This window comes from Phodopus roborovskii, unplaced genomic scaffold (genome assembly GCF_943737965.1).
Source record: "Phodopus roborovskii unplaced genomic scaffold, PHOROB, whole genome shotgun sequence".
Taxonomy (NCBI): domain Eukaryota; kingdom Metazoa; phylum Chordata; class Mammalia; order Rodentia; family Cricetidae; genus Phodopus; species Phodopus roborovskii.
This window is the reverse complement of record NW_026125295.1, coordinates 11,346,541-11,490,719: the sequence shown is the minus strand read 5'-3', so window position 1 is coordinate 11,490,719 and position 144,179 is coordinate 11,346,541. Positions and strand designations below refer to the sequence as shown.

The following is a 144,179-nucleotide window of genomic DNA, read 5'->3' as shown; positions in this document are numbered from 1 at the left end:
GATACTCCTACTGATAGTTTTAGAACATGTGTTTTTACCTAGGAATGCTATTTGAACAATTTTATCCTAAGGAAATAACTAAACAAAACACAGTGATGTGTACAAGTATTCATTAAAGTCTCCATAAGGAAAAAATGTACAGCCTAAATTTTCAATAAGAAACCAAGACCTGGGCTGGAGAGATGGCTCAGTGGTTAAGAGCACTTGGCTGCTCTTCCAGAGGTGCTGAGTTCAATTCCCAGCAACCACATGGTGGCTCACAACCATCTATAATGAGATCAAGTGCCCTCACTGTATACAAAATAAATAAATCTTTAAAAAAAAAAGATTAAAACAATATGTACACAAAAGCTTTTTAAAAAAGAAAGAAACCAAGACTTAAACTACAGTCCTGCATGGAAAGTATGTTTGTAGCTTCTGCAAGGAATGAAATCATAAAAACAGACATGCTGTCATGAAATGCCATGACCAAAAGCAACCTGGGGAAGAAAGGGCTGACTAGGCTTACACATTCCAATCTTCATTCACTATGAAGGGAAGTTAGGAAGGCGCCTGAGGTAGGACCAGAGGCAGGAACTGAAGCAGAGGCCATGGAGGAATGCTGCTTACTGGCTTGCTCAGCCTGCTTTCTGACCTTTCTGACCAGCCCAGCATAGAGGTAGTGCTGCCCACAGCAGACAGTCTTATGGGTGCATTTTCTTAACTGAGGTTCCCTCTTCCCAGATGGACCGACCCTGTGTTAGGAGGCTGACAAAAAAACTAACCTGTACCCAGAAGATTCTCATTTTAATTTCTAAAATCATCCTTTTCTATTTCATATATCCCTAGACATTTATCTATAGATATTTTAGCATAAAAATTCAATTCCAATTTTTCTAAGAAAACTAAATACTGCCTAATAGCTAATATGTTCAAATATTTCTGCCTTGAAAAAGCAAAAAAAAAAAAAAATCAACATTTGCTCAAATTAGAATCTAGATAAGATTCAATGAAGTGTGAGTGTGGGGACCTAGGGAGACAGAAGCAGGCAGATCTGTGTGAGCTCTAGGAACATCAGGGCTACTTTTTAAGAGAAAGAGAGAGACAGAGAGCGAGAGAAATCAAATAAGAGATAGAGAAAAATCATGGAGTGGATCCTCAGGCCCCTCAAATATCTAAGTTTGCCATCCTCATTCCGTCTCTGCTCTTTATTCCTGTTCAGTTTGCAGGCTGAGTCTATTATATGCGTGTTTTCTAATCCCAGTACAGTTTACGCTACCATTCCTATATGCCCCTATATTTTCCATACACTGGTATGCAGATGAAACTATTAATCAAATTCACATTTGACTTTCTGATAAAACTTCATAGATGGGTAGGGGCCTCTATAAAAAGACACATGATATCCAGTGTCTCTGTAGATAAAATAGTATATCTAGTATTTTTGAAAAATTCTCTGTCCTGGAAAGCTAAATTTGTTATAATTTACATGTATTTAATAAGTACAAAGTATTAGATTCCATTTGTCTCTGCTGAGAAATGACAATGTTATCACAGGAGGGCATTTTTATATATTTCTTCAAGCCTTAGCTTACCTCACCCCGAAAGCCATAGGTAGAAATACTGGCTAAATCTTCAAAAGTCTGCAGTTTACTTGTAGTGAACCTCTCACACACAATATCCATATCTTCCTTCTACATGATTAAGAGGGGAAAAAAAGAGTGAATAATCATCTCTCTGGATTTTCTGGATTTTCATTTTATTGCTTTAATCTGAGAAGAAATGCTCACAAGAGGTTTAAATTAGTACTAACATCCTTATTTGGCATCCAAAATACCACGGGACCTAGATTTTCACTTTCTTTACTAAGTCACTCCTTCCCAGTGTCATGCATTTCCCATTTCATTGTCCCCCACCTCCTAGCACTGGGACTCTATCATTCATTTCTGTCTCCTCCCGACCCCCACCCCACCAGTCAATCCTTTTTCAGTCAGGATCTCACTATGTAAGCCAGGATGCTTCAAACTTAATTCTCCAGCCTTCATCTCTCAAGTGCTGGGAGTGTGCACATATGATATCACACCCAAATTTCATTTTCTTTTTCAATTAAAAAACAAAACAAAACTCTTAAAATTGTAGTAAAACAACACAGAACAAAAGCTTCATTTTAGCTGGGTGTGGTGACACACACTTGGAATTCTAGCATTTTGGAGATAGAAGTAGGAGGGACAAGAATTTAGTCACCCTTAGCAATACTGTGCAATCAAAGTTAGTCTTAGTCACAAGAGACCCTGCCTCAAAAGCCATAAACATGGGCTGGAGAGATGGCTCAGTGTAAGAGCACTTGCTGCTCTTTAAAGGGCCTGAGTTCAGATCCTAGCACCCATAACAGGGGCTCACAGCTACTTCTAACTCCAGCTCCAGGGAAACCAATGCCCTCTTTTGACCTCTAGGAATAAATACTGCCCCCCCCCACACACACACACGGGGGGGGGGGTGTTTAGAGACAATGTTAAAAATAAGAAACACAAGCTTTTAGTTTTAACAATTTTTATGTGTATAATTAAGTACATATTTACATTAGTTAAATTTATAGAAATCTAATCAGTAAATTAACACAACCATCCATGTCCAAAATGTCATCATTTTTCTTAAACTGACTCTTATTACCTGTTTAACAGTAACTTTCCATTCTCCCATTTCCCATTCCCTGGCAAACACCATTCCACATTCTGTCTCTCTGAGTGACTTCCCTAGAAACCTCATGTAATAGGAACTGTTCACTCCTTTTACTCTTTGTGATTGACTTATTTCATTTAATATAAAGTCTTCCAACTTTATCCCTGTTGGCACATATCAGAATTCCAAGCCTATCTAAGGCTGAATACTCCTCTGCTGTGTAGATGTGTATCACTTTATCCACTCATCTGCTGATGGATGAGAGCCACTTTTACCCTGGGCCTATTGTAAATAATGATATGAATACAACCACACAGATCTACCTGTGTCCCTGATCTCACTCATCTGCAGATGCACAGAAGTAGAAACAGTGATCGTCATTCTAAGAAAGTACCATATCGCTTTCCACAGCTGCTACACTCTTCTACACTGGTCCTCGGCAAGTGTGGCAAGTGCTCCTAACCACTAAGCATCATTCGGGCCCATTCAAAAGTTTTGTAATAAAACTCATCACCATATCATGAAGTGTTTTGCTTAAAAATCATTGGGTCATATCCCACCATAGCTGCCGAAAAAGCTATGGCCAGAAGAGCTAACTTGCTTCCTCCCATGTCCTTTACCCTTTCTTGTTCTCCCTGTTGGAGATATGCTGGCTTCCTTACTGGTCTGTCATGATCAGGCACGCTTCAACTTTGTGGTTTCTGTTGTTCTCTCTGCCCACAACAATCACCCTTTCAACAGTTTCATAACTTGTCCCTTGATCTCCATTTGGTTTTCTCCATAAATATCACATCCATATCCCTCCTGAATCACCAATAAATGGAGATTGCATCCCTCCCACCCTCTGATCCTATTTTCCTCCCAGCTTTTACATTCTGAAGGAACTGCATACCATCTGACATATTGGGCACTACTTACTGACTCCCACTACCAAGACAAGAAAACAAAGGATTTTTTCCCATTTTATTTACTGACACATCCCCCGAACAATGTCCAATACACAATAGAAACTTAATACATGATTAATGTTAGTGCTCAAGCTTTCAATCAAAAATGCCTTCTGGAAAAGACTAAAGTTACACGAGCTTAGGGAGATTCTTGCATTTTTCATAGAGGTTTGAGATGAAGCTCACGAACCCAGCTCCCCCAGGCTTTACTTACTCTGATTCCAGTGCCATTGTCCTGGATCTGAATTAGTTTCAGGCCTCCTTCTTTAACAATCACTTGAATATTTGTAGATTTTGCATCTAAACTGGCAATCAGAGAAAATATTTTGTCAGCTGCAACTACTTTGATACACATATAATAACAAATTCCAAATAGAGTGCTTGAGTAATATGTTTTCTCTTTGTCTTATAAGCTCAATGTGGGTACTATATGAATGATAAGTGCAGAACCAACATTTCTGTTTCTGGAGGACCATCTTTTTAGCACATTTGTTTTTATTCTCTTTTCAACTAATTTTATTGGTACAACAATTTAGTCTCTGTTTTTTTTTTGCTTTGGTTTTTTTGGGGGGGTTGTTTTGTTTTTGCTTTATTTTTCAAGACAGAGTTTCTCTGTGTAGTTCTGGACCAGGCTAGCCTTGAACTCACACAGATCCACCTGCCTTTGCCTCCCTAAGCTCTGGGATTCAAGGTGTGTGCCACCATGCCTGGCTTTCCTCTACTCTTATATTTTCAAGAAAACTCATGATAAAGTAAAGAAAACCTGCCACGCAGAAATTTCTTCAAGAGGCTTATGGGGAGCCGTGTGTGGTGGAGCACATCTTTAATCCCAGCACTCTGGAGACAGAAGCAGATGGATCTTGGTGAGTTCAAGACCAGCCTGGTCTACAAGGCAAGTTCCAGAACAGCCAGGGGTGCTACACAGAGAAACCCCATCTCAAAAAACAAACAAACAAGAAGGTTAAAAGGTAGGGGCCTGGAGAGAGAGCTCTGCAGTTAGGAGCACTGGCTGCTCTTCCAGAGGAAAAGGGTTCAATTCCTAGCACCCACATGGTGGTGGCTCACAACCACCTGAAATCCCAATTGCAGAGGACTTGATGTCCTCTTTAGGCCTCTGAGGGCAATCCATGCCCACAGTGCATAGGCAAATGCCACCAGCACAGCACCTTTACACATAAATTGAAAATTTAAATTTAAAAAAGTTTTTGTTTTTTAGTAGTGCCCATAAAATGTCTGAGGCAGTAAAAGCACCTGCCACTAACCAGATTTCCCGAGATTAATCCCTGGGACCCACAATATGGAAAGGGAATCAACTCAAGGTTCTTGTCTGACCTCCATAAGTGTGCTGTACACACAACCTCCACCATAGACACAAATCAGTAAACAAAATTAATTAAGCTAAGAAAGGGAAATAATCTTAAAAAGGAAGAAGTTATTATCTACCTCAAAAAACCAATTTGGCCTGGGGCTTCGTGAAAAGGGGAAGTAATAAATTTCCTCTCATGAAAAATTCTTTATTGAAAAAAAAAAGACAGTAAGTTATTTAAATAATAAACTTTTCTTGGCAGCTCTGTATCAAAAACCTTAAAAAACATTTAACTAGAATCTACGCAAAACCTCTGCTCGAATATAAGCTATGCTATTTTTAAGCTGTTTCATTAGGCATAGTACAATCACTGGCCTATCCGATAGTTCGTTCTGTGTACAGCAGTCTATTGAGACACCCGATCAAATGTCCCTGCTCCTTTTGATGACCTTTTAACTCCTTTGCTTTCTCCCTGTTGCAATACCACTGTCGTGAATGGCTTGTTTCCGGTGAACTTCTACCAGACTAGTAGTATTCCACACTGGAGAAATCTTTTTTTTTTTCCTTACAAAGTATGGGCTTCACTAACATCAACTGATATTAACACAAAGGATCTGACCTAGTCTTTGTGTATACTCTATGGGCATCCTTTTGTGAAATTATTTGGTGGTGTGTCCATTTTGAGGCATACTGTTCACATTCCCTTTTCTGTCCACATTTGTAACCTCTCCACTTCACAACGTGACGGATTTAAGTCCCAGAAGGAAAAAAAAAAAAGAAAGAAAAAAAGAAATGCCTCTCCCTATCTCCCTAGGACACTAACTGGCCCACTAATTTGACAATAGGAGAGTCAGAAAAAAAAAAAAAAAAAAACAAAACCCACTGGCCTGATCTAAAACGCCAGTGATTTTGAATAAAACTCAGAAGGAACTGTGCCTTGCATGTGTACGGACTGAGCAAACGGTAAACTGAACGCGGCATACTCTGAAGATTGTTTCTCTCTCCACCCTACACATTCACACATCATCAGTTGCGCCATCTTCCGCGTGTGTGAAGTTAGGCAGCTTCCTTCGGGAAGGTACCATTACATCAACATCACGCCTGCTTCCTGTCCTGGAGACCCAAAAGGGGCTCGCGGAAGCCGTGCGGACCCCCGCCAGCGGGAAGCCCGGGGGAGGGCCAGCGCGCTCGGGGTCCCTGTGCCCAGCGCAGCGCTCGCTGGCCGACTGCAGCAGGTGGGCCGGCCCGGGCCGCCTCCGGGGAACTCGGCTCCGCTGCCTCCGTACCAGTTTTCAATCATCTCTTTGATGGCGTTAGCCGGCCGCTGGATAACTTCCCCCGCCGCTATGCGGTTCACCACCGTCTCGTCCAGACGCCGAATAACTCCCGCTACAAACGCCATAGTGGCGCCAGAGCTCGCCGTCAGCCAATCACTTCGGCTCTTCACGCTCGCGTTCTTCCTCCAGCTTCCGCCGACGCCGTCCTGCCCAGCCTTCGCAGCGACAAGAGACGATTGGGCAGCGCGAACGCCAGTCAGGTGCCTGCCCACGTCAGTTCCTGGGCCTCGGTCCCGCCCTAAACAGCGGCCGCCCACTGGGCGAGGAGACAACGCGCTTGCGCGGCAAAGTTCACGGTCCGCTCTTCCTATTGGCTCCTTCCCGAGAGCTGAGGGAATACGAAATCTCCAGCCAATAGGAGCGGAGGTGCCCTGGCGGAGGCTGGCGCACCCCTGCTCGGGTGATCTGGCGCAGAACCCACGGGGTGCTTGGCGCTCGTCGGGCTCCTCCCCGTTTGCTGCGGCCTCTGAGCTCGCCGTTATCTTGTGGCCTCCCGCAGAATGTGGATGACGCCCAAGAGGCTTAGGATGGAAGTCGATGAGGCCCTAGTGTTCCGACCCGAGTGGACCCAGCGTTACTTGGTGGTGGAGCCTGCGGAGGGCGACGGGGCCCTGTGCCTGGTGTGCCGCCGCCTGGTCGCCTCCACCCGGGAACGCGACGTGAGGCGCCACTACGAGGCCGAACACGAATTCTACGAACGGTTCGTAGGGGACGAGGAGCGCGCGGCCCTGGTGGAGCGTCTGCGTCAGGGCGACATGTCCGTGGCCTCCGTGCTCACCCCGGAGGAGAGAGCGACGCGGGCAGGCCTCGGCCTCTGTCGCTTCTTGGCCTTGAAGGGTCGCGGCTGGGGTGAGGGAGACTTCGTCCACCAATGCATGGAGGTGTTGCTGAGGGAGGTGCTGCCCGATCACGTCGGCGTTCTGGAGGGCATCGATTTGTCTCCAGAGATCACACGGCAGAGGATTCTGAGCATTGACAGCAACCTCCGTAGCCAGCTGTTTAACCGAGCCAGGGACTTTAAGGCCTACTCCCTTGCTTTGGATGACCAGGCTTTTGTGGCCTATGAGAACTACCTCCTGGTCTTCATCCGCGGCGTCGGCCGCGACCTGGAGGTGCAGGAAGATCTTCTGACGATTATCAACCTGACTCATCACTTCAGTGTTGGGGCCCTCATGTCGGCAATCCTGGAGGCCTTGCAGACAGCAGGGCTCAGCTTACAGCGAATGGTCGGACTGACCACGACCCACACTTTAAGGATGATTGGTGAGAACTCGGGACTGGTCTCCTACATGAGAGAAAAGGCCGTGAGCCCCAACTGTTGGAACGTTATCCACTATTCGGGATTCCTGCACTTGGAACTGTTGAGCTCTTACGATGTGGATATTAATCAGATCATAAATACTATATCTGAATGGGTGGTTATGATTAAGACCCGAGGCGTCAGACGCCCAGAGTTTCAGCCTTTACTGACCGAGTCTGAATCGGAGCACGGTGAAAGGGTTAATGGACGGTGCTTGAACAACTGGCTGAGAAGAGGCAAGACGTTAAAACTAATATTTTCACTAAGGAAAGAGATAGAGGCCTTCCTGGTTTCCGTGGGGGCAACGACAGTCCACTTCTCGGACAAGCAGTGGCTTTGTGATTTTGGCTTCTTGGTAGATATTATGGATTATCTTCGAGAGATCAGTGAAGAACTGCAAATCAGTAAGGTCTTTGCTGCCGCCGCCTTTGACCGGATCTGTACTTTTGAGGCTAAGCTGAGTTCCCTCCAGAGACACATGGAAGAAGTAAACCTCGCCGACTTTCCTGCCTTCAGCATAGTCGTCGATGAGCTTAAGCAGCAGTTTAAGGACGATCAAAAAATATTTGACCCCGACAGGTACCAAATGGTGATCTCCCGCCTACTGAAAGATTTCGAGAGACATTTCAAGGACCTGAGGTTCATCAAAAAGGACTTGGAGCTCTTCGCAAACCCATTTAGCTTCAAACCCGAATACGCGCCTATTTCGGTGAGAGTGGAGTTGACAAAGCTTCAGGGGAATACTGACCTGTGGGACGAATACAGAGTCAAAGACCTGGGGCAGTTTTATGCCGGACTGTCTGGTGAAGCTTACCCAATTATCAAAGGGGTTGCCTATAAGGTGGCATCCTTGTTTGACAGTAACCAAATCTGTGATAAGGCTTTTTCCTATTTAACCCGAAACCAGCATACCCTGAGCCAGCCACTGACGGATGAGCATCTCCAAGCGCTCTTTCGAGTTGCTACAACTGAAATGGATCCTCGTTGGGATGACCTTGTGAGAGAAAGAAATGATTCGTAAGCCTTTGCCGTACAACGAGAATTCAGTTTGAAAAGGAAAAACTGATTTTTCTTTCACACTTACACTAATTTGGATTGTTGGGAAGCATTGAGCTTATTAATAAAAAGATGTCCAAATTGATCAACGTTGACATCTTTCTGACACGTTGCCTTTTCCACATCTCCTTTGGCAACATGGGACTGAAACATAAGAACACCACCTTTTAAAAACTTCATTTAATGGACATGTCATTGCCTTTTACTTTTGTGTTATAACGGATTTTCAACGAGTTTAATATTGATATTGTAAGTTGAACTAGAAGTCTGATTTTAAGATGTTCCGGAGATAATATGCCAAAAGTTTCAGCTCTTATTTTGACACGGTGTAAAAAGTGTGATACATGGTTTGAAATGACCAACTCCTTAAAGTGTATTTGAGTCAGTTTACAGAAACATAGCTAATTAAGTTTCTGGAAAGGAGCGTACCACACAGTGGAGGTATTTTGTCTAGCTAACAGAATTTAAGATTATTTTTGAAAGCATATTTCTGAGCCTGAAGTAAATACTGGCAGAGTTTCGGCTCCACCCCCTCCTACCCAGTTGACAGTGACATTACAGATGGAGGAAGTAATCAAAACTTGGTTGGAGCAGCAAGAAAAATTTTAAGATTTGATTTAGGAGGCCTCTTACTATCAGGAATTAAGGATAAACACATATTGGAGGTTTGCTCCTTATTTCTCACAGCTAGGGGCAGTTTTTTCAGCTGTCTATCAAAGGACCATGGTAAGTATGGAATCTTAACCATTGCCAGTCGGTAATTCTTTTTTCTACCCTAGAAAGAACTTTGACCCTACGAAAACAGTGAGGGGTGGGTGGGAGAGGGACCTTTATACTTCAGGATCAGGAGTTATGAGAGGTTTTAGCTTATTTGTCTTTTCTGCATGTGTATTAATGTTTTATAAAAGAAACTATGCTTAAGGGAGACACTTTATTTTGAAATGACAAGTGTCAGATTTTGTTAGCTGCTGAAAATGGATTTACTCTAGCACTGTCTTACACATTGAGTAGTTAAGACAGTGCACAAGTAATATTTAAATCTCAAGAAGCAGCCTTATCCACAGACTGTAACAATTCCTACTCCTAGAGACGTTGGTTATCAGTTATCAGACATGTTAACTGTGAAAACGTCAACCTTATGATAAACTCAACATTGTAAGCTGGATGTAAAAGCAGCACCCGATTTGTAAATCATCCGCAAGTACAGTTTCAACGCTGTCGTGCTACTTTCTGTCTTAAATACTGCAGCATATTATCCTGTTGCACATTCAAGGAACCTGATTACAACCAAGAATTTAGAAGGAACCGATACCTAAGCTGCACGAGCCTAAAAGCCAACCAAATGTAGAAGAACCCTTCCTTCCACAAAGTGCTGGGAAGTGTGTCTGGGCACCTTTGTGATTATCTAATTTACTGGAGGGTTCTTCTAGCGTTTGAGCTTAAAGATTTCTCCTGTGGTTTTCAGGATAGCCTGATGCCATGAAGAGTCATCCCTCCCAAAGTGCCAGCACCCTCCCCCACCAAGTACACATTATCTTATTTCAAGGGACGGGGAAATCTCCAGTAGAAACTGATGGCATACTTGATAGGGAAGCCTAATTCCAGTTGTTTAGAGGAGAAAAGCCAGTGTCAGGTTGACATTTTGCTTATCCAAGAATAAGTCTAAATACCTGAAAAGCAGAAGGACTCTACTGGTAATTTCCCAGTAGCTTTGTGTATTACCGTTCACAGCAAATCCTTCAAATACTTTTATTATTTGAAAGAATGATCAGAAGTCCTGAAAGCCACTTCTACTTTCTATTCGTAGTCCTCTAAATATTATTATCTTGTGCATCCTATCAAGTTCTCGTGTTTTGCTTAAAGCGATAATAAAATTAGATTGCATCATATAGCCACTGTGTGAGTATGGGGGAGATATAAATAAGCTAAAGTTTTGTTTTTTCTTTTAATTGACCCTCAGCAATAGAGTTTGCTGTAACTAGCCTTGGGGGTTTTTTTTTCCTGTTTGTTTGTTTGTTTGTTTGTTTGCTTAAGACAGTGGTTCTCAACCTTGCTGATGCTGCAACCCTTTAATACAGTTCATGAGGTGACCCCCAACCATAAGATTATTTCATTGCTACTTCATAAATGTAATTTTGCTACTCTTAGGAATCATAATGTAAATATCTGATGTGCAACCCAGAGGGGTTGCGACCCACGGGTTGAGAGCCACTTGTTTAAGGTGTTTTGCCGTTTTCTGTACTAAGTGACTAGCTGCATGGCAGTCTTTCCTTTTTAAATATATAGTTGTTACTGGTCCTGTGGTATCAGTGGATATAGTTAAAATAAGTGCCATTTAAAAGACAAACAACTCTGTGTCCTTAACTGTTCCTTCTGCATTTCTCTCATTCCCGCTAGTTCAAATATGTGCTGGCCCAGTCTCCCATGTTGCCAGTCAAATCACTCAAGTTCAGTATCTGTCAGTATTTTTCCCTGCTTGAAATCATCCTAGCATTGCAGACACACCAGCTCCAGGTATGCTCAGTCATCACAGGCACCTCTTCCTTAAGTATGTCTGGTTATGTCTGTCGGTTGTTTTGTTTACTTTTTTTTTTTCTAGGCCGCCTAATCTCTGTTGCCTCGTTTGCCTACAGTACCTCCTTAGTTGTTCTCTCTCTTTCTATGACTTTAGTTGCCCCCTGTACGCAGATATTTACAAACTCTTATCTCCTGAAGATGTCCCCCTAAATCCTAGTTGTTGGTATCACTGACACTCTGCTCTCTCGCCAGCCTCCCAACACATCTTAGCTCTTTCTCCCAAGCCTGCCCTTGCTCTCATTGCCCTTCTGCAGATGGCATTACAGTTGCCCATCAGTTGCCCTCGCCCAAGCCCCAAACTGATCACACTGCTCCATGGCTTTCACCACTGCTGTCAGAACAGATAGGATATAAACATGTTCATCTTGCAGATCTTAGTTTATATATCTAAGAAGCTTCAGTGGCGCCCTCTAGGCCAGGTGCCCAACTACACTTGCTAAACACCCTTGTCCTTCCTACTTAGCATTTCTTACTGCAAATTGGTCATAGCTATACTGGAACAGAGAAGTCTAACCCATTGTTTCATCTCTAGTGAATAGTTTAAAGCCTGGCATTTGGGTAAATGTTTGGGCAAATAAATGCTTGTCTGGTTATTATGACCTTTGAAATCTTCACAGTCTTCATTTGATCTTCATAGACATCCTGCCTGTTCATTGAATAGTTCTTAGCCATGGATTGCAAGTTAAGAAATGAAACTCACCTTATTTGTGACTAGGGACCTCATTGTTGTGTTTCTTGAATTTAGTGCAGTGCTTAGCATGTGATTCAAATATTATGTGAATGTTGTTAAGAAAACAGATTGTAATTTACCCTAGTAAATTAGTAGTAATGTCAAGATTCAAAGCTAAGTATACTCACAAGTCTGCTCTGTAGTGTTAAGTACATCCATAAGAGTCTTTTTGGTTTTTGTTTTGTTTTGTTTTGTTTTTAATTTCCAAAGGAACCTACATATAGAGGGAAAGGATTGGATAAGTGCTTAGATTGAACTGAGTTCTGTAATCTAAAAATTACCTTCAGATTGGAGAAAGACAATGCCACATAAGAGTTAACATCCATTTTTCCTTTTTGTAGGCTTCAACCCTAGGAGAAAATGGCATGCTATTTAGTAGTTACTTTCCTTTACAGATGATTTCTGGCTCTTCTGGAATTTCAAAGTAAGTAAATTTGTTTCTGAGAAGGTTGTCTTTAGCCCTTCTGGCTACTAGATCCTCAGCTCATTAATGTTCCACGCCATCTCCCCAAGGGGAAAACCCCAGATAAGGTCCAGTTAACATATACTTTTCGGTTTGCTGTATTTCCTTGCTTTCTTGTTTCATACCTTTGTGAACTTCATTTCTAGGTAACTGGACCTCTTCATTCTTTAGTCTGAAAGCCAGACCCTGAGTCTCTGTAATTAAGCTATTTGCCCAATTTAAGAGATGAACTGTATCATTCTCTTGGACTTACAGTTTTAGGAAGTCACATTAATTAGTTAATTACTAAATTAGTTCACTCTGAGGTCTTAGTAGTAAGTATGACAGTTATCCAGAGATTTGATCCTTGTTGCAAAACTAGGTTTTCATCAACCTTTGTGTTAAAGTTTCTCATTTTTATCTCATATTTGAAAAATTGCCTCATCCTACACTATAAGTACTTTATAGTCTATAATTTCTGTCTTGAAACTGACCAAATACTGAGTTCATGTTCTATTACAGCCAACAGCCACCACAAGATAATTCTTTCTTCTTTAATAAAGGGTGGATGTCCTGTCTCCCAGTTCATCTGAAAGGGCACTTTTGCCTCTCTATAATATAAATTCCCCCTGTGTAATAACGTTTTTCTATCTTCCAATAGCAATCTTCCTGAATGCCTCCCAGCTAATCACTAAGCAGCATGTTTAGTATTTTAATTCTGCATCCGGATTGGAAAGGTTGCCATGAGGTGAATAACTACAAAAGTTTAGTGTCTCCAGAACTTTCTGTGGCAAGTTGTCTAGGACTTCATGCAGGTGAGGAGCAGGTAGGCCAAGTCCGTCCTCAGAGGAAGTGTTAGAGGGTACAGCCATGCCTGTCCATGAACCGCCATGGCTGTTTCCCTCTACAGTTGCAGAGTTGAGTAGTTCTGACACAGTGTGTGTGCAACACAAGCTGAAATACGTTGTTCACTAATTCCTGCTTACAGCGCCCCTGCCTCAGGGCTCAGGACAAAGCAGATACTCATTAGGAGAGAAAGTTTGGCAGGCAGACAGCAGAGGCTGAGAAAGCCCTCAGCCACACCAGAGTTCAAGGAGCAGTGCCATCCCTCCATACTGCCGGGAGGAAAATGAACTATTTGGAAGATAACACTACTAATTATCATGGTTCTTTTCCCCTACATCATTTTAAATATGCCTTTGCTTTTTCACTGAGATAAAAATTTACAAATACTCGGTGTCCACCTCCGTGGATTTTTATATTCCCCTGTAAACGCACCACCCAGGTCAAGGTAGAAAGTAGTTACTCCAGTAGGTGTCCTTTGCCTTTCACACAGAGAGATAGTCGCTGGTCTGACCCTTATTGCCTGTCGGTTAGTTTTGCCTGTGTTAAATCTATATCAAGTGTAATTATAGACACTCCTGTGTCTTCTGTTCTCTCTGTCTGCTGTAGTAACCATGTCGTGGATTGTAACGGCTCATTTTTCACTGTGTATGTGTCACAGTCCATTTGTTGTACTGGTTTACCCATTCAATGTTGATGAATATTTGGATTGTTTCCACTTTGTGGTCATTATGAATAAAATTGCTATTAAAAGCCTCGTGTCTGTCTTTTAGTGCACATGTTACTCCTTCCTGTGGGTGTATTCCTCGGCACGTAACTTTGCTTCTGTTATTTACTTGATACAGGTTATTTTCCACAAAGCAGAGTGATTCGTATTTAGAATCTATCAGACGATGCCACCTTTCTACTCAGAAACCTCTAAGGACTTGGTATCACAGTAAAAGCTGAAGTCTGGCATGCCTGTATGATCTTTATCCACACATACCTTTTTTTTAATGTCCCATTCTAATGTTTGTCTTACTCCTCTCCTTCCTCTGCTCTGTACTGAATGCTATACTTGTGAATTGGGGAGTGAGGTCAGTGTTTTGTAATTTGAGTAGTTGTTTGTTTTTTTGGAAGCTATGAGCTTGGTTTTGTTTTCAGGCTGGGGACTGACTCCAAGGCCTTAAGCACGTGAAGCATATGTTCTGCCATCCCACCCGAGTTCCACTGGTTTCGACAGAAGCTGAAACACTGGTTTATGATGCATTAAGGATCCCACTGAGCACTAATGCTTAACTTTCAAAAGGTATTAAAATACAAAATCACCTTGGTTTCAGAAATGTGTAAATTTACAGTTAATGACTAGAGTCTGTCAATATGATGATGTTAATAGTTTATGACCCTGGGGGGGCTGGGTGGGTCCTGGGAGCTAGGGTCCAGGAGTTAGGGAAGGCAGTGGGGTAAGGAAGTATTTATATTAAGTCTGAAGTAGCACAGCTGTAAGGGACCTCTGAATGTGCCACTGTGGGTTTGTTACTAGCAGTTATAAGCGTTGTTGATGCTGGGGCTGGAGAAGGCCCAGCAGGCAAGAGTTCCCACTGCTCCTCCACAGGACCCTCATTTGGTTCCTGCTTCCCAGGACTCAGTCACGTGACTCACATTTGCCTTTAACTCCATCTCTAAGAGATCTTATGCTCTCTTCTGGTTCCCATGGTCATCCCCATACACATAATGTACAAATTTTACAAAACTATTTTAAGCTATAACTTTATTATACAACTGCAGTATTAGAAACTTGACACGTTTAAAGAATTAAATTTAGCTTTGGCAAACATCGGGCCATGAAACCATAGAAAAGTAAGAAACATTCTTAAAAGTTTTCACTTAGCATCAGCTAATAAGGGGAAAATACAGACATTGTTGAAAGGCGATGTCATAGTTCAGATTTTCATTTGGGGGCTTAAATATCATTTTTGTAGCTTTGGAAACTTGGAAGTTCAAGTTGTTGTTCAGACCCACTGTCTGGTGGCAGCTCCTGCTGGTTAATGGCTGGCCTTGTGCCCTCGTATGTGGGGAGGCTACTTGTCTGTCCAGCCACTCTCACAACGTATTTCCAACCCTTGCAATACTGTCACATGAAGGGTTAGGGTTTCAGCATAAGAATTTGGCGGGTGGGAGCTGGTAAAGTGCTTACTGTAAAAGTGTAGATGCTTACGTACATACGTACACACACAGACAGCTGGGCAGTGGTGGCACTCACCTTTAATCCCAGCACTCATGAGGCAAAGGCAGGCAGATCCCTGAGTTTGAGGCCAGACCGGTCTTTGGAGTGACTTCTAGGACAGTCATAGCCACACAGAAACTATCTTGAAAAACCAAAATAATATAATAATGAATATGAAAACTACCCTTTGCGTGATAAACAGTGGGGGGAGGGTTCTTTGTGGCCCAAACACTGACCTTTCTCTGCTGCTCCTTTAACATGAGTATATAATTGTCCTATCCCTTAACACAGGCCATCAGTCATCTGGCCTTAGCCCACAGAATACTTCCAAAACACCATTCTTAGCAGCAGTTTGAGTAGTTCTACATCCTTCTCTTAGTTACTATAGAGGAGGCATCCCCTGCCCTGCTTGCTACCAAGAGTATTAGTTGTTACAGTTTGAGGGTGAGCACCTAGGGAGTCATCTCTTGGGCACCTTGGGAAATAGATTCTTGGTTTTTTTGTTTGTTTGTTTAATGAACCAAGGGATTGAAGGGATGTGTTAGGGATTAACAGGACTGGAGTTTGACTCAACACACCCATGTCGGGCAGCTCACAACCTCCTGTAACTACAGCTCCTGGGGATCCCGTGTCCTCATCTGGCCTCTGTGGGTACACAAGTACACATGTGGCAGGCACCACACATGCATGCACATACAAAGACAAAAACAAAATCTTAAAAAATGATTCAAGCTTACCAAGTAGGATAGATGCTATTTTAAGAAATGAGGGCTAGGGAGATAGTAAAGGCCTAGATGGTAAGATTGGGGACCTGAGTTCGGATCCCCAGTGTGTGTGTAAAGCTGGACATGAAGGGGATGGTATTTATGATATTATGAACACTGAGGTATAACATTAAGTGACTAATATTCTCTTCTCATGAGCATGTATATTGCAAATGGGGACAAGCAGATCAATGCTGACCAGTATGACTTCTCAGCCAGTGTCACAGGAATGCCATGAGCTTCCTGTGGCTTGATGGCATCACCCAGGAGCGAGAGCTAGATTGGAGAGGTTGCCTGGTGAACAGTAGGCCTTGCTGTTACCTTCTGTATCAGATCTGGTTTCCCTGGCAACCGGGGTCCACTTAATGAGTGGCTCCAGGCAGCAGACATGAACTTATCCATAGCAACAGCACAGAAGGAAGTCCTCAGCAAATAGTATTTCATTTTGGTCTATGTACACAAATCCCTGGGTTATCTTTAAAAAAAAAAAATAATAATAATAACTGAGTGCCCAGAGGGAGATAATAAAAGGCCTGGATATTCTTAATCCTGCCCCTTTGTGCCCTAATAATAGCCACTCACAGCATTTTCTTATATTAACTTCTTTCTGGCTTCATATGTATATATGTATATTATTATATTTTAAATTAAGATGTTTGTTTTTTTTCTTAGCGTTTTCTAGGGTTATTTACTGTGTATGGGTGCTCACATGTATGGGTCAGAGGACAACTTGTGGAAGTTGTTTCTCTCCTTCCGTCATGTGGGTGCCAGGGATTAAACCGGGTTGATAGGCCCTGCAGCAAGCACCTTTAAGCCCTAAACCATCTTGCCAGCAAGCTGAGTCTTAGTTTATCAGCCCCTATGCCCAGTAGCCTGTTCTGATTGCTAAGTATCTATTTCTTCCTTCTTTTTACAGACTGGTTTTCCTAATTGTATCATTGAGTTTTCTTCCTATTAGTTACTTCTGCAGATTTAGATTTTATTTTGAAATGACTGAATTTTTTATTCTGTTGATTTTCCTCATGTCTCTTCCTCATCCATCTCTCCTCACACATCTGCCTTATAGTTTCTGCAAACTCCGATTTAAACTTTTTATTTATTTTTGTGGGTATGAGTATTTTGCCTGTCTATAAGTCTGGGCACCATGTGTGTCTGGTGTCCATAGAGGCCAAAAGAGGGTATCAGATCCCCTGGAACTGGAGTTACAGACAGCTGTGAGCCACTTTGTTGGTGCTGGGAATCAGGCCTGGGTCCTTTGGAAGAGCAGCCAGTGCTTTTTTAACTGCCCTGTATTTTTTTTTTTTTTTTTTTTTTTTTTTTTTTTTGAGACAAGCTCACACAATATAACGTTGCCTGGCCTGAAACTTGATATCTTGATATCTAGACCAGGCTAGCCTTGAACTCACAACATTCCACATGCCTCTGCCTCCTGAGTGTTGGGATTAAAGGTATGAACCATCACACATGCCTGACTCTTCTGTATTTCTGATGTCATGCTTCTGGATTGCTATGGCACAAGGAAGAAAATTGAAAAATGTGCCTTGTGAGATGGGTCAGAGGGTAAAGGTGCTTTCAGCCAGGGCTGAACCTGAGTTCAGTCCCTGGGGCCCACACGGTGGGAGAAGAGGATGGACTATAACCAATTCTTCTCTGACCTCCCCATGTCATGTACCTGCTGCCACACACAGAATTAATAAGTGTAAAAACTATTGGAAAATTAATTCTATTTCCTCTTGCTAACACCGTGGCTCAGATTCAGCCACAAATACTGCAAGCTGCCATTCTGTTTTTTTTTTTTTTTCCCCACTCTTTCCTACGTACACTGTGCACTTAATTTCTTGGCTGATGACTCCAATTATCTCCTTCAGAGAGGTCAGATCATACGGAAGCTCTTTGAACCTTTCAGGGACTCTAGTTATAAATGACTTTAAATCATTCTCTGTCTTGACAGCAATCTTGCTAAGTGTAGATTTCTAAGTTCAAAATATTTTCCCATCGAACTTTGAAGGCGTGCTCTAATAATTTACTTTTAAAACCAAAAATTCATAAATCGGAACACACACATATGGAAAAGCATACAGACACAATTGAATATTTCCTTCAGTTCTGGGTATTGAACCCAGAGCCTCATGAATGACTGGTGAGCACTGTACTGCTGAGCCATAACATCAGCCCAACAAAAGTGTATCTTAGTGAACTGTTATTAAACACTGGCATGGCCAACATCAGGCCATAAAGTGCATTGTATGTCAAAACTTTAAATGCCTGTATCAAGTCTCTCCACCGCACCCTCCCCTCAACACATACACACACACTCTGCTGCTATGGAAACGATCTCTTGGTGGATTTTTGTTGAGGGAAGGGAGTTAGTAATTTTTTTTATCAGTTGACATTTAGGCTGTTAGCAAGTTTAAAGAAAAACATTGCAAATATTCTTGGATCTCTCTTAAGGTGCTATTGCCTTCTAGAAGTGAAGTCCAAACACATAACATTTTAAACCTGAATAGATGTCTCTAACATATTATAAAAACATTGAATCAAGTGCTTAAAGGGAAGAAAAATGCTATTTCATTGCATTTCTAGTCATCTAGGTACAACCCAATGTTATCACATCGGTGAGACACATCATAATTCTTTTTACCAAGACTGAGTTTCTATGTGTAGCTTTGGAGCCTGTCCTGGAACTCACTCTGTAGGCCAGGCTGGCCTCGAACTCACAGAGTCCTGCCTGCCTCTGCCTCTCAAGTGCTGGGACTAAAGATGTGTGCCACCACAGCCTGGCAAAACACTTCATAATTCTTAACTATACGATGTTCAGTTAATGGGTTCACTAATTTTGGCTTCAGGCCATACTTCTCAACACACTGTCTCTGCATTTTAAGTTTCAGCTCCTCTTTTGTAAAACAGAGCTGCTTCTGCCACCTCCTCCAGAGAGCTGGGATCGAATGCGTCACCACCACACTCAGCCTAAAATTTAAAGTTCTATTTGTTTGTTTGTGTGTGGGGGCACATTTGTGTCATGGCATGTGTGTGAAGGTCAGAGAGCAACTTCCTGGATTCAGGGCTCTCCTACCACATGACTTCCGGAGACCCATCCTGGGTCCTCAGGCTTGGGAACAGGCACCTTTAGCTGCAGAGCCATCTTGCTGGCCCTTCATTTTTTATTTAACATTTTCCCTTAGTCATCTCTATCTCCTTGGGAGTTATTTTGTTAGTGGTCCTTCATCATTCATGTACATATTTTTCTCTCAAATTTGTGGGGTCTCTGTAATTAGTGTAATGGCGAAGAAGGTGGACATGCTAGGCTAGTCCACAGGTCTTAATTGACAGAGAGTTGGGGGAAGGGACTAAATGTCATAAAGAGAAACGTTTTACTCAGGTTCCTGCAATCTTTCTAGCTGGTAAATTGTCGCTAGGACAGGACAGCGTCCTACACCAGCTCTAAACCTCCCAGCCAGGATCCAGCAGGTCTCCACTTAGGCTAATTTGATTTGTAGTCAAAAGCCCAAAGCGCCCTAAATGGAATTGCTTAAGTTCTTTCCATATTGTCATGTCACTCCAGCAATTCCATATGGAGAACACAAAAGACTCTTCTTTTGACTTGCTTGCTCATTCACAATAGTGGCTGACTGAGAGTGATAGAATTATAGGTATTATCAGTAACATAATTTTACTCACTCCTTTTTTTTTTTTTTTTTTTTTTTTTTTTTTTTAAGGGGCAACGTCTGGGCGGTGGCTGTGCACACCTTTAATCCTAGCACCCAGAAGCCAGAGGCAGGAGGATCTCTGAGTTTGAGGCCAGCCTGGTCTACAGAGCAAGTTCCAGGACAGCCAGGGCTACGCAAGGGCACCTTGTTTGGAAAAACAAAAACAAAGACAATGTTTGGGGAGGTCTAAAATTTATTTTATAGATGTCATCTTCATATATGTCCAAGAGTGGAGATATTCAAATGAAGCAACTGCAATGTACAAGGTCCTGGGATGAAGGTGTGTGCTGTGTTCTTGAATGAGGCTCCCCAGACCTAGCAGTTTATAAGGTAGTCAGTGTGCTGGCTAGTTTTATATCAAGCTAATGTTATCTGAAAGTAGAGTACCTCAAATGAGAGAAATGCCTCTGATGTAAGATATTTTCTTGATTAGTGATTGATGGGGAAGGGCCCAGCCCATTGTGGGTGGCGCCACCCGGGGCAGGTGGTCCTGGATTCTATTACAAAGCAGGCTGAGCAAGCCACGCTCCACGGCCTCTGCATCAGCTCCTGCCCTGCTTGAGTTCCTGTCCTGACTTCCTCCAGTGATGAGCTGTGATGAGGAAATGTGGGCCAAATACACCCTTTCCTTCTCAAGTTGGTTTGGTCACAGTGTTTCATTACAACAGTAGCCATCCTAACTTGGACAGAAAGGAAGAAACAGACAACGAATAAGCAGAAGAGAGGGATTCTGGTCGTCTGAAATGAGTGATAGATGGTCTTTTGCTTGATGACATCACAGGTCTGTGCCTGTTGGGAGTTTGAGCCTTTTTTTTTTTTTTTTTTTTTTTTTTTTTTTTGTGCCCTCTAGTGGTAAAACTGTCCGCCGGTGCGATGCAGTACACACTCCCGCCGCAGAGGGGCGGCAGACTACACACCGGGCCCTCTGGGCCTCAGGAGCTCTGGAAACATCTGGAGAACAGGCTGCTCCAGGTGACACATTGCAAAGCGCAGGCAGCACAGCAGCATGTTCTTATTCTCATCACCCCACACTCCAGTCACCCCTACAGTAGTGCGCTCGTCTTACACACACCCCTTCCCCGCTGCAATCCTTGAGTTACTGCTTTCACTTGCAATCCTACCTTCTGCCCACCCACCGGCTCAGAGCTACTGCAGGCTTTCTGCCCTTAGCCACTAGACATCATTGGTCCCCAGTTTCCCCATGAGAATCAGCCTCTCAGTTTAACGAAAATTCCTTTCATGTAATATTCCCGCTGAATATTACTTTGCCCCACTCTTGGTTCCCAGGGTGACGATACTTATTGTCAATCATACTAATTTATAATTACAGCTAGCGGTTTTGTGATATTCGTCTCATTACTAATGCACACTATTTTTTATTCATTCTGCAAGCATTGTGCCAGCTGAGTGCCAGGGAGCTGGGAACACAACTAACAGGAGGCTTTGGGGGACTACGGTACACATCACAGTCTTAAAGCAACCTGCCAAAGGCGGCAAATACAACAGTGTGAACAAGAAGTATCAGACACGGGGAGGCTGGCCAGGCCATTGAGGTTTACCATGGGGACAGGTACAGTGGGAATTTGCAAGATTGCAGAAGATAGGAAAGTTTGCAAAAAAACAACAGCACAGAGATGATTCAGCGTTTTTTTTTTTTTTGCGGAAGACTGGAGTTCAATTCCCAGCACTTACATGGCAGCTCACCATCTGTAACTCCAGTAGTAGCGGATCTAAGGTCCTCTTCTGACAATCATGGGTACCGGGCATGCATGTGGTGCACATACATACATGCAGGCAAAGCATTCATGCCACATAAGTACACAAAATCCCATCCATTCCTCTACCTGCAGAGGGAATCAGTGAGGTTGGGACAGACCAAACGGAGGGAATCCCCAAATCTGCCTCAGCTTACCTAGTAGGTCTGGTGTAAGTGTTGACCTATCTGGCTGGTCTGTGGCTAGTTCTCACTTGGTGGACACTGCATCAAAATGGTGAATTAGTTCAATGAGAACTTATGGGTAATATAATTAAGTTTTCTAGAATTCTATTAAAAAAAATACCAAGAGCTTTCTCTGTTTCCATCAGGCCTACAATGGCTGCTTTTGTTGTAGCCGTCACCCTTCTCTGGGTGTTATTCATTTGGGATACTTGTCTGACTACTGTGGGCAGTTGGGTTTCCGATTTATGTGTTGACGTGTTTGACGGCCCCAGTTACAGGGGTTGACTCCATCTGTAAGAAACCAGGAGCTGAGGGGGTGGATGGCCCCGTTGGCTCAGTGCCCGCTGCAGGAGCACGAGGGCCTGTTCATTTCACTGCTGCTGTGATGAAACACTGTGACCGAAGCAGCCAAGGGAACAAAGACTTTGTTCGGCTTAATCGCTAATTAAGAAAGTGCGCTATAGGCTTCCCCAGCCTGATCTTGTGGAGTCACTTTCTTAACTGAGGCTTCCTCCTCTCATATGGCATTAGCTCACATCAAGGTGACAGAAAGCTATCCAGCATAGGACCTAGATCCAGATGCCCAGCACCCACATTAAAAGCTGGCCGAGTGGTCCACATCTGTAACCCAGTGCACTGGATGGGAAAGGAGGCAGTGATTGAAGATCCTACCAGCTCACTGGCCAGCTAGCCTACCAAACTGGCCACCTCGAGGTTTAGTGGGAGACCCCATCTCAACAAATAAGGTGAAGTGACTAAAGAAGACACCTGACATAGACAATCTGGTTTCTACATACGCATGCATGTGTGCACCATACTGCAAGCATGTGCACATGTGCACAGGCACACACACACACACACACACACACACACACACACACACACACACACACACACACGTCTTCCTGGTGGTGTGGAAAGGGAAGGAAGGCCAGGGATCTGGAGCTGGAGCAGCAGCTGAGGGCTGGTAAGATAGAACACACCCAGTGGACACACTAAAGAAATGAGGCTGCACAATCATGTCCAGGACATCCTCCTTGGGCATTAATCCTGGTCCATGAGAGTGAAAGTATAGGGTCCCCCGTAAGGCAAAAATAGAATGGTGATCCAGACCCAGAAACTACAGCTGTCCGCACTCCTGCCTCAAAGACCAAAAAAAAAAAAAAAAAAAAAAAATGAGGATGTGTTGACACTCCAGCTACTGTTCAAGCTCTAACCACAGCTCCCAAAGACACTGGCAAACACACACACACTGTCGATTCCTTAAGATTATAGAGGGGCTGGTGAGATGGCTCAGCAGAGAGGGGAGCTTGCTGTCAAGGCTGACCACCTGAGTTCTGTCCCTGGAACCTACGGGGTGAAAGGAGAGCAGGGACCCCCACAAGCTGTCCTCTGGTCTCCATGGAGGAACTGCGGTGCACGCGCATCCATACACCTCCACAAGCACAAAATCAATACATGTGGAAATTCAAAGGGTTGCTAAGAGTCCCAAAGAAGGAGCTGGAGAGATGGCTCAGAGGTTAACAGCACTGGATGCTCTTCCAGAGGTTCTGAGTTCAATTCCCAGCAACCACATGATGGCTCACAACCATCTGTAATGAAATCTGGTGTCTGCATACATGCAGTCAGAACACTGTATACATACTAAATAAGTAAATCTAAAAAGAAAAAATCCCTAAAGAAGTTGAGTTTTCTAATCAGTGACATGGCTGTCACTATAATGTAATGATGTGGCTTTAGGTGAAAGTACTTGCCACCAAGTCTGATGGGTGGCCTGAGTTATGGATGGCCTGAGTTCAGTCTCTGTAACCCACTTAGTGGAGGTCCTCTGCCCTCCACAGGTGTGGCACAGCACACATGCACACCAAAAAAAGAACAATAAATGAATGCTTGGTGTGTTGGTGCGCATCTCCCAGAACTGGGGAGCCAAAAGGTAGAGGCAGGCAAATTTCTTTGAGTTCTAATGCCAGTCTGGTCTATATAGCATGTTTCAGGCCAACCAGGGCTACATAGTGAGTGAGACCTTGTCTTAAAAAAAAAAAAAAAAAAAGCCCAAAAATAATATATTGTCATTCGTTTGCCCAGTGCTGGTGTAAACAGTTCTCCTGCTCTGTCTGTAGTGTAAAAGTACAGTGCTCACAATTTCCTATGGTACGCAATGCTCGATAGTGATGAGTGACTGTGGCTGCTCATCCATGCTTTCCATGCTTTCTGATTTAGAATATAATTCTACTTTTTAAAAATAAAGGTTGTATCTGAGTGCAGGTGGCACACACCTTCAATCCCAGCACTCAGGAGGTGGAAGCAGGAGGGTCTCTGTGAGTTCAAGGCCAACCAGGTCTGTATAGTGAGTTCCAGGCCAGCCAGGGCTTTATAGTAAGACCCTGTCTAAAAAAAAAAAATCATTACTGTGAAACATTATGCCATATTATACTGGCAGTGGCCTCATACATCTTGTGTTTTTGGCATTTCTTGTTTATAATATTGTATAGACATACCATATACATACACACACACACATTATAATCATATATGCCATATATATGTATACCATATTTTAGGTATGTAGCAGGCTCTACAATCTAGGCCTTTGCAAGTATTCATTATGACGTTTAAACACCATGGAAATTGCCAATAGCACATTTTTCAGAATCTGTCCCCAGTGTTAGGCAACTCATGGCTGTGTTTCTAAACATGGTTATATTTTGAGGTGCAGGGATAAGCTCTTCAACAATTCTTCACTGAGGGACATAATTGAACCCAATAGGGGAAAGGAAGGACAGATAGGGACACTACCATATTCTTATTACAAAGATACTTTATAGTCTGTATAATAGAAGGGATCAGGGAACACAGTTAATGGTTTGTTTGTTCTGAGTTAACACCCCAAACCCTCAGCCCAGATGTCCCTGGAGGAGGACAGGGCTGAGAGCAGCAGAAATGAACTTGATTCAGAGTCTGTGGGTGGTGCCCGAACCCAAACATCCACAGAACAAGGAGTGTCAACGGAAGAGCTGCAGACATCGCAAGTCCCCCAATGTGACTAAGCCCCTGACGGCAGGGTGGGTGGGGGTGGGCAAGAGTGAAGTCCAGATTGGCCAGCTGCCCTTGTGTGCCTGGCCCATGCCATCTGCTCACTGGACGTAGATGGGAGACAGACAGGCCTCTAGAGATTAGTTTGCTGTTGTATGAGTACAGCGTTGGCTCCAGTCTGTTCCAGGCTGGAAGGATGGGCTCAGTGGTCAAGAGGGCATACTGTTGTCAGAGGGGTCCAGGTTAACCCCTGGCGTAAGTGCTGGATATGGTTCACAGTCGTGTGGAACTCCGGTTTCAGGGCATCCAACGTCTCTGACCTCCAGAACACACACATACTCTCTCTCTCTCTCTCTCTCTCTCTCTCTCTGTCTCTGTTTCTCTGTCTGCCTGTCTCCATCTATCTCTCTCTCTCTCACACACACACACTCTCTCTCACACACAAACACACATAGAAGAAATCTTTGAATTATATTTAAATTTTTTTTTTTGTGTGTGTGTGTGTGTGTGTGTGTGTGTGTGTGTGTTTCAAGACAGGGTTTCTCTGTGTATCCTTAGCTGTCCTGGGAAAGAACTCACTCTGTAGACCAGGCTTGTCCCAAACTCAGAGATCTGCCTGTCTCTGCCTCCCCAGTGCTGGTATTAAAGGCCTGTGACACCACAGCCCAGCTATAAATCTTTGAATTAAAAAACAGAACAGGCTGGAGAGAGGGCTTCGAAGTTAAGATCACTTACTGTTCTTGCAGAGTATCTGGGTGTGGTTCCCAGCATTTGACAGGGAAATTTACAACAATCTGAAACTCCAGTTCCAGGGGACCCAACCCCTTCTTCTGGCCTACACAGGCAGCAGGCATGCATGAGGTGCACTTACATACATGAAGGTGAACACACATAGCATAAAATAAATAAATCTTTAAAAACTATGTTAGAATAGAATAGTTGAGCTTTGCCTCTGTTTATTGGTTTCTGTGACAGGTAATATGAACTAAATTCCAATTTCATTTCTGTTTTTCTTCTTGTTTATTTTTTTGAGACAGGGTCTCTGTCTGTAGCACCGGCTATCCTGGAACTTACTTTGTAGACCAGACTGGCCTTGAACTCACAGAGATCCACCGTCCTCTGCCTCCAAAATACTGGGATTAAAGGCACACACCACCAACTAGTTTTATATTCTTGACAACTGCTCTGGATAGCTCCAGGTCCCTCCAGTGAGTTAATGACTTTGCTTGGAGGATCCAAAAAGAAGAAAAAAAGAAAAAGAAAAAAAAGAAAAAAAAAAAAAAAAAAAACCAAAGAAACGCCACTGGGGTTCCATGGTGCAGAAACTCCCACGTGATCGCCAGCTGGGTCCCGGGGGCTTTCCTTCTCCCCTCTTTAGCGTTTACCCCGGTTTCACGGAGTGTGTTGTATTGGATCTCTGCCCTTTATGGTTGGGTTCCTGGGTTAAGGCTTGCCTGGCCTGTGGTTTCAAAGCCCTTTCTACCACTCTCTGTTTCCCAAGTTATGGCCTATTTGCCCTTCTTTGTTAAGGGAGGTTTCTGTTCTTTTCTGTCTGGTTTATTTCAGAGCTCTGTCTTTAGAATGGGTGGCACAGCCCCTCTCCTTGGTGACAGCTTCATGAAGCATGATCGGTCAAAATGACCTGATCATGCTTGTGACCCTGTGAAAAAGAAGCAATTGTTGGCATGCACTCTCTCTATGCCTCTCTGTTTGTCTGTCTCTTCCTCTGTCTCTCTTCTCAGTGGATCAAATGGCTTTTGTGTCCCAACTGTGACTACAGGATTAACATATGAAGATTTCTGGCTCCCTGCATATTTTCTCTGTCTCTGCTTTCTTGCTCACACAAGCTACTTTGCTGTCCAAGGTCACTGAAAGCTTCACTGCCCTGGCCAGCTCTTGCTAGACTGTATAATGTTACTCTCAGACTTTTGTGAGGCAAAGAAAAAAAATGTACAAAAACAATCTTTAAACATCAACCCCACATATATGTACACATACCAACACATATGCATGTATACATATGGCACATATGCAGTTCTCCTAGGTAAGTAATGCTAATTGTACTGGGTCTTTTATTTGTATTCATGCCTTTAATGTTACAGAAATTTTTAAAAACACGGTACTGAGATAACACTTTACCATACTGGTGCCTTCCAAACCAGAGCGGCTGACCTTCCTCAGGCCTGTGTGAATGTGCTACTAATTGCATTACAACCATTGCCTTTAAGCAAAGACAAATAGACATGCCCTGGAAGTGTGTGCTCTAAGCAACCCCTTCTAATAAACAAGGGGTCCCAGGGGCTCAGTCCCTAAGGTGGACTTCCATGTTCATCTGCAGAGGACTACGTACCTTTCACACGAATGTGCTCCTATTAGTTATGTTTTGTGCTCTCATTGTTAGGACATGACTTACAGGACAGAAAAATTAAAAATAGACTCTAGTTATGTCCGACCTAAGGTCCATTCCTTCTATTTTGTTTAATTGCTGAAAATTGGCCCTGATTCCTTGGCATTAGTCATTCATACCGCCACCACCCCCAACACTCACAATGTGGAATCAAATGAGACCAGCTAGGACAGATCTCACCCTGGTCCTGGCAATGAGGGACAATTAGGATCAAATACCAGATGGTTAATTGGTGATATCTCCCAAGAATGTTGTTCAGAGGCATATTGCTAGGCTTGGAGTAAAGCCCCTGGATATGATCATGATTCTTATAATCCCAGCACGTGGGAAGCTACAGCAAGAGCATCATGTACTTGAGGCTGGCCTGGCCTTTGTAACAAGACCCTGTCTCACAGCCAGCAGTAAGAACAGAGTCATTTGTGCCAGCCCTCCTAGATAACTAATGCAGAGCGGTTTACCTGACAGTTAGCTAACGTTGCTAACCTTGGTTCATACTTTTATGTTGTTTATGATGTTTGTTGTAGACATGCAGACAATTTGGGCATTTTCTGACTAAAAGAGGCTGCTGGCTATTAAATGTATGGTGTGCTCTGGTGTGCATATCTATATATAGGATGATTCCCTCAGTGGTAAAAAGGTACAGTGACAATCCACCAGGTGCATGGTGACAGGATCCCACCCTTTGCAGGACGTACATCATTTAGTAGTTGTTGATTAATTTGGAGATCAGCCCTCTATCAGATGTGGGGTTAGTGAAGATCTTTTCCCATTCTGTGGGCTGCTGTTTTACTTGTTGACTGTGTCCTTTGCCTTACAGAAGCTTCTCAGTTTCAGGATGCCCCATTTTTTAATTGTCAATCTCAGTGTCTGTGCTACTGGTGTTATGTTCAGGAAGCAGATCTCATGTACCAATTCATTCAAGGGTACCTCCCATTTTCTCTTCAGTGTGGTTGGGTTTCTGTTGAGGTCTTTGATTCATTTGGACTTAAGTTTTGTGCATGGTAATAGATATGGATCTATCTGCAGTCTTCTGCATACCATCATCCAGTTGTGCCAGCACCATTTTTTCCATTATATAATTTTAGCTGCTTTGTCAAAAATCAGGTGTTCATAGGTGTTTCAGGGTTTTCAATTCTATTCCATTGGTCTACCTGTCTATATTTGTACTAGTAGTACAAAGCTGTTTTCAGGAGTATAGCTCTAAACTCAAGAAGCTAGTCAACAAAAAAACACAGAATAATCCAATTAAAAAGTGGGGTACAGAACTAAATAGAGAATTCTCAATAGAGGAATCTAAAATGGCTGAAAGACACTTAACAAAATGTTCAACATCCTTAGCCATCAGGAAATGCAAATCAAAACAACTCTGAGATACCATCTTACTCCTGTCATAGTGGCTAAAATCAAAAAACACCAATAGCAGTTTATGCTGGAGAGGATGTGGAGAAAGGGGAACACTCCTCCACTGCTGGTGGGAATGCAAACTTGTACAGCCACTTTGGAAATCAGTATGGCGGTTCCTCAGGAAAAAGAAAATCAGTCTACCTCAAGATCCAGCCACTCAGGCATATACTTGGAAGATGCACATTCATGCAACAAAGACATCTGTTCAACTATATTCATAGCAGCCTTATTTGTAATATCCAGAACCTAAAAGCAACCTAGATGCTCCTCAACTGAAGAATGGATAAAGACAGCATGGTACATTTACACAATGGAGTACTACTCATTGGAAAAAAAAAAAAAAAAAACAATGGGATCTTGAAATTCACAGACAAATGCATGGAACTAGAAGAAACCATCCTGAGTGAGGTAATCCAGTCACAAAAAGACAAACATGGTGTGTACCCACTCATATATGGATTTTAAACATAGAGCAAAGGATCACCGCCAGAGAAGCTAGGAAACAAGGAGGACCCTAAGAGAGACAGACATACATGGTCCCCTGGAGAAGTGAAAAGGGACAAGATCTCCTGAGCAAATTGAGAGCAGGTGGAGGTGGGGGGCGGGGCGAGAGGAGAAGTTAGGAGAAAGAGAAGGAGAGAAGAGGAGGGGGGAGGAGAACATGTAGGAACAGGAAAATTGAGTCGGGGGAAGAATAGAAAAGAACAAGAAAAGAGATACCATAATAGAGGGAGCCATTATAGGGTTAAAGAGAACTCTCACACTAGGGAAATGTCCAGAGACCTACAAGGATGACCCCACTAACTAAGCAATAGTGGAGAGGCTACCTTAAATGCCCTTCCCTGATAATGAGATTGATGACTACCTCATATGACATCCTAGAGCCTTCTTCATCCAGTAACTGATGGAGACAGAAGCACAGACCCACAGCTAAGCACTGAGCCATATTCCTCAAATCCAGTTGCAGAGAGGGAGGAGTGATGAGCAAAGGGGTCAAGACCAGGCAGGAGAAACCCACAGAAATAGCTACCTGAACAAGAGGGAGCTCATGGACCCCAGACTGATAGCTGGGAAACCAGCATAAGACCAACCCAGACCCCCTGAACATGGGTCTCAGTTAGGAGGCCTGGGCAGTCTATGAGCCCTCATCCAGTAGCTGATAGAAGCAGAAGCAGAGCTCCACAGCTAAACACTGAGCTGAGCCCCTGGGACCCAGTTGTAGAGAGGGAGGAATGATAAGTAAAGGAGCTGAGACCAGGCAGGAGAAACCCACAGAAACAGCTGAGCTGAGCAAGTGGGAGCTCATGGACCCCAGACTGACAGCTGCGGAACCAACATAGGACAGAACCAGGTCCCCTGAACATGGTTGTCGTTTAGGAGGCCTGAGCAGTCTATGGGACCTCTGGCAGTGGAACCGGTATTTATCCCTAGTGCATGAATAGACTTTGGGAGCCCATTCCCTATGGAAGGATAGTCTCTCAGCCTAGATTCAAGGGGGAGGCCTAGGTCCTGCCCCAAATGATGTGTCAGACTTTGATGACCCTGAACCCCCCCCCCCCGCCTTATTCTCCCTGAGGAGTGGATGTGGAGTGGGATGGGGGATTGGTGGGGAGGGGTTGGAGGATGGGAGGGGGAGGGAACTGGGGTTGGTATGTAAGATAAGATTGCTTTTAATTTAAATAAAATTTATTTTAAAAAAAAGTTACCGTTGGCAGTGCAGAATGTAAGGGATAAGGAACACGATTATATTTCGGCATTATAAAGACACATTTATACTCCATATTGTAAACCATTATCAGTGGGTACACGCTGTCACCTGGCTAGCTTAGCTCAGCACCAATGGGCTGTTAACGGTTGGTTTGTTTGTTCTGAGTTAAGCTCGCTCAGAGGTTAGATGTCCCTGGGAGAGTTCAAGGGAGACACTAGCAGAAACTAACTTGATTCAATGTTTCAAGGTGTGCCAGGGCCCAAACATGCACGGGGTAAGAGAAGAATGCAAGATCTGATGAGAAAAGGGCAGACAGCCACGGCTCAAAACACATGGCTGACCACTTGTGCACAGGGGCAAACGGAGCTCCAGAAAGACTGGCTGCCCTTGTAACCCCCATCCTCTCTGTATTTGCTGACTGGAGAGGCAAGGTGAGACAGTCTGCCAGGGAAGGAAGCCACTCTCTCCTCAGATTGCTAGCTCTCTGGGTAAAGTGCCGTTTTAAGATTCAGTTCCTGGCGACCTTATTTATAAACTGCTCCAGCCAGAATGAACGTTGTCTCCACATGCCTTTACAGGATGCAATGATAGATAAAAGCTATACTCCGTCTGAAATAAGACGCACCTGCGTTTGGAAAGAAGAGGCAAAACCGAGACGGTTAGTGACTGATCCACAAACTGAGACGGTTAGTGACTGATCCACACCATGAAGAAGTTGTAGCTAAGGCAGCATGCTGTGTGCACGCGGGTCTAACATGCCCTGGGTATACTAACACTCAACGCCCCCTGCCTCCCCTTGTTCCTTTTGGCAGTTGGCAAGAAGTTCATTCGCTTTAGTGAAGACTCCCCCGTTGAGCCTCTCTCTCATAGCTCCTCCTCGATGTGTCCCTGTGCGCACGATAACTGCACAAGCCCCATTGACCTGCACTGTTGTAACTAAAGTTGCCGACTAGGTCTTATTTGCAGTTTCTGTGTCATGCTTTCTTCTTCTGAAATGGGCCCTGTAGTTGTCCTTGGTCTTAGTTTTTCTTTTGTTCCCACTATCAACTTCCCTGGCTCTTTATCCTAATGCCCAGAGGTGATTTGGTTCAGCAAATCACTACAGACTCTGCTGGGAGAGCTTTCAGCTTAGTGTGACTGGGGGGAAGGAACTGGCTAGACTAGTCTACATGTTGACTGCCCTGAGGTAAGTGTCTACCCAGCCTAGCATATGTAGTTGTGTCAAGGCTTGGTTTTTCACAACACAAATCAAGCCTAGTCGTTTTGGAAGACACGCCTCCACGTAGTTTATTGGCAGGTAGCTAATGGAAGGATAATTTATTGTTTCTTCTAAGACAAGCTTTCCTAGCCTGGGCACCACTGACATTTTGAGCTATGGGATTGGTGACTTAGGAAGACTGAGCCAGATAGGATGTTTAACAGGCAATGAACAGTCTTTCCAGACTTTGCCAAATGTCCACTGTTGTAAGGACATGGGAAACCTGGACTTTGTCCCGTTCTAGTTTGTGTAGTAAGTATCAGGAGAGGGAGAATGCCTGGTACTGAAATGTCTCTGTCAGGATGGCTCAAGGCCTTGATATGCTTTGGATATGTGGTGTAGAGGCTATCACCGAGAGATGGCAGATTCTATCGTTGAGAGATGTTTGGATGAGAAGGCATCCAACCTCATCAGTGAATTGATTATCGATGGGTGCATTATTTGGTGGCAATATTGGGAAGAATCAAGTAGACACTAGAGCATGCTCTAGGATGGATTACCCTGTCTCTGGAGCCTTCTTGGCTAACTCTGTTTCCTGGCTCCCATGAGGGGAACAACTTGGGTTCTGATGTTCTGCCTCAAGGTTTCCAGGAAACAGGGGGCAGCTGAATGCAGGCTGAGACATCTGCAACCGTGAGAGTGAGAATAAACCCTTTCCCCCTAAGTCACTTCTCTCAGGTGACAAAAACAGATGTGTATATATATATATACATAAATACATACATACATACATACATACATACATACATAAAATCTCATACTCCTATTGCAGTACTTTGATATGATTGATAGCACGGGTTTGTTTATGTAATTATCATAAACATGTGAACAATGACTAACAGATACGCTGTCCCTAGGTACTTACAACTTCATGGCACTGTTATAAATGTATGGAACCATTACTACATTGCAGAATGCCATCAACTGAAAAAAGTATATCACTGCATGATGTCTGACAAGACATACTCTATAATCCCGGTCAGGTACTTAAGTTTCTTTCCTTTTAGTTGTTGGACTATCTGGGTCTGTGCTCTTTGCTTGGTATAGTGGCCATCATGGCATAGCTCAATTACTTTTTTGTTGTTGTTTCTGATGATGTTTTAGCCTGCCTATATTATATTCCTAAGACTGTTTTCAGTTAAGGGAGATGGGCTTACTATTCTTCAACTGACCATTTATAAGTGAAAAACAGAAGGATGTGTGGGCAAGAAAGTGGTAGTAAGATCTTGTAGTAAGAGGTGAGCCACCGACTCAGAATAGACGTCTTGATGCCTGGTTGAGTAATTTTCCTACATTTTCAAATCCAGGTAATTTTTTTTGTATGTGTTTGTGTGTGGGAGGTACATGGGTGTGGGTTACATGTTGTGCATGTTTGTGTGTGTATGTGTGTTCAAGGGAATGTGTGCATGTTTATGCCCATAGAGACCAGAGCTTGACAATGGATGTCTTCCTCTTTCTCTCTCCATCTTATTTTTTGAGACAGGCTCTCTCACTGAACCTGGAACTCACCAATTTGGGTAGGCCAGGTGGCCAGTGAGTTCCAGTGGCCTGCCCATCTCTGCTTCTTCAGCACTGGGATTTATACGTGTACCTAGTTATGTCCACCTGGGGATTTGAATTCAGGTCATCATGCTTGCATGGCAAATATCTTACCAACTGAGCTATCTCTAAAGACTCCAAATACCTGATCTTTCAGCCTGTCTCGTCTGTCTGTGATGGACAGTAAGAGCAATGCATGAGCATAGTCAGAGAGGAAGAGTTCTGGAATAACATGTCTTCTGTGGTCTAGAATTTTCCTCGGACATCATTCACTCACTCTGTCCAGTGTAAGCGGAGCCCTTTACCTAACAAGACCCTCTGTTCTTGAGAAGAAGCGGACAGCCGTCTGTTGTTAGGGAATCGGTCCTTCAGGGTTCTGTCCCTGTCCTTCCAGTCAAGCACTTTTTCTCCAGCTCTCGATAAGACTCGCAGTTTGATAGCTACAGCTATCTCCATCTGGTCAGCTTTCCAATAATGTTTCAGGCCTCTCAGCAGTGTGAGTAACACGGACAGCTGCCTGATGAGTCAACCCTTGCTTTGGCTCTGCAATCTAAGGCTGAAAGAGAGATGTTGGATGTCACAGTGCAGATGCTTAGCAGCGCTCAGACGTAGGTGTTTGTGGTGGGCAGGAGCCACACAATGACATGATGGGGCACATTTCAGCAGAGGCAGCTCTTTCAACCACTGGAAGAGAAATGGGAACACCATAGTGGAATGAGTATATATATATATATTCTTCATGCCCTCTAGTACCATATAAAGGCTTTGTGTGTGTGCACGTGCGCATTTCATGTATATCTGGGTACACAAGGATGTGTGCCCATGGGTGTGGAGCCCAGGGGTCTACCTTGCGTGTGGCCTCCTCAGGAGCCTCTCCGCTTGCATTTTGAGTCACAGAGTTTTACCAGGGCCTGGGGCTCATGACGAGGCTAGTCTGGATGGCCAGTGAGCCTCAGGAACCACCTGTCTGGAATTTAAAATGTGTGCGTCCATGCTGGGCTTTTTATGTGGGTACTGGGTCCTCAAGGTCCTCATGCTTGTGCAGCAAGGGCTTTATCAACTGAGATATCTCCACAACTCTCTCTCTGTCTCTCTGTCTCTGTCTTTCTCTTTGAGACAGGGTCTCAGAGAGCCAGGCTGATCTCAAACTCCCTTAAATCCCTTATCTACCTGCCTCTGCCTCTGAAGTGCTGCAATTACAGGTGTACAACACCACTCCTGGTGAGAACTCTTTTTCACATGTGTGGGGTATTCATGTGTTTGTGTGCATGTGCATTCGTGTTTGCATGTGTACGCATGTTTATGTGGAGAACAGACCTCTGGTGTCTCCTCGGTGGCTTTGCACCTTGTGTATTGAAGCAGTCTCTCACTGGATCTGGAACTCATTGATTAAGCTAGTCTGGAAAGCAAGGTGGGTGGCTGCAACACTGGGGGTTTGAGATGTGACTATAACAATGGCATAAGTTCTCTTTCCCTTCTTCACAACCGTGACCACAGAAAACCATCCTGTCAATCTCAACAACTTTGACATCTCTCTCTCATCTTAGGTGAAGAATTTATATATCTTTTCATCTAAAGGGAACATTTTATGGCTTTGCTTTGACGTATCACAATTGCTGGCATCCTTTTCCTTGTGCTTTGGGGCTATGATTAAGGGTAATAAGGGCTACTTGAGTACAAGCACCGAGAGTCCTACTGATAACTAGGAAGGATGCTAAGTGCCTGAAGGATGGGCAGTGAGGACCGTGTGGACCAAGGGATGACTCACACTTCGGGCTGGATGGAACAGGATGGCCCAAGATTTCATCCTGTTGAACGGTGCCCAATTTAAAACTCACGAAGTTTATCTCTGGAATTTTCCATGTAACATTTTTGTGGTTGGTCGTGGGTGACTGAAACAGTAGGAAGCTAAACAGTGGGTAAGAAGAAGATGTCTACTAGATTATGAACACCCACAGCCCTATTGTTACTCAGCTTCACCACTTACCTATATTAGGATGATCTTGTTTTATCTAGTCTGATTAAGTGTTTTAATTTTAAACAATTAGTCATGGGAGAATGGCACTGGTGGAGATCAGTTGATTCCCTCATTCTACCACGTGGGATGGGGACAGAACTCATGTCGTCTGGCTTGTCTTCAGTTGCTGGGCCATCTCGAAGGCCCACTTAAGTATTTTAAGTCAAATACTCAACACAGTAAAATCACCCTTCCATTGCTTTGAAGAACAAAGCTTATTTCTGGCAGAATTTCTGTTTAAAAGACGACTACCACCGAGAAGATGGCCACCGAGGCAGGGAGATGGCTCAGTGGTCATGGGCACACATGTCATGGGCACACATGTCAGGAGACTCACAGCCACTGCTAACTCCACTCTAGGGGGACCTAATACACACACACACACACACACACACACACACACACACACACACTCCCTAAAATTAAATCTTTAAAGTTTTAATTTAAAAAAAAAATCACCACAATGCTATTATTATATATAACCCAACTAACAATAATTCCTTAATATATAGAAACTTAACCTGTGTTCAGTGTCTTTGTCTTAAAATGTATCTTTACAGTAAGTTTGTAAGAATCAGGACTCAAGGTTAATGTGAGGCATTTTGTTGATATGTATGTCATTTAACTCACATATTCTGTTAGAGTTTCCCCTTCATTCTGTCTCTCTCCTTTCCAGGTATGTCTCCTTCCCTCTTTGTGGAATCAGCTCTCTCCTTTACCAGGGATTGAACTCAGGTCATTAGGCTTGGCTGCAAGCACCTTTATCCATTGAGCCATCTCACTGGCCTCTTGGTTGATTATTTCTTTTTTAACATGAGAGAGAGAAATAAAAAGCATGGATCCTTATTCTTTTATGTTTCATGGACTCTCTTAGCTGATATTATTGTTCAATGTATAAAATGTTGGGGTAACAGATAAAATTAATGAGTTATAGTCATCAAAGCATTAAAAATTGTAATGTAACAATCACCTTCTTTTAGATTTCCTTTTACTTTTTGGCATGAGGTCTATTTGACCAGGCTGGTCTTATTTGTCTGTTCATGTAACCCTCAGCCTCTCTGGAGCTTGTGTTTATCAATACTTTAAGGAACAGTTAACTGCCATGCTATGTTATGCCACCTATTTGACAAACAGTTTTCTCTCTGTTGGTTTTCAGTGTTTAGAGATACTTTTAGAAACGCAAATACAGTTTTCAGTTATGTTAAAGGCGTGCATGTTTCCTAAGTTAGAACTCTACTGAATAGGATGTTTATAAGGAAGCCTTGCTTGCGTCTGTCCTTGCTGCTCCACTGGTATTTCAAAGTAGCCATGCATCACAGCCTTCGGTTTCTTGTCATTGTTTCTTTCAGAAAGTGTAGATCTCCAGATCTTTATCTTGCTCCAAAAGCAGTACACCGGGGCCGCTGAGACGGCTTAGTGGTTAAGAGTGTGCACTACTCTCTAAGAAGGCCAGGGTTTGGCTCCAAGTACCCATGTTGGTCATCTTACGACCCATCCATCTGTCTGTAACTCCACTCCAGGGAATCTCACTCTCTCTTCTGGCTTCTGTGATCACTTACACGCAAGTGCACTTCCCCACCCCCCAATACACACAATAAAAACACATTAACAAACGATAGCATTCAAAAGTACCATGTTATACACAGTTCCACCTAGATTTTGCCACTTAAATTCCCTGGATTCCAACCTATGGAGTTACATGGAGATGCCCTTCACTCCTGAGGGCTCCGCAAGGCACAAACATAACAGTTTACACACTCAGTTCTTTATTGATGGGCATCCTGTTCCCTGGTCTTCATCATAGGCAGCAGACATGGGCACAGAGGCCCTCGGAAGCCTCTGGGACAAAGCGTGTCAATATAAAGAAGTTTCTGAGGAGCAGAGTATCAAGAGAAGAAAGAGTGGCCGTTAGTTTGTGAAAGGAGATAAGGGAAGCTATGCAATCATGAAAAGAAATGGCATGCCAACAAAGTAATGCTCCCAGTAGAAACAGTTCTTGGAAAAGTAAAAGTCTGATATAAAAACCGTCACTGAGATGAATTGGAAAATAAGGTTGAGGATATTGCTTATATGTTAGAGTGTTATCAGCTGTTGGGAGACAGAAACAGGCAGATCTCTCTGGTCTACATAGTTAAGTTCTAGATTAGTCAAGGCTACATAGTGAGACCTGATCTTAAAAAAACCAAGCAAGCAAACTAGAGAAGAAAAACAACAAAAATGTCAACTGGGACAATGATGTTTTGAAAATTAAAGTACAGAATCACAGGGGCAGTTCTGGAAGCCCAATATCTGAATGGTAGGGTTATCCAAGAAAGGAAAAGATTGAAAACGGAGAAGAAATAACCAACAAGTTCATTCAGGAGCTTGAATGCTAAGAATGAAATAGTATATCCAGTAGCCAGTACAATGGACGAATGGGCCCACATCTCTGCAAAGCACTGTGTAACTTCAAAACATTGAACAGAAAAAGAAACAAAAGAGGCCAGTAATAGAATGTTTTTAGCATTTTCAATAATTCTGGAAGCTCCAAGTCATTGGAGTAAAATGATTTATGATTCAGAATTTTATACCCAGATAAACTAGATGCCAAGGATGAAAGTTTTTTGATTAGCAGTCTCAGAATATTTACCAGCTATGGATAGCATATAAAACTGGGAAGAAATAATCTTAACAAGTAGTAATCAAATACATTTACAGACATGAGCACAGCCTTTAAATAAGCATCAACTAAAAGATGTAAAGGTGACTGCTCCAGGGGAGAGCTAGGTAGGAAGGCCGCAGGGGATTGATTTTTTAACAGTACCAACATCTCACATTGATAAAAATTAAAACTTTTTTTTTTTTTTAAAAAGCAAGAACTACTTATGTGACGATTTTGAAGAGTATAACATTGAAATGGACAGAAAAGTATAGGGGCACATTTTAACTCTGCAAACTCTTACTCTGATGCAGAAAACCCGTTAGGCCTTTTGGAAATGGGGATTGTGAGGTTGAATAAAAGTAAGTGTGTGTGTGTGTGTGTGTGTGTGTGTGTGTGTGTGTGTGTGTGTACCGAAATAAGTTAGAGCTAGGGAGGATATATAAAGTCTCCTTAAACGAAAGAACTTGCAGTATTTGGAAACAGCAAACTTCTCAAAAATTTTACTTGATGATACAATCACCTGGAGGGCTTTAAAAATTGCACCCTGGAGACATACCCCATGACAATTAAATTAGAACAAAAGGCAGGCACCAGTATTTAAAAAAATAAAAAAAAAAAAATACCACAGAATTAGGGAATTACTGGAGTACAGTGTTTGTGTGAAGGATGAGCCAGGACCCGTAGGCTAAAACTGTGGAGTCTAACGGCCCGGCTATAGGTAACGGGGAGACATGAGGGATGTAAGGGGCAAGTAATGACGGCATAGCTTGGGGGGTTGGAATAGAAGAAGACCACGAAGCGGGGGCTTGCTGCGTGCCTCTGGCCCCTCCGCCTTCCGCCCCTCGACGTGCCCCAGGCGCTGGTCCAGGAGGCCCATGAGCCACCAGGAGGCAGCGTGCTGCGGCCGCGCCCTCTGATTGGGTCGGGGCTCCTGGAGGGTGGGGACGCGAGTCGGGTCCCCTCAGTCTCGAGGACCACCCGGTGGGGGGCGGGTGTGCATCCCGGCTGCGGAGAGCGGGACTTCGCGGCCCTTCAGCCAGGCTCCTGGACGGCGCCCGCCCGCCCGCCCGCCACCCCGCGTGACAGGAATCCGACAATGACCGAGGCGACGAGCGTCTCGCAGCTCGGGGCTTTGTTGCCCGGTCCGCTCCCGACCTCCGGCGACGGCGCGGGGGCGCCGGGCGCGCGGTGAGTGCGACGTCGGCGTCTGAGGGGACGACGCGGGAGGCCCGAGGGAAGCGCGCCGCGCGCCGTGTGCGTGCCGAGCCATGGCTTCCATGACCGCGGGCCGCCGCTGGCCTCCGAGGAGACGCAGCTCGCGACGGGGCCCCACGCCGCGGGCCCACTCTTCTGCCTCGAAGCTCGCGGCCCCGGAGGCCGGGCCTCCGCGCCGCGGGCCTCTCCCGCGCGGCGGTGCGGGACGAGACGCGCTCCTCGGAGCGAAGGCGACACCTTCCCCTCCCTCCGCGCGGCGACACGTGACAGCTCTCGGGTCCCCGCCGCCGCGTGGGAGCGCGGACTCGGCCTGCGCCGCGCTTCCCCAGCCCGTCCCGCACGAGCCGCGGGAAGCAGCCTCCCGCCTTGCCCCGAGCCCGGAACGCGGGGCCTCCGTGTCACCTCCGCTCGGGTCGGGGCGACGCCGGCGACCCCCGGCCATGTGGGACCCGCGCGCGGCCAGGTGCGTAGCTGGTGGGGGGCGCTGGGGGGCTCTGCGGGCCGCGAGTCCCCGAGGCCCCGCGGGGTCGTTCACCGCCCCCTCCCCCCGCCAGACCGCGGCCTGGCGCGGAGAGAGCGCGCGGCGGCCCGGCCGGGGGCGGCGCGGCCCAGCGGAGCTTTCCCTGCGGGGACCACCCGGGGGCCTCCGTGCCACACTGCGGGCCGACGCATCCCGCGCTCCGGCCGGGCTCGAGGTGCGCGGAGCCGCGCGCGGAAGGCAGCGCGGGATCGGCGGGGGAGCGGGGGAGCGCGGGGAGCGCGGGGCCCGGGCCGCCCCCTGAAGGGGAGGCCTCTGTCCTCCATGCCTGCGGCCTCCGCGGCCCACCCTCCGCAGCCGGCCCACCCGAGTCGCAGAAGCGCGGGCTCAGCCTGCGGCTCGGCTAGACCGGGTTGGCCCGGCTCCTCCTCGGCCTCAGCCCGCGCTCTTGCCCTCGGGCTGGCCCAGCCGCCACCAGCGGGGCACTCGCTGGTCCCCTCGCTGCCTCTGCTCGCTGCTGCTGGGGGCGTTTCTCAGAGGCAGGCAGGCTTGGGGGCTGCTGCTTACAAACAGTTCTTAGGGAGGTGTGCAACTTGAAGAACAGTAAATAGGAACATGTAAGAAGAAAGGAGAAAGAGAGAGAGGGCTGTGAGATCCGCAGGCTGGGGACCGGCTGCAGCTCAGTTATCATTGTCCCGGTCAGTGCTGCTTTAGCTGGAACGGGTGTGCTAAAGAGGCCCCTTGCACCAGCATTTATCCCCAGCTGCCTAGTGTTGAGCTTCTCCAGTGCCAGGCATCGTTTTGATTTTGAGCAAAGGCTATCTATCACCCTGTCAGGCATGGTCTTTTGTTGAACATCCTGTTTGGTGCTTTCTAGAAAGTCCCTTCTTGTAGAAGGATCAGAAATTTGTTTTAACTGTTTTCCTATCAGGTCTGTTTTGTAGGACTGCAGGATGAATTCGGTTTTTGTGCCTGTACAAGATAATGAGTTTCATGATGACATGAATATTACTGTACTTTGCATGTCCTTGGCACCGCCTTGATTGTCTCTGCTCCCCTCAAATTGTTCCCCTTGTTTCACATCTGTGTATGTATGTATGTACATATACACATATCTGTGTGTATATATATATATATAATCTAGATTCTACATATGAGAAAATATACAGTATTTGTCTTTTTTACATTTAACATATAATAGTTTATTATTTCAATATTTCATGAATTTTTTTGTATATGCAGTGGATTTAAGAATTTTAATACATATATGTCATTGTGTTTTGCTCATATTTACCCCTCATCAGTCACCTTCCACTTACTAAATTTCTGCCTTCACTGTGTGTGTGTGTGTGTGTGTGTGTGTTCTAAATTTGGATTGTACATGTGAGAGAAAACAGCATTTACCTTTCTGAGTCTGCCTGATTTTGTTTTATTTGATGATACCATTCATTTTCATACAAATGATGCCATTTGATTCATTATGGATGAGTAAAACTCAATTGTGTGTATGTACCATTTTCTTTATCCACATCTTCTGATGAGTGTCTAGGCTGAGTCTCTCTATCTTGGACATTGTGAGTCCTGTTGAACTAAACATGAGTTTGAGAGTATCTCTGTGGCTTGCTGACTTAAGATCCTTCGGGTAGACGCCATTGAGTATCTGGATAATATGGTAGGTATTAGTGAGTATCTGGATAATATGGTAGTTTTTGAGAAACTTCCACACTGATTTCTGTAGTGGGTGCACCCACCTCTAGCCCCATATGTCCTTACCAGCTTTGTTGTGAAGAATGACCAAAGTGAAATGGAATATCAATGTGGTTTTAATTTGCATTTTCCTGATGGTTAAGAATGTTGAATGCATTCAACATATTTATCGGTCATTTGTAGTTCTTCTGTAACTCCAGTTTCAGGGCTTCTGATGCCCTCTTCTGGCCTTCTTGGGCATTGGTCATGCATGTGGTGCATATTCATGTATGTATGTAGACAACACACACACACATACACACACACAAATGGAAATAATTAAGTTTTTAATTTTGGAGTTCTTTACTGATTTCTAGGAATTCTAAGGAATATTCATTATCAGATTTGTATAGTTGAAGAAGGTTTTCTCCCGTTCTGTGGGTTATTTTTTCACTCTGCTGATTGTTTCCTTTGCTGTGCAGACATATTTTAATTTCATGTAATACTGTTTGTCAGTCAGTGAAATTATTTTCTCAGGTATTGGATCTCTTTTCAGAAAGCCCTTGCTTTTCAGAGTGTGTCAAGGCTTACATTAGCCTGTTAGCGATCTAGTTTCATTTGTCTACATGTGAGTATACAGTTTTCCCAGCACCATTTGTGGAACCTTTGTTTCCAATGTACATTTTAACATGCTTGCCAAAAATTAGGTGGCTATAACTGTGCATGTTGATTTATGAGTCCCCTATACTAATCCGTTGGTCTGTGTGTATGATTTTTGGACCAGTACTATATTGTTTTTGTTAATATAATTTGAGCTCAGGCATTGTGATAGTACACCACTGTTCATTCTACTGACAGTTGCTGTGGCTCTCCAGGGTCTTTTGTGCTTCCATATAAACCTTTGATTTTTTTTTTAAAATTCTACAAAGTATGTTGGGACTTTGATGGGGATTGCATTGAATCTGTAGATTGCTTTCAGTAATACATCAACGTTCACTCCTCTTAAAATCTGTGATCATGGGAGATCTTTCCATTTTCTATTATTTTCTTCAGTCAGTTTTACAATGTTTTCATTATAAAAAGGTCTTTTACCTTCTTGGTTAGTTTTACTCTTAGATATATTATTTTTTGGTGTTGAAGTATTGTGGATGGATTCCATCCTCCTGGTATCTTTCTTTGCAAGTTCACTATTGTTATGTAGAAAAGTTACTGAGTTTTGTATGTTGATTTTGTGTCCTACTTTGCTGAGAGGATTTATCAGGTATCCGAATTTTTCAAGTATAAGATGATGATGTTTACAAATAGAAATATTCTAGGCAGTGGTGGCACACACCTTTAATCCTAGCCCTGGGGAAGCAGAGGCAGGTGGATCTACAAAGCAAATTCCAGGACAGCCAGGGCTGTTACACAGAGAAACTCTGTCTTGAAAAACCCAAACCAAACCAAAACACCAAATAGGGATATCATTATTCTTCCTTTCCCGTGCATCTTTCCTTTTTTCACACCACTTTAGTTAAGACTTGGAGCCACTATGTTGAATGAGAGCAGGAGGGATGGACATTCTTTTCTCATTCTAGATTTTAGAGAAATTGTACTTAACTTCCTTCATTTAGTATGATGTAACAGCTTTTATTATGTACTCTCTCTGTTCTTATTTCTTTGGGGCTTTCATCATAAATGGATATTGAACTTTATCTGAAGGGTTTTCTACATAGGTTGAGAGGTTGAGGCAATCGGATGGTTTCTGGTCTTAGGTTTTTTTGTGTGTGTGTGTGTGTGTGTGTGTGTGTGTGTGTGTGTGTGCTGTATTACACTTACTGGTTTGTGTGTGTTGAACCATCCTTGTATTTCTGGGATGAAACCAACATGGTCACTTCTTAAAGTGTTGGTTCAGTGTGCAAACATTTTATTAAGAAAGTATGCATCTATATTTGTCAGGTCCATTGTTTTCTTTGTGTCTTTAGTTTTGGAATTCAAAATAATTCTAGCTTGGCGGAATGGGTTGGATGCGTTCCTTCCCTTCCCATTTTATGGAGCAGTTTGAGGAGCATTGTTGTATTATTAGCCTTTTAAAGGTTTGGGAAAATTCAGTAGAAGTCCAGTCTTGGATTTTCCTTTGTTGGGGGGGACTCTTTATTACTGTTTGAATCCCACTGATCAGTATAGATTGTAGCATGAATAGTAAAAACCCAGAGACAGATTTTGGGGTTCAAGCTGAAGATCAGAAAAGCAAAGCAGCCAGCCACTAGCTCTTATCTCTACCTCAGGCTGAATTGGGTGATCCTGTCTCCATGAATCCTCAGAGGCAATATGCAGACTGCACTGTTCTCCACCAAGCCTCAGACTGCAATCCCTGAGTTCCTGTCTCCTCCTGCTTTATATTCCTCTCTGCCCACCCAGCCTTACCACTCTTGCCTCCGTCTTCCTATTGCTGGGATTAAAGGTGTTTGATCTCAAATGCTGAGATCACCTTTGTGGGTGAGCTCTGTTTCTCTTTTACACTGGATCAATTTCGTGTAGTTCAGTATGGACTTGAACTAACAAATCCTTCTGCCTCTGTCTCCTGAGTTCTGGGATTAAAGGTGTATACCACCACTGCCTGGTCTTTATGGCTAGCTAGTGTGGCTGCAGGTATTAAAAATGTGCCACCACTGCCTGGCTCTATGGCCGTGGCTAATTTTGCATTTTAGTCTCCAGTTGCTTTATTAGATAGGTCATGAACAATGTATCACCACAATAGATTAAGGTTGTTTATATCCTCTCAATTTTTATCTTGGTAAGTCATCTGTCTGTCCCTAGGAAATTATCCATTTTGTTTAGATTTTCAAATCTTTAGGAGTTGAAAAATTTTACTTTAAAGGATCTCCTGATGATTCTTTGGATTTTATTGACATCTACTACAATATGTCCCTTTTCATCTCTAATTTATTAATTTGAGTTCTTATCTCTTTTATGCCTGTTAGTATTTATCTTATGAAATTGGAAGCCCAGTGTTTGGAGTTCACTGTATTTACAATTATTCTGCCATCTTGAGGGATTTTCTCCTTTTATACTATGGCCTTCTTTATTTCTCAGACAATTTTGTCTTGCAGTCTACTTTTATTTGATATCAGAATATTCACACTAGCATGTTTATGGCTTCTATTTACTTACTATACTTAATGTGCTGTGGGTTCTTGGGCATTGTGGTCATGCTTATGTATTTTTCTTCCCTTTCTGTTTGAATGCTGCATTACCCAGAAGTTATCTTCCATCCCTGATAGTCCAACATCTGCCTCTTTTAGTCTATTGGTGACTTCTTCTACTTAAAACAAAATTGACTGAAATTTAATCTCTAACATTTAGTTTTATTTATTTTAACTTTATGTGTGTGACTATATTTTCTGCATGTATATATCATGTGTGTGCATGATGCCAAGGAAGGTCAGAAGAGGGTCAGGTCCTCTTGAACTGGAGTTACGGATGGTTATGATCCACTTTGTAGGTGTCAGGAATAGAACTTGGGCCTTCTGCAAAAACAGTAAGTGCCCCCGACCACTAAACCATCTCCAGCTCCACATTTTAAACATTTCCTTTTTTTTTCCCCCTCAAAATATCAATTTCATTGGTAGGTTTTCCATGCTTGCTGCTTTCTTTCCCATGGTGCTGATTTCCTCAGGTTTGAACTGGTCCTGTCCTGTAGGTGGAACTGCCAGTCTTGTGACATCAGTGGTGCCTGGCTCACTTTTCAGATAAGCCCTTTTTCAGATGCCCGTTCTCTGTGGGGAACCATGCAGCCCTGTGAGGCGTGTCCCTTTGTGCTGTGTTGCCTTCTGTATGTCCACGCTTCTCAGTTGTCTTCCCTCTACTTTGTGATTGCCAATGTTTTCTACTGTCTTTGAATTGTGATGCATTGTTTGTTAGCCTAAATTCTCATGTAGTACCATGCCATGTAGTTGGGTTCTTGAGTCTAAGTATCTTTTGTGGGTGTTTAAATCCTCTAGAAGAGATAGAGATGGGGTGAGTGTTTGTGACACGCCCTCCCAGAACTGGGTTTCACTACCACAGTCCTATGGGTTTCTAAGTCCATGTTTTTAAACCAAGACCGGCTGCAGAGCCATTTCCACCAACCTACATGCTTACACGAGCCTAAAATAGAATCAAGAGTTTCTGTATGGTAATTTTTTCACAATGATACTTATATTTGACTTTTGTTTTTTGAGTTTTCAAGTATATCTGACCTTTTTAAAAAGCTGGTCACAATTCACTAACAGGATCACAGTCATTTTATAATGAAGGCGTTGATAGTTATGGGTGCATCTGGATTAAATTTCTCAACCCACAGCAAACAGGCCTAGTTCCTGTGGAATTCTAACTTCTGTTTGCTGGTTGGTTCTCATTTCCTGTGGTCTTTGCTCTCTTGTTATTTTATTGTTGCTTCTTGGGATGAAATTCCTCTTAGCTGTGAAAATCCAGCCTGCGGGGGTTCTATTTGAGGGCGGTAGAGAGACTCTGAGGACTCTTAAGAACTGAAGTGGAGCTCGATGGCTGGCTTCCTGCACTGGTTAGTGCTTTTTTCCTCTTTTCCCAATATTTATTTATAATTTTGAAATGTGTATATGAAAATAATTGCCTTTTTGCTTTTCTTTCCATTTTTCGAGACAGAGTTTCTCTGTGTAACAAACAGCCCTGGTTGCCCTGGAACTAGCTCTGTAGACCAAGTTGACTTCGAACTCACTGAGATCCTCCTGCCTCTGCCTCCCAAGTGCAGAAATTAAAGGCGGGACTACCACCGGCTGTCTGAACATAATTTTCTAATACTATGTGTAATGAGCTATGTCATACATAAACTTATTTTTATAGCTTATGTGTGTATATGCAACTTTATAGTATGTATATATTTAAATTATTTGCTTTTTAATAACAGCAAGGAACAAGATCCCTTTGCTTTCTTAGATGAGGAAGTGGAGCTGAAAAGTCAGTGCTTTAGCCTCAGAAAGAGCTTTTTCAGCAGATTTCCTTAAGAGTGCAGAATGTTACACACACACACACACACACACACACACACACACACACCCCAAAGATAATACTTTTAAGTTACAGCCAGAGATCAACAGTGGAGACAGAGCTGGGGAAAGTGTTGGAAGAAAAAGAGCATTGCACTGGATAGACAGGTACTTCTGTAATGGAGAAATGTCACTATGCTGAAACCAAGAATGGTGTTCAGCACTTGACCATTTTCCTTGACCAGACATTTTTCTTGATCTTAAAGTGTGTGGAATGAATATAGTCTTGTTTCTTTCTTTTGTTAAAAGTCTGGAAGGGTAAATGATCTTTACCTATGTTATCCTGGGCTCAGTTTGCTTGAGTTAGCTCTATCCTTTGCCTAGATGTTGTATACTTTGCACTCACCACAGCCTGCTTAACTAAACTCCATGAACCTAGTGAGCTCACAGGACTGTGTGTCTTTTGTGCTCAAGGCAAATCTGAGTTTATCAGTATCAGCTTTTGAAGGTCAAGTACCATTTATGTAGACTCTTGATTTGCTCAGCACTGGGTCTTCCTGACCTCGAGGGCATCACTGAAAGTGTGTAGGATTTCTAGTCTGAGAAACAGGGAGGACAGCTTGGAGGAAACAAGACTAAGGATGCATAGTACAGCAAACACAGAATCACTGGCCATCTTGATTCATTGATAATGTTCAGCCGCTTGTGTATAACCAGGGGTGAGCAGGGGTAGGTCCAGGGTGCTTCCAGGGCCCTCTCCTTTCTTTGTAAGTGGCCTAGGCCACTCATCATGTGAGCATAAACAAGGAATCAAATACATACATACATACATACATACATACATACATATGTAGAGCAGGTATGTGTGTGATACACATATGCCATAGCAAGTATGTGTGTGTATGAGAGTCAGAGCGCAAGTTTCTGGAGTTGGTTCTCTCTTTCCACCATGTAGGTGGGTCTTGGGGATCAGACTCAGATGTTAGGCTTGGTGGAATGTGTCTTTATCCACTGAGCCTACTTCACTCACCCCAGGAAGTGATCTTTAAACTGCACTTTGTTCAGAAAGCCAGCAGTCTGAGAAGACAGTGGGTTACCATCCCAAAGATTTGTCTTCCACCTCATCTTGAGCCAGCAATTATTGTGGGAAGGAAAAAAAGGCTTCCAATCATGTCGAAGGTAGCCATACCACTCTGAGCAGGCCGTTGGCCATGTTTCTGCAGTCCTGTGTTTCCTCATTATCCTCTCTGTGTATTAGGGGGAGGATTTGCTTGGATTACATCTAGACTGAAAGTTAGTTCAGAACAAACCATTATCAGTGTGTGCATGTGTGTGTGTGCTTGCCTATATGTGGGTTCTTTCCCACAGAATGTAGTGCAGACATGGTATTATAATACACTGTGAAGTGAGCCTGTCACTTTGGTCTTCTCTATCCATCAGGACCTACTCTGTCTGTGAAGCACACACATTGATAATTTCCAGAGCCCATTTAAGCCTGAGTGCACTGACCAGGTACTAAGTGTGTTTTTGGGACTTTCTCTCCAGTATATTCCTTTATACTTGTTTTAAATTTATGTTTGACTTTTTTGTTTTGAGTCAGTTCTGATCCCCAGAGATACTTGATGGCTCTGGTTTGAGCTAATAAGAGTATACATGGATGCTTTGCATGTGATAGAACATACTTTGTGCTGGGCTTAGATGAGTGGGAATGTGAGCAAGCGCTGAGATTGTAGCTCCTCAGTCCTCCCAGGAAAAAAATTGGAAGTCAGTTTTAAGCTGTATCTAGTTAGAGGAAGAGAAATTCAGGCAGGCAGGATGAGAGGGGTCAGGAGGGAGAGAGGAAGATTCTAGATTAAAGGACCAACTATTTATTAAGAGTATTAGTCAGTGTATTATTAGTCAACATAATATTGATGTTTATACTATGAATATAAACATCAATAATAATAGTTTATCCTGTGCCAGCCTGTGTGTAGACTGTGGGCTCTGGAAATCAGCAATGTGTTTGTGGGCATGTGGATGTGTTCACATCCTGTAGCCTGTAGCCTGGCCCATGATCACCTCTTGTCTGTCTTGAAATAGGTGTAGATGCATACTTTTTTCTGATTCTTTGGGTTGATTTTCTTTGAGGATTTGCATTTAACTTTGAAATTCATTCTTTACTTTGAAATTCTAGTGACTAGTCCTTCTAGTCACTGTCACTCTATGTACTCCTTGTCTTGCTGAGGGATAGTGAGCAAAGGTTTTGGTTTCAGACTAGAGCTTGTGCCTTTCAAGGAGGATTCCTTCCTATATGTCTGCTTCCTGACCCGTCAAATTGGAATAACTCCATGTCTCCTTTATTGTCTTTTTTTTTTTTTTTTGGTTATATTTCCTGGAAAGTGGCTGAGAATGGTTTAGCACAGGGCTGTCAGGTAGGAAGTATGCAGCATATTTCCCTGCTGTCCTGCAGCTGCTTTGGATTACTCTTAGAAGTACTGAACAGAGGCGGGGGGGGGGGGGGGGGCCGGGGCAGGGGGGGGTAGCCAGGGTAGCCAGTATGGGGCTCATGCAGAGGCTTTGTAGGCTGTAGCAGTTGGAGTCCCACCGTCATTTGTTATGCTCTTTCTGTGATTCAGTGGCTATATTTAGCAAGGTGGCCCATTCACTTCCTAAAGCAGCAAGGAGGAGTTACCACAAACAAGGGATTTACCAGAAGCTTCACCTCTCACAGTTCACACAGCTCAAGAACACTCTCCCCATTGCTAAACCACTACTTTGATTATTTTATTTAGTTTTAGGGATGTGTGTGTGTGTGTGTGTGTGTGTGTGCATACATATAAGTGCAGTGCCTGTGGAAATGAGGAGAGTGTGTCAGCTCCTCTGGAGGTGGACTGTGTGAGCTTCCCAATGTGGGTGATGAGAAATGGACCCAGGTGCTCTTAAAGAGCAGTGTGAACTCTTAACCTTGAATCAGCCTCTCCATTCCCATTTTATTATTTCTTAAATGTCCTTGTAGACACACACACACACCCTTAAGTTCTCCAAATTGCTTTATTCACTTTAATGGCATATTTTGACAGTTCTTACACTTTATATAGATGTACCTCTTTATTTTTAAATATCTTAGTATTGTTCTGTTCTAAGATGTACCACATTTTACATAAATTTATCTGTTGCAGTTTGCATTTGAATGGTTTTTGCTTTTACAGGGAATCATACAGTGAATAAAGCATATTTGAAGAACAAATTCCCAACGACCGAAAGCTGTGCTCCAAGTTTGAACATTGAGTGTTTCTGTCGACTGATGCTTTATCTGGCCACCAGTGTAGGTGAGAGTGACTGCCACACTCCTGCTGACCTCAGTGCTGTCAGCTACTTCATGGTCCCCTGATGGACAGGAGCTGTGGTTTTCATGGACTCATGTCTGTCACTTTCCTTAGGGCTCCTGCTTTTTAGTGCCATTAGAATCCCCTTCCCAAATGTGAGGGAAGATTACCTAAATTGTTTTCTTTTTCTTCACTAGAACTGTTTTGAATTCTGGCAATTCAGCAATCGGTAAAAGGCTAGATTTCTTTCCTTTACTCATTTCCCTGTCTCCAGTAAGGCTAAGTAATTTTTACTTCTGATGGTTCCTTCTAGATCTTAAAAATGTTTCAGTTAGTGTTATGTGTATGTGTGAGCACATGTGTATGTGTGTGTACATGTCCATGTGTACATGGAGGCTGGAGTTGACATTGGGTGTCTTCCTTGATCACTGTCTCATTGAAACTAGTGCTCACTACTCGGCTGGACTTTCTAATCATCTAGCTCCAGGGATCTGCCTGTCTGCAGCTTCCCAGTGCAGGTTACAGACACAATGGCACTGTTGCAGCTCTTTAATGGAGGTGTCAGGAATCTGAACTTAATTTGTCATGCATATGTTGCAAGTACTCTACTGACTGAGCTAGAATCTATATATAAACAAATGCATATTTACATTCTTTTAAAAAATTTTTTCGAGACAGGGTTTCTCTGTAGCTTTGGAGCCTGTCTTGGAACTTACTCTGTAGGCCAGACTGGCCTCGCATTCACAGAGATCTACCTGCCTCTGCCTCCCTGGTGCTGGGATTAAAGGCGTGTGCCACTACTGCCTGCCATGCATATTTATATTCTTCAACAGTTGTCTTCTTATTGTTTATGTATTTTTTATTTTACAGAAAAGGGGCCATAATACAAACAGTATTCTGTACCGGTTTTCTTCAGATATATTTTGAAAATGATCCCATATCAGCACATAGAGATGTTACAGAAGTACTTTAGTAAAAAATATTGTATACTATGTAGTTGTGAAAGGGGTATGGTGGCTAATGTAAATTGTCAACTTGAGAGAATCTGGGAGATAAGAGATGGGCTTCTGGGCATGTCCGTGGGGGATTATCTTGCTGCCTTAGTTGAGGTTGGATAACTTGTGCACTGTGGTTGGTACCATTTCCCCAGGTGAGCGCCTGGGTTGTGTTGATGAGGAAGAGAACTGAAGCAGCAGCGTGCATATATCCCAGTCTCTTTCCTTACTTATTGTGCCGTGTGACCAACGTGACCAGCTGCTTCCAGTCTCCCCTACCTGAGCTCCCTGCCATGATGGGCTACTATATAGTGTGAGCTGTGAGCTAAAGAAACTCGTTCTCCGTAAGGGACTTTTGCCAGGTACTGTTTAGTTTGCTAAACGAAGTCCTCATTGGGCAGTAAGGTAGGTCCCAGATTGAAGCTGTATGTGTGCCTCTCCTAGAGCATGGAAGACAGTCTAAAATTTGTACTTGTATATTTTCAATGCTTCATGAAAGATGGGACAACTGAAGCACTAAAGGCACTGATGGAATGAACTTTAGCAAATATGTGCACCGGTGTGGCCAGCCAGCCTTCATCTAAAAACTTACTCTAAACTCCTTAACTTTCTTAGCAGGGTTTGTTTGTTCCTTGTGGCTAAAGACCTAAAGTTCCATGTTCTTTCTATCATCTGTGAACCTATTTATTTACTCTATTAAAAAAAATTTGGGTGTGAGTGTTGGTCTGTAGACATATCCATGTTTAGTGCCATGGGAGTCCAGAACAGGGCAGCAGGTTTTCCTGGAATCTGGAGTTACAGATAGTTGTGAGATATCATGTGGGTGCTGGAGACTGGATCTGGGTTCTCTGGAAGAGCAGGCAGTGCTCTTAACCGCTGAGCCATCTCTCTAGCCCCTGGACACCTATTTCCTGTGATCCTTCGCCTTCCAGGTGTGTTGTATTAGGGCTAGCCCTTTCCAGCTTGAAGCTGCAGTGTGTTTCTTGCCCTTTGGTATCTCCTACTACTCCTACAGCTGCAGAATTCTCTGCTTTTACAGATCTTTGTAACTAAATAAGGTTCTTCCACACATGCAGGGTAATATTCCTGTCTCAAAGTGCACACAAATACATTTCTTTGGCTGTGTGATGTATTCACAGGTGCTGGTCTGGTAACTAGGGTGTGGACATTTTTGGAGCATCCATTATTTGGCCTACCACAGAGTGTGAAGGGGAAATTTCTTTTTCTGGTTCTACCAAGTCATGATTCATTCCTTTTCGGTTTGTTTAAAAGCTACCTTTATCCACAGGGAATTATTTGATGCCATATAGTTACTTCTGGATATTCTGTGCTGCTCCATTCACATGCTTGCTCTTTTACCTGTTACACCACTTCAAAAATATAGGTACGTTTCTAAAGCACATTAAAAATGCTAAATAATATTTTACCTTAATATTTCTCCTATTTTTGGCTACTCTGGCTTACTTAATCTCTTAGATGAACCTGAGATATATTTTAGTAATTTCTTTATACATCTTTGTAAAAGTTAAAAAATCATATTTGGGACTGGTGAGATGACTCAGCAGGTAAGGGCAGAGTCAAACTTAATGACTTGAGTTTGATCCCTGGAAGCACATGGTGAAAGGAGGGAACCAACCCGAGAACCAACCCTTGCCAGTTGTCCTCCGACTGCATGCATGTGCCAGAGCACAGCCCCCATAGATAAATACATGTAATGACATTTTAAATCAAATTTTGTTGAAATATAATCATTGGCAAAGGAAGACCTGACACTTTGTAGTCATGAATTTCCCCAGACAGAAATGCAGGGCATTTGTAAAAGCGGGGGCTGTGATAGGTGAGTAAAATTTATTTTACTTTTCCTGTCTTGCAAACTTAAGAGTGTTCATAGATATTTAATAAAGATTCTCTTTAACAGTTCCTATAGGACTTACATGTATATGTTTACTAAATTTAGCATGTTGTCATTCTAGTTTTTCTTTCCAAATGTCTTTCCTCGGGTCAGACGGATACAAGTTACTTGGTCCTGTGTTAATTTCAGCTTGTAAACACCAAGTCCTGCAGCAGTGTCAAGTTAATTAACCTCCCTAGGAGTCCTGCTTTTGCTTTTCTCACAGGGTGAGCTGTTCCATTTGTAATCTGAAATTTAATGAAAAACATTTTGAAGTGTTGCTTAGCCGAGGGACAAGAGTGAGTCAGTCTGAGGTGAGTCAAGTCCTAGTCTGAGTGTCAGGGAACATTTGCGATCTATAAATTGACTCTGTTGAAAATCTGCACAGCAACAAGCCAAGTCCAGAACAAACCAGTAAAATGTTAGGCCTTTCCCATCCAGTGAACAAAGACACAAACGGACAAACACCCAAATTGATTCGTGAAACCATGTCAGAACGTCTTCTTCATGTTTGCTTTGCAACATCAGCAGTGGAGTTTTGGATCTCACTTTAGTTTTGCCGGTCATTACTAATCTTTTAAAGGGACTTAGGTAGAAAAGAAACTTAGTAGTTGGAGAAGCTGTGGAGTAGTAAATGCATGTCTAGTTGCAAATGCTCTGGGTACAGAGTGGGCATGCTCTAGATGTGGGTTGTTTGCCCAGGACAACCTATGACTTGCACATTTTATTCCCAACTATGAAACAAGCAGTTGTTCCAAGAGAACTTAGTCCATGATCACAGGTGTTACTTGCTCTACATTAGGCATGGTCAAAGTGGAAAGAAGCGTGGTGCTCAAGATGGCAACAGGGTGGTTCAGAGAGCACGGAAATATTCAGCCCTGGCTGTTCAATATATTGGTTGCACAGGGGGTGCAGACTACATTTTCCACTGAGAAAAACAGTATTTTTGACATTTTGCATGGGTGACAGTTCTCCCCAGAACTGCGCTCCCCAGTAGGACTTTTCGCTGTTATGGAAATAGTTTAGAACCACTCTTTTAAAAGAACAGTAGTAGTAGCCACTAGCTATGTAGCCATGGAACATGTGAGATGCCATTAGGGTGATTGAAGAATGGGAACTTTATGATGGAGAGATGTCCCAGACATTAAGAGCACTTGTTGCTGTAGCAGAAGGCCTGGGTTGGATTCCTAGCACCCACATGACAGCTCATATCCACCTATAATTCCATTTCCAGGAAATCCAATCCCCTTGGGTACCAGGATCATATATACATGCAGTCAAACACTTATCACATATAAAAATACATACTACAAATAATATGGGACAGCATTATAGCTAGACAGAATGGCAGTAGTTAGAGAAAAGTCACTGTGTTGTGAACTCTAAGAAATAGCTATGCAATAAGGACACTGCTGTTGGAAACCTTCCAGCTCCTGTCAGGCTTCTCTTTGAATAACCAGAGACTGACCTCCTCCCTCCCTCAACTCCCATTTCTCACCAGTGGGACTCAAGGTCTACTTGGGTGACTTTGGGAAAGTTTTCCTTATTTATAAACATTGAATAGTGACAGTCAGGTAGCTCTTCTTGTCCCCTTCTTCCTGCCTTTAGGATAATGCTTAGAGTGTCAGAGGCCTTCTTGATCTTGAAGAGGACAAGTGTGATGACATTCACAAAGCCAGATGGTGTCACAGAAAGATGACATTTGTCCAGCTTCCCATCCAGCTTCTGGTTATGTGAGAGATTTACCCCTCTTGGTTCAAACACTGTCATATGTTCTGGGAACCAAATGCATCCTAACTGGTGTACACTCATAAATATAAGCCCAGACCTTCTGCATTCCTCAGATCGTTGTCTCCCACTAACTGTCCTGCAATTCTCTGGACTCTGTCCCCTTCCTTCAAGGTTTGACTTTCTGCTTGTTGCTGAAGGACGCTTAGGATCACACAGCTACACATCTCACTACTTAGGTTCATAGCCTTATTCCACATTGCCTGAAGTAGCAGACAGCTTCTCTTTGGAAACTCAGAAAAGTGATTTTTAAAAAGATCCTGTTGCAGGGCTGGCTGGGGTGATGGCTTAGTGCAGTGGTTCTCAACCTGTGGGTCACCCCTGGGCTGAACGACCATTTCACAGGGGTTGCACATCAGATATTCTGCATATCATATATTTATACTACGACACATAACAGTAGCAAAATTACAGTTATGAAGTAGCAATGGTTTTTATGCTTGGGGGTCACTACAACATGAGGAGTTGTATTAAAGGGTCACAGCAGTAGGAAGGTTGAGAACTGTTGTCTTACGGGCTGCAATGCTTACAGTACAGGCATAAGATCTGGGCCCATCCCCAGAACCCATGCAAAAAATCCAGACCCAGTGTTGCATGCTTGCAATCCTAGCTCCAAGGAGGCAGAGATGGGTGGAGCCATGCAGCTTGCTGGCCAGCCAGTCTTAGCTGAATTAGTAAGATCCAGACCAATAAGAGGTTGTGTCTTTTATTATTATTATTATTATTTCTTATTTTACATATCGATACCAGTTCCCTCTCCCTCATTTCCCCCCCCACGCCCCCTGACCACCCTCCCATCCCATCCTCCCCATTCCACAGGGAGGGTGATGCCTTCCAGGAGGGATCAACAAAATCTGTCAAGTCATTTGGAGTAGGCACTAGGCCCTCCAAGAGGTTGTGTCTTAAAAAACAATGTAAAATAAATAAGGTGTACAGTAGGCAAGGAACAACACCCACGATTTTCCTCTGATGCACACATGCGTGGACACCCACTCCTGTGCATGTGAACATGCATGCACATTACCCTACCTCCGAGAAAAAATGCTCCCCACTGTCTTAGAGTCCTTTAAAAACGTCTCTTTAGTCCTTTAAAAAAAAATCTATACTCAGTACTGAACCAATCTCTGGCAGGGAGATACAGTTTGCTTATCAAACCCTTGGCAACTAGAGTGGAGCCAGCTTCTCTTAATGCCAAGGAACTTGGCAGTGGAAGTAGATAATAGAAGCAAAATTGGGCTCAGTTAAGCAGGAACAGCTACTTTAAAGGGCACAAAAATGGCTCATTTCAGCCAAATGGAGAGGATGTCAGCTTCCTAAGTTCTAAACATCATTGTCACTAAGTGTCAACTGTCACATTTCTGCCATAAAAGTTTAATCTATTTTTAGTTTTTAATTACAAAACCATACATTGGCATCATGCTATCTAACAAAGTAGAATCTAATGAGACCTCCTGAAGCTACCAGCTAGTAATTGGTGTCTTTAGAAAATTTATTTCCTGAGCTGCTTACGGCATGTATGAATGACAGGTGTCAAGTCCCTGTCCAGACCCCACTCTTCTCTCAGCTGTCTAGTAGTGACACTGTTTGCTGACACAGTTTACTGACACAGGTCTGATATACTGTTATCAAGTAATTATTTATTAAAAAACAAATCTCACAACAACAAAGCGAACAGTGCCTGCTGATTGAGCTTCAAAAGGTGAGAGTCATATAGTCAATATACTCAGGAAAAGAGTCTCAGTACCAGTCATTAGGAAAATGTGGTTTAAAACCACAAGATACCACCTTGGGTTAAATTAAAAAGACTGATAAAACCTCACATCAAGAAAGTGTTGGTGATTTATGTTTCTGATAGTCTCCTATTGAGAGCATAGACTGAGGCAGCTTGGGAAACAGGCAGTATTCATTGAAGAATGCATTCTCCCCATGACCCAGCGATTCTGCTTCCTGGGATGCTCTCAGATGCAGACTTATCTAGTGAAAGACATGTACAAAACATCCTAAAACTTCATAATTACCTCTTGTTCATGTGTTACTAATAACATCTGTCACATAATGTGCTCATTTTTATGATCACAGGAGTACATGTGGGGTACTGTAAGCCCCAACATGTATGCCTAGTACAGGATGGGTTTAGCTGCTATCTTGTCGGTGGGCCAGGACCCCAGCATGGCTCAGAAACATTTAGTGTCTTCCTGCCCTTTCTTTGCTAAGGTGCATGTCATTCAGTGCTCCCAGAGATGGGGAGGGCTTGATAGGTACTTTGTCAGGTCAGCTTCTGGTATCTTGGCATAGCATAGTGTGCATGAGGAAATAAATATTTTTTAAGTAGAGATACAAGTCAGGAAAATACTCTTTTATTATACCATACTTGTATTTTATCTGAACATCTTTTTATTTATTTTTAAATTAAAAAGCAATCAAAAGCTAAATGCAAAGCAGATGGGGTAGGTGGCATGCTCTGTAATCCCATCATTCAGAAGGTGGAGGTTAGGGAGATCCACAGTTGAAAGATCTAAGTTACAAAGCAAGACCCTGTCTCAGAATACCAAGGGCTGGAGCTGCAAGCTCAGTGGTAGAGTGCTTACTTAAGCCGTTCAGTGCCCTGGTTTCACACACACACACACACACACACACACACACACACACACACACACTCACACACACACTGCTCTGCCAAACACACACACACACATACCACTGCCAAACACACACATACATGCACACATCACTGCCAACATTGTATGTCTCTTTGTGTTTGGTTTATTTTATCAACATACTGCCTTCAAGGTTCATCCATGGTATAGACTATGTCAGAATTTCTTCTTCTTTAAAGGCTAACATTACATTACACTTACCTCACACAGTTGTTACTCTGTTTATCAGTAGATAAAAATTTGTTTAAATTTTTATCTTTAAAAACGATTTATTTATTTTTATTTTACATGTGTGGATGTTTTGTCTGCATGTATGTCTGTATTCTGTGTGTGTTCAGTGCCTGTGGAGACCAGGAGAGGGCATCTCCTGGAACTAGAGTTATAGGTGGTTGTGTTGTGAGCCATCATATGGGTGCTGGGCATTAAACCCCAGTCATCTAGAAGAAAAACCAGTGCTGTTGACCATTGAGGGACCTCTGTAGCCTCTATAGCACATTTCTTTTATTCACTCATCTGTTGATTGTCACTTAGGAACAGTTCTGGTAAACACAAGTATGCAATTTTCTCTATTGTAAGCTGTATCAACTTACAGTTAAATTGAATTTACCATAGAGATTTAAAAAACAACCAAACCAACAAACCAACCAAACAACCAAACAAACAAACAACCAAACAAAAAATCAAAAAAATCCTTTGAAAAAACATAATTGGGGCTGGAGAGATGGTTTTTGTGGTTAAGAGTACTGGCTGCTCTACCACAGGACCTGAGTTAAGTTCCCAGCATCCAGTGGCAGCTCATACCTGTCTTTTAAGTCTAATTTTGGTGGGGGGATCTGATGCCTTCTTCTGGCCTTTGTGGACCCTGTGTACACATAGGGCATGGGCACATATGCAGGCAGAGTACTCATCCACATAAAAATAAGAAAATTGAAACAAAACAGCACAACAAATAACCCTTGTCAGGTTTTATATGAGATGGGCAACACATGTTTTATTAGTCTTTTTTCTCTCCTGAGAATCATCAGGGTTTTCATTTTGCAAGTTTCTTAGGTGGGACTGGGTCTTTTATATCTTAAGATCAGAGAGGAATAGTGTGCTTTTACTAAGAAGTTTTGGGACACATACACTGATTAAATAGCTAGGGTAAACACTAGGTAATGTTTCTTTTTTTTTTCCCCCTTTTTGGGGCAGGCTGTGTCATATATTAATCTATTTCTATTGTTTTATTTTAAAAGTATCCACAGGCATTCTTGCCTCTGTCTAACTGTTCAGTGTCCTGCCTGACTTGTCGGTGGTTTATGTAGAGGACTAGAGGTATGCATAGCTATGCAGTTACAGTCAAGGTGTCAGTACACCCTTCATTGACCAATCATTGTTTTGGCTCTTTACACTAGGTAGTGTGATGTTGTCAGTAGTGTGTGTAATTTCTTTCATAGAGACAAGTTCCTTCTCTGGCTAGCACCAAGCTTCAACTTTTCTCTTTCTCCTTCTGGGGAAGACTCCTGGGGAAATTCTAATTTCTTGGGGACCATTGTTTCAGTACTCTTATAACCAAAGGAAGGAACTTGTGTGACTCTTGGGAATATCGTCTTTCTTGTCAGTCCTCTTATATTCTGAGATCAGTAGACTTCAAGTTGTTTTTAGAAGTATATTCAGGACACAGTTTGTAGAACAAATTCAATCACTTTTAATTTTCTTCTCGACTTGTGCTACAGCATGAGTGGCTGTGAGGCTTTGATCTTTCTGGCCAGTTATATTGGAGTTTTCCATGATGTGGAGTGATTTGTAGCCAAGATGAAAAGTTTTAAAAAATTGCCCGATTTTGATTTCAGTGATTTGTTTTTGAAATGTGTTAAATAACTTACTGCCTTCTGTTTTGGATCTATAGCTCCATTTCAGCGCTGGAGAAAAAAGTGAACAAAAGTTGATATAGTACTGTAAATATTAACCAAAGTTTTAAACCAAAGGCATATCCAAGCAGATGGCTCAAACTCTAAGCCACACACAAAACCAAAGCAAACAGGAAGCTGGTCTCTACAACTAGAACAAGAGTGTAGCCAATACCAGCTGAAAATGTGCATGTAACTCAGAGTTTTGTCTAGCCATATTCTGGGGCTCTAACCCTTCAACTGACCTGTATGCACATTCCAAGTAACCCATATTTATCCTCAGTAGTGACAAGTCAGAAAGAGCTGCCAAGAGTCAGTCAGCTGGGCGGTGGTGGCACACACCTTTAATCCCAGCAATCCAGAGGTAGAGGCAGGCAGACTTCTGTGAGTTTGAAGCCAGCCTGGTCTACAGACCTAGTTCCAGAATAACCAGAACTACACAGAAAAACCCTGTCTTGAAAACCAAATCAAAACCAAACCAAAACAAAAAAGATGAGCAAATAAGAACTGTCAGTGGAAGAGTAAAGTGTTATGAGGGTGTGCCAAATTGAGGAGTCATGAATAGTTCAGAACAGTTTCCACTTTATCTGAACTAAGAAGAATTTACTAGAAGAGGAATGTAGGAATGTTTTAAAAGTACAATTGGGAGATAGAAGATTTGACCGAGAAGAGCTGAAGGACTTCCCTTTCTCTACCTCTGCCTCCTCTCTTTATCCTTAAATTCATATGGCAGGGGACATCAGGGCTTTGAACATTTGGCCATGCTGGTCAAAGTTCTTTGAGAACTTTCCATTATCATGTAACATCTGTGTTATGGGACAGGCATAATTAAATGCTAAGAGAATTATAAGTTGGGGTGTATCTAATCAAAACCAAAACCAAACAGGTTAATTGTCAGAAACAGGCTGTCAGCAGGGCAGTGAAGTAAGAGTGATATCTGGGCCAGAGTAGCTAGAGGGGTTTTGAAGCTGTAGAAGCTGTGGCAGCCAATATCCAAAATTTACTCTTAGAGACAGCCTAAGACAGTCTAGGTCAACAAAGACCTTTGTTGCCACAGGTGCTTAAAAGGTTGTGTTCAAATGTGTGTGACCACACATGAACATTCGAGATACTACTAACTACAGATCCACCTGGCAGATGATTCTGGGCTGAGCATTTCCCAGCACTAACCAGGCTAGCAAAAGTCAGGGCAATAGACATTCACTCTGGAATGGAATCTCCTAGTTAAGACAAGCTCCCCTGAGAGAAGAAATCTGATTAATGTCTTTAAGATCCTGAATTCCCAACTCCAGGGCTGGTTGAGAAGACATAGGCTAACACCTCTGTCTCTTGTAAGACAGAGAACAGAGACTGTAGTTTTGGTCAAAGACAGATTTGTATGGCATAAGACAAGATGAGAAGGTAACCTCATCCAGTTTTCATTGCTGTTGTTTCAGGGATCCACTGTTCTATCTAGACCCTGGCATGATGGGGACTCCAGTCTGCATGGATGGCTGCAATAGGCTAGTTTAGACATCTTCCCGCATTCTTTCCTATGGATTCACTCTATGACAAATGATACACAAAGATAAAGGAAGTCAAATACTGTCTCACAGAGGAAAAAGATCAAATCAGATTTCAGAGTACTCATAGCCAAAATACGCTTTTGTCCAAAGAACTAGTAGATAAAATGTTTAAAAAATCATTTAAAATGATTTATTTATTTTTATGTGTGTGGTTGTTTGGCTTTTATGTGTGTCTGTACATTCTGTGTGTGCAGGGCCAGAGGCGGCTAGAAGAAGGTGTTAGATCCCTAGAGACTGGACTTATAGACAGTTGTGAGCTGCCATGTGGGTGTTGACTCTTGACCCTGAGCCATCTCTCTAGCTCCACAAAATGAATTATCCATTTGTTATTATTTTTTAATAAAGAGCCAGAGAGTCCTATCACCCTGGCCTTGGAAACCCCATAGCAGAGATTTAGGAGCTGGGAGATCTTTGTCTGAGGTTACAGTCTCTTCCTTTTGACCCGAGACACAGGAGTGATACAGTGTGGGTGGGCTGCCTTCCATCTTGGCCCATGCAACACCTACTGTGACAAATGTCATGTACTTGTAAATATCAGAGAAACATTTGTGCTGGGATTCAGCTAAACTCTTATACTCTTGTTTGATAACATTTATGATCTGATTATCAGGGTCACACACTGAAAAGTGTTGAAAATTCAGGAAAACCCAAACCCTACTTAGTCTCAGTGGTGTGGCTGCTGCCATTTTGTCATATTTTCAATATATTATTTATTGAAAATCTAACTTGGGCTGTCCTGGAACTCACTTTGTAGACCAGGCTGGCCTTGAACTCACAGAGATTCACCTGCCTCTGCCTCCTGAGTGCTGAGATTAAAGGCCACGTGTCACCACTGCCCAGCTCCATTGTATGATTTTTAAAATAGGTGAAGTATGGCATTCTATTGCATGGGTAATCTATAATTGACTCATATCTGTTATGAATGATGAAACATTTAGGATTATTTCCAGTTTTTCACAGTGGTAAACACGTATGAGGCTATTTCCCCTGTGGACAGTTCCCCCAAATTTGAAATCATTTTCATCTCATTGTGCAATAAAGACTGGCCTCAAACTCTAGATGCATTAGCATCTAGAGTGCTGTTTCTATAGCTGGTTGGTTGAAAATTTCTATTGATAGAAAAGTACTTTTAAAGGACAGGTATTGACCCTTTGTCGGTTGTGGGGATTTTCATGTTCTAGCTCTCTGGTAATGGTCAGTTTGATAAATACTTTTTGGGCAAATGGCTGGCAGTATTGGGAAGAGAAACATGCTGCTTTGTTCCCTTGTAAGTAAATTCTTGACATTTTCTCATGTCCTCCTTAGTCATTTCTGTATAAATGAGAAGTGTGGGTTGAGTTTTATGTTCTGACTTGTATATGAGTCATGGGCCTCATTTTCATAAAGTTCTACCTAAGGAAAGTAGTGAGATTCAGAAATCTCCTTCCCAGCTAGCTCATGTATGTCTAACCTAAGCCATCATCATGCCTGCTTAGTTCTGGTCCTTCCTCCAACTCCTTGACAAGACTTGAGATGATACTAGTAAAGAGGATTATTATATACCCAAGACTTGATTTAGTCAACAAGATGCTCAACAGACTTTATGACCCATAGGTACATGGTATACATGGATGACTGTATTATTATTAAATACTCTCCTCACCTCTTTGCCCTCATTACTACCATACTAGAAGTCATGCCTCTTTTGAACCCTGTCTCCCTGGCAGTTGCTTCCTAAGACTCAGCCTCCTGCCTTTATTTAGAGTCCCTGTCATGTAGCTAGGACTGTCAGATCCTTTTTCCCAACCTTTGAGACAAATCTGAGGTGGTCATCTGTACTCTTTCCATGTCTGGCATTCAAATTGTTCTACCACAGGTATTTAAATGGCCTGGTATGCTAGGATACAGAGTGGTAACAGTGACCAAAAGAACTAAGACTGGAAAGAGGAAGGACTTTTTGGAGGATATAAGCATCATGTATGGGTCAGATGTTCCCAGACTTGTTTAATAGTTTTAAGAAGAAAAGGCCTGGCCCCATTTCCTAACTACTTACAGATGAGGTTTTTAAAACTATAGTGCATTCCTGTGTCAGTATGTTATAAGGGAAAGAAAGACTATCTACTGAATTTTACTTGTCCTAAAATGCATAGGATCTAGGTCAGAAACTTGGAATTGATCAGGTATGGGGTAGGCAAGTGACTTGAGCTCCTTGAGTTTGTTTTCACATGTGAACAATGGGAATTATACTTCCTCATGGACTGTGGTGACAAGTGACTGTGATTGTCTTAGTGCTCAGCACTTGCTGGGAATATATTGTCCTGTGCTTGGAAGCAACTTCTAGCAGGCCACCCAGTAAATGGAATGTTCTTGCCACAAGGAAACTGAGAAAGGAAACATCCTCTCAGACGCCCTGCCTTGGCAGGAGGTGTGGGCAGGGTGTGCTGTCTCAAGGCGCTTGGGGTTGGGATGAACTGCGTCTGTGGCCTCTACAAAACTGGCTTGGAGGTGACTGTAGCCCACACAGGTCTGGTAGTAAGCAGCACAGCCACCCTTCCACTTTCTACAGGGTGGACCTCGTTGCTTATGTTCACCTGCTGAAAGAATCTGGCACACAGGTTCTGAAGAGTGTGGACATCTCTTTGGCTACCCAAAAGTATGATGAATATATCCCCATCCTTTTGCAGTTACACAGTGCGGGGGAGCAGCTTTTGTAGTCTTTGTTTCCTTTTGACTAAACAAGGGCTTTTTTGTTTATGTTTTCTGCATATTTCATGTCATCTGGCTTATATTTCTTTTCTCATACCACCTCCTATTGCCCTCTATTCATTGTTAGTACAGAAGGTCAAGGAATGCTATTGAGCAGGGGAAGGCCTGCTAGGAAGCACAGCAGAACTCCCCTCCTATCTGGTTAGGGTCACAGTTCCTGGGGTGGCTGGACCCCTGCTATCTGGTTAGGGTCACAGTTCCTGGGGTGGCTGGACACCCACCATCTGGTTAGGGACACAGTTCCTGGGGTGGCTGGACCCCTGCTATCTGGTTAGGGTCACAGTCCCCCCCCCCCCAGGCTTCTTCACTGTCATTGCTCGAATCTTGGTGATTTCCCTGTCATTTACCCCTGGCCACAGGGCCATACAACAGACTCTGAGGCCACTGGACCTTCCTCACCTCTTCAGCTTTAGGAAACCTGTTTCCAAACATAGTAGTGTCATGTGGCAGGATTAAAAATGATTGAGACTCTTTATTTCTGTAGGTTATAACCACCAATATAATCTTGAGTTACAACTCAAAATTGAGAAAAATAATCATTAATGTATTAAAATATTGGGGGACTAACTAGATGAAAGAATGGAACCTAGCCAGGGTAAGATGTAGATACAAGGGAGGGCAGTGGGAAGGAGGAAGACAAGTAAGAACAAAGAATAATGACAAATACATAAATAGTATGATGAAGCCTATAAAATATTAATTACAAAAGTTCATTTCACATAGAAATAAAAATTAAAATAGCAATATTAGATGCATGAAGATGTGTTTTTATGAATAATAAATTTCCAAAAATAAACAATATCACAAGAAATTTGCTTTTGCAAATCTTGCCTGCTTCTGTATCTAGTTTATTATGATGTCATTTCTGGAAAATTTCCTGTATGCATGAAAGAGCACATGGTGTCTCAGCATTATTGTTCTGTTGGTTTCCTGTTGCCACACTGACAGATTATTACACATGTAGTGGCTTAAGACTATAGATTTGTTTTCTAATGGTTCTGGAGACCAGAAATCTGGGGTTAGCAGTGCTGCTGCTTTGCTGGGAGTGGAGGGGCAGAGGGGAACTCTGAGAGGATGTGCCGTGTCCTTCCCATAGGTAGGTATCACCTGTGTAGTGTGGCACTCCCTCATCCAAAGCCTTTTCTGTTTTGTGAGAGATTTGCTGTTTGTCTTTTATTCCTTTCTCTCTTTGCTTATTATCTGGTGCTGGCCCCACCGCCTCCTGTGTGTCTCTGGGTTATATCCCTCCACTTGGAAGGATAGTTGGGAAGTTAATGAAGGCAGACATACAGAAGGTTGAGAATGGGGACAGTAACAGATAATTATTTTTGCAGTTTTTAAAATATACAATATGTAGGTAATTCTTTTGCATAATGACTTGTTGTTTTCATACTTATAAAATGAAAAGGAAGCCCAGTCTTGTTTTCTCCCTCTGTGTCTAACATCCCAGCAGCATTTGGGCTCCCTCGACACTGTGGTGTGTTTGGAAACTCTTTTCTTCTCCCAGTCTGCTTCCAGCTACCCTGTGTGCTCTGGGTGCAGTCATGGTGGCCCTTGCCCTGCCCTGCTTCAGAGGGCCCTTCTTTGGCTTTCTTCCATCTTTGTCCCTCCTTACAAGCAGGAGTTAGGAGCTAGTGCCTCATTCACCCAGAACTCTTGAGTGCCCTTTGCGACACACAATGGGTACAAGTACCCTGCAATTTCCTTCCTGGAGAGCCTGCCTCCAAACCTGCAGAGACCGCTCGTCTGCAGCCTGTTCTCAGGGATGGCAATGGGGATTGTATAGTCATGTGTTTTGAGAGGCTCTTCCTGTGATAAGGTGTGCATGCAGAGGGTGATGCTACATCTGCACTCTCTAAAGTCTGGGTAGGAATGCCTTCCTATCCCATCAGTATGGCATTGTCCTTTTTACATTTTTCACCAACATCCTCTACAAATGAAGACACTTGTAGTGATCAGTGTGGGGATAGGATTAAGATGTTGAAAGCATTTGTCATTAAAAGTATGAGCAGAGTATTTAGGAGCAGGGAAACGTAGGCTTATATGTTATGAATGCTCCAGGCATTTTAGGGTATTACAAAAGACAGATCTCATATGCATAGCAAGTATTTCCAGCTAAAACCCTTTGCCTGGTGACAGCTGCCAGTTCTAGAGTGGTGGCCTTTGAGGACTGTGTCCTGAATTTGTAGAATGATGGCTTTACTGATTTCTGGGTTGTTCTTGCTCACAGGACTCCCCCTCAGGAATTGGCCGTGCTGTTGTGCAACAAATCCAATGCATTTTACAACGTTGGGAAATGGAACGAGGCTTTTCTTGCTGCCAAAGAGTGTCTCCAATGGGACCCGACCTATGTGAAGGTATGGTTGCGGTGGCTGCTTCCCTCCCCCTACTTAGTTGCTTTCTTCCTTCTTGTCAAAGTAGATGTTCTGTGAATGCTTCTCCTTGAATGTACTTGCTCTTCAGAAGTCCATGGGCTAGGGGAGCCTTACCTCCAGCAGGGTACATACAGGGATGGTGAGTGTTGACGCATGCTGCCTCCCTGGTAGGTGGAGCTCAGTGAGAGCCGGAGGAGCTCTGTAGACCTGATGTACTTGGATGAAGATGCCTGAGCTTCATTTTAGCAAAGCTCCACTTCAGATGGCAGTTGAGTAGAAAGCAGGCCCTTTGGGGGCAGAGGGAAGTTTGAGGGGCTAATGAGACCTTTTAAGTGGTGGTGCGTGTGCACTTTTTTTTGTGTTTTTAGAGAGGGTCTCACTATGCAACCCTGGCCGGCCTGGAACTCATTGTATAGACCAGACTAGCCTTGAATTCAAAGAGATCCTCCTGTTTCTGCCTCCTTGGTGCTGGGATTAAAGGTAGCAACACTATGCCCAGTCTGGTAAGAACTAATTTGATGCTTTTTTAGTTGAAATGTCCTGAGTGCTGGCCCTGTAAGGCAACTTCATCATTGGTATTTCAAGACATACAAAAGGAGTGAGAGACATCATGTCAGACCCTGAGTAATTCATACTCACACTGAAGAGAATAGCCTGGAAGTAAAATATGAGGCTTTAAGTGAAACAGTTGTCTCAGTAGCTATCTGAGGCAGCAGACTATGAAGTGTTAAATTAGTGGTCTGAGTAGTTGAGAAAGGCTCCTCTGTAAACTGGGAAACCACCAAACATTAGCCTTCCTGTTGCATGCTCTGATGTGCATGAGAGTCTAGCTATAAACTCAGCTTCCTCAGCTGTAAAATGAGATGATGCCTGGGTTGCAAGAATCAAGGAGACCCTAAACAAAATAGTTGGCAACAGAGCTCAATGGGAAAAGATGGGGAGGTTGGAACCACAAATGACTTAAATATTAAGAGACAGGCTTGAATATTTTGCATTATAAGTAGGCATTTACTCTTAGTACATGCTAGGAAGGCATTCCTCTACTGAGCTACATTCACAGTGTGGAGGATGGACCCTTAGAAGTTACTGAGTTTGAAAATGGAAGCACATGTCTGAGATTTCTCAGGGGTTTGGTAAGGTGGGAATTAGTGGGGCCTGGCATACCCTCAGTTCTGACCGTGGCCTGAGCAAGTTCTGAATGACGCGCCCAGTTTCCTTGTGTGGTCGCATTCCCAGCTTCGGAAGCGGCCACAGCCACTCCTGCATTCTCACTCAGGGCTCCCAGGTGTCTCTTCTCTTCTCCCCGTCACTTTCTCTGTAGCAGAGGGAGCATGCTACCCTCTTTTAGTCCATTGGCTGGGGCCCCAGTGAATTAAACTGAGGAAAAAGCATGCATTTTATTTGTTGCTATTTTTATGGGTATTTCCTAGAAGAGTCTAATGAAAGAGACAAGCCTGAAAGTTTATGCTATTTTTAACAATAATAGGGGCTTAGGAGTAGGGGCTGCAGCCTGTGGGGGAAATAAATGGAAAGTAAGGGCTGTTTTAGGAAGCAGGTTTGTGTGCAGCCTCCTCAGGGCTGATAGTTTCTCTTCTCTGTGACCTGGCAGCTTCCTCAGTCAGGGGTTTGGTTTACTGTTACTGTCCCCTCAGGAGAACCCTGTATGTAGGGAGAGGGGCACTCCGGGAAGGTGTTGCTCTGTCTCTTTGAATCACAGATGCCTTCATCTTAAAATAATCTTCATGTCAGAGCAACATGTGTGGGGATAGAATATTCCCATCCTCTTCACCCATACAGAATAAAAGATGACATTTTAGATCTGAGGAAGCAAGTAAATGGACATTCTGTGCTAGCTCACATGGTTGGGAAAACCAAAACGAAACAAAACAAAAAAAATCAAAAAAACCAAGTAAACCCAATACAGTACAGATCCCTTTTTGTCAAGTTGTTACTTGAGTTCTTTAGACTGAATTCAAGGAAATGTTGATTCCAATTAGTAAATACTGAGAGATCCAAGGTTAAGTGGAATTTCTGAATGCTTGCTTTTTGCATGAACCCAGGTTGTGACCACTCTCTGTTAATTCTGACAGTAGTCTTGGTGGGTCCCTGCCACTGCAGTTGACAAAACTGGGGAGGCAGTGTTCTTTTACTCTTATGTGGAGTCCTGCATCCATCCATCCATGTCATGTATGTATGTGTGAGTGTCTACTTGTCCATCCATCCCTCTGTGTGCTATCTGTCTGTTTGCCAGGCTATCTGTCTATCCATCCATCCCTGTGTGTGTGTGTGTGTGTGTGCATAATTGTGCCCTAATGTGTGTGGGGTCAGAGGACAACTTGTGGGAGTTGGTCTTGCTTATCTATGTGGGTCTTGAACTCAAATTCAGGTCATCAGGCCTGTCAGTTAGTGCCTTTACTCACAGAGCCATCTTGTTAGCCTCTTCTCCCTTTTAGTTGAGTTGTAATTTTCTTCTTTACAGAAAAAAAAAATAATGATTTTGCCTCTTGTTCCTATTGCTTATAATACAGAGCTCAGTAGCTCTCAGTGCCTGTCAAGCACAGTTTTTTTCTTACATAACGGTGAAAATTATGTTTACTTTGGGTAAAAGGAACAAGGAACAACTGTGTTTACACAGAAGTCTCACTCTTTTCCTGAACACCAGCCATAGGACACTTTTCATTCTCCTGCCCAGACTGTGATTAGCAGTGTGAACAGTACACCATACTCATGCTTCCTTCCCTCTCTGTCATGTTAGATGTTACAGAGGCTACAGCATTGGGCATGGTTACATACTTTCCTAACAGACAAGACGTATCAAAAGACATGGCAGAGTGTAATGTGGGAAGCCTGTGCCTGCTGCTTCTTAGAAGCCTTTCTTGGGACTAGGGAGATGACCTGGGGGAAAGTACTTGTTGTATAATCATACGGACCTCAGTTTGGATCCCCCAGTACCCATATACCTGTAACCCCAACACTAGTTGGAGAGGGAGATAGGTGGATCCTGGGGGCTGGCTGGCCAGCTGGTCAGCCTTGCTGTAATGGTTCAGTGAGAGGTCTTGTCTAAAAAAAAAAAAAAAAAAAAAAAGGAGAGAGCAATAGGGTAAGACACCTGAAATTGACCACTGGCTTCCACAAACACCACACTCACGCGTGCACACACAGACACACACACACACACAGAGAGAGAGAGAGAGACAGAGTGAGTGTGAGAGAAGGGGGAGCTTCTTTGCACACAGTGAGGCTTCTGGAATGGGATCGTCACACATTGAGGTCTTGCTTTTCGTTCCAGATCATAGGTGATGGGAACATCATAGCTTTACTTTCCTTTTCCAGGGATACTATCGAGCCGGTTACTCCTTGCTGCACTTGCTCCAGCCTTATGAAGCTGCTCGTATGTTTTTTGAGGGTCTACGACTTTTGCAGAGAGAACCAGATCATGTGCAGGTTCCTGATTTCCTTGTCGGGGTTTTCACAACCATGAGCAGTAAGTCAAACTGGTAGAAAGTGTTTTAAGTCTTTGTTACTTACCCTGAATGTCTCATAGGAAAATGACTCCAGAATGTTCTTTTGGGGCTAATATATTCAGTTGGAATGAAACTGGTCTTACCAGAAAGCATTTTGGAAGCTTGGAAGCTTTAGTGGCTGTGCCTTTGTGAAAACAGGGAAGCCTGATGACACTAATGACTTAAAGCTTTTGAAGTTTTGCTTTATTTATAGCCTTTAAGTTTCCTTTGTTGCTGTTTAGAGATTTCCTACTTACACTACTTGTCTTACATGATTGTTCTTTCCAGTGACTTTCAAGTATTTTTCTCTAATATGCTAAAAGTTATTCTTTTTAAAGTAACATCATTAATCTTAGTGTGTATGTATTTTCTTTTTCAAGTTTTCAGACTGTGTAGTAAGCCTTCATGTGCTGTGCCATCTTACTGACCCCTTATCAGTTATGAAAATAATCTAGAGGACTGATGAGAAGGGTCCTGTGTGGCATCATAGCTATAATACTCCTTGTTCAGGGATCAGAGGCCTTATTACTCATTCCAGGAGGGCTCAGAGGGACCTTATGTATTACATACCTTGGCCAGAGATGATGCAGTCTACTGCCCTGACAATATCTAGGACCCTGGCTAAACTTAAAGTGATTGTTATTCCATTCAGTCAACACGTAGTTTATACTTTGAGATGAGTTTTCCTCCTGAGATCTTTAACATTTGACTCCATGAAGACTTTATTGGGGACCTTTCCTTAAGGCTCTAGACTTCCCTCACTTGACAGTTTCTAAACTCTGGAATTTTCTTTCAGGTGACGCCGTTGTTTTGCAGAGTTTCTTGCCCTGCTTTGACCATATTTTCTCTATGAGGTTTTCAACAGAAATGTGGCAATCTGTAATAGAGAAGTTGGCAAAGAAAGGATTATGGCATGTGAGTATAGGAAGTGGCTCTCTTACTACAAAAACACACTGTATTAAATAATTTCTTTTCTTGGTACCAAGGGATATAATGTATTAATTGCTTACTTTAATACCAGAATAAAGAATAACTTTATTCTTTTTTAAATTAATTTTTACTTAAATTAAAAAGAATCTTATTTTACATGCCAATCCCAGTTCTCTCTCCCTCCTGTCCTCCTATTCCCCACCACCCCCACTCACTCCTCAGAGAGGGTGAGGCCTCCCATAGGGGACCATCAAAGTCTTTCACATCATTTGGGGCAGGACCTAGGCCCTCCCCCATGTGTCTAGGCTGAGAGAGTATCCCTCCATAGGGAATGGACTCCCAAAGCCCGTTTGTTCACTAGGGATAAATACTGGTTCCACTGCCAGAGGGCCCATAGATTTGCCCAGGCCCCCAACTGACACCCATGTTCAGGGGGCCTAGTTAGGTATTATGCAGGTTCTCCAGCTATCAGACTGGGGTCCATGAACTATCACTTGTTCAGGTCCAGAACAACCTTTAAAAAAAAAAAAAAAAACATTTATTTATTTATTTATTCTCTGTGTGAATGTGCCTGTTTTATGTACAGTGTATGTGATGTGTACTGCTTTGTGAGTACATATGTGAATGTAGATGCATGTGCACATGTGTATGTGCTTGTGTGTGGAGGCCTGAGGTTGTTGTTGAGTATCTTCCTCCATCACTCTTCACCTTATTTTGTTGAACAGGATCTGTCACTGAATTGGAGCTCATTATTCAGCTAGGCTGGTTGGCCAGTGACATTCAGGGATTGACCTGTCTTCTCTTGCCTCCTCTGGAGTTACAGATGTCTGTTTCTGTGCCTGGATTTTTAAGTGGATTCTGGGGACCTAAACTCAGATCCTTGTGCTTGCATGGTATGCCCTTTACCAAGGGAGCCATCTTCATAACACAGGTTTCTGTGTAGTTTTAAGAAACTGCTAATTGGGGAATAACAGCTAAAAGAGACTGGAGTTGCCCTTGAGCCTTAATCCTCCACTTACCTTTTGGACTGATAGTTTCACCTCTGAATCTCAGATTTTCATTTTTAAGTTACAAATTTACTTTACGTTTTTCCTTAGGGTTTTGCTGAGAATTTAAAAAGGATGATTAAGGGCACCCAGTGACAGTCTGTTGTGTGTGTTGATGTGCTAAGCACATCAATTTTTCTAGCTGTGTATGACTTTTTTGCCTGCATCTATGTCTGTGTACTACATGCTTGCCTGGTACCCAAGGCAGGCAGAAGAAGACATCAGGTTCCCTGAAACTGGAGTTACAAATGGTTGTGAGCTGTCATGTGGTTGCTGGGAATTGAACTCTGGTCCTCTGGAAGAGCAGCCATGTTCTTAACCACTGGGCCATCTCTCTTAACTGCTAAGCTAGGGTTTTTTTTTTTTTTTATTATTATAATTGGATATTATCATCTTATACAATCAAGGGAAAGCTCAGGAATCCAGTCTAAAGACGTAGGCCCCAAATCCTGGCTGTGTGTCTAGGTAGTTTTCAAGTACTGGAGACTGAGGCATCTTGTAAAAGCCAGGCCAGTGGTCATGACTGTCAGATCCCTAATTGCATTAGCTTGGGCTGAGTGTGAACAGTGGGCCTGTAAAAGGTGAGCATTGATTGTACATTAAACTGAAAGGATCTAGAAGTAAAACTTGGCCTTAGTCTGAGTTTCTATGTCCCTAGTCCATTGGCAGGGATGTGCATGAGGTAGGTATCTCTAGGCTTGGTCAGACAGAGCTGGGATTTTAGGTTTGTATGATATCAGACTGCCCTCACCCCCTGCCATGATGCTTGATATTGGCAGGATATGAGGGAATGTGGGAGAGCTTTGCTTGAAGTCAGCCAGACTGATGGCTAGACCAAAAGACTAGCTATCGTGACTCAGGCTTACAAACTTTTTAGGTAGCTTAAAAGGTAGATGAAACTTGTCTTTTGTTTGTTGTTGTATCTTACACTAACCTTTCTGCTCTAATAAGCCATGGAGAATATTACTGTGCTAACCCTTTCTTATTCTTTCTTATAAGCAGTCATTTCTACTGTTATCAGCAAGGAAAGATCGACTGCCAAGCGATCTCCTTATGTCTGAGCTGTCACTGAAAAGCCTCTTTGAGGTAAGGGGAGGGGTGATTCTGGAGATGTTTTTTTTTTTTTTTTTTTTTGTAGGAGGCTATGTTGCTTGTGTTTAGGACTTCCCAAGTAGCTGCTTCATTGTAGATGTGTTATTTACAGTGCTCTCAGGCTGAAAATGGTTAATTCATGTTTTACTGATTCAAAAATGTGTGGTTGAAGGACTTTAAGTTTTGTATTGATGAGTAACTTCCATGGTTCTACTTGTATGTACTGTTTTTATTTTTTCTTAGAAGTATATCTTCCTTGGGCTTTATGAGAAAATGGAAGAGGTGCCCAAGCTGGTTCAGTGGCTCATCTCCATTGGTGCCCGTATTGAAAGCATAGGACCCAACCCTCTCCATTCCATCATGCAGCTCTGCATCCAAACGAGTGAGTGTTCTCCCCATCACATACCTACCTAGCTGATTGAGAGCTCAGAGCTCAAAGGGCTCTGCCCAGAGTTGAGCTACTTGAAGGCAGACTGACTATTCTGGTTTTCAGCAAGGTCAAAACGTCTTTACTTCTCCTGGCACCTTGGTAGTTACCAGAGATCTAGCTTGCAAAGATTTTGTGTTTTTAGAGTCTAGATAGAAGGGTAGAGTTCAGAAAGGGATTGGCATAGATAACTGTTAAGACAGAGGTACCTTGTATGGTTCTTTCACTCAGCATGCTTTTCTGTGTCCAGAGGGCCTGCAGCTGTGTTTGGGACAGGCTGGAGGATCCTTGAGGAACATGGACTAATATTGACACAATTGTTTACATTGCCAAGGACTGCATACTCACTCTATCTCCTGTTCTTTCTCCCCCTCCCTCTCTCTCTAAGGACAGAAAGAAGAACCTTTACATGTGCTAGGCAAGCTGTCTGCCACTAAGCTACTCTCACTTTCACACCCTTTCACTTTTGAGACTCTGTTTTGCTAGCTACTTTCTCTGGCTTTGAGTTCATTCTGTAACACAGGCAGACCTTGGATTTGTATTCCTTTTGTCTTGACTTCCAGAGTAGCTGGGACTACAGGCATGTGCCACTAGACTCAACAGGACTTCTGTCTTCATAAGATAGACTCTTTAAAGCTTTATCATTTATTTTACAAATTAAATGTTTAACTGTCATTAATATACATACACTCATACCAACACTTTAGATAGAAACTTGTGTTTTATTGACAGGTGTAAGTTTGACATCTTCCTGAACCAGGAGGAGCCAAGAGAGTTCTGGCTTGGGGCTTTATCCTTCCATTTTTTATTTGTGCTCCACCATTATCCATTTAATATACTCAGAATTTTGTCCATGGTGCAATTCTGCCTCTTATTGATTGGTAGACAAACGTGTAAAAATAGTGTGACCAAAACCAGTCTGATTCTAGACCCATTTTCAAATGAGGAGATTTGTGAAGATTAGAAATTTGCCTATGTCCTAGGGTCAAGACCTGGTCCGTCTCCTCTTTACAATAGCTGGCACCAGATGAGGTTCAGGCTAAATCCTTGCTTAGTTCCTTCCCCAGTCCTGCCCTGCTTTGTTTATGCCCTTTCTCCTGAATTTCTCCTCCTCAGTAAGTTACATGGGAAAGAATCCCTGTCAGTCTTCTAGGAACCTGACCTGAGATTACCATGGAATGCCTCCCTCTCCTCACACCTTTGCTTGGAGAGTAGAAATGTGTGCTATATCCCCATTATGATCCCTTAGTGGTCATACAGTTGATTTACTGTATTGCTTTGCTGTGAAAAATAATATTTGCAACTTATTTCTGCCAGGGGATAGTCAACTTTTCAGATGGATAATGGAGCACAAGCCTGAGTGGAAAAGTCGCATCAACCACAGAGATGATTCCGGCTGCACTGTCCTGCATGTTGCTGCTTCCCACTTCCCTGGGTACTCCATCAAGAGTGAGTAGAGACACTATGTTGGAAGGTGTGTTGTGGGTCCAATGACTGCAGATGTGAGAAGACCCATAAACAGCAAGCTCAGAGGGCCAAACTTTTCCTTGAATTAAATATGACTGGGAGAACAGGCTGCAAGGATGAAGGAGATGGGTGAGAAGAGATTCACTGGGCTCCTATGCTTTTCAAGTGGCTTCTGTGGGGTTGGGGTTAAATGATTGAAGAACATAGGCTTCTGGCCACACTCCCACCCATCCTCCCTTACTGTAGGCTACAAAGTGCCTTTACTTCATGCCAGATTTGTATTGGCTGCCTGGGAGAATCTGTGAATCAGGCAACCGACATGGTCTTTATGGTTCTTAGAACATAACATGGGTATTATGTCCTCATACACACAGTGCTACACAGGCCACATGTAGGAGACACAGACATAGCTGAAGGGGGGCTGGTTATTGTGACATGGAAAGCCTTGCTGAACTCAGAAGGAGGAAAGTTGTTCACTCCCGTGGAGCTCTTTGATGACACTCACTTGCCTCAAACTCTCAGTCCCATCACTACTTCCTCTTGGTTATATAAGAAAACATTATTTTTTTCTTCATATGCAGTGGCACATACTCCTTGCACTGGGGAGACAGAGGCAGGTGGAACTCTTTAGTTCGAGGCCAGTCTGCTCTACATAATGAGATCCTGTCTCAAACAAACACAGAACTTTTTATTTTTCTACAATGATAATGAAATCTCAGTTCTGTGAAATGGAGGTAGCAGGAATGGTGGTGCTTATACTGGGTGCTGTTATCATCTGGAGCAGATTTGGTGAGTGAGGCTGAGCTGTGGTCTTCTGATGACAAGCAACATTGGAAATAGGGATTTCTTCCTTTCTTTAAAACATGAACACCATGGTGTGTGTGTGTGGGGGGGGGGGTGCATGCTGTGTGTAAGTAGAACACAGCTTTTGGGAATTGATTATTTTTCTTCCACTATATAGGTCCCAGGAGCTGAATTAATGTTGTTAGCCTTAGTGGCAAGTGCCTTTACCTGCTGAGTCATCTTACCAGCTCCTGTAATGCCTTTTAAACCAAGCATCAGTTAGTTTTCATTGACCATATGACACCCTACAGATGTGCTGTATAATAAAGTACCAACAGTATGGTGGCTTGCAATGACATCCCCGCTTTGTTTGGTGCCCATTTTTCAGCTCACAGTTCTTGTGGGTCAGTAGTCTGCCTGATGCAACTGGTCTTCTGATTTTTCAGAAAGGCTGAATACAAGCTGTTGGCTTTGGCCGTGTTTTCATCTGGAATTTCAGGTCTGCTTTCAGGCATATTTGGTGGGGCAGAATCTAAGATACTGGGCTAAGGTTTCAATTTTTTTGAATGTTTTCCAGAAGTTGCTCTGAGCTTCTGTAGGCCACACATAGTCACTCCGTGGCATCCTCTACCTTCAAAACCAGCAGGGAAGAACTTCCTGTGCATCAGGTCCCTCTCATCTTTGAGTCTTTGATGATTGGGTTTCCTCTCTGATCTCTAGAGCTTTGGCATCTGACTCATTCCCAGTCTGACCTGCCTTAAGGTTAGCTGACTTGGGATTGGCAGGGTTTCATTGCTGACTATGACTATGATTGGGTATACGTGCACCATGGGGCAGGAATCTTAGGGCTTAGTTTTGTGCCTGTGACAGTAAGGGCTCTGTGGATAGGAAGCCTTAAGTATTTTATTTGTGTGATGAGAGAAGCAGCTGTGAGCACTGCGATGGGAGAAGACAGCAGTGAACGGCTCACACACTTGGCACAGAGATGCTTGTCAGACAGTAAACTTTAGTAAATACTACACAGTGGAGTTGAAAGTTAGCATTGATTTAATTCTCTATACCTCCCTAAGTCCTGGGTACCCCAGGGACATACCTGTTTCAGTCTGAAACCAGTCAGATCTATGATCACTGAGACACCTTGATATTTGCCAGATAGGTATATCAGAGCTCAAATGGAGCTGATAGCTGGGAGGTTGGGGCTAGAAAGTGGTAACAATAACAACAAAAAACCCTGATGCCAAAGCAATTGATACTTTTTTCTTCTATCTCCAGACAGGCTTGTGTGTGTGTCTTTATTATATTTTACATACTCATTATATATAAATAATATATATATATATACATATGTATATATATATATATATGATTTATTTAAAGTTTTTTCTGGAACAATATTCTGTTTCTTCTCCAGGGGATAAAGAAATCTGAAGTCACAGCTTGCTCTTATCCTTACAGCTGTAACTGTTGCCTAGTAACCAGATTTCCCCTCTCTTTGCTTATTGCCAAGGAGAGGGGAGAAAGGTAGAGAGGAGTGCACTTCTGAACTTCTTAAAAGCTATTTTCCTTCCCACTCCACACCAGGACTCCTTGATTTGGGGGAGTTGGGTTGACTGTATGAGGCTGTCATTTAGGCTCCTTAAACGAGAGGAACCCTAGTCCCATGAGCAGTCATGGGACATCTCCTTATGGAAGGAACCATGAGCAATCCCCCCTTCTCATTTTGGCCTGCTCTAGGACAAACAGAAGATGTGCAGATGCTACTGAGCTTTGGAGCAGACCCTACTCTGCTAGATGAACACTCTATGTCTGCTGTGGATGTTCTAAAGAGGAACAAGAACTTCAGAGCTATTGAAAAAATCAACAGCCACCTGGAAAAGCTGGCTTCCAGTTCTAAGGGCCCATCAGGTATAGCACCAGTATATTTACTTTTTGTGGGGAGGTGTTGGGGAACTGGTTCTGTGATATTAGATGTAAATTGATTTGCCTTTTGTTTGTATGTGTAGGTGGAAGTGAGACCTTTCGCCTCCAATGTTCTCAAAATGTGTTTGTAAAGGCAGAATGTGATAACTCTTATAGAGCATCTACAATGATCTTAGAACATTTCCAGTTCTATATTTCAACAGTATAGGTTACCCCCCCCTACGCACAATGTATGCATATGGGAAAAGGGAAAAAAACATATAGGAGATAACCAAAATTAGCCTACTTCTCAGAAACTGTCACTGCTGACAATTGAAAATACACTTAGATCTCTATTTCTTGACAGTTGATTTGGAGAAGACTGCTGTATAAGACAGAGTAGATGGTCATTCCAGATCTACTGCTGGGCTTGTATTTATCTTTTATCTTTTATCATTTATCTTCTATCCTTAACTTTTCAAAGTTTTCTCGGCTTTATCTATGGGTTGATTCTAAAATCGGAAACTAGTGGGTGGCATTTTCATGGTAGTGTGATTATATAAAATATTACTTTTCCTACCACAAGTGGCATAGCTGGGCTCGTAGGAATGAATCACCAACTGTCTTGAAACCATTGCTCTTTCATTGTGACAGTCTTTAAGCAATGCTGTTTGATATCTCCTGTACTCATGTCTGACTTTTATACTTCCTGTTATCTAGAGGTGGTAGCATTCTTGACTTGTGAGGATACCTACTGGAGGAGGCAGCGATGGTAAAACTAGAGAGCTTTTTGAAAATGTCGTTATCTTCACATTACTTTCTAATATTTGGATATAATTACTCTATTTTATTGACAGAAATTTGCCTTTCCCTTATCCCCTCTTGTTAACACTTTTGTAATTAGGCTGTGTTTCACCATCAGTAACCTGCCATCATTTAGTGACAGCCTTTTCTAGTATCCATACTATCTTTAGATTTATAGACTATTCTATAAAATTGTGTGACAACTTTGAAAAAATATTTAATTTCCTCTTAATCCCTATTGCCATTGATCATAAGTCTGATGTTAGTCATTTTGTTTCTTTTTTCTAGAACATTCTCTGACTTTGAGTTCTCAAATTTCCTTGGGATATATAAGGATGGAGGTGTTTACTTACTCTTTTGTGGAACTTGCTGATTCCTTTTACTCTGTCTTTCTTAGCTCAGGGAAAATATCTCCTATCATTTTATTCCCTTCCAACTTTTTCTACTACTAGTAAGCCATTGAGTAAGTTTCTTGGGTTTGTGTATCTCTCTACTTTCCCCTCATATACTTTACTTGGTCTTTAGCTTTTCTTTCTGTAATTCTCATTGTTTATTACTACATTTTAAAATTTGGAAAACCATGATTTTAATTTCCAAGAACTCTTTCTTGCTTTATTTTTTAAGATATGTGTGTGTGTGTGTGTGTGTGTGTGTGTGTGTGTTTGTGTGTGTGTTTTGCATACATGGATGTCATTGCACCATGGTGTGCCTGCTTTCTCCAAAGGCTGGAAGAGGGTGTTAGATCCCCTGAAACTGAAATACTGATGGTTGTGAGCGGCTATGTGGTGCTGGGAATGGAATCTGGGTTCTCTAGTAGAGCAGCCAGTGCTTTCAACCACTGAGCCATCTCCTCAGCTGTTTCTTACTGCATCTGCTTTTGTTTACATTTGCCTCATCTTCTTGGATTGCATTTAAGAATGTTACTCTATCTACATAGAGAATGCCCCCCACCAAGTTATTTATGCTGCTGTTGAGGTTTTGGGGATCCCTTTTCCTGCTTCTCTTTGATACTATTGCTTTCCTTTAACTATCTCCTGATTTCTCTGTCATTTATATTTATAAATAAAAGACTAGATTGATAATGCATATAAAATGGTTAGTGTTCATTCATATCCTGCAGATATTTAAATTTCTCAGAAAGACGAATTCCCTTGAATAGGTAAATGAAGGCAGCTGTGGGGTTGCTGGGGGTGGGAGATTGTCTGAGGATTATTGGAATTGCCAGAGTTTGGCAAGATTTTGTTGTTGTTGTTGTTTTGTTTTTTGAGGCAGGGTTGCTCTGTGTAGTTCTGGCTATCCTGGAACTCGCTCTGTAGACCAGGCTGACCTCAAATTCACAGAGATCCACCTGCCCCTGTCTCCTGAATTCTGGAATTAAAGACATGTGCCACCACCACCCAGAAAGATGTTTTTAAAAAAATTATTTATTATTTTTGTTACCATGGGCATGAATACTTTGACTACATGTGTGTAAATGCACCATATATATGAAGTGTCCCCAAAGCCTAGAAGTGGGTGTGAGATCCCCTTGAACTAGAATTACAGGTGGCTCTGAGCTGGCCTATTGGTGCTGGGGATCAAACCTGGGTCCTCCTGGAGAACAATAAATGTTCTTAACCCCTGAGCTAGCTCTTCATTGCCCATAAGACAAATGTCTTATGTCAGGAAGTTTGAAGCTGATTTTCATTTAACAACCCCCAGCATTTTTCCACTGTTTTAACTTTTCCTTGCTAATTTAAAATCTCTTCTGTTGTTTCCATGAGTCCTTGATAATGAGAAGAGCAAAACATATTTGTGGAGTTTCAACCCTCTCCCTACCCCATGGATGGTCAAACTTCAGACTGTGTTATACCAGGTTTTGTTTTTTAAATGTATTCATGTTTTAAGAAATTAAGACTTCTCCCCCTGTAGGGTAGTATAATTAACCAACCATTGTGATATGCTTTCTGAAAACTTGTTTATATAATCTCAGTTCTAAAATGGCCTTCACAATTTTAAAAATCCAAAGTAACCAAAGAGGTTATTTTCCCTATGAATTTGGAAGGTTTAAGTTAATAATAATAAAAGGACCAGTAGTTAATAGGCAGGAAGTTGCTGACATGTGTTGGATGACTTGTCATTTCTCTTCATTAAGATGTTTCTCTTGTTCAACTCGAATCTTGATTAACTTAGATGGTATCCATAGTTTTTCTTCTCCTGTAGATACAAATGCAAAACTCCTACCCCAACGTAACACATATCCTGCTTTCCATTCTGAGGTCAGTACATCCTTGAAGTACACTGGCTGATTTAGTTCAGAAGTTTTTTCTATTGTCCAGTGTCTTTCTGCAGCTGTTTTTCCTTTCTCATCAGCATTAAGAAAGTTTAATGTTAATAAAGCATTATGTAATCTGTGTTTGGGTGTCTTGGTTCCTCCTGCCTGTTTATGGAGCATTTCTTTTAAAGTACGATTGGATCTCTCAACCACTGCTTGTCCTGTAGGATTGTGTGGTATACCAGTTATATGCTTTATGTTATAATACTCAAAAAACTGTTTCAATTTGCTGGAGACATATGCTGGAGCATTGTCAGTTTTTATTTGTGCAGGTATGCCCATAATAGCCATTACCTCTAATAAGTGTGTTATAACAGAATCAGCCTTTTCAGAGCTCAGAGCAGTAGCCCATTGAAACCCTGAAAATGTATCTATAGTGTGATGTACATATTTTAATTTTCCAAATTCTGCAAAATGAAACACATCCATTTGCCATATTTCATTCCTATTTATACCTTTAGGGTTACTGCCTGGTGGTAAAGGAGTTTGGTTATAGAATGAGCAAGTAGGACATTTCCTTACTATTTCCTTGGCTTGTTCCCAAGTGATAGAAAAATCCTTTTTTAAACCTTTGCTGTTCACGTGGTGTTTCTTATGAAACTCTGAGGCTTCTAGCACACTTCCTATCAATAAACGATCAATTTCATCATTGCCTTGTGCTAGAGGACCTGGCAGACCCGTATGGGATCTGATGTGAGTTATATATATAGGATGAGTCCTCTTTCTGATAGTATCTTGTAACTGTATAAACAATGAAGTTAATTCTGTATTGTCAGGAATAAATTCTGCAGTCTCAATGTGTAAAACGACTCTCTCTGCGTATTGAGAGTCAGTAACTATATTGAGGGGTTCTTTAAAATCCATAAGTACCATGAGAATGGCATACAATTCTGCCTTTTGTACAGAATTGTAAGGGCTTTGAACCACTTTGCTAATTTTTCCTGATTTATATCCTGCCTTACCTGATTTGTTTGCATCAGTGTAGAATGTATGAACTCCAGAAATAGGTGTTTTTCTTACAATGCGTGGAAGAATCCAAATTGTTTTCTTTATGAATTTGATTCTCTCAGTTTTGGGATAGTTGTTGCTAATTGTTCCCAAAAAGTTACTGCAAGCTCTCTGCCAATATTCGTTATCTTTCCATAAGGACGAAATTTCCTCATTAGTTAAAGGTACTATAATTTCTGCTGGGTCCCTTCCTATTAGCTGACGAAGTCTTAATTTACCTTTTATAATCAAGTCAGATCTTTTCTATATATGTTTTTAGTTTTTTATTCTGTTTATGTGGTGGGAATATCCATTCTAATATGATATCTTCTCTCTGCATCAAAATCCCTGAAGGATATTCTCTAGATGGTAATATAACCAGAATACAGTCTAGGTTTGGATCCACACGGTCCACATGTGCTTCTAGTATCCTCTTTTCTACCCATTCTAATTCCTTCTCAGCTTCAGCTGATAGTATTCGTGGACTATTCAAGTCCTTATCTCCTTTTAGGGCCATTTTCAAGTTTTTCAAATCATGCCCTTCTAATCCAATTATGGTTTGCAGTTGAGAAATCTCTCCTAGTAATTTTTGAAGATCATTAAGAGTCTGGTAGCGATCTCTTCTGATCTGTACTTTTTGTGGTCTAATTTTCTGTAGACCTATTTTATATCCTAAGTAGTTGATAGACTCTCCTTTTTGTATTTTTTCAGGTGCAATTTGTAATCCCCAGCGAGGTAAAACTTCCTTTACTTTCTCAAACATTTTTTTCTAGTATTTCTCCTTTAGAGTCAGCTAACAATATATCATCCATGTAATGATAGATTATGGATTGTGGAAACTGTTTACGAATTATTTCTAACGGTTTTTGTATGAAATATTGGCACAGGGTGGGGCTATTTAGCATTCCCTGTGGCAAAACCTTCCATTGATATCTCTTCACCGGTTGAGAATTATTATAATTAGGTACCGTGAAGGCAAATTTCTCTTTGTCTTGTTCTTGTAAAGTTATAGTGAAGAAGCAATCCTTTAAATCAATCCTTAAATCAATATAATAGGCCATTCTTTGGGTATCAAAGAAGGCAAGGGCATTCCAGGCTATAGAGAGCCCATTGGCTGGATAACTTTATTGATAGCTCTCAGGTCTGTAAGCATTCTCCATTTACCAGATTTCTTTTTGATCACAAATACAGGAGAATTCCAAGGGCTGGTTGATTCCTCAATATGTCCAGCATTTAGCTGTTCCTGAACCAGGCTTTCTAAAGCTTCTAACTTCTCAGAGGTCATAGGCCATTGTCCTACCCAGACAGGTTCCTCTGTTAGCCATTTTAACTTTTGGTTCCTCTGTTTGTTCAGCATTTGTATTTTGTTTTTGTACTGCCTGGATATTTGGTCTCTGTCTTGTATAGTACTTAACAGTATTCTTTCCACAATCATGAGGTCGTCTATGGTTCCTATCTAATACTGGAGGAATGTTAATCTGTGTATTCCATTGCTGTAATAGATCACGACCCCATAAATTTATCACTACATCAGCCACATATGGTCTCAACCTCCCACTCTGTCCTTCTGGTCCTATACATTCAATCCATCTCGTGCTTTGTTTTACCTGAGACAGGGTTCCAATCCCTAAGAATTGAACATTTACCTCATGCAGGGGCCATCTTTGAGGCCAAGATTTATTAGATATGATAGTTACATCAGCCCCAGTGTCCAGGAGACCCTCAAACAGTCTATTATTCATCTTAACTATCAATCTAGGCCTATGACTATTTATAGTGGTTTGGCAAAATATACGTTTTTCATTTCCTTCTGTCATGTTTGATTCAACTTCCGTCACTAGTTTGTCATCCAGAGCAGTATGATTTTTTATGATAGGCACAGAATTTTCTAATTGTCCTGTGGGAGATTGTCTTCCACTGTGACTGGGAATGTTCGAACCACCTGTGACGTGGAGGCCTTCGAGAGGCCCCCCCAAGAAGTTTCCCGATGGTAAAGGGTTTCCTTGCTTGTCTCTGGTCGATCTACACTCATTTGTCCAGTGTCTGCCTTTGCCACACCTTCTACATAACCCAGGAGGCTGAGGCCTTCTGTTTGATTCATTCCTGGGGGTGTTATTTCTAGGGAAGCTTTGCCTACAATTTCTTTTTAGATGTCCTATCTTACCACAGTTATAACATCTGACATGTTGATATCTCTTCAAACCTTTGGGGATGGCTTCTCCTACCCAAGCTTCTAAGTCACCATAGTAAGGAACTCTGTTATCTTGATATCTTCTCTGACCTTTAGATATGGCTTCTCCTACCCATGCTTCAGTCTTATTGTCATTATACTCAATGTTGCCTGTATATAGGACCCATTCATCCAAGGGTGCTGATCGCATTTTTAAAGGCCAAAGCACCTGTTTGCATTGAGGATTCGCATTCGCATAAGCTAAAGATTTTATGAGTATTCGCCTAGCATCTATGTCTGCTATCTCTAATTGTACTGCCCTAGATAATCTTTCTAGAAAGATACTAAAACGTTCTCTAGGTCCTTGTTTTATCTTGGTATAGGGTTCTATCCTCTCTCCTAATTCATGAACCTTATCCCAAGCATTCAAAGCTGCTGTACTGCATAGAGACAAGATGTGTTCATCATAGGCAGCTTGGGTTTCTGGGTCAGCATAGAGACCCTCCCTCACCAAGAATTTTATCTTGGGGAGCTTTATAACCTTTCTTTAAGTCCTGAAGTTCAAGAGCTTTTGCTTCCTCTCTCCATAAAGCCCTCCATTCTAACTGAGAGGAGCTTTCAAGGACAGCTGATATTAATTGATCCCAATCCTTAGGGGTTACCTTGTTATTCCATGCCCATGATTCTACTAATTGCTTCACATAAGGTGAGTGCATGCCATAAGAGACTACTGCTTCCTTTATACCTTTTAAATCTTTCATACGTATTGGTTCCCACTGATATGCAACGACACCTTTTGGATGTTTCTTCGTTGCTGGCTTTTCATGAATAGATACAGGGAAATCTCCCCTGACCCTAAATGGTGTGGAAAATTTTAAATCTTTTTCATGCCCTGTTACCTGTAGTTCTTCTGATGTATCAGACTGAAGGTCTTCTAAAGCCTGAAATCTATTCACCATTGTTTCTTTGAGTGTCTGAACTTCTTGAATCAAATAACTTTCTAGAGACTTCATTGCATCAGTCAGTTTCTTACTTTCTCCAACTACAAATGATTCCATGTTTTTAATCTTATCATCCTTAGATATTATCTGAATGGCGTGTAAACTGCCTTCCAGAAACAATGTTCTATCTGCTAGCTTGCCATTATCCTCAGACATGGAAGAGATTCTGTCATCTAGTCTTTCTATCTGATGTTCCAGTTTCTTAAACTTATTAGTAGCTTCCTCCGACCAGGAGCGAGCTGTTTCTGCTAGTTTGTTAATGCATTGCATTGTTTCTGCTCTGGTTATTGAGGTATCTGACATGAAACAAATTATACCTTTCAGCTCGCCAACGCCATCTTCAATATTCTGAACCTTTCTTTCTATACTTTCTATGCTTTGAATTCTGTCATTTTCAATGTTTCGAATCTTTGTCTCTATGCTTTGAATTCTATCATTTTCAATGTTTCGAATCCTTGTTACTAAGTCTCCTATGGTTTGTACAAGTTCCTTATTGTTTGCTGTAATCTCAAACCATTTCTTTAAGAATATCATGTTAATGATGAAACCCATTGCTATTACAAAATAAAAGTATATATTGGTCCAGTCATAAGTTTCTTCTGCTAAAATCCCTTCTACATATGAAGTAAAATAATTCCTAAAGTTCTGCATAGTAAAATTATCTGCCATAGTTATGGAACAATTTATCTCAGATTTTATATCAGCTTAAATTGCAAAGGATGTTACAATTACCTTAGGTGTAATTCTGCTGTCCTGGAACTTTGATGCTTTTAGTTGTATATCTCAGCTTGTGGTAGCTACGCCTGGAGGTGTGTCACCAAATAGCGCCTAGCCGCCGAGGCCCGTCTTATTCCGGTTCTGCCTAGAAGTGTGCCGCCAAATATTGTCTGGCAGCAGACGATCCTTCTGATTCCGGTCCCTGTAGAATAGCTCTTAACAAACTATGACAAGCAGAATTTTGTTAAAAGGGGACTTTTGGAGTTACTTGTAACACAAGACGAAACGCGTGCAAGCAGCGCCGAGCGGCTCTGCGCAAATGCAAAGTCCCGTGCGGAAATGGGCAAAAAATGTTAAGCGGTAAGTGCCTTCTCAGGTCTGCTTTAGCAGCAAAGATCTCCTTTGCAATAAGGAAGAGGCAAATGTCCCAAAGCTGTGGTGAGTCCACCTGGTTAAACCCTGCCCGTTGGGGAAGGTGGGGGAGGGGGGCGGCTTCTGCCGCCTGGGGGTGAAACCCAGGTAAATCCGCTTCTGACACCAGATATCGCGGTAAATAAGGATCAGGATAAACAAATAGGCCGAATAGATGGTTATTCAGGGAGAAATAACTTACAACCTAGACAGATGAACACCAGGAAATTCAACCCAATCCTCTCCTGTCCGAGTCACGCCAGAAAGAGAGCGCCTTTCCTGGCCCCCTCCGACCTCCTTCCCCAGGTCACTTCCGCCCATGGCTCCACCCCCCAATGGGCGTGGTCAGTGCCACAGAAGGACTATCTCACTACAGACATGTTTACAAAATTATTACTTTCAGAATAGCTTGAATATTTTTTAATGGAGTCTTTTAATAACATATAACCCTAAAGACATCTCATCTGAGACAGGCTTTAATTGATTAATCAATTTATTGTGATGCTGGGGTTAGAATCCAGGGAAGTCTGTGCTAGGCATGTGTTCTACCTCTGAGCAACAACACCCTAACCTTGTGACAGCCTTCCTCCTTGTCTTCTTTGACATTAAGTATCCTGGGTTTCCAAAGCTACAGAAGAGGCTCAGTGGACTCTATGCTGTCTCCATTGCTCATCAGAGTTAAGTTGTATTTACTGGGAGAAAGCTTGTATAAGAACGAATGTGCAGTTTTCCAGGATTGCTTGTTGGCTGCCCAGGTAATCTATATGACAGTGGTTACAATCCAGTCCGAAGCCCCAACTCTCATTGGCCCTGCTCTCACTGGCTCAGCCCTCATTGGCCTCAGTTCTCTTGGCAGATATTGATTATGCATAGATGTTTTAGAACATTGATCATGAAGATATTCCTTGCTATGTTGAAGGAATAGTGAAAGATAATTGAGAAACACAGAATTAAAAGTGAAAAAACAAACAAACAAAAAACCAAAAAACAAACAAACAAAAAAATCAGGATGTAATTAAGAAAGAAAGGGAAGTCAGTGGTAGGAAGGAATCCTAAGTTGAGTTCTGTATTTACCAAAGTGTTTCCAGCTAGAGCCCTTACAGAAGTCTATTGTTGAATATAATTCTGAGTGGGATCATGGTCCCTTTGAATGTATATAGCAGCATGGAGTTGTATGCATTTATTTTGTTTTTAAGATTTTTTCTTTCCTGTTGTACAATTTTAAAAGCTAAGGTGACAGTGTAATGTTTTTCTAGATCAGCTCCATCTGAGGAGATGACAACCCTTTAGTCTAACGTGATAGTTACCAGTTACATATGGCCATTAATGTATATGCTTATGTGTTTGGAGAATTGAAAATTTACCTTTATTTAGTTTTAGCCCTTCAAGAGGCCTTTCTGTTCAAGCAGAAGTCGAGAAGATGTAAGAACCAAAGGAAAAAGAGTGTTGGGGTATGGACAGGAAGATGAATCTAACTCTAGTTGTGTGGTCTACCACTTCATTCTCATCACTTGCAAGGAAAAATAAAAGTCCTAGCTTGTGGAGGACCCACCCCTAGGTTGCTTGTATCTTCATCTTGGTCAGTCTGATCTGATGAGTGTTGATTTTTCCACAAGTGGTTCTGAGCTCAGCATCGTTAGGACAAGTTTTTTTGTTTACCACCTGGAAGAATGAACAAGCTTACAGAATAGGATTAAAGGTGCTTTCTCCATTTGCTCTTTCCAGAAGTCACATACGCTGTTTTCTGGTAGTAGTGCTGATCTCTTTGGATAGGACAGCCTTTGGCATTAAGTGAGAAAAAAATGATTTTGCTAAATATATGTATTGTTCTCAAGACCAGAGATTTCTCAAAGTGTGCATGCAGATTGTGATTTGGGAGGTGCAGAGTGGACCCTAGATTCTGCATTTCTCACCAGTCACCAGGGAATGCCATTTTGAGCAACAAAGCTTTAATCTTAGTCAAGATTACAAAATTGTCTTTGACAGCTCTTGGTGACTACCACCAGGTGGCACCATGTCCACTTGCTTTGGTTGCTGTTGCTAGCTAGGCCTTTCCTTATGAACAAGAATAAGGTGGAGCTTTTGTCTGCTGCTGCCTGTGGTCTCCTCCCTGTCTCTTGAGGCTTTGCCTAGTGAGCTTGGATCCAGGCTCTGGAAGAGCTCTGCTATGTTCTCTCAACACTGGGAGGCAGGTTGCTTCTTTTCAGTTAGTGCAGGCTAGGACATTGACCTAGGATGTCAGTTATATTTTTCTCCTTTTTGTAAGCCAGTATTTCAAAGAAAATGCATGAAATGTAGGAAAGAAAATACTAATTTTATATAGATTCCTCTACCAGGAAAACCTAAAGTATCTGTGAACTGATCAGTTAGTCTTTTATTCTAAGCATAGTATATATATATGTATATGTTTGTATGTATAGATATTTGTATTTCTTTTATAAAATGGGATTGATATATTAGCTTGATGATTAAATTGTGTGTAATAAAACTTACTAGTTTTTTCTTTTATACCTTGGGTGATAGAATTTGGATAAAACTTAAGTCTTTTTTTTGAAATGATTTCTTTCTATTTTTGATGACTTCTGAACTCTGTTAAAAGTTCAAAAGATCCCCTTAATTTTGACTTCAAATACTTTATAAAATTGGAGTTTTGTGTAACAATGAATCTATTATTAATTATACTTTGGTGCCTTTTTATTGTGTCTTTATTGCTGTTTCAGTTAATTAAAAAGAAACCCCTGTGTTCATGGGACACAAACAACTCTGTTTTCTGATGTTTCTTTTGTCTTATTAAGCTGGTGGACATTTTGAAAAAAGGAATGAAAAACTTAGATAATAAACAGGCACCTGCAGCCTTCATCCAGGGATACCATTTGTCACATTTAGAATGCCCCTTCTAAGCATTTTGTGGTGTTTATAACATTTTTATGAACACTCCCTCCTTGCTGGAGTTTTTGCAGTCTGCAGCTGTCTTCTTAGCTAGTCTGTGTCTTGCAATCATATGCTTATTATACAGTGTTATCTTTTTGTTCCTGTTCATTTTCATGTGACTTTTGTGCTAAACTAATTTTCTTGGAGGACGAATGATCTCTTGGAAAGACCTTTAAGGGTATGGTTCAGGAAGACAAGTAGCAAACTCCTATCAACCTGGTAGGGAAGGAAGTGTTTCCTCACTGTTTTTTCCTCCTTTACTGTGGGTTTCAGTGTAGTCATAGGTATTTTAAGATGCAGGTAAGTGGCAAAGTTCTCAGGAGTGCTAGTCAGTCTCTATAACACCATGCATATTTTCTGTCTCAGTGTGGGCCTCCAGGCAGGTGATGTGGGCCTTTGACAAGTGGTTGTCATGTCCTCCCTGTAGTGTTATGATGGCTTCTCCTGCTGCCTCACACCTGAGGCTCTTTGATTGTGAGTCCATGGGTATTTACCACAGACATTGGTGTCTGTGTATTTCTAGTGTTTGACTGTATTTGTTAAAATGGAATCCAGGTGTGTGGGGAGAAGGCACATCAGATATTGTTGTTATTCCTCCTGGACCTCCTCTGGTCTCTTTCGCCATTCTGTGTGTTGCTGATGTTGGAGTGCCTTCAGTTTGACTGGGGCTTATGGAGGCTGTTTTGCTAATGTCCCTTCAATTTTTTTGTAGTGCTTGCAATAAAAGCTGGTGCTGTAATTTTTTTTTATATGCCTGTCCTAGTTTCTGTTCTGAAGAGACACCATGACCACAGCAACTCTTATAAAGGAAAAGCATTTAATTGGGCTGGCTTATATTTTCAGAGGTTTAGTCCATTGTCATCGTGGTGTGACAGGGTGGCAGACAGACATGGTGAAGTAGCTGAGGGTCTTTGATTTGAAGGCAACAGGAAGTGGTCTGAGACAGTGGATGTGGCTTAAGCATGTGCGAACCCTCAAAGCTCCACAGTAATGCACTTCCTCCAACTAGGCCATACCTGTTCCAACAAAACCACACCTCCCATTACTGCCACTCCCTTAGGGGACATTTTCCTTCAAACCACCACACAGCCATAGTCATTTCTCTCTTCTGTAGGTATTGGCTGAGGTTGATGTATAGGCTACTGTAGAATTGAATGCTGTTTTATTTTTTCTTCCTGAGAAAATAAGGAAACTATCCTAGAAGAACTTTAGATGATAAATCTTAGACAATTATGGAAGATTTTAGGTTCTAAATAGCTATGGTTTAGCATTTTAAAAATTGAGGGCTGGGGATGGCAACATACCTTTATCCCCATCATTTAGGAGGCAAAGACAGGTGGATCTCTGTGAGTTCAAGGCCAGCCTGGTCTACAGAGTGAGTTACAGACCAGCCAGTGATACACATTGAGATCCTGTCTCAAAAAAAGTTGTGGGGACAAGAGATATAGCTCAGTGGTAGAATGCTTACCTAACAAGTGTAAGAGCTTGAGTTAATCCCTAGTATTATAGAGATTGGCATTGTAACGGTATGTGTCAGTTCTCCTGAGAATTCAAGAAAGGATGGCTGGAGAAACCCCAAATGCTTTTCAGGATATGTAGCATATCACAGTGGTTTCAGCTAAAGCTTAGCACTGGGATCTTGGGAATCTTGGCTTCACCATTTGTCAGATATGTGACCTTGGACTGATTTTTTTTTTTTTTGCCTCAGTAGGAGCCAATTGCACAATGTAAACAGTTCATCATCCTTCACTAAAATGCTTGTGTCCAATAGCTGTTATGGTGAGTGAGGTTAGGTAAATTGGATTATGTATAAGGTCAGCCTAGGTTTGTATTTTAATGGGTCAAGGATAAATGGCACACTCCAGTCTCTAGGATGGGACCCCTCCTTTGAGCTCATTTAGATGCAGATGTTTTGGGAAAATTGCTTTTAGGAAGTCTTTGGGCTTGGGACTTCATGGCAGCTGAACTGTCCTCATGTAAATTTACTTACGGTTATGAAAGCTTCACTAGCTGGAGTCTGGCAAAAATCTCCCCAAAGGCCCTGTGTTTCATGGCCTGCGGCGTCAGGCCTCCTGGCTTCTCTGAGGACCGTGCTGCTGTGCTACCCCTGGCCCACCACTTCCCTCACAATTGGCTAAAATTGTTCTTAAAACTATTTTTGACTTATGTGTTAGAAACATCACAACTGGCTTCATTGTCACCCGGACTCAGTGATGTCCTCTGACAAGCTTGTGCCTTAGACTTCAGTGGAATTAAATCCGGGTCTCTAACCTCTGACTTGTCCAGCATGTTTGGATTTGTAGACTCATCTCTCTCTTACAATGCTTGAATACCCCTGTCCCTGCTTCTGTTGTGATCATAGCAGCTGAACCAACAGTGTGGTCAGGGGACAATCTTGGCTGACTCAGGCCTGATTCTGTCACTCTGGGCAGGGAGTGTGCTGCCGCCAGAAGACACAAGCAGTCTCTGAAGGTCAGAACCGAAAAGATCTGTTTTACCAGTTCCTCTTTACACTTTTGCTCTGACCCTTGTTAAAGTAAGATGATAGACTAACCTACATTTAATTTCTCTTGTATTAAAATGAATATTCATTCCAAAGATTTAGAAAAAAATAGGAAGTAGAAGCCAGCAAGAGAAAATCAAGTTTGTTTTATTTGGATAGTCTTTCATTTTTCCCATCTGCTCTTACTGAAGGAAGAGAAATCATAGGAAAGTTTTTTGGAGTGGTTTATTCTTACCCTCCTTTTTCAGTGATAGGATGGTCAGACTAAGTACAGAAAGCCCAGTAAATTTGAATTTCAGATAAACAAGTTTTTCAGTGTAAATATGTCCCTAGTATTGTATGAGCTCTACTAAAACATTGTTTGTCCATTTGAAATTCAGATTTAGCCAAGAGCAGTGGCACGTACCTGTCATCAATACCAGCTGCTTAGGAGTCTGAGGCAGGAGGGGTTTAAGTTCAAGGCCTGTCTGGGTTACATAGTGCCTTCAAAGTCAGCCTGTGTAACTGAGACCCCTCTCTTCCTCTTTGTATGTGTAATGTAATTATTTATCTCACACCCCGTTCACAGTTTCCCCTCCTCCCTCTCCTCAATTTTTTTTAAATGGGTCAGAAATATAGCTCAGTGGTAGTGCCTGGGTTCCATCTCTAGAGCCACAAAAGAGGAGGGATTGAGGGAGGGAGGAAGGGAAAGGAAGAATGGAATGAATCGAAATTAACTGGCATTCCTTAGTTTTTGTAATTTTAAAATTGTATATATTTATTGATTGGGGAACACATGTGCCAGTTTGCATGTAGAGGTCAGAGGACAACTTGTGGGAGTCATTCCTTCTACCATGTGGGTTCTGGAGATCAAACTCAAATCATAACGTTTGGTGGCAAATGCCTTTCCCTACTGATCCAGCTTCCCAGGGCCTTCTCTATACAGTAAACATATATAGGAAATTTGGCAGTCTCCTTACTGAGGGGCCTGTGTAAATTTTTTCCTAACCTTAAGACTCAGCAAGATTATAAAAGGGGTTAGTCCTTGGTTTATCTCTAGACATCAGAGATCAGATAGAAACACTACGTGCTGTGACCCAGTTAGGAACTGAAGACTAATGTATCCTCTCGCTCATCTCCAACATCTTTTGGACTTTTCAGCTCTTCTCTGTATTTCCCTGTAACTCAATGTTTCTGAACAGAGTATCCTCCCAATGCTATGAAAAATTGAAGGCAGATCTTTTCTAACTCAAGTATTTGCCCTGACCCAAACATTCTGTCTTCAAACACATCTTAATTCTGGGCTCTGGGCTAAGCTCCACTGGACATTTTTAGTTTGTTTGTTTGATTGTTTCTTAAAGTTCATTGTTATGTTAAGAAAATGTTCACTCACATAGATGTTAAAGTGTTTTTTTTTCTGTCTCTTTTAATTTAAATTAGAAACAATCTTGTTTTACATATCAATCCTAGTTCCCTCTCCCTCCCGGCCTCTCGTGCTTCCCCCCACTGACCCCCATCCCTCCACTGGGCATTTATATTCTTGGTCCTGGAGCCTGAGTCAGTGCTTGTTCTGATTGATGTTCATTAGTGGTTAAGTAACTTGTCCGAAGTGATCCATTATTTCTTCGTAAGACTTCCACTGTGCTTAAAGGTTTTGATTTACAAACTATTTTAATTATGTGTATATGTTGGATTTTAGTAGGGTGAGGAAGGAAAATCATATGGACAATTTTGGAGTATAGTTTATTCTTATTTTTGAAAGAAATTCCTGCTGGCCTGGTTTGTGACATTAACCGAGATTGTGCCAACACCTTCATCAAATTCTTACTGGAGAAACAAAAGTGGCCTGAAGTCCTTCTCTTGCTCAGCCGCAAAGTCAGTGGGCAGCCACATCTCAGAAACTGCCTCATCAAAAACTGTGACCTCTCAGACCTGGACATCTGTACTGTCATTCCCCACCTCAGCTCCTGGGACCAGAGGAAGACCCAGCTTCTGAGTCACCTGATTGACAGCGGAGGTGAGTGTGCCTGGGCATTGTGGGCCACAGGGATCTCTGAATTGTCTGGACAGAGCTCAGCTGTGGCCTCGCTGTCCCTCCTGTAAAAAGCCAGCACATGTACACCCTTTTCTCTCACTACCTCCTGGTTTTGAATCGGGTCTACAGAATGTGTAACCCTAAGCTGTCTTGAGGAATGCTGCGTTCTTGTGAAACCCGGTTAATCCTTCCCTATTTATCTCTTTTGTGGGAAGCACCATGTATGTGGAGGGTTAGTCAGTGCTCAGTTCCACCTGGCTTTTGGCTAAACCTTTTCTGCCCTTTGTCCACTCTTGTGGCATTCTTTCCTGATCAGTGGACTGGAATTTTATGGTGCTTGTTTATGGAGAAACAGCTGAGTAGTTCATTGTTGGCTGAATGTCTAAATGTGCAGGACAGTGTGGTAAATTGCATTTAATTTAAAAAGTAATTTAGAAATACCAGCCTCTTCCTACCCAAATTCCCCACATCACCATTCTTGCCCTACTAGGTGTGTGGCCTTGAGCAGGCTGTCATGCCCTATCTGTTTATAAAATTGGAATAACATTAGTCTGTATTTCTTGAGAGCTGCTTTGCATTTTAAGTGAGCTTGTGTGTGCAGTGTGTGCAGGCTTTTGGAAGAGTACCTGGTGATGTGGTTGTTCCCTTTTGTGTTGTGACCCTCATGAAGAGTAAGTAGTAGTGCAGCACAGTGATCCTTGTCTTTCCTATGTTGCATGCAGTACAGAGCCGATAGGTGTTGGCTCCACTCACAGGGAGATGGAGTGCCTTTTTTTTTTTTTTTGGTTTGGTTTTTCAAGACGGGGTTTCTCTGTGATTTTGGAACCTGTCCTGGAACTTGTTCTGTAGACCAGGCTGGCCTCAAACTCACGAGATCTGCCTGCCTCTGCCTCCCAAGTGCTGGGATTAAAGGCATGCACCATCAACGATGGAATGCCTTCTACAAGTTATTTCTTCAAGCCTCTTCCTTGTGTGTGCTGCTGTCCCAGAAATTATTGCTGTGACGGATTTCCTGTTTTATTCTTTGATTCAGCCAACACTCACAGAGCATCTCCAGCATCAGGTGCTAGTACAGCAGGGCTGCAGGGTTACAGGGATGGGCTGCCTCTGGGTGGAGGAAGTGGAGGCTGCAGTGCGAAGGGAGTGTGGCCTGAGCTCAGAAGAAGGTGAGGTGGTGAGTGGAGAGGAGATGTGTCAGGAAGAAGCAGAGTTAGGAAGTATACGCAGGTCCTGACTCCTGACTGTCGGGCAGGGGCTTGTACGCTGTCCTCACTCTATGGTAGGAAGTGTGACAAGACTGGGGAGGGTTAGGAGTAGTGGGAGGAGCATGGTCAGGGACAGCACCCTGAAGAGCGGGGTTTCTCTGAGGGCTCAGGGAGCCTTATTGCGCAGGAAGGTTGAGTGTGGTAGGGGAACATCTTGGAAGTCAGATCAGCAGCTTCCCCCTCTCACTGAGCCAGGCTCTGCCTCCTTCTAGGGTCATGATGCTCTCTTCTGCCTCTTTCTCCCATTATACTCCCCACCCAGCACTGCTTGAGGGTCTCCAAGAGAGCCAGGACAGTCCACTCCTCACGTGCCTGAGACATGAGGACTTCGACTTGGCTTTTCTTCTCTTGAGCAAGGGTGCAGACCCCCGCAGTGTTTCTTTCGTGAAAGGGGACACTCCATTGCATGCAGCACTCCACATCTTTCTGGACATCAATGGTGAGCCTCTTCCTTAAGCAGTCTGTTTCTGGAGAAGGAAGCTGGTGTAAGAAACGGTTCTTTGCTCTGCCGTCTGGGAAAAAGGCATCTGCAAAGGCTGTTTCCTGGCCAGGTCTGAAGAAACAACCATCGTACATCATGGTGAATGATCAGGTTATAGTGGGAGTGGGGTTTAGATTCTAAAGTTGGCTGTGTATAGCTTACAGATATTTTCTATGTATTTTCAAGAATCCCGACTAACAGATTTTGCTGTAATAACATCAGGTAATTTTAGGAGGTATCACTGATAGCTCAACTGGGAGTTATTTGTTGGCAGAGCTATCTTGCGCATGGCCTCTGCTTACTGGTTGCCAGTATACCTTCCTGATTGTAACAATCAAACTGCCTCCACATTGCCAGATTTCCCGTGGGGCAGTTACCTTGATTGAGAACATTGGGTCATTTAATGATTGCCACCTCTTGGGAGAAGGTCAGTGTATGATGCCTCAAACTGGCATTGCTTTCATACCCACAGTCCGCTGTCCCCTGAGAAAGATGGCTTTGCACTCACAGGATTCTATTTGTGTCTTTCAGCTGACATTGGCTTTAACTTCCTCAGCCACCTGTTGGACTTATTTTTGTCCAACCCTACCGAATTTTATTACCTTAATCCTAACGTTCAAGATAGCAATGGAAACACATTGATGCACCTCCTTTTCCAGAAGGGCATGTTGAAGCGCACAAAGAAGCTGATAGATCTGCTGGTGAAGTTTGACATCAACTTCAACCTGAAGAACAAAGAGGGCAAAGATGTAAGGCATCGCATTAAGAAAAATGATGCTCTGCTTTTGGCCTGGAACAAAGCTGTGCTAGAGAGCAGGCGGAAGAGCCGGCAAGACCCTGCTGCCCACCTGGGGAGGCTCTCCAGGTCTTCTGCTCCTGGCCATCTGTCTCAGCTCAAATCCCAAACTTCCTTCAAGTTTCTGCCATATGGTCTCAGTGACACAGCCCTTTCCGACGGAATCACAGAGATTTTCCCTGATGTTCAGGGAACCAGGCACGAGCCTGAAGCCCTCAGGACACGTTCTCTGAGAGACCGCCTTGTACAGGACATCACAATTTTGATCCAGCAGGTTGAGTTGGATATGTCTCTACCAGAGGACAAACCCCAGCGAGGCTCTTTGAAGGCAGCAGCTGGCACAGAAGGAAAGAAAGGCAAACTCCAGGGAGCCCAGAGTGTAGCAGGCTCTGGCTATAGTAGAGACAGCCCCATTGTCTCTGAGGCTGGGTATGGGCATGCTCAGGCTGGTCCGGGGGCCTCACAGCTTGTTCCTGTGCGTAACAGATTAGGAGCGGCCAGTGATAATCAGGACAACTCAACCATGCAAGAGATTGAGGCCTGTCTGCAGGACTTTGATAACATGACCTGGGAGATTGAGTGCACTTCAGAAATGCTGAAGAAGCTGTCCAGTAAGGTTGTGACCAAAGTTATAAAGAAGAAAATAATCCTTGCCATCCAGCAGTTGGGGAATGGTGAGTGGACCCAGGGCCTGCAGAAGAGGCTGAAGCACTCAAAAGGAAACATCCAACTCTTCGAAGCAAAGCTGGACAAAGGCGCCAGGATGCTGTGGGAGCTTGCCATTGACTTCTCTGCTCGGTGCAGTGAGAACTCTGAGAAAATTATGGGTACAGAACGGAACTCTTGCTCCCTGGAAAAATCTGGGCGGGTCTATACAGAGATCATCCGCATCTGGGACATTGTCTTAGATCACTGCAAGCTGTCAGATTCCATCATGGCCATCTGCAGTGCCTATACCCGGGGATTGTCCTGTGTTCTTCGGAAGAAGCTGAAGGGTATCAACAAAGGGCAAGTATCAGCTAACATGAAAATCCAAAAGCGAATACCCAGATGCTATGTGGAAGACACAGAGGCTGAGAAGAGCTCAGAGCAGGTAGACCCTGAGTACTTTCCCCCAGCCAGTGCTGTGGAGACAGAGTACAACATCATGAAGTTCCACAGCTTCAGCACCAACATGGCCTTAAACATCCTCAATGACATGACAACAACGGTGGAGTATCCATTCCGAGTGGGTGAGCTTGAGTATGCTGTGATTGACCTCAACCCCAGGCCTCTGGAGCCCATCATCCTCATTGGGCGGAGTGGCACTGGGAAAACAACCTGTTGCTTGTATAGGCTGTGGAAGAAATTCCATGTTTACTGGGAGAAAGCTGAGCAGGCAGGAAGCCCATTGCTGTCCAAACAGATCTTGCCAAAGAGAAGATTGGAAGTAGAGCCTGGAAAAGATGGTCCAGGTCGGGAGGAAGAAGAAGATGAAGAAGAGGAGGGTTCCATCAAAGTGGAGACAGTGGATAATATAGATGAGGAACAAGAGAGTGAAGCCTGTGCTGGGGCCACAGTGGAGCCAGCAGGGGACAGCCAGGTAGCAGAAGGATGTGTGCCAGAGCACCCACACCAGCTAGAACATCTACACCAGATCTTCGTGACCAAGAACCACGTCCTGTGCCAGGAGGTTCAAAGGAATTTTATCGAGCTCACCAAGTCTACCAAGGCCACCAGTCACTACAAGCCACTGGATTCCAGCGTCCACAAACTCCAGGACCTGAGGGATGAGAACTTCCCTCTGTTTGTCACTTCCAAGCAGCTGCTCCTTCTGCTTGATGCCTCTCTGCCCAAACCGTTTTTTCTGAGAAATGAAGATGGAAGCTTAAAAAGAACCATTGTAGGATGGTCCACACAGGAAGAGTTTAGCATCCCCAGCTGGGAAGAGGATGATGATGAGGTTGAGGCTGATGGGAACTATAGTGAGGAGGAAAAAGCTACAGAAACACATGCAGGTGATAGTGATCCCCGGGTATATGTAACATTTGAGGTGTTCACCAATGAGATATGGCCCAAAATGATCAAAGGGAGAAGCTCCTACAACCCGGCCCTGATTTGGAAAGAAATAAAATCATTCCTGAAGGGCTCTTTGGAGGCTCTTAGCTGTCCTCATGGGAGACTGACCGAGGAAGCCTATAAGAAGCTAGGGAGGAAAAGGTCCCCTAATTTCAAGGAAGACCGGAGTGAGATCTATAGCCTCTTCTGCCTGTATCAGCAGATCAGATCCCAGAAAGGGTATTTTGATGAAGAAGATGTCCTGTACAACCTGTCCTGGAGGCTGTCAAAGCTCAGGGTACTCCCATGGTCCATCCATGAGCTCTATGGTGATGAGATTCAAGACTTCACCCAAGCAGAGCTGGCCTTGTTGATGAAATGCATCAATGACCCCAATGCCATGTTCCTTACTGGGGACACTGCCCAAAGCATCATGAAGGGTGTGGCCTTCCGCTTCAGTGATCTGCTCTCCCTGTTCCACTATGCCAGCAGAAACACAGTAGACAAGCAGTGTGCTGTCCGAAAGCCCAAGAGGATTCACCAGCTGTATCAGAACTACAGATCTCACTCAGGTACCTCAAGGCCTCTGGCTCATCTGCTGGGGAGGGGTTGGAGCATTGGTCTTGGGTCTGTATCAGAAGTAAGAGCTAGTGATTTGAAGTTTGCTAGTAAATATGTTCATGGGTAAGAGAACTTAGGATTTTTGCCTCCACTCATCACTGAAAATGTGGTTTGATAGAAATGAATCTTAGAGACGATGTATTCCAGGGAGTTTCTGTGATGCAGAGATGTTTCGGGGCAACATTTAGACTGCTTTGGAAACCTTTGCTAACTAACACTCCTTTGTAGTGGCACCAGTTACCTGGCCAGGGTGCATTGTGCTAACCTGGTAGAGAGTGTTGATGACAAGGGGCAACCCTTCACATGCTGGTCTGTAGCAGCTTTTGTGCTCTCAGAATTTTACAGTAGTAGGAAGTGGCAGCGGGCAGGCGGGAGCAGCAGCAGGGAGCTGTGTTGACTGGCACAGTTCTGCAGGCACCAGGGACTAGGAAATTTAGCTTCAAATGCTGCAGCTCTTGTGTAGGCCTGGGAAGCCAGACTTTCTTACCTTTTTTTTTTAATTTGAAAATTAATTTAAAAAATTAAAATATAAGTACATCACTTTACCCCTCATTATACTCCCCCAAAACTCTCAAAGTCATGGCCTCCTTTTCTTTAATTATTACTGCTACTCTCTCTCTCTCTCACCTACTTAGTCTGCTTAATGTTTGGATTTGTGTTTTCAGGGCTGACCAGTTGGTATTGGATAGCAAGTAGGAGTCTTATTCCCAAAGAAGACTAATTATTCCTCTCTCCCACATCCAGCAATAGCGGTAGAGCTCACTTTCCCCCTTCCACATTAGCGTGTTTGTTGGTGTTAGCATTGTTCAGGGAACAAGGCTGAAAGTTAACATTTCGTGACCCTTGGCAACATCTGGTGTTGCACCTTCCAGGTGGCTTAGATACCGGGACTCTTCAGTCTTAACAGTGTCCACTGTTATAACTCTCAGGCCTGGGGAACTATCGACCCTAAGAGCTTGACAGCCCTTTGGAACCCTCCTCCAGCCACCTGGGCCTGCAGTGTCTTTCCTGCCCTTTAGTGGACGCTCTCCTCTCTCTGTTTACTGCATCCCACTTGTAGCTGTCCTGGTCGCTCTGCTGAACAGTGCTTCTTCGTCCGCCAGCTGCCCGTCAGCTGCTGCCACCTCTACCAGTTTTCATGACACTCTGCTGCCTCATCTGACTGACTGCTTTCCTTCATGATCCCAGTCCAGTCCCACTCAGGAGAGGAGAAAAGATCATTCACTTCTAGAAGCCTTTTATTGTGTCTAGTATTTGTGACACCACGGGAAGGAGGCAGCTCAGGAGGTTATCTCTCAGCTTCTTGAGCCAAACAGCCTGCTTATATAGCTAGAGAAGGGATACTTACACCAATCACAGCACACCGTGAATGCAAACGAAGGTTGTCTCTGTAATGCCATTCCCAGGTGCCCTTCTGCCGAGTCACTAGGGGATTTATTCTTTCTCTGGTGTAGGTGGAAATTGTTGCAGGGCCATCTAGAGTTCATTGACCCGAATGATGGCAGAGTCTTCTAGAAACTGTTTGAGAGTCCAGACAGAGGCTGTGCCTTCAGGAGCTGTGACACTCAGCATAGTTTTCTTAAGGCATTCATGGAATTCCAAATGGCTGGTGCAGGCACAAGGGTAATTCCCCTGACTGACCAGCAGTCCTTTTGCTCAAGATGGCTCAGGCAGCAAGGGAACATCCGACATCTGTCAATTAGGGCATCAGAGTGCAGTACGTTCTAACTTCCTTGCTTATTTATAAGACATTAAAGAATTTATTAATGCTGGATGTGGTGGAGTACACTTTTAATTCCAGGACTCTGCAGCCAGTGGCAGGTAGATCTCTGAGTTTAAGGCCAGCCTGGTTTACATAGTGAATTCCAGGATAGCCAGAGCTACATAGTGAGATCCGGTCTCAACAACAAAAACCAAAGAAAAAGGACTTAGTATTAACTCTAATAATGAACTTTGTGTTTTTAACAATGCTTAATACCTAGTGCCATTAGGAAAGACAGGTCTACTTTATCTGTCTCAGAAATGCCCCCTTAGAGTAAATAAGATTCTGTTAATAGTTCATCAGTCCTTAAAACAGCTTTTTTTCTCAAACAAGCCAACTGGGAAATACTATGCACTTGAACACTTCTTTTCCTTTTGCACTTTTCATGTGTCTGCGTGTGTGAGTGTGTCCAGAAGGATATTGGTATACATGTGTGTATGTGCAGATAGGTGTACATGCATGTGTGTATAGAGGCCCACGTCTGCAGTTAGAAGTCTCCCTTGATCCTTCTCTAACTTATTAATTGAGGCAGTCACTCTTCCTTCCACTCCCTGGCAACAAATCGTCTTTCTGTTTCTTTGGAGTTGCCTGTCACATGTGAGTAGAAAGATGCAGCATGTGGCCATTTTGTAAAGTTTATGTTACTCAATGATTCAAGATTTACCAAAGTTATAGCCAAGCGAAGCATGTGTGTGAGTGTATAAGTTTCCCTTTTATGTTTGGCCTGTATTCCTTGTATGTGGTAATAGCAAAAATTACTTATCTAGTTTGCTGGGTAATTTGACTGAGTTCCAGTTGTTCACCACAGTACTTTTGTGACCCCTTTTGGGCTTCCCCATTAGTGTAAATCTTTGGCCCTTGCTAATCCTTAACAAATGGGGAACCACAGTGGCAACAGGTTTTCTTGGGAATAGCAGTTGCCAATTACATTTATGATTGCTCAGTATTGGAAACTTGTAAAATAATTAAAGAATTATATAATACATTTCTCCTTATTATTTGATATCAGCTGGGATAACACATGGAATTTCATGGTGTTCTGCCTTGATCATTGTAATCTATTGGTGATAGGCAAATGACAGATGGTGTCTAATGGAACTAGAGAGATACAGGAAGGTAGACATTCAGTCTAACTTTATCACTTACAGGGCTTCAGTTATTTAGGTGAGGGAGTCCATTAATAACATCTCCATTGTTTCATCTGTCCCACTGGGTTCTTGTAAGGATTTCATGGAGTGATTTTCATGAGGGTGACTATTGTATCTCAGGCTTTAGTCAGTATTGCTTGAGAGCATAGATAAGAAATGAGAAAGTCTGCTCTGTGGCTCTGACAATTTTCCTTTGTTTGGAATGGAGGAAAAGGATGATAGAGGCTTTGGTTGTCTAACAATTACCGATGCTGTTACCATGGTAATGTTGCTTACAGTGCTGTGGGGACAAATGAGAGAAGACAGTGATTCTTGATTTCTCACTATGTTCTTACCATATGTATATGAACATCTGGCACATGTAGTTGTAGAGACTTGTCTGCCTTGAGTCTTTTGTCAGTGATCTTTCCATTATTACCAGAAATTGCAATTGAGGGTTCAGCAACACATTTCTTTCCTTTTTTATTTATTTGTATTGTTTATTACAGAACCAATCCCAGTTCCTTCTCACTCCCTTCCTCCCACTCTCCTACCTCCCCCCATCCCACCCCCATCTGGTCCTCAGAGATGTCCCATGGGAAGTTTGTTCTTTCACCATGTTGAGGTGGGACTAAGGCCCTCTCCACTGTGTCTAGGCTGAGCGAGGTATCTCTCCGTAGGAAATGGACTTCAAAAAGCCAGTTCATGCACTAGGGATAGATCCTGGTCCTACTGCCAGTTGCCCCCACAAACTGCTCACGCCATCCACTGTCATCTGCATTCAGAGGGACCTAGTTTAGAGCTATGCAGTTTCCCTAACGGTCACTCAGCTCCCACCAGCAACACATTTCTGCCTTCATCTACTACACCCAGAGTGATATGGAGAACATTGTTAACCAAGTGAGAACTGGATATAAGCTTGAAAGGAAGTATATTCTGCCTGGGCTAGTGATATATTCTGTTTCATCTGTGAAAAAGAAAACCAAAGAAATGACCAAACCCCAGCCATGCTGTATAGTATCTGACAGGTGCTTTCTGTTTCATCCCAGGAATCCTCAATCTTGCATCTGGAGTGGTGGACTTACTTCAGTTCTTCTTCCCAGAATCCTTTGATCGCCTTCCAAGAGATTCTGGACTTTTTGACGGTCCCAAGCCAACTCTCTTGGAGTCTTGTAGTGTAAGCGACTTGGCAATTTTGCTGCGAGGAAACAAAAGAAAAACCCAGCCCATTGAATTTGGTGCCCATCAGGTAAGCTTGTTACTGAAATAAGTCAGTTTGAAGTTGCAGGCATGAAGAAGAAACAGCATCTGAATTACCATGCAAGAATCCAGTACCTCTTGATCCAGGGTGGGTGTGTGCTTGAGAGAGGCCACTGACTGGGACTGTCTTCCCGGTTCTAGCTGACCAAGTCAAACCTGGCCATTTCTCTTTAAAGCCATTACTCGTTTCCTAGGGAAACAGGTGACACTTCTTTTATTTGTTTTTGCAGACTCTGATATTGTTTGGGTTAATTTTATTTTAGGTGATTCTTGTTGCTAATGAAATGGCAAAGGAGAAAATTCCAGAAGAGCTGGGGTTAGCGCTTGTGCTAACTGTTTATGAGGCAAAAGGATTGGAATTTGATGATGTCCTCCTTTACAACTTTTTTACTGATTCTGAGGTATGTCACACATTCTATTCATACAGTTGAGGTCTGTTCTTGAGTGAAATTTCTGCTCTGCAGAAGGCAGCTTGGAGCTAAGTTTAAGAGTTTGTCACAGGTGGCTGTGTGTGTTGTAGAGCATCTTGTATGTAGTATGGGGGTTTGTCAGTTAATGGGGAGTTTGAGAATAGCTGAGGGTTGTTCCACAGTGTGTCGTGGGCTGCTTTTCCCTCTACACATTCCTGGCTCTCTTGTATTCATATCTTCTGATGGTCAGTACTCAGGGACAACTTTTATTAGTTGCTGTTATTGGCTCCCAGGGTTGCCTAAGTTGGAGCAAGTTTAAGGAGAGCCATACATGAAGGCAAGGTTAGCAATGTCCACTCTTATGAGGACAGAATTGGGCAAAGTCAGTTGATAGAAAGACAACTCCAAGAAGACAGTGAGGCTTGGTTCCAGTCTGCTGGATCAGGTAATGTGGGTGACAAGAACAGCCACCCTGTCTCCAGATCCCTTTGGCATGCTTCATGATCACAGCTTCACACATGTAGACCACAGTAGCCAGAATCCTTGGACTGATTTCCCCCCCCCCCCCCACTCCAGTGACTTCTGTGCCAGCCACTGCCTTAATGTGGTTCCTGGGTCTTTGCCGTGTGTGTGTGTGTGTGTGTGTGTGTGTGTGTGTTTAAATCTCAGAATTATTGTTAGGGGAGTGACTAAGTCAAGACCATTGCCTTCTGGCTTCTAGCCACCAGTTTCCTCTCACTAATGTCTTTTGGTGGGGACTCAGGCTGGCTGCTATGGGTCTTCTTTGTGCTATAGCTGGCTGTGTTCTGGTCCCTGTTGCAGATTTTCTGTTACATGCTCAGAAGGGCTGTTTTATACCTAAATCAGAGCATCTTTTAGTTTTGATACCCTAAAATCTATCCCCGATCTGACACTTGAAATAGGATCCTCTTACATTTTTTCTGATCATTCTTAAATGTCATAATTATTTAACAATATTTATGTCTGGTACTGCAACAGGTGCCTCACAGTTTATAAAGACCTTCTTGAATGTAGTGTCTCATCCCACCAATGCCCTGAGGTCCTAAGTGTTTTTATTACCTTCATTCTGTAGGTAAAGCCAAAGGTGATTGGGCTAAGTAAGTTATCCCTAGTTACAATACTTGTAACAGAATCTGAAGAAAACCCAAATGCTTTGAGCTCCAAATACTTATCCTTTGCCTTCCTTCCTTTTCACTTGTGAATTGGCTTCCAGAAACTTCCACAATGAATAAATATATCATTGCCATTTCTTATGTACATCCCCTTCCTGGTAAATTTGTTAATAAAAGCAGATGCATGCTCATTAACCCTGCTACCATTTTTCATCTCTGAGGTCTAACTTTTTTTTCCTAATAACACATCCACTGGTCATGGTTGGACTGAGGCTCTCCTGAAAGAGAAAGGGGTAAGAATTTGTTGTTCCTGTCCTTTATTAAGTGCCATTTGTATGCACATGCCAGTGATAAAGTCAAAGGTCAAAGATTTAAGGATCTGTGGGGGGGGGCGCTTTTCACTTGCTTCTGGGAGTGGCACAGGTTTCTCTCTGTCCTTCCATTACTAACTCAGAGTTCTGTGAAGTTCAGAAACACAAAAGCAACAAACACCTAAACCAAATCTTTTGGTAAACATTTGCTTTATTCTGTGTGTATATAAAGATTTTGATAATGTAATTGTGCATTCCCTGGTGCAGAGTATGCCCCCCAATTTATCCTTTACAATCTCTAGACCAGAAAATGCTTCAGAGAGAGGAAATGCATTAAAAAAAGGAGAGGGAAGGCATATCACACCTCCCAACCCTCCATGATCTGGAATTCAGGTTTCTGTCAAGGTAGCTGGATGAAGGTTGCTGAACAGTGATCAATGTTTAACATGGGGGGGGGCAGTGGAGATCGTCTGTCTTTGTCCCTCTTAGTGTCCCAGGCAGGCATTGCTTTGAAACATTTGGCATTTGGACCTGGATGTGCATTGGTGGATACTGTCCCTCATATGTGAGAAGGATGGGGGGGCGGGGCTTGGAAACCACAGATTTTGTGGGAAACTTGCTAGGGGAATCCAGGCCTTTGCCTTGGAAGAAGCAGTTCTTTTCATTGCCTTAAGTGCTGCAGGCCTGTTATCTTTGCAGTGAGCACAAATACCCTTTCCTGTTGCTATCTTGAAAATATACGTGGAAATAGGTAGCCACAAACCATCTGAGCAGCTTTGCTTCTCTCCCAGCAGTTTTAAAATATATCATGCTTCCCTGGCCCCTTTAACAGCCCATTTTTGCCTCTGCCGGCAAGGAGGATCCTCTTGAAATGTCAGCACTTTTACCTGCTTTCCTTGACTCTGCTTGCTAAGTAGCTTTGCAAAGAGGATGTCATGAGTATGTCCTAAAGAGTTTTCTAAACCTTTTAACTATTCAAATGATTTCACCTATGGTTGACATCACTTTTCAGAGTATGGTAATGAACCGAATGATCCATTTTTATAGTAAACAACTACCTCTGTTTAGTATGCAGTGTTTTAGGCATTTAACTTAGTTTAATCCTGTGATTAAGTAGAATAACTTAGAGCAAGCAGCTCTGTCAGCGTAAATCTATCAGCTCTATCTACTTCAGGATTTGGGCATCCTTGAATACTACAAAGATGTCAAGTTGGCACTGTTTTATAAAATGGAAAGGCTAGGAGAATAAAGTGTCTACATTTAGAAGACACAGTGAACTGTGAAATTCAAGACTCCTAGGAATTTTGAATTTTAAGTACCACATAATAACCTGGGCAATTCAGCCTTGCTAGGGTCAGAAACCAATTCAGAAGCCTACAGAACAATTCCAGCCAGCCCACTGGCTGTTTCTCCCATCTTGATACTAAAAATGAAGTTTACGTTTTTGAATGGTTAGAAAAAAAAAAACTCAAAGAATAATATCTCATGACACATGGAAATTATATGAAAATAAATTCAGCCTTGACCAATATCTTTTTTGAAATATATCATGTCCATTCATTCTCATGTTGTCTGTGGTTACTTTAGTACTGTGGCAGGTTGACCAATGAAAGAGCATGTAACCTTTATAGTGGTTCTCAACCTTCCTAATGCTGTGACCCTTTAATACAGTTCCTCATGTTGTGGTGACCCTCAACAATATTTTCTTCATTGCTGTTTCATAACTGTAATTTTGCTACTGTTATGAATTGTAATGTAAATGACTATGTTTTCAGATGGTCTTAGGCAATCCCTGTGAAAGGGTCATTTGACCACTAAGGGGTCATGATCCACAGGTTGAGAACCACAGCTTTAGAGGAAAAATTCTCATCCCCTAGTCATACAAGCACCTTAGCTTTGGGGTTTGGGTAATAGAAAGAATGAACTAAAAGCAAGCACTATACCCTCAATGTTATTTCCCTTTCTTGACCAACAAATCTGAGATATTCTATTATCCGCTCTTAAGAACATTGTGTTCAAGGTCAGATAGTAAGTGGAAAAATTAGTTATTAATATACCTTGTCTGCCTTATATCATGTCACATACAGTGTCTGTTTTTCTCTATTCATTGGTTGATTACTTTAGATAATTCTGCCACCTGTGTCTAAATGTTGTCCCTATGTGGTATTTTTAACCACATTGTGAGGAGGAGTAAGGTTTCCTCTGTCCTTACTGCTTGTTGACATTCTTTGAATTACTGTAACACCCTAGGCCCTTAGCATTCTTACCCATAGAAGATACCTATGTCTGGCTTCTTAATCATCTTACCCAAGTGTTGGAGCATTTTTCTGATGGCTTCTTTGACTTCTGCCTGTGCAACCTTAGTTCCTCCCATCTATTCTGAGGCCATGGGACGTATCCCTCCATACAGCTTGTGTTGAAGGCTCCACACCTCTGGTTAGGGCTCAGTTTTCTGTGAAGCTTGGGAGGCACTTCAAAAGCAAATTCTGTTTTTCTTCAACTTGTTGTTGTTGTTCAGGCTTACAAGGAATGGAAGATCATTTCCTCATTCACGCCGTCCTCTGACTCCAGAGAGGAGAACTGGCCATTGACTGAAGTTCCCCTGGAGAAATCAAGCTCCTCTCAGGCTCGGTCCCTTATGGTGAACCCAGAAATGTACAAGGTAAATATCTGCAATGTGTCCACACAATGATTTACTATGGAACCAGAAAATAAGGCTCAGAGAGAAGATGGGATGAAAAATGGAGTCTTGCACCTAGCTGTCCTTCCATTACATCGATAGTGGGAGTGGGGAGGAAACGTGGTGTTATCTGCCCCCCTCCTCTCTGCAAAGCTCTAATGAAGGTGGAAGAGCCTTCCATTCACCTTTGGAACTAAACTTTATTCAGAAAAGTTGGTGGAGTCACAGTGTGTCTGAAGTAGTTGAGCAGTAATTAATGATAGTTACTGCCGCCTTAATTTTAAAAAGCAAATCACAGCAATTGTGAGGTCCTTGGAACCTTCTCATTTAAAAAAGGTTTATTTTATTATTTATGTGTTTGGGTTCCCGTGGAAGCTGGAAGAGGATGTTGGATTGGCTGGAGCTGGAGTTACAGTCTTCCCTGAGTTGTTTGCTGGGAACATACATGACTGGGAATGGAATTCAGTCCTCTGCAAGAGCAGCTAATGCTCTTAAATGCAGAACAAGCTTTCTAGCTTCCAAAACATTTTTTTGGTGGGCCATTGAGATGGCTCAGTGGGCAAAATGCTTGCCAGGCAAACCTGACCATCTGAGTTCAGTTCCTAGAACCAGCACATAAGGAGAAGGAGAGAATTTACTCCACAAAATTCTCTTGTGACTTGTACACATGTGCCCACATGCACATATCCTGCACATACAAGTAATAAAGCTTAGTGTTTGCATTCTTCCAAGATCAGATAAGTCCCTTAAACCATATTTACACTGCCACTTGGATACAAGGCTCACCATCTGTGTCCTCAATCTCATTGTTAGCTCCTCAATGGAGAGCTGAAGCAGCTGTATACTGCCATCACACGGGCTCGGGTCAACCTCTGGATCTTTGATGAAAACCTAGAGAAACGAGCTCCTGCTTTCAAATATTTCATTAGGAGAGATTTTGTTCAAGTTGTAAAGACAGATGAAAATAAAGGTAAGATCTCATTAAAACATTCTTGCTGTTAGAGGAGAGATGTGTCTCTCTAGTGTCCTGATGGTCCTGCAGAAAGGGCAGTTTTTGTTCTTGTGTGTTTTATAGTGATAAAGTTTGAACCCTTATGTATGTGAGGCCAAGGGCTCTACCCCTGAACTGTGCTTCCAGTCTGGGGTGTACAGTTTTGTTTTGTTTAATAGCACCCTCTGCATGATTTTCTAAGAAAAAGCATTTTAACTTTTTTATGTTAAGGTATCTGGGAATGACTGTTTGTGGTGCATTTGGGAAAATATGCTACTTTAGGAAAGATCTGTTACTTGTCCCTTAAAAGTGAGTGTTTTGGATTAGGGTCGCAGGAAGTAGGTCACAGTGTTATAATACAAGTTACTATGAGCTTTTGGGCAGCTTGATTAAGATTGCCTATCAAAATGAAGATCACATAGCCCTAGTTGCAATAACAAGAAAATGAATGTAATGCAAGCATTCTGTATGGAAAATTCTAAAATACCATGCAGATATTAAAAAGACTCAGATGGAATTCTGCTTGCTGATAAGTAAAGATGTTCAAGATGTAAAATATAAAAACAGCAAAACACAAACAGTATAGAATGATCCAATTTTAAAGAATTTTATATTAATATAAATAAAAATATAAATATAATTTATAAATATAATATAAATATTAATTTATAAATATAAATACATGTATATCAGCATATAGCAGAATAGAACATTTGCATGTACATATGTATGTATATATGCGTGTGAAATCTGTTTGAGTGCCTATAACTATCAAACCAAACTCATTTTGCACACTGGTACATTAAGAATTAGGTTAGTTAGTGAGTATTTTAGTTACTGTTATACAGCTATGAGGAGATGCTATGACCAAGGGAACGTTTATAAAAGGAAAGCATTGAATTGGGGGCTTGCTTACAATTTTAGAGGGTTAGTTAGTGATTATTGTGGTAGGAAGAAGACAGTTATGGTGTGGACTGCTGTCTGAGAGCTTTACATCTTGATCGATAAGTAGCAGGCAGAGAGAGACACTGGGCCTGGCATAGGCTTTTGAAAACTTCAGAGCCCATCCTCACACCTCTTCCAACAAGGAGACACCTCGTAATCCTTCCCAAACAGTTCCACTAACTGGGGATCAAACATTCAAACATATGCCAGTAGGGGACTCTCTGGCTTTAGGCTGTCACAGTACAAGGACAATGAATTGAGATAGCAAGGGAGTCGTCATGTGTATCTATTAAACTGGTTATGAGTAACAAAGGGCCCCATTGCGAGAGGGTCTGCATCAAGGAAATGTATAAATACTCATTTGCACAGCGGCTACTTCTGAAGCAGACTTTACAGTGCATATCCTTATATAGATCTTGTGGTATCGAGGTTTAATAAGGATCAGGATAAACAATTAGGCCGAACAGATGTTTATTCAGGGAGAAATAACTCACAACATAGGTGAACACCAGTACGTTCCTGCTTCCAAGAATTCCTCTGGAAGTCCTCCTGTCCCAGTGCAGCTGGCTTTCAGAGAGTGTTCTCCTGCCCCTCCTCCGACTTACTTCCCCAGGTCACTTCCGTCCCTGGCTCCACCCCCAATGGGCCACAGAAGGAGACAAAATGAATACCCCACTACATTGTGGGTATGTGTTTGTTGAGTAGAGGTGGACTTCATTTCCCTGTCCTTTAGACACTCTGCAGTATTAGAAGGGTTTAAAAAGTTACTATATGTTATTATCATCATAATTTACAAAGACTAGCTAATTAAAAAAATGAAGTTTTCTGAGTAAGATAACCATGAAGAAAAACCATTTTCCCTCTATGAAGAAGAAAACCTCCTTTTTTCTTGAGAACCAGTTAATGAGTTGGTTTCTCTGGACTCTGGTTAATTTCTCTAAGGGTTATCTGTCGGAAGAAGCAGAGCTTATCTGTGTAGAGAGGCTTGCTGGTTGACTGGCTATTTCTGGCTGCTGCTTATTGCACAGTTGGGGACCAGGATCCAGTGTTCTTTTCCTAGGACCCAGCTGTTGTGCTATGGTGAGAAAAGTTGGAGGCTTAAAATTAAAAATTGATCTTCTTAAGGACATTGCCATTTGAGTAGTCATATGACCTTGTTCAGGCCTGACTTCCTCCTCATGGGCTTTTTCTCCTCTTCACTAAAAGGAAAAGGAGTAGGTTGACCTAGTATATAATTTGCAATTTATCCTGTAACTTACACTTTTTCTATTTTGGTTTTTCAAGACCAGGTTTCTCTGTGTAGTCTTGGCTGTTCTGGCACTAGCTCTGTAGACCAGACTGGACTTGAGCTCAGAGATCCACCTGTCTCTGCCTCCCGAGTGCTGGGATTAAAGGCGTATGCCACCTTTAAAGACATGGCTCACTCATGCTCCTTATAATCATGAAATATGCTCTAATACCCACTGGAAGAGATGATTAAGATAAGTAGATTTATTTACAAAATTAAAATGTTCAAGAATGACAGGTTTTTAATTAATAAAATTATTTGTATCATGGGAGCACAAGAGCAAGGGCAGTTTTAATCACAAGCTGTAGTTGAACACAGTAAACTCTGCCAGAGCATCTGTCTCTCCAGTACAGGGGAGCCTGAGGTGAGTGTGTTGACGATACATTTTGGGCTTGTTTAGCATGGTTACCTTGTCCTCTTCAGATGCACCATGGGGTTTTGCTGTGGAAAAGTACTCCTACCTGGAACATAGAGTCCACACTCAAGGCTGTAGTTATTTCTGTGTTGTGCTTCAGAAGACTATGGGAGGGAGGGAGGGAGGGAGGGAGCAGGCTGTGCAACTCTGCCTGGGTTTTGCTCCTTCTGAACACGGCTGCCTTGCTTCTGTAGTTGCTGCATCTTAGTCGAGGCATCTCTGGTCCCTTTAGCTTGCTGGCGTTGTCCTGGCACTCACTGTGTCTCTGGTACTTCCTGAGCTGTGCACTGCTGCTTGTTGCTAGTGACATTGTGAGGGCATGGCTGGGGAGAGCTGATACAGTTAGAGGAAGGCTGGTATAGAACAGAAAGGACAGACTATGATGAGGACAATATCTGCAATTGGAAGCACAGAGAAATGGGTTTTGTGCAGCGTGCAAGTTTTCAGCTTCACAGTGGTATAGAATTGGTCCACTTCAGTGGAAACCGTATTTTGAATTTTCATCTTTTTCTTAGCTTGTATTAAGTGGGTACAAGTGTGCTAAGCCAAGATGTCTGGTAGGTTAGTTGTATTTAAAGCCCCTTAGAATTATCAATTATGAATTTTGAATTATTTCCAGCTTACTGTGTGGTTTACCGAGATACAACTTCACAAGCTGAGTAGCATTGTGTGTTGTAAACTCCTGTTACCTTGTTTCATGTTGAATTCTGGGAGCTTGCTGAGAACTAGTTGGCAAGAACTAGTTTTATTTTTAAGGAGGAATTAATAATTGCTATACATCTTCTAGTTCATAGCTACAGGCAAGGAAAGTAGACCAGAATTTAAAAAGCAAGTTATGTCTGTTTCTCACTTTTACCTCTTCCCTCTGAAACCATACACCAACCTGTCTTGGTGCTAAAATATATCTTGATAAAGTCTAGAAGGTCAACACAACAGTGCATTTGCCTGCAATACAACAAAAGTGATTTTCCCCCCATTTCTAGTAGCTAGAAGTCCAACATTAAGAGTAGGCTGGGTTAGTTTCTTCTGAGGCCTCACTTGGCCTTCTCACTGTCTCCTCACATGGTGGTGGTGTGTGTGGTGTGTGGTATGTGTGTGTGTGGTGTGTGTATGTGGTGTGGTGTGTGTGTGTGTGGTGTGTGTATGTGGTGTGGTGTGTGTGTGTGGTGTGTGTGTGGTGTGTGTGTGTGTGGTGTGTGTGGTGTGTGTGTGTGGTATGTGTGTGTGTGGTGTGTGTGTGTGGTGTGTGTGTTATGTGTGTGTGTGTGGTGTGTGTGTGTGTGTGGTATCTGTGTGTGTGGTATCTGTGTGTGTGTGTGTGTGGTATCTGTGTGTGTGTATGTGTGTGTGTGTGGTATGTGTGTGTGTGTGTGGTGTGTTTGTGTGTGTGTGTGTGGTATCTGTGTGTATGTGTGTGTGTGTTATGTATCCTGAGCTCTTGTAAGGATACCAGTGAGACTAGATTTAGGTCCATCCTAAAGGCTTCATTGTATAGCTCTTTTCTCCAAATAAAGCCCTATTTTGAAGCAGTAGAGATTAAGAATTCAACAAATGAATTTGGGGGGAATATAGTTTAAATCAAACTGGTGTAGGTCAGTGGTCACTGCCTGGACAAACAAACTTGTTTTCACCTTTGTTTTAGATTTTGACGATAGCATGTTTGTTAAGACCTCAACTCCTGGTGAGTGGATCACACAAGGGGACTATTATGCCAGGCACCAGTGCTGGAAGGTAAGGGCTGGGGCCCGAAGCCAGGGGTGAGGGTGTCTGTGACTGCGGGCCTTGACAGGTCTCATGGGAAGGGTCCGCTATGACACTGGTGACTAGGATACAGTGAGGATGGCAGAGCTCTGACAGGAGGAGAGCTCCTGCCCTGTTCCCTCCCAGTCAGTTCAGGCATGGCAGTCCTTCATTTCAGCAGAGTGCCAGCAGGTACTGATAGGTAGATGAAGGGTCATGGCCTGTCCCCCGCCTAGGAACCATCCTGTTTATTTCCATGATTGATTTTTGGAGCTCAACAAAACCATACAGGCCCCACCTTACTGTGTCTCTTCCCTTTGTCAGCTGCAGCTTGTTAGAGCTGTTCCCCTCTGTAGCTGCACAATGTCTGCTTCAGCAGCTCTGGGCACCCGCCCTCAGCAGCATCCTACACAGGAATGAGGGTAGGCACTTGCTTCTTTAGGATCTCTCTTTAGATCTGAAGTCCCCGGTGGACTTCCTCATACTTGTCCTGGTCAGTACTAGGTCATATGCCCTTCATCTCTGCAAAGTCACCTGGGAGTGCCATCCCATCTCACAGCTTCAGCTCTGTATACAGAGCAGATTGTTCACTCTGGCAAGAAAGGGAGGAGAAGGCTGTGGATGGCAACAGTGTCTACTACCACAGGCTGAGCTCAGGAAACACACCTCCTGGAGCTGACCGTCTGGGCTCCTGGGTGACTGGGTAGCTGTGACTACAGCTGAAAGCGGCTGTGCTGGGTTTGCCAGACGGCTTTCTTTCCTTCTGTACCACATGTGAGGGTTCAGCTTCTCAAGGGCCCCAGAAAGATGCCTGCAGTCTCCCTGTCATGTCTGAAGAGACACTGGGAGACAGTGATTTCCCTGTGGGGCTCATTCTGTTGCCCTAGCAACAGAGTTACAATTGGAGTCGGTAAAGCCAGGACTGAGAGAAGGATCCAGGCAGTGACAGACCCTAAACTGCAAGTCACAACTGTTGAAAGCCGTGCTGTGAGGTGTGGCAGAGACAGCTCTTCAAGTCCCCTTAGCCTCGGTTAGAGAAGAGTTTTGTGTGCTGTCACAGGGGAAATAGTTTACATGTACAGAAAAGAACGCCCGTCTGGGTTTCTCAGCTACCTGTTGCTACATAACAAATACCCCACCCAAACTTAGTGGCTTATCACAAGTCATTTGTGCTGCTCCCAGTTCCGCGGGCTGCCAGTTTGAATCAGCTAAATAGCCTCCTGACTCAGCTAGAGGGATTTGTGTGTCTACACTTAGCTGCCATTCAGTTGGGGTGTCTGTTTCTGGTGATTGGCTGGTTTCTGGCTCTGGTAATGAGGGGTGGGGTGTGGTCACTAAAGTTCTTGGAAAACTTGTCCCTCATCAATTTAAGCTAGTTCATTTGATGCCAGGGTTAAAGAAATATGTCAGTCCTGGAGGCCTGGTCTTAGAATTAGCCCTGTAGTGCTTTTGCTAAATTCTCTTGGCTAGGTAACTCACAGCCCACATTAAGGACAGGAAGACAGACAGACTTATGAATGCCACAGTAGAAGCAGCAAAGGTGTATTCAGAGGAATGTAGAGCTCAGAGGTGTGAGGGGCTGTGGGCACCCTTTGATCTCTAGCAATGAAGTGAAGAAAAAAAAATGCTATTATAGATTTGGTATGTATGGAAAGTAATTTTCAAAATATGTAATATTTAGCTTAGAAATGGATAGAGCCTCAAACTTTTATTCGTTATTGACCTTGTTATAATTGGAAGGAAGTACTGAACATTAGGCTATTATTGCCAGACCAAAGTATTTTTTTTGGCAGGGTGGAGGGAGGAAGCAGGGAGGGAATGGCAAGGCAGGATGGGCAGCAGCAGGTGTGGACATGAGGCTGGGGAGTTATAATATGACCCTTCATTCCTTTCAGAGAATCCTTGGTGTTGCCCATATGTGTTGTCCATGGGTTTCCAATTATTTATCCCTTTAAAAATACCTTTTGAATGTTTGAATCTAAAATTTTTTTAGGGGAGCCGGCACAGATGAGAATGTTATAAAAAGCCATCTCCTCGCCTGACTTTATTTTGACCCCCGCTAAAGGACTTCAGGACTCAGGTGGCTTATTGAGTTTTTGGCTGCATGTCAATGAATGTGTCAGAACCACCATGCAAAATCATTCATCCAACAAATACTTGTTGAGCTGTGGGCCAGACATTATATTTAGACCCTAAAGATATGATGGTGAGCAGCAGTGGCACACAGACAAGTGCACAGTTGAGTGGCTGCAGGCACCACAGATGAGAGCCAGCTGTCCCCAGAGCCACCTGTCCTGGACACAGGAGGTCAGGGAAGCCTTCTTTGAGAAAGGGGGTCTTGAGCTGAGCTTGTAGAATAAATGGAGGAATTAGGCAGAGAAAGGAAGGGAGAGCATTTCAGCTCGAACAGTGCATGCAAAGGCCCCAGCTGGGAAAGAGGGTGGCACTGGTCCCAGGCCCCTGGGGCTAGGGTGACAGGAGCAAAGAGCACGAGTGGGAGAGGTCGTTCTGTCTGATTCACCAGAAAGCACCGCTCAGTGCCTCCCATAGCAGCATTGAGACCCAAATGCCGGTGCGGTGTGAGCCTACTGCTTCTATAGCTCGTTCTTTGAGACCATGCAAGACTCCTGTTTGAGAAGAGCAGCTTTCTGCTGGCCAGGATCTGAGTTATGCTTGGAGACCCTTTGGCACTCCTTTGCACACCTCATAGTCAGAGGTTTGTTAACAGATCTGCATGCCTCAAGGATCTGAATGTGCTCTGATGCCCTCTCTGTGCATTTCTACACCACCACGTCTACACTGCTTTCTACCAGCACACAGGCTGCCACTGTAGTTAGCAACTATGTCAAAGCCCAGAAAAGCCACTGGGTGACTTTGGACCCATTTCTCCATGGCTCTGACTAATGTTGCTGCTATGCACAATAAAAGGGGTATGCCTTCTGCACGTGGCTGTTGGAAGATTTTTAAAAAGTTGGTGTTGTGGTGGCCTATAGATATATATGTTGTATTCACCTTTTTCATGGCTACTGGCTATTTCCAAATGAAACCTATGGGTTGTGCTAGCTGGTCCCCCAGCTGGGCTCTGTCTTTGGAGACTCCTCACTTTAAATCACTTGTACCTTCCTGCTCTTCCCTGTCAGAGTGGGCTGGGCCAGACACAGGGCTCTGTCTGTAGCAGTATAATGCATGCATTAAATCTTGTTCTGTTACCTTCAGTACCTTGCTGGGAATCAAACCTTTGATCTATTTCAGGTTGCAGCTAAGTGTTACCAGAAAGGAGATGCAGTTGAGAAGGAGAAGTTGGCCCTGGCCCACTACACTGCCCTGAATATGAAATCAAAGAAAGTTAGCCCTAAGTAAGTGTCTCGGGATGGGTTCAAATGCTCTCTGAGAGCAGCAGGTCGGCTGTAGCAGCCACATTTCATGACAGTGTTGATTTTTTTCCCTTTCCTCCAGAGAGAAGGAGCTGCAGTACCTGGAACTGGCTAAGACTTATTTGGAATGCAATGAGCCAAAACTGTCTCTTAAGTGTTTGAGCTACGCTAAGGAGTTCCAGCTCTCTGCCCAGTTGTGTGAGAGGCTGGGGAAGGTATGGCCCCAACCAAAGGTGTGCTTTGAAGAACAGGGCTTCATCTGAGCAAATGGAGGGGTGGATTCTCAGCCTCTGCTTGAGGCAGGAAGAGACTCCAATCCTTAAGGAAGGAGAGGCTGGCCCTGTTAGCTGTGATCCTTCTTTCTGCACTTGTTCAAGAGATGTGTGTGTGTCTGTGTGTTCATCCACGTCTCTGTTAATATTCAAGGCGTAAAGTCAGCCACAGAGAGGCCAGGTTGCAGACCCAAACCAGGTGGATATTAGAATAGTCTTGCTTTCTCTTTCCATTTGTCCACAGTCTGGAGTCAGCTTGAGTAAGTAGTCTGGTGTATATACGTGGAAGGTTTTTTTGTGTTCCAGTAATTACCTAGCTCATCACAGTCTAATCCAGCAGCCATATGCAGCTACTTGATATAAGTTAATTAAAGTTAACAAATAAGTTATTTAAAAGGAAGTAAAGTTAAAAGCTTGACCCTTAGTCACTACCCAAAGTGTGCATGCTCATCATTACAGAAGGGACTCACGGTGCAAAGCTCTGTTGGGCAGAGCATCTAGTCTGGGGCACAGCTTCTCAGTAGTCAGTAAGCTGCCAGTGGGCCACAAATAGCTGCTGGAGAAGAAAGTAAGCAGTTAGAAATTGTTCGTAGCTGGATTGCATTGCTGTGATGCACAAGTGGCAGTCATTTTCTCAGCGGTTCCTTTGTTTCGTGTGTGTGTGTGTGTGTGTGTGTGTGTGTGTATGTGTGCGTGTGTGCGTGCGTGTGTGTGTGTGTGTGTGTGTGTGTGTGTGTGTGTGTGGTGTGTGTGTGTGATCATCTTCCATCCCTCTTTCACTGTACTTATTGAGGCAGGGTCAGTGAATCAAACCCAGATCCCATTGATAAAACCAATTTTTCTAACTAGTTTGCTCTGGGGATTCCATCTTTACTGTCCAAAGCCACCTCACCTCACAAGTGGGTTCTGGGGATCAGAACTCTGGTCTTCAGGCTTGTATAGGAAGCACTTTAACTACCTAGCCAACTCCACAGCCCAGCAATTCCTTGTTAGTGTATCAGTTGTGGTGGACAAGAATTGAAAAGTCTGGCAGTTGCACAAACTGCTAGAAAGCATGGGGCTGTGAGCTGTTGCATTTTCCACCCAGGTTTCCTACTCTCCATTTGGAACATGGGTTTCTGTGTCTGTGTGCCAGACACAGGATCCCTAGCACACTCTGGGTATTGAAGTCAGAGTGGGGAATGAGACCCACTGAGAAGTTGGAGTTGTGAGCCCTAGGTCAGTGTCTAAGAAGGAGATCAGTCTCTCCCCATGCTGCAGACTTGGCTCCATGTTTGTTATGGGATGTGATTTATATGGGAAATGGGGTGGAATACTGCACTTGAGTGGGATAGACATCCTACATTCTAGGAATTAAGATAGTTTCGAGGCTTTCCAGTTCCTTTAGTTTCTGTCCTACAGTCTTTGAACCCTAATAAGAGGCTACAAGATACAGGCATTACCTATCATGCGCTGCCCCTCCTTTGCTTCCCAGTGCAGGCCATGGGAAAGGAGCCAGGTAACACTTACTTGTTCTTTAACCTCACCTCAGCCTCTCAGGCTTGCATTGCTGAAGATTAGATAGTGGTGTTCTCTATACACAAGGATTTGAAGTTTGTCCGAGCGTGTGTTGCTCTGTGTTTTGGTTTTCCCACCTTCTCTTGTGTTAATCTCCAGCTGTGTCTCTGACCATGCAACATTCCAGAGTGAGCGTTCTCTGTCTCACTACCCCATATCTCCAGTGGTGAGAGTCCAGACTGCCCACTAATGTCTGGCTGCAACACGCAACACTGTGGTGTAGCATGACTCAGTCGTGCTGGAGCCATTGTGATGTGTTTCTAGGAGTGGCCTGCAGTCATGGGGTCTTTAGAGACTATCTCATGTTACTAGGTTACTTTGCTGCCCAGAATGGCCATGCCACATTGTGTGTAAAGATCCTGTGTCTCCTATGTCCTTGGCCATGTTTCACAGATTCTGATTTTTGGAAGCCTCTAGATGTAGCTCACTGTGGATTAGATTTCCATCCCTCTAATTGTCACTGAGGTTGAGCAGCTTCATGTCAGCTGTCCACACTCTCCTATTGTAAATGGCAGTTTATAACTTTTGAGTGTCTTTAAAATTCTTATTTCAAGAAAGACTTTACTTTGTAGCTACAGGAATTCTTTTTATGACCTAGACCTGCCAATTCCTATGTAGTAGCTTCTAGTCAGATATGGCTACTTAAGATTAATTAAAATTAGTAAGAATTAAATTTTGGTTTTAGGCTACAGTACCACATATATCAAAGTCCCTTCAGATTGAGCACATGGCAGTGAGACACGCCTGTTCCCATAGGGCTGTTGGGCAGTGCTGCTCTCATCTGGACCCTCCTTGCCTTCTCCCTCCTACCTCTTCTCTTCATTCCCAGTGCTGCAAATGGTACCTAGGACCTCACACACACCTCACATCTTAAGCAAGGGCTCCATCACTGAACCATATTCCAGCCCTTAAAATTACTTTTTCCCTTAGCTTTATTTCATGAGACCTTGGTTGAAGTCGTAAAATTCATTAACTTATCTCCAAAGGTTTGTGTCATTAGGTTTATTGGGAACATTTTTACTTACATTTTTCCTCAATAATTTGTATCTGAACCTTTAAACTTTTTAATTTTTATTTTTCATATATATGGGTGTTTTGCATGCATGCATGTATGTATATTGCATGCCTGCAGTTCCTGAAAAGGAGGCTCGAAGAGGGCATTGGATCTCCTGGAACAGGAGGTACACATGGTTGTGAGCTGCTGTGTAAGTGCTGGGAATTTCTTCAAGAAAAGAAAGCGCTATCAACTGCTGAGCCATCTCTCCAGCCCCTGTATTTAAATCTATAATCCACCCGGACTCCATATTTGTACATGATGTGATAGTGAAATTTAACTTTTGCCCTTTATTTTAAAAGGAATTAGTTTGTATATTATCTATACTATAGTGGTTTTAACTGGTTTCTAAAAATAGATATTTAATCACTTTTATTACCCATGCATTAGTTTTTAAGATTAAAAACTAAGAACACTTTAAATAAAAGTAAAATTTTACTGTTCTAGATAAGAGACGCTGCCTATTTCTATAAGCGAAGCCAGTGCTTCCAAGATGCTTTCCGATGCTTTGAGCAGATTCAGGAATTTGACCTCGCACTCAGAATGTACTGCCAAGAGGAACTTTTTGAGGAAGCTGCTATGGCAGTGGAAAAGTAGGTGGTTTTATCCTTTTCATCTTTCTGCCTCCTTCTTCTGTCTCTAAGGGGATGACCTGCTGTGGTAGTTACTCTGCTGCTTCTGAAGTGGCTGACCATGTCAGTCTCCCTCACATGAGAGGGCTCTTCAATGCAGTCTCAGAGCTCCTTGAGAGTGGACTCTGTTTCTCAGCCTTGTGCTGAGCTCTGACCCACCATCACAAGAGAGGCTCAAGATGAAGGATGTGTCCTGCATGTTTGTGATAGGATACACTGACTGCAGTCAGTGGAGGGCAAGGACCCGTGAGCTTTATCAGTGTGATGTGATCCCAGTGACATGCACACTTGCAAAAGAGAAGAGTTGCAAGCTGGGTAAAAGCAAAGACTGCTACAGCTGCTGATGTTTATGTAGCCACCAGTGTGTCCTTTCCTGGTATCACAGTCATGCTCACAAAAGCGGAATACCCAACATAGTTATTATGTTTTAGCTTTTCAGTATACATAAATTTTGCCTGGATAATGAAGCATTTCTGGAAATGTTTGAGTGCAAGACAGGTTTAGATGTTTTCTTTAATATCTGCTCATTGGAGCTTTATTTAAATCGCTTTGTATTGCATTTTGGAGGGATTTCTTATTTTGGTGATAACAAATTGACATGCATACCCTCTTTTGTAGTTCTTTTTTTGGGGTGGGTCAGGACTGCCAGCCCACAAACCTAACACAGAGACTTACTATTAAATATAAACGCTCAGTCTTAGCTTAGGCTTGTTCCTAGTTGGTTCTTAAAACTTAAATTAACCCACATTTCTAAAGTCTGCGTTCTCCCATGAGGCTTGTTGCCGCATCTCTGTACTGACCATCCTGCTTTCTCAGCATCTGGCTGATGACTCTGCCTTTCTCCTTCCCAGAGTTCTCTCTCTGCCTGGAGTCCTGCCTATATTCTCCTGCCTGGCTATTGACTGTTAGCTTTTTATTACACCAATCACAGAAACACATGTTCACACAGTGTTCAAATACCCACAATACTCTGTCTTTGCAGATATGAAGAAATGCTAAAGAACAAGACCTTCCCCATTCCGAAGCTCTCCTACTCTTCCAGTCAGTTTTACTTGGAAGCTGCTGCAAAGTACCTGAGTTCAAATAAGAGCAAGGAAATGATGGCTGTCCTTTCCAAGCTTGATGTAGAAGACCAGCTGGTGTTCCTGAAGTCTCGGAAACGCCTAGCAGAAGCCGCGGAATTGCTGAACAGGGAGGGTCGGAGAGAAGAGGCTGCCCTGTTGATGAAGCAACATGGCTGCCTCCTGGAGGCTGCCAGGCTTACTACTGATAAGGACTTCCAGGCCTCGTGCCTACTGGGAGTTGCCCGCCTCAATGTGGCCAGAGACTCTGACCTAGAACACACCAAAGCTATTCTTCGAGAAGCACTGGATCTCTGTTACCAAACCAGCCAGCTGTCTGGCATTGCACAAGCACAGTTCCTGCAAGGGATTATCCTGAGGGACTTTCAGAAGCTTAGGGATGCCTTCATGAAGTTTGACATGCTCAACCACTCAGCGGGAGTGGTGGAAACTCTTTATGAAGCATCCAGCCGGTGTGAATCTGAGCGTCAGAAGGTTCTGGCCTTGGCTCCAGGTGGCTTAGAAGTCCTTCTCAACTTGGTCAGGGCCCTTAAAAATGCGACAAACAATGCTGAGAAGGAAATGGTCAAGTCGTGCTTTGAGTTTTTCGGAATTTCTCAAGTGGATGCCAAATATTGCCAGATAGCCCGGAATGACCCTGGGCCCATATTAAGAATAATTTTTGACCTGGATTTGACCTCGAGTGAGAAGAAAACAAAAGATCATTTCTTAATAGTGACTGATCAAGTGAAGTTAGCCCTGAACAAGCACCTTTTGGGCAGACTGTGTCAGATCACACAGATTCTGCTTGGGAAGACCTATCCAGGGATCTGCATGAGATTTATTGTGGGTTTGAAATGTGTGGATGAACATTGTGAAGATTTCCACAGGCCCCTCAGGCGCTGTGAGGCCAAATGCATGGTTCAGTCGAAAATGCACCTGGTGGCCATCAGTGGATTGCTTCTAGAAGCCAAGAAAGTATTCCCTAAGGCCTTAGCTGAAGAACTTGAAGAAATAGATTATGTTTTGTCTCTAGATACATATGGCCTTTGCAGATCCTTCCTAAACCTCCTCTTCCCTCGGCATTTCCATCATAGAGTGCTGTCAGAAAACCCCATGGCATGCAAAGAAATCCTGAAGCCAAATTACAAGAACTTCCGCTCCTACCGGTTTGCCTTGAAAGAGTACATCCATGACCTGTTTCAAAAAGAAAGTGCACACAGCCGCAGGGAGTCCACAGACCTGTGGCTGAGTGCCATGCAGGCTTTCCTTCTGTCCTCCAGCTACCCGGATGACTTTGAGAAACTGCTTCAGCAGGAGGAGGACAGTTACAACCGGGAGCTGAAGGCTCTAGAGTCTGACAGAGAGGACAGAAACAAGGGCAGAGTCACCAGAATGAAAGGCGTCGAAGGGAAATTTGGCATGTTAGTGCCCAACAGGGAAGATGAGAACATGGAGAAGTCCTATCTGTGCTTCATCCGGCTGCTGGAGAGCTCCATGGACCAGCTCTATGTGCACAGGAACCCAGAAGACTACAAGAGGCTCTTTTACCGCTTTATGAACGTCCTCGTTAGGAGGTGCAAAGCGCCGCTGGTCCCCAGCATTACCAACATGGTGGTGCTGATGGAGCTGCAGTTCATCCACTGTGGAGTGGTGTTGGCTCGCCTCTGGAAGAATGCTGTCTTGTGCCTCCCCAAGAGCTACATTGCACTCTTGCACTTCTGGGAGTTCCTGTTCAGCAAGAAGGACAAGGAATCTGGGGATGTGTTCTCCATCATCCAAGAATACAAGCCGAAGGATGTGGCCAGAGCCATCCGGGACTTCCAGTTCCACCTCTCCTACCTCGTCAAGGTGCTGTGTGGTTACGAGAATATGAATTTCAACGTCCTGCTCGACGCCTTCAGTGAAATAGACTATGTGATCTCGGGGGAGGCAGAACGGACACTGGTGCTGTGTTTGGTGATGCTGGTAAATGCTGAGGAAGTCCTGCAGCCCTCCTGCAAGCCGCTTCTGTACCGCCGCTTTCGGGAGATCCAGACAAGGCTGCAGTTGATGAACATAAGCTGGCCAGACCAGGTGCCCAAGAGGCTGCTGAAGGTGGTACAGCGGGTGTTGATGGCAGCCAGTGTGAAGTCTGTGGCCGAGGCACTGCAGGACCTGCTCTTTGAGCGGGATGAAGAGTACCTGGTGGATTGCCACTGGCGGTGGGATAGTGTACACACCAAAGGCACTGTGGTCCGTGGCCTCTGTCATGAAGAGGTCAGACTGAACCGCTTGCTCTGTATGGGTCCTGTGGACCAGTTTGTTGACCCAGAGTGGGACTTTGGTGAAGATGAGACTCGTGAATTAGATGAGTTGGCCCTGGAAGACCGAGATCATTTCCTGGCTGCCATCCTTTCTCAGAAGCAGCGGAAGGCCTTGATCCAGCGCAAGTTGCGCAGAGCCTGCCTGGTGGTGTCTCTGTGCATCAGCTGGAGAAGATGGGTCCAGACAGAGCATAGCAGGGAGGAGGTTAGGGAGCTCAGGGCCGAGAACTTCAAAAGGGCTGATGTAGACAGGACCCAGTGTGACCTGTGTGGGGTAAAGTTCACCCGTAGTCCCGAAAGGTACTTCAGTCCCGGCAAAGCATTTGAGGGAGCACCTGAGTCTGTCATGATTTCCAGGGCTGAACTGGAAGGGAGAGAGTGTCGAGAGAGAATCAGTGAATCTTATGAGCAGCATATTCACTTGGAAGGCCACCGGAGGCAGCAAGCAGCCTACCAGAAATATCTGGAATTTTTCCATGAAAAGGTGGACCCGGCCATCGAAGAAGGCAAAGTAGTGGTGCAGGACATTGAGCAGAGCATCTGGATCCGGGGTCACCTGGGATCCAAGGAACAGAGCCACATGCTGCAGAGGAAGGTGCAGGAGCACATCAGGAGGGTTACGGATCTGGTGGAGGAGCTCTACAGGCGGAAGGCCTGGGCTGAAGGTGAGAGCCTACAGGGACTGGTCCAGACAGCGGTAAGCCTACCAGGTGCTCAGTTACAGCTGACTTAGGATATGGGGGTGGGATGTTAGTATTAGCAGAAAGACAAGAAAGAGCTGTTCTCAGACTCCAGCAAAATCTCACTGTTGATGCCATCCTCAGTTAAATATTTGTAATTAGTGCAAGCTGGGATGGTTTCTCTGGGTGCTTCAGATAAGAAAGATTCACTGTCCAATTCCATGGAGAGGATACAGGAAGACTGTTTCAAGTCACGAGAAAGCGCTTTGAGGAGCCTTTGCCTTACTCATCAGTGATCTTTTCTTGAGCACCAACAAGACTGTAGGGTAGGAACTATACACAGGTCTCTTCCTAGGATGGCCCCTGAGTCACACTCAATGTGAGCCTTTACTGGTAGGAATTTTTCATCTGACCTATAATCAAGTTTCCCCTGCTTCCTTATTGGCTGGTTCTTTGCAGCACTGGAAATTAAGCATAAAATTAATAGTTACGTTGAAAAAAGTTGTATAGTTCGGACTCTTTTCCCAGGTTAGGGCTTAATGACCTTTTGAATACAAACCTTTCCCGGAAGGGTTCGCTTTGGCAATCTGCAGGGCACAGATGCTGTGGCACTGGGCTAGCATTTAAGGCAGCCCGTGCTTGTGGTGGCAGAAGGCAGCTTTGTGATGTGGGGAAGTAAGCCTAGTGCTTGATGCTGTAATGCCTGAAGCCATCCCTTCACTCAGAGCCTCTATTCTTTGGTTTCTGTAGCCGAGGAGGTGATGACTCGGCAGGTCAGAATTCTCGCCCTGTCAGTCAAGAACGCACAGGAGTGGCTGAAGAAGACAGAGCTCCGTTTAAAAGATGAAGGTAAGGCCTGTTCTCCTAGGACAGGTGATCCTGTGGTTTTGGTACTGCTGGCTTCCAGGTGAGTGTCTGGTGGGTTTGCCAGCCATATCAGAAGTATCTGCCAAAGTGTTACTGATGGGATTTCTCCATCTGATGGAGACTATTCTGGGCTTTATAGTGTTTGCCTAGGAGTTTTTACAGATGTCCAGTCATCATGCAGACCCAGCGCAGCCACTCCCAAGGAGAGGTAGTATTGTAAAGCATCCCTTAATAAGAGTGTTTGCCTATGCCAGGCTGTCATGTTAGCCAGGAGATCTATTGAACGTCTAGTGTGTGCCAACATGAGTACAGGCCTGGAGTTTCCCTCAGACACAGTGCAGGTGGCTAGGGAATTTGCAGAGGCTCCACTCTGTGGAAAGGTCACCAGGTGTCTTAGCAGGGGTCAGTTTTCTTGCTACATTCTATGTAATATGGAATTCTTCCCTCTTGCCCTGTCCAACTGTTGCCTCCTTTGGGCCACACCACATTTCATCTTTGAGTGTTTTATCTAGCTGGGAGACCTTTCCAGATGCTACTGGAAAACTGGCCCAGAACTGAGGAAACCTTGGAGAAACTTGGTGCAAATGTCTTTGCTATGCTGTAGTCCCTTCTAGGTACCATGACTTTATTTCAAGAGAGATAATTGGTGTGTCACCTCAGGGGACCAGCCTATGAAGACATAATTGTGGAGAAGGGTGTTTGCCTGGGCTCTGCTTGGGGAAAGCTCCATAGCCAGTGGAGAGAGATCTCTGTTCTTCACCACCCTGGCAGAAAGCTTTGTTTCTTTACCTTGAAACAATGATTCCAGAAATGTCAGGCTTTACCTGGATGGTAAACTCTGTGGTAGAACAGAAGTTGCTATTTTCACTTGGGTTTTACTTCTTTGCTTTCTAACTAGGTGTTGTTCAGGAAGAGGAATATGAAAATGAAGTTGAAGACTTTGGCGAGCTCCGCCCTAGAAGGCGTTCCCGGAAATGTGGAAAGCAGAGGAAATAACTAACAAATTTTCACACAGCTATTTTATTGCCTCTTAAGCCTTGAGAACATTTTGTCCTGTTTTAGAATTATGAATGCTGGGGCAGAAGAGAATGTAAATTAGTTTTTTTTAAAAAAAGGATAGCCACCTTTGCGCTTCATTGTTATTGCCCATTTATTGGTGGCGTAGAGTCAGATTGCTCCCTCAGATGCAGGGACCTCCAGTTTTTCGAGTTGAGGTCTAACTGCTCCCCTAGGCAGCACACAGTCCCAGTTACTGGGGGAGGTAGATACAGGAGTGCTGGGCCTTATCTGTCTGAAGCTCAGGCTCCCTGGCTTGTCACTGTGTGATGAGTCCACAGCAGAGAACTAGGCATGTCACACAGACACTCCTCATCTTGGAGTGCTCCTGCACCGGGCCAGGAAATCTGTCTGTGGGTCCCTTGTCTCTTGCCACACTGCTGTAAAGCAGCAAGCAGAACCAAGACTATTTGTGCCCAGAGTTCATTTGGGCCCTGCCATCAGCCGCCCCTGAGCCTAGGCTGCCTTCTGGTTGTTGGAGTGGCTTCTATGGTGTATTTCCCTTTCCTCTCTGTCGACTTCTCTTCCAGCCCCTTGTGATCATTCTCAGCTATTTGTGCAAGTCATGGTTAGACTACCTCAGAGTGTAGTCAAACATCCACCCAGCAGCCTTTGGACATCCTTTTCACTGGAGGAACACTTGAGGATGTTTTCAACCTGCACCAAGGTGGTCTGCCTTTGCCTTGTGTAGCTAAAAGAAGCGCCTTGTGTATACCTTGTACATCTATGGGTGTTTTTTTTTGGTTCTCCCAGATATATTTGATACCCATGCTCAGGTTGACAGCTCACGTTTCTGCCCACTGGACTCTTAGGTGGGGACAATGGACAGAGAAGCAACATCTAATGGTACGTCTTTGGGATTTGGCTGTGGATCACTGCTGTGTGGCCTGCAGGCCCTGCCAGAGGGGTTGCATGAAGCCTGCGTTCCCCTCTACCCACTGCCAGCACCTCTCAGCCTGGTCTCGTTTGGGAAGCCTTCCTTCCTCTGATGGTCACTGCCTGCCCTTTCGCCACTCAGCCCAGGCTCAGCCGGTCTCTGGCGGCTTTGTCTCACCGCAGAGCCAGCTTTCCTTCCGTGCTGCTGCTGCTGCTTTCTCTGTTTATTGCTGCCCTCCATCGTCTTTCTACAGATGTGTTTCCTCAGAATGTTTGTCTGGTAATTTTTATTGTTATGTTTCTCCTTTTCCAGATTTTTTTATAAACTTGACAGAAAAAAAATCTAATCAAATATTGCTCTTACCACATTTTTATAAAGTTGTAGCATCTCTCTTACCTGCTGTTGTCCTTTTGCTTATTTAAAATTCCCACTGGGAACAAATGTGTGACTGTTGGTGCTGGCTTCCTGTGCCCGCTGAAGTAAAGACATTCAAGGTCAGAGAAACACAGCAGAGTGTTGCTGAGGGCGAGCCTTGTACAGATCCCTGTCAGCCTGGCTGCTTCTATACAGTAGGGTTTGGAGTTCATGCACATTGCCAGTGCTGTGTACCTACCTAGGCTTTCCCCTACCAAGGACCGTGGCCCTAGACTTACAGGTGGGAGACCTGGAATCAGATTCCTTTCCTGCCCATAATGAGCTGAATATCCTGAGATGAGCTGGACCTGCTCAACGGTGTTCAGGGGCCCCACCTTCCACAGGGCCTCGTGACCTGGTGTAGGAGATCTGGTGCCACGAGAAAAGAGTGGTTATAGAGAGGCATAGTGCACCAGGGTGGCAACATCTGCATACCCCAGTTGGGTCTCAGTTTCCTCTTTGAGAAATTGGCCTACGATCCCCTTCTACCTGACAGCGTAGGTCTGTAAGCTGTGGGGTTTGGGTACCTGCCAGTCATGGTGCTGTGATGTGTGTGCACTTGCGTGAGGTGGCAGGATATCCGAGCTGGAGCATGCTAAGTGTTCCGTTCTGGGATTCAGGGCCTCTGCACTAGGACGTAAATTCCCACTGCATTTTCTACCTACAGCATCTGCTAGGCATCCAAAGCCCTTCCCCAACAGTCCTCCACAGCTGTTAAAGTTCTGAGAAGAGGATGGAAGTCAACAGGAGGGTCAGGAATGCCAACAGAGACCTGAGCTCAAGAGCCGAGTCCTGTGGGAGGGGCTTTGGTGTGCCAGGTGTACCTGGAGGAACAGGATGTGGTGTATATCAGGGTCCCAAGACTACAAAACAAAAGAAGACAACCCTCCCCCAAACCAACCCCTCCCCCCCCCACACCAATCCGAGCACTTGGAGGGCTCAGGGATTCAGTGTGAAACCGTAGTCATCATGATGATGTACTTTGCAAAGGTAACCCATGAATGCCCCCTAGGTGGAAAGGCAGGTGGTACAAAGTTAGGGTGCCAGGTACAAGACTCACTCAGGGTGCACCCAGCTCTTCAATGAGGACTGAAGGTGCCTTTTCCTAGCCAGCCCGCCTAAGTTTCCCAAGTGGAAGGTTATGGTTCACAACGAGCCCCAGGGTTACTAGGCACCCTAGTCTACAGTGGCTGCTGCAAGACCACAACTCAGGATACATTTGCTACCAGTAGTGTGCAGAGAGAATGTTCACCCTCATAGGTCCTGATCGTCACGAGGCCCCCTGCTGGTGACCTGAGTACATCAGCTTTCAGCTATCAGCTTTCCTGAGCCACTGTAGACATTGCTGTCGTGTAGGCACTTGGGCTAGGGCCTGTGAAAGGGATGAGGTTGTGGGTAGATAGGGCTTGCAAACTCCTGTACAGAAAGGACCTTCAAGCCAAACAGCAGGGTTATTCCAGTGGCCCGGGAAAATGACCCGAGCTTCAAACTCTTAAAATCTCAACAAAGCAACCTGTGCACTTTACATAATCCTTATAGGAGGCATTTGTATTTTTAAATGTTTCTGGCTTGGCTGTGATTTCCTGTTTCCAGCTGATAGCACTAAGTCTCTTATAGTCCTGGGGTTTAATGGCCTGATAATAGGGTTCATACACAAATCTTGCTTGTTCATGAAATGTCTCTTACTTAACTTGACTCAAATCCTGTTCTGTGCCCTATTCCTCTTGAGGAAATTCAATACAAGTCATGATTGAGAAGTTCCCTGTTTTCTTGGCGTCTTTAAGGACTGGGCAGCTTCTATGATGTGAGAACAGTGAGGACGGGCCTCTTCTTTCAGAATACCATATCTGCCGAGACGCAAGGTCTCTCAGGGCTGGCACAGGCTTGAGACAGTTGGTGACTATCCTCCTTTGGAGCTGAGCACATGTGAGGCTGGGGGCCTTGCAGGTGTTTATGCTCCAGTCTCTGTAGCTGAACCATCATGTCCTACCCTTGAAGTTTTCCCATGATCCACTGCATTGCTGTGGATATGAGCACAGCTCTCTATGGTCACAGCACACCTTGGCGCCCTCTTTGCCCCTGAACAGAGGGACTGAAGTCCTAGCTACTTTCCTGGAATGGAGAGAGAAATAAATAAGCACATATGACAGATGAATAGAGTTGAGGGCCAAGTAGACGTCCAAGGATGCTCACTCTGTTTCTTCATTCCATCTCTGTATGTGTGTACCATATTCCTTATCTAAAGGTGGAGACTATTTCCCCTCATCTAGGATTTAATTTTAGCCAAGACAACAGAAGCAACAGTGTGCCAACTCTACTCTTACCCGTTAAAGGCCTGACAGCTTTGGGGTAATTCAGCTTCCACATGAAGACTCAGTTTCTTGAGACCCATGCTCTGAACAACCGAGGCTGGCGTGGTGAGAGCCTGTGGGAGCCAAGGGGAGTCCCATATGCTTTCATGTGAGTGAACAGCTCTTTGTGTTTCAGTCCAGGTGTCTGCTGAGCATGGCTGGGTCAGTGTCCTTGACTGATTCGAATACAGAAGAACATTCTTCCTGGGTGTAAGACACCCCCATCCTCACCGCCAAGTCATAGAATGAGTAACTCTTGGCTTAAAGCAGCCAGTTTGTGGCAGTTTGTTATACAGGAATAGGAACTAAAGAGAGGGCTTGTTGAGTGTCAGGTACTGTGAGGAATAGTGTTCTTCCAACTCCAAACCTTACCTCATTGAAATCCAGAGTGACACCTGCTTTTTTATGTGTAAAAATGGTGCCCGAGGCCAAAGCAGGAGGCCTGCATAACAGAGCTCCCAACTGGAGCCCTTGCTCAGTGTGCTGTTAGGAGGTGAAGTTGCCCCACACTTTCCTGGCCTGGCGGGGACTGAGGAGCCCAAAACTCTCCCCTGGAGTCAAGTATCCACTGCTTTTTCTACGGGCAACTAACTGGCTGTGTGGTTGCCATTAGTTGCAGGGAATCTTGAAATATGGCTGAGCTCCTCCCACCAATGTCGCTGGTCATTTCCACTCAGTGGTCCTGAGATCTGGTTCTCCAGGGCCACTGGCAGCCAACATAAGGCTAACATTTTCCGAAGCTTGGGTAAGAGTACAGATGGAGGCTGGATGTGGTAATGCATGTCTATAATCCCAGCACATGGGAGCCACAGGCAGGAAAATGACCACAAGTTCAAGTTCAGCCTGGTCTGCACAGCAAATTTTAGTCTAGGCAGGATTAAATAGATCATGTCCCCAAAACCTTTTGAAAGGAAATATAGATGGTTTCCTACAATTGTCACTCTCTTCCCATTTTGCTTCATGCTGTATTATAAAGGATCTCCCTTGTGTGTGTGGATATCACAGTCATGCATCCAGACCCATTGGCTGGCTATGTACTTGCATCTCCACACAGCCAGCCTTTCTTGCTGCCTCCTATCCCCAACCCAGGAAGGACTCAGAGGCACGCAGACGGGGGCGCCTGGGAACGAGAATGTACCCAGTGTCTTAGTGTTTCTACTGCTTGGAGGAGGAAAGTATTTCATCTTAGAGCTCTGAGGTCACACTCCATCACAGAGAAGTAGAGGCAGGAACCTGGAGGCAGGAACTGAAGCAGAAGCCATGGTGGAATGCTGCTTACTGGCTGGCTCTCCCGTTTGTGTAGCCTGATTCCTTACACCATCCAGGACCTGCTCTGGGGCAGCACTGCCCATAGTGAGCGGAGCCCACCTACATCAATCACTGATTAAGAAATGCACTGCAGACCCGCCTATTGTTCATTCTTAGGGAGACATTTTCCTATCAATTGAGAGCATCTTCCCCACATGGCTAGCTGCATCAAGTAGACACAGTGGAAGTGTGTATCCTTTTCACAGATTTGGGGCGCAGTATGGTACTGCCTCCTCTTCTGGGTCCTTTCTCCCCAGGCAGGGTCTCCTTAGGGTCTGTGTGTCACAGGAGTCCAAGTCAGGTTCTTCAGCCATTAAAATTGTCGACATTTTCTCAGTTCCTGCCTCTTCTCCCTAACTTCTCCACCCCTCAAAATGAAAGACGTCTTTCAAAGATGTTCCCTGGATGCTTATCTGGACCTAGGAGGCCTTAAATGTGTGCCAGGGTCCATTATCTCTAATTGTCATAGTTCTGTGTCATCCAGGGTTACATCTCAGAATGCACAAGTCACTGCAACTGATATCTGTCTCTGATGCAAATGTTTTCCTTTCTAGGCGACTGAAACTGTCTTTAGCCTGATCTTGTCACTTTAGATCCACCTCAAAGATTCTGCCCCTGAACAAAATGCTTCTCTTCCCACAGAGCAGCCCCTGTCCCCATCAGCATAGAGATTAACAACAGTTACATTAGCTCCACACTGCAGGGAGAAGCCAGGTCTCTTCCCTCTTGACCAAACCACTCACTCACCCTTCCTAGGAAAATGCTCTAATTCACTCAGGTGGAGGGAGACTCGTCAGTCAGCAAGGTATCCAGGACGCGCGTGCGTGCGTGCGTGCGTGCGTGCGTGCGTGCGTGTGTGTGTGTGTGTGTGTGTGTGTGTGTGTGTGTGCACCTTTGTGCCACCAAATGTGTAGAGGACAGTGATGGGTGTCTGGACTCGCCATCACCTTGTTTGGGACAGGGTCGCTCTTGTCTGCTGCATACTTGAGGCTAGCTGGCCCTCAAGTTTCCAGGGATTCTCCTTTGCCTCCCACCGTCTCAGAGGAGCTCTGTGATTATAGATGCATGTGCTGCTGCACCCATATTGTTCCGTGGGTTCTGGAGATCAGAACCCAGGTCCTCTCACGGTGCTTTACCCACCACTGGCCGTTCTTTGGGTGAGTTATTTAGAAAGGCATTCTTGGGTCCTGCAGAATCCCCTGTTTGGGATTCTACTGTCTGCTGGGACCTTGGCTGTCACAGAGGAGCAGGTTGCAGCCACCCCAGTATCTGGAGTTACACCTACTGACTGTGTGAATCCAGACGACTCATTTCGACTCTCTGAGCCCAGATGGTCATTTGTAAAATGGAAATAGTGACCCAGCTTCTAGTCTGGTTGTAAATGCCTTTTCCTCCCTGCCCACCTACAGATGAATCAATAATCTAATTTTAGATAGGGGTCCATGTCCAGAGCAGGGAGTGGTGGTCACAAGCAAGGAAGAGCTCAAAGAAGGGATGAAGCTGGGTCAGCTTTCGCGTGCCCTTTGTTGAGAGAGAAACATTTGTAAGATGGCTTTGTTACCAAGGGCCCATCCTTCCTTGAGAGCCAGAGCCTATTTTTAACTTGAGTTTTAGTGATTCTGCAGGCCAGCTGTTTTAGGAAAATATGTAGGTCAGTCTGTGATTTTTGGGAGTCATCATTTTTAAGGTTAGGGAGTGAGATGGGGGAAGAGAACACAAATAATTCTGGAGTTTTTGGAGGCGTCCATGGAGATCTCCACCCACCCTGCGGAAAGCCACCACCCAGATTCGCCGTCTGGAGGATCCGCATGGGGCCTGGAGGAGGAATATTCTTTTGTTACACTCCAAGTGAAGTTTGTTAATTTCTGTTCCCTTTCCCCTTCACTTGCCACCACCAAGCCATAATTGGGAGAAGATTGGCCACGTTGCGAGGCTGTGGGAGAAGGGCCCGCTTACCCACTGCATGGGTGTGAGAGTGGGGACAGTGTCTACTGACGTGAACATGGATTCACTTTTAGATCCAGCACGCTTTTCCTTCTTTGCAAGAAATTTAATTTTTATGTGTATGTACCTGCGTATGTGCAGGTCCATGTATCTGGTTTCACCTGCACACATATGTTTGTGCATGTGTATGTGCACATGTAGGCCAAACGGAAACCCCAATTATCATTTCTCAGGTGCCATCCATCTTGTCTTTTTGAGACAAGTTCTCTCGCTTTTACCCAAAAGCTCACTGGTTCCCCTGCTCAGCTAGGCTGGCTAGCCATTGAGACCCAGGAATTTACCTGTCTGACTCCCTGATGCTGAGATTACAAGTGTGTGCCACGTCCAGATTTAATCCTTTGTAAATTCTAGGGATCAACATCAGGTCTTTGTGTTTGTGAGACCAGCACTGTACTGAGCCATCTCTCAAGCTCAAAAAGCCGTTTTGATTGTGGCAAAATTCATATAATCACAAGATTTACTGTTTTTAAGCGTGTAGTTCAGTCATTTTGAGTATATTCACATTGTCATACAACCTACCTCCAGAACGGTTATAATCTTGTAAATGGAGTCACCCATTGACACCATCTCCCCTTTCCCGGTCTCCCCAGGCCTGGGGAGCCTACTCTAGATGCTTCATACAAGTGACACCCGGCAGGCAGTGTTTATCTATTTGTGTCTGATTTATTTTACTTGGAGTAACATTTTCATGGATTTTACACATTGTGGCATGTGTCAGAATTCCACCCATTTTTTCAGGTTATATTCTGGGACACGTAAGTAGTTATCAGTTTCATTTTCAGGGATTCATGTTAGAGAAACATTTCTACGACTGATGAGTAGATGTTTTTACTTCAGGGTCGTCTTGAAGAAAGCAAAATTTGAATTACTTTCTATAAGGCTATAGGTGTGTCATCAAAGTTCAGTCACTCGCTGATATTAAGCTGCACAAGAGGCTTGGTAATTCAGTACACTTTTGTCAAAAAATAAGTAAAAGCGCATTCCAGAATTGTTGATGGCATTAACCTTGAGGATTCTGTGAGAAGTGGATTTTTGTAATAATTGTTTTATATTTGTTGATGCAAAGCAATGGAAATGTTTCTGGAAGTCAAACTGGAGAGAGGTCCAAGAAAGTAAATGCTTGTTGTTCAAAGAGATGGTCAGAAGAGAAATCATTCTGGCGCTTCCAAGGAGACACTGGGGTGTTAGTTGTCATGTGTTCCATGGTGTTGACAGGCTAGCAGGAAAAGTGACACCCTTGGAGTTCCACACACAACTGGCCTCTCATCCAACTGACGAAACGGCATGCATCTGCAGCCTCTGGTGAACAAGGAGCCTCACCCTAAGGTTGTCTGTACAACCCTTCTTCATCCCCGAGTCCTCTTCTGTCCTGCTCTGGGTAATCTTGACTCTCTATCTTCCTGCCTGAGCATCCTTGCCCTTGAGACTCACAACTGGCTCTTCATCCTCCTACCTCCTCTGCTTTTCCTTCAGTAACAACCACCCGTTGTGGACTGACCTCTTAATACTGGATCACAGTCTCTTTCCAGTGAATATTACAACTCCTAGAGGAATCCCACTACTGTATCCATTGTGCAGGTGGAGATGGGGGCTCAGAGAACTCTGTGGAGCCTTGATCCCCACATTCCCTCTCTATGGAACCTTGGATGGTGTGGAAGCGGGGTGGACGTGTTCTTGACGCTAAGGGAACATTTCTTCCATCTTCCACCCCACCACCAGTTTCTTCCTTTCTTGAGTCTCCCAACAATGCCAGCCCATTTCCATTCCTAAACTCCCTTGGCTCTTAAAAGACTCTATCTCTCTGTGTGTTAGCATGCACACATATAGACAGGTGCTCGATGAGCCTAGGACAGGGCATAGGATCCCTGGGAGCTGGAGTCACAGGTGACTGTGAGCCATCCGACCTGGGAGTATGGGACCAAACACGGGTGTTCTGGAAGTTCACAACTTTCAACCAGAGGCATTTCTCAAACTCCTCCTTTGGCATTTTTCATGCTGACCTTGCGGGTGCTCATGGGAGGGGGAGGACCTGTTTCCTCCACGGACACTGCCCAGGAGCTCTGGGTACCTGCCCAGGTACAGGCTGAACCCTTTACAGAATCCATTTTCCTGTAGGGGAGCTATGAGGTAAGCTCAGTGATGGAGTTCTGTCATCTAATAGTCTTGTTGGCCCTGAAGAGGGACCACAGAATAACCGCATTGGGCACCTGCAAGGAATGGAAAGCATCACTCACATCATGTGCTCCTGGGGATGTAGAACTATATGCAACTATAGGGGGTGACTTCCTCAATTTAGTCATAGATGGGCAGAAAGACTGCCTGGGGCTATGTGATGTCAGAAGATGGCTATGTAGAAGGCAGGGCACAGTGTGTCATGCTGAGGCCTCGTGGTCTTGATGACAAATATCAGAGTCCTCCTTGACAGCCCAAAGTAATGTCCTATCCACACTCTGCACTGAAGAACCCAGGTCAGCTAGTGCTTCCAGGGAGGCCTGGCCTTGCAACAGTTGCGTTTTCCTAGAATTCTAGTATTTTGTCTACCAAAAGCATTCCAGTGGGCTGTGAACATAGAGCAGTTGGCAGAGTGCTGGATCAGCACATCTGAAGCTCTAGCTGTGCACTCCAGTGGCATACAAATCAGCTATGGTGGTATGTGCTTGTAACTCCAGCACTTGGTGGGTAGAGGCAGGAGGGTAAGTTCAAGGCTATCCTCAGTTACACTATAAAGACTCAAGGTGGCCTCTAATTAATTAGATTAATTACTAGACATTTCTGGTTGGCATTTTTTTGTTTGTTTGTTTTGTTTTTTCAAGATGGTTTCTCTGTAGCTTTGGAGCCCATCCTGGAACTCACTCCGCAGACCAGGCTGGCCTAGAACTCACAGAGTCCTCCTGCCTCTGCCTCCTGAGTGCTGGGATTAAAGGCGTGAACCACCACCACTGGGTGATCTTAAAGGCAGTTATTTTAATTTTATGTTCATGCATGTCTTGTTGCAATATGTTTGTTTGTGAACCATATGTGTGATTGGTGCCCACAGAGGCCAGAAGAAGGTATCACATTCCTTGGGACTGGAGTTACAGATGGTTGTAAGCCAATATGTGTGTGCTGGGAACTGAACCAAGCTATCTGGAAGAGTGGGCAATGTTCTGAAACCATTGAAGCATCTTCTCAGCTACCTGCAAACCAACATGTAAACATTTCAAAGCAAAGTAAATCCTTTTAGAATGAAAATAGAGTCTAAAGATGCTAAAGTTTTTAGGACATGTGCTCTGGAGGAGGCAGGACATGGCTCCTGGGTAAAGCTGTGAAAAGGGCACAGTACTTGCCCTCCCTCTCCCTCTCCCTCTCCCTCTCCCTCTCCCTCTCCCTCTCCCTCTCCCTCTCTCTCTCTCTCTCTCTCTCTCTCTCTCTCTCTCTCTCTCTGTGTGTGTGTGTGTGTGTGTGTGTATCCATGTGAGGGAGCCTGGGGTACTTATATGGGGTGCATATAAGTGAATTTTTTGCCCATTCTGTTACTTCTTTATATTATTTTCAAAGGTTCAAAAAATGCACAGGCTGCCTGAGAGTGTCCAGATGGAATTAAATCCGCTGTAGACTAAATGAACCAGTCTGGGAATGTTTCTGAGAAGCAGTCTTGGCCAAGGAACGAACTCTGTTTCATCTACCCTCGCTACTGGAGATATTTTAAAACGTGAAGTGGGAGCATGCAGTATGAAAGGCTCTAAAAATCCTTTTGTCATCTTTGTGCTGATGGGAGTAGGTGTGTGTGGGAGGGTCTTGCAGGGAGAGGGACATTCTGCTCAGGGTTGGGTGGGATGCCTGTCCTTGGCATCAAGGGGGAGAATAAGGGCCGCACAGTTATCCTGTCATCAATAACCAAGGCCCTTTAGGCATGGGTTGGGATAAAGCACTTTCTCCCATGTTGTCAGCTGGCCCAGACTGCCCTAAGTCTCTCCGTATTGTGTAAAACTTGGATTTAAGGCATGCTTTGCCCTGAGATCTTACACACAGAATTTGACTTCATTTTGAATCTAAATACTAGGATGACTGCACCTTGATGACCATGTAAACAACATTGTCTGCCTGACACTACCCTTGAGGCACAGACAGGTTAAATAACCTGTTATGAAAGTAAAAAAAAAAAAAAAAAAAGTGCTATTCCACACATTTGTCAAAGTAAATTGGCAATACACACTTGGATGTTAAAATCATGCCAGAAAAGTCCGGTTCAAGAAGTTATATCAGACATATGAGACCAAGGAACAGGTACAAGATGCTCACCTGGACCCATATAGAAGAGGACACATTGCATGGCAATGGCCTTACATACCTGGCTGTCACCGTGTGTGTGTGTGTGTGTGTGTGTGTGTGTGTGTGTGTGTGTGTGTGAAGCTTGAACAGCCCTTAGGCTTGACTCAATTCTGTGTGTGTGTGTGTGTGTGTGAAGCTTGAACAGCCCTTAGGCTTGACTCAATTCTGGCCAAGCAGCCTGAATCTACAGTTTGTCTTGGAGGAGAGTTGGTGTATATAGGAAGTGGAAGATTCACTGAAGGTGAGATCAGAGACACATTAAAATCATAACACTGGCTGAGAATTAAGAATTCCAACACAGATTCTGTAGAGATGGCTCAGTGGTGAAGAGCAACCATCGCTCTTGTGGAGGACTGGGGTTCAGCTCCCAGCACCCACATGGTGGCTCACCACTGACTGTAACTCCAGTTCTAGGCGCTCTGACGCCTCCTTCTGGCCTCTGGGGGCAATGCACCTGTGGTACACAGACACACTTGTACACTTAAATATCACTTTTAAAATGAAAGAATCCCAACATGACGTTAGCAACACTTACTGAATCCCTATCTTTGCCAACTATAAATTTCTAAGTATTCTACCTGTCTTGCCCTAAATGGATGTCTCCCAAACCCTTTGTGCAACCCTAGTTTTATCTCAGGTTACAATCTCATCCAAGGTTTGCTTATAATGTCACTTGGAGAAATTCATCCACAGAGCAATTACAAGACTTAATGCCTGTTGTTAAAATCCATACTGCTCTAGATGTGATCAAGGACAGAACAGCTTCAGTAGACAGAACAAAAAATTCAGGAGAGGCCGTAAAACAAGTATTTTGGCAAATTGCTATGAATGATCAGAGACCAAAACTAAAAGTACAAATAAATGGCATTGAAACTATAGATTTATTATACACAGGCACAGATGTATCAAATCTTGGCATCCAGATTGGCCTCTTCAGGAGGTAAATATTCAAGTTCTAGGGATTGGAACGTTATCTCAGGTAAAAACAAAGATGCGTTGAGTGTATAGGGACAGGACAGATAAGGAAATTAAACCCAGATGTGGCTGACATAGCAATTTATGGGGACCTGATTTGTTGCAACAATAGAAAACACAGATTAACATTTCTCCAATCTCAGAAACAAACCATAAAATAAAGAATACTTCTGATAGAAATATTAAAAGTTATTATCAAAGGTATTATCAAGAACAGTCACAGACTGTTCAGGTTGTACATAAGCAGGGCACAACTGTTAGCATTCAGGCATCTGTACTGGCCTGACCTTGGGGGTTCTGACAGGATTTACCCTTAGCTGCAGCCACCACCAGCTCACAGTCACTATGTTCCCAATTTTTCTGTCTGTCCTCTCTACCCCTCTCTCTTCTGCTGTTCCCGTTCCCCAGAAGCCAATCTCCCTTCTCCCCTCCACCCCATCCCATTCACTTTCCCCCAATAAAATCCCCTCCACCCAAGCTCCGTCACATGTGTCTGAGCTTTTTTTTTTTTTAATTATAACAACAGCCATTGCCCTTTCAAGGCACCAATAGCCTTACCTTTAAAATGGTTAATGACAAACCTGTGTGGGTAGAACGATGGCCTTTGACATCAGAAAAATTACAAACACTGGAACAGCTGCAACAGGATCAGGTAAATGGTCAACATGTTGAAGTATCAACCAGTCCTTGGAATCTTCCTATATTTGTTATTAAAAAGAAATCTGGAAAATCTGGTAACAGATCTGAGAGCTGCTAATAAGGTAATCTAGCCAATGGGCTCTTTACAATCAGGGATTCCTTTGCCTTCTTTATTACCTACCAAAGGGATGTTTTATTATAGATATTGATTTAAAAGACTGCTTTTAAAAGCTACATCTTTACAAGAACAGGACAGAGAAAAATCTGCTTTTGTGATGCCCACTTACAATAATTCTCAACCTGTTAGAAGATGTCAGTGGAGGGTCTTGCCACAAGAAATGTCAAACAGCCCATGTTGGGCGCCAAGTGTTTTTAATGTATGTTTAGCATCTGCACTTGAAGTGACTGATATTCTAACTACCATCTGTACCTCATGACCTACAGTCAGCGGCACCCTGCCTCCCAGACCTTGGCCTCATCTGCAGCTGCCAAATGTTGTTTTTATCCAAATTGTTCTGTTTGCCAATAAAGATTTGGGAGTCACATGTTGGTGTGAAAACATGCTAGAAAAGAGAAGCCGAGAAGGAACCAATTAACCTTTCTTTTTGGCTGGAGATCCAGCAAGAAAGAGCCTCTTCATACCATCCTAAACCAAAAAGGCTGAGAATTTCCAAGTCCCTCCCTACTCTTTCCTGTGTCTCTCTGTGTTGCTGGGTCCTGTGTACTCTGTGGTATCTTGTCCACTAGTTGCTAGCTCTGCCTCCCCTCACCCCCGATCCAAGGTTAATATTATTAACACAGTCTCAGAGTTCACAGTTTCTCAGTGTTATCAAATGTCCTGCAGTAGGCACTTATAAGAGAGGCAAGGAAGGAGATTCTTGACACCATGCGAGAGTGTGAGATGTAATTTCAGAGCTACCAAACTGTCACAAATGGCTAATGCTAAGACACTGAAGTGTAGTTCTTGATAAGCCCACACATACTCCTCTATGCATTATTCTTTCCCTAAGTGAATTTATACTTTTAGCAAACTCTCACCCTATTTTTTTATTGGCTTGCCCCGAAATATTTTCTATGCAATGACCAAGGTTTCTAAAACGCTAAGGGGACTCTGGAGCCTGCTGTGGCTACAGAGCACTGTCTTTCTCTCCATCCTGCTCCTCCTAATATCTCCCTCCTTGAATACTTCTTTCCTAGACTCCCAACTCCAAGAGGAATTTCCCAATCCTCAGGTGAAAATTTACTTCTCTCTGCCCTAGGGGTCATGCCTTGTGACCTTGGCCTAGGAGCCCCCAGGCTTCTGTTATAGGGTTTTTTAGCAGAAGGTAGAATAGGGCTGTGGAATATGGAATGCTTCTTCCTGCCCTGAGCTATCTAATACAGGAGTAGCACTAACCTGTGTATAGCAGCATAAATGGAAATGAAATCAAATGGAAAAGTTAGTTTCCCCATTACATTAACCACATTTTAAGTGCTCTGCAGACATGTGTCTGGTAGTCACATGTCAGATAACACAGGTACAAAATAAAGACCATCCCCCTTACTGCTAGAGTTCTAATGGCCAGCTCCTGTCCGTCTGACATACAGTTGACACACAATAGAAGAAAGAGATGCAGAGGGCAATGGTAAAATAAAAGTCTCAGGGTCCTTGGATCTGCCCTGAAGACTTCCAAAGTGAAGTTAAGCTGGCCCTAAGGGACAGAGGCAGGGGGGGAAGGGGAAAGGGCTGGGAGTGGAGCATCTGATGCTCATGATCACAAGTTTGATGGAGGGCTGGAGGCGAACAGTTGCTATTTAGACACATTTTCTTGTCTCGATGAAACACATTTTCATTCACAGCTTCCGCATGGGATCAGGGCCAAGAGTGTGCACTTGAGTGAGTACAGGGGAGACTCTCATAGTGTGAGGAGGGCTGTCTCATTTGCTCCTTATTCCTCTCTGCTCCTCTGCCCTGCCCGACCAGATGACTAGATTCTTGGGGGACCAGGACACCCTGAGCTGAGCTGTGAAGAAAGCATATGGGTATCCTATTGAGATAATGAGATGTGGTCAATAGGGAGAAAAGAGCTGCCCTCCAGGTCTTCCCCCCCCCCCAAGTCTGGGAAATCTTCATCTATGTGTCAACCCGAGCTTAAACAGAGGGACCAAGAGCAAACTGGTTTCCTGGGAAATCCAGGCTTTGGGTCCTTTGCTTTGCGTGGGAGGCTCTAAGCTGTGTCAGGCTCAAAGCAAGCAGCTTATCACCTCACCTTTCAAACTCTGCTGCTGTCTCTATTAATGTTTCTTGGAATTAATAGCACAAGATAATTTTCAGGACTGCATAACATGCCATTATATACATTATGTACCTCATTTTCCGTATATATTCATCAGCTGGTGGACTCGAGTTGTTTCCATTTGTGTGTGTGTGTGTGTTTTATCATGGCTAGTGCTGCAGTGACCATGAATGCATCAATGTCTGTGACATAATGGTGTCATTTCCTGTGAGTATCTACCGAGAAGCAGGATTTTTAATTCTTCGAGGAAGCTCATTATTGTTCACCCCGACACTGTCAGGGCTCAGATTTTTCTCTGCCACCCAGATGACTTTTTTGCAAAAAATGTTTTACTTCTGATTTGTCTTTAACCATCAGGTATATAAGTTATGAGGCTTGGTAGCTTCTGGACTCTGTGTTTTAGAGCCATGTCTTAGTTTGGATTTTTATTGCTGTGAAGAGACACCGTGACCATGGCCACTCTTGCAAAGAAAGCATTTAATTGAGATGGTGGATTACAGTTTGAGAGGTTCAGTCCGTTGTCATGATGGAGAGCATGGCGGCGTGAACGCAGAAATGTGCTGGAGCTGAGAATCTCCCATCTTGACTCAGAGGCAGCAGGAAGTCAACTGACTGTCACACTGCGGGAAGAGACCTCAGAACCCACCCCCACAGCACACACTTCCTCCAGCAAGGCCACACCTCCTAATGGTGCCACTCCTTTTGGGGACTATTTTCTTTCAAACCACCACAAACCACAAAGAGGCCAAAGTATAACTCACTCTCTTAGCAGATTTTCGGCCTCAGAATGAGTTACCAGGAGAAAAACTTCTCTGGCCCTGGGTACCCTTGTTTGCTCTAAGATTTTTCCAAAGCATTGACTCCCTTCTGCTCTCACATGTCAACATGGGCATCCAGGAGGGCCAGATTTGCTTCTCTATACAAGGCCCCAAGGCTGGTGACCACATGACGTCAGAACTAAAAGTCTTGGGAGCTGGAGATATGTCTCAGTGGATAAAGTGCTTGTGATGTTTGAGCTCAGTCCCTCACAATCCATATAGAGTGGGTATGGTAGTGTGCCTGCAAAACCCGTTTCCAATAGCAAGGTAGGTGGTGGAGACCAGAGAACCCCCAGAAGCTCAAGGGCTGCCTAGTTTGTTGCAATGGACAACAAGAGACCATGTCTCAAGCGAGGTCCTTTGCCACCCCTTGGCACACATGTCACCCACTCCATACTAGAAAAAGCATCATCTGAGCATTCGAGAGGTGAAAGCTGGCAGTTCAGAAGTTCATGGTCAAGGCAAGTTTTGTGCGGGGAGGAGGTGTTTTCTTCTTATCTTCTCTGTGTTCTGGCATGAGGACCACTGATGCTGCTGTCTCTTTCTGTTTGCTTGTTTCTTCTCTCCTTTAAGATCCTAAAACATGGCTGGGCAGTGGTGACACACACCCATAATCCCAGCACCAGGGAAGCAGAGGCAGGCAGATCTCTGAGATTGAGACCAGTGTGGACAGGACAACCAGGGCTACACAAAGAAACTCTGTCTTGAAGAAACCAAAACAACAACAAAAACAAAACCCAACCAACCAATCAAAAGAAAAAAAAATCAAGACAAAGAACCATGGATCATCCCTGGAAGAGCACTCTCCTACTTGGTAAAAATGAGCTTTGCCCACCTGGGTTGGAAGCTGTCTGTCAGGTTTGCCTCTGGCATGGCTGTGTTGCCTAGCAACCTGGTTCAGTTAGCAACAAGAGTCTGCTGACATGATAAAGGACTCCACCCCTGCTAGCCTCCTGCCCTGTGTTCTCCCCTTCACTTCAGGAGTGCCTGTTTTGAGGCCAGTCAGGAGAGAGACTCTTTCCTCTTCATGGCCTCTCTGTCCTGCTTCCAATCCCATTGTTTTTGCTCTTTATTTATTTATTTATTTAGTGTGTGTGTGTGTGTGTGTGTGTGTGTGTGTGTGTGTGTGTGCGCGCGCGCTCACATGTGCATGGTGCCAAAAGTGTTTGAATACTAATGGAGGTCAGAAGGGGACAAAAGACCCCTTGGAGCTGGAGCTACAGGCTGCTGTGAACCGTCTGGTTTGGGTAATGGGAACTGAACTCACCTCCTGTGCTCTCGAGCAGTGCATTTTCTCCTTCTCTCCAGCCCTTTAACTTGTTACATTCAGATGAACGGCCATCATTTCTCATTGCTCGTTTCTTACTCAAAAAATACCCAGTTCTTCTCTTTTTCCTTCTTCCACATCCCACACACCAAGTCCCCAGAGCATTTTGGGGAGCATGTGCAGAACAAATGGGTCTGGAAAAGCCTGCCGAGATGTGCACATTTGGTAACGGCTGTGTTTTGTTGTTGCCATAGCAACTGTTTATGAGACAGCACAGACAAATCCCCAGGGTATTGTTTTGTCAAGTTGGAAGATGGATTTTTAGCCCAACACCTATATGGCCTCCAGGAGCAAGGGAAGGAAAAGTTAAATTTGCTTTATTGAGAGCTGAACAATGCCTAGTGGCTTCTAAAGCAAAAATGGCAGAGACTGAATGGCTTATAGCAAACAAAATCATTTCAATATACAAATATTGGGGGAACATTCTCAGTTTATAGCCCCCGGAGAGAGATCTCTAAAGGAAGATTATTGCTGTGGCCAAAAAGAGCGACATTCCAGTCGGCATTAGGCTTTATTTAGCATGGACTGTCCCTTAAGCCAGCTAACATGTAGAGCACATTTGAAACTGTAGCTATGAATATTTCATGTCCCATCCTTTATGGCTTTTTGATTCTATTTGCATCTTGCCTCCTTTGGGAAGATCACTTCACCCAATTGAACACTAGTCCTGAGCACTTGCGTGTGCCCAGAAAATAGGCTGTGCTTTTCACTGCCATATCCTAGGGAGCAAAAGGTTTGGGGTGGTTTGGGAATCAAGGGGGAAATGGAGGTGGATTGTTCTGTTGGGTAAAAGATTTCTTAGAAGAGGTTTTGACTACGTGTACATACAGATACGCAGCAGCCCTAGGGTAGGAGCTTTCAGGCGTGTTGAGGCGTGCTAAGCAGAGTGGTGGTGCGGAAGGAGCATCCTTTCTTCCAGGTCTCAGGGGAAAAGAAATGTGTCATGAAACCAAGGTGTCTTGATTCTCTTGATAGGGAGGAAAGGGAGGGTGGGTGTAGAATATGTGACTCTGAGGATGCAGGGGAATTGAGGAAGAGGAATGCCTCTAGTTAAGATGGATCGATTATATAGATGAGCAGCTGTATTACTACAAGTAGCCCTCTGATGTCCAGGAGTCTGGCAAACTGAGGTCTAAAGACTTGAGCGAGGAAGTGAGGATGATGCTCGCCTAGTCCTGGTGTGGGCACTGGGAAGTCTGATAGGAGGTTAGAGATCCACAGACAGGTTCTCCTTCCCAGATGAAGTCAACAGAGGAAGCCGATAGTGGGCAGTCTGGTTTATATTCTAACCCTGACGATGCCGATCTGGCTCACTTGTGTAGCCTCTGCACATAGCATTGGTGTAGAATGCACTTGGATAGCTGGGTATGTCCCTGTAAACTCAGGGGGAGGGTTCGGAGTTTAAGGCCAGCTTCAGCTACACAACAACTTTAAGGAACGGTGTGGCCCACGGTGCGATCGGCCCTTTTACATCAGCCAACAGGGAAGACCGGCATGCACACAGAATGATCTTACAGAAGCATTTCCTCAGTCGAGACAAATGCTTTTCAGGCATGTTTAGGTTTGTATCAGGTTGTTTCAGGCATGTTTAGGTTTGTATCAGGTTGTCAGGAGCTATGAAGGAACACGACTGCAAAGAAGCTTGTGGAGGTCAGCGACAGTGCTGAGCACGGGATGCACAGGTCAGCCACACCATAGGGATTATTTGGGTTATGAAGGTGGCTGAGTGGATGCACGGATCTGCTTCCATGATAGGAATGATTTGAGGGCCAGCAAGATGGACGGGCATTAGGTAAAGGTGCTTGCCTCTAAGTGTAATGACCTGGGCTCAATCTCTGGGACCCATATGGTAGAAGGAGAGGAGCAACTTCCATAAGTTGTCCTCTAATCTTCATGTACCTGACTGTGTCTGTATACATGCAAACACACACACACACACACACACACACACACACACACACACACACACTAAACGTAAAAAGAAAATTCATCTTCAAATGCCAATAGTGTTAAGGCTGATAAACCTTGTTCTAAATGTAAAAACATACTTTTGGATGGTTTTGGTTTTGGATGGCAGGAGGAGGTCAAATAAAGAATTACTAATTGTGTGTGTATTAACTGCCTGGGGGGGGCATAGCAGCGGTTTTTGACGTTACTGTCTGTTGTAGGTTGGACTCCATGGGAAACTCATATTGAGAAGGAGTTTAGCCTGCAGTGTGTTTATTTAATAGAACCCTTGGGATCAATGCTGGTGGAAGGGAGAGGAAGGAAGCAGAAGCAGGCCAAGGAAGAGAGTTGAGCTGCAAAGCAGGACAGAAAGGAGCCTTCAGTGGCCTGCTGGGGAGGGGAGCTCTAGAACTCCA

At 43.7% G+C, this 144,179-nt stretch overlaps 3 protein-coding genes across 5 annotated transcripts in view; 2 read left to right on the top strand and 1 right to left on the bottom strand.

The window, feature by feature from the left end:
• Window positions 1–6,417, bottom strand: part of Mlh1 (mutL homolog 1) — a 41,277-nt gene extending 34,860 nt beyond the window's left edge. Inside the window, exons 1-3 of one of the 3 annotated variants that reach the window (XM_051203098.1) lie at window positions 6,198–6,417; window positions 3,820–3,910; window positions 1,575–1,673 (exon numbers count right to left, since the gene is read on the bottom strand). In XM_051203098.1, coding sequence (XP_051059055.1) covers window positions 1,575–1,673; window positions 3,820–3,910; window positions 6,198–6,313 — 306 coding nt within the window. In that variant the 5' untranslated portion in view covers window positions 6,314–6,417. The remainder of the gene's footprint in view (window positions 1–1,574; window positions 1,674–3,819; window positions 3,911–6,197) is intronic. The other 2 variants (XM_051203091.1, XM_051203105.1) reach the window with 2 other exon arrangements.
• A 199-nt stretch (window positions 6,418–6,616) lies between these two features.
• Window positions 6,617–13,949, top strand: Epm2aip1 (EPM2A interacting protein 1). Its single transcript, XM_051203079.1, has one exon. The coding sequence runs from the start codon at window positions 6,749–6,751 to the stop codon at window positions 8,567–8,569; it is 1,821 nt and encodes a 606-aa protein (XP_051059036.1). The 5' UTR covers window positions 6,617–6,748; the 3' UTR covers window positions 8,570–13,949.
• Window positions 13,950–38,842: 24,893 nt separating this feature from the next.
• Trank1 (tetratricopeptide repeat and ankyrin repeat containing 1) lies at window positions 38,843–125,788 on the top strand. Its single transcript, XM_051203067.1, has 22 exons — window positions 38,843–39,497; window positions 65,252–65,378; window positions 68,730–68,880; window positions 69,696–69,814; window positions 71,878–71,961; window positions 72,211–72,349; window positions 73,712–73,843; window positions 76,379–76,549; window positions 92,123–92,377; window positions 93,923–94,099; window positions 94,673–97,546; window positions 101,534–101,733; window positions 102,008–102,145; window positions 106,117–106,260; window positions 107,092–107,248; window positions 111,560–111,648; window positions 114,910–115,013; window positions 115,114–115,246; window positions 118,362–118,507; window positions 119,529–122,578; window positions 123,344–123,442; window positions 124,359–125,788. The coding sequence occupies exons 1-22, from the start codon at window positions 39,088–39,090 to the stop codon at window positions 124,454–124,456; spliced, it is 8,997 nt and encodes a 2,998-aa protein (XP_051059024.1). The 5' UTR covers window positions 38,843–39,087; the 3' UTR covers window positions 124,457–125,788.
• Window positions 125,789–144,179: the final 18,391 nt, after the last annotated feature.

What these genes read in the sequence shown, in the direction of transcription:
- Epm2aip1 (XM_051203079.1), top strand. Translation starts at nt 6,749, where the DNA reads ATGTGGATGACGCCCAAGAGGCTTAGGATGGAAGTCGATGAGGCCCTA.
- Trank1 (XM_051203067.1), top strand. Translation starts at nt 39,088, where the DNA reads ATGGCTTCCATGACCGCGGGCCGCCGCTGGCCTCCGAGGAGACGCAGC. An exon ending in CAAAGAAAGGATTATGGCAT is followed by an intron (nt 69,815 to 71,877) that starts GTGAGTATAGGA and finishes TCTTATAAGCAG; the next exon opens with TCATTTCTACTGTTATCAGC. An exon ending in GCTGCTATGGCAGTGGAAAA is followed by an intron (nt 118,508 to 119,528) that starts GTAGGTGGTTTT and finishes CTGTCTTTGCAG; the next exon opens with ATATGAAGAAATGCTAAAGA.